The 116,362-nt window shown below is 39.1% G+C and overlaps 3 protein-coding genes and 1 long non-coding RNA gene across 4 annotated transcripts; 3 read left to right on the plus strand and 1 right to left on the minus strand.

The window, feature by feature from the left end:
- The first annotated feature begins 6,897 nt into the window (after nt 1–6,897).
- ankrd6a (ankyrin repeat domain 6a) lies at nt 6,898–17,659 on the plus strand. The gene is made up of 14 exons (XM_067613349.1): nt 6,898–7,162; nt 7,285–7,383; nt 8,211–8,309; nt 8,449–8,547; nt 9,347–9,445; nt 10,286–10,363; nt 10,627–10,731; nt 10,957–11,130; nt 11,739–11,903; nt 12,193–12,345; nt 12,744–12,857; nt 13,429–13,729; nt 15,462–15,820; nt 16,656–17,659. Exons 1-14 carry the CDS (start codon nt 6,905–6,907, stop codon nt 16,839–16,841), a joined length of 2,289 nt encoding a protein of 762 aa, XP_067469450.1. The 5' UTR covers nt 6,898–6,904; the 3' UTR covers nt 16,842–17,659.
- Nucleotides 17,660–24,023: 6,364 nt separating this feature from the next.
- Nucleotides 24,024–26,206, plus strand: gja10a (gap junction protein alpha 10 a). The gene is made up of 2 exons (XM_067613350.1): nt 24,024–25,493; nt 26,096–26,206. Exons 1-2 carry the CDS (start codon nt 24,057–24,059, stop codon nt 26,204–26,206), a joined length of 1,548 nt encoding a protein of 515 aa, XP_067469451.1. The 5' UTR covers nt 24,024–24,056.
- A 3,376-nt stretch (nt 26,207–29,582) lies between these two features.
- Nucleotides 29,583–98,727, minus strand: bach2a (BTB and CNC homology 1, basic leucine zipper transcription factor 2a). The gene is made up of 5 exons (XM_067613873.1): nt 98,512–98,727; nt 52,598–52,880; nt 45,400–46,827; nt 36,122–36,328; nt 29,583–34,921 (listed from the first exon to the last, which is right to left on the minus strand). The coding sequence occupies exons 2-5, from the start codon at nt 52,862–52,864 to the stop codon at nt 34,499–34,501; spliced, it is 2,325 nt and encodes a 774-aa protein (XP_067469974.1). The 5' UTR covers nt 52,865–52,880; nt 98,512–98,727; the 3' UTR covers nt 29,583–34,498.
- On the plus strand, nt 97,274–103,361 carry LOC137199531 (uncharacterized). Its single transcript, XR_010931801.1, has 4 exons — nt 97,274–98,373; nt 98,719–98,836; nt 101,591–101,654; nt 102,152–103,361. It is a non-coding gene; the product is annotated as an uncharacterized lncRNA (long non-coding RNA).
- Nucleotides 103,362–116,362: the final 13,001 nt, after the last annotated feature.

Here is a 116,362-nt window from a genome sequence, read left to right on the forward strand (position 1 = left end):
AGTCTGGAAGTAAATGGAAGTAAATTCTTTCATTTCATTCGTGTGCCAGTTGGACATCAGCTCAGTCAGAGGAAGTCTCCTACATGCATGCTCTCAGCCAGTCTCTATGCTGTAGTAGGGATGCTCTAAAAATGCAGGAGGTTTAGGTGCCTGGTGAGAAACGTTTCTCACCAAGATGGGGTGTCATCTCAAAATGCAGTGTCAAGGTCTATTTAATATATCCGTTGTGAACATGTTTAGCCTAGCTTAGCACAAAGATGTGGGCCAGGAGGAAACACACAACTCCATCTAAAATGGTCATATTTAGATTTCTGTTTGTGTACAGATTAAACAACACGTTAATCAGTGAACTTTAGAGGTGTTGTAGGTGTATTTTTGAACTTTGAACAGAGCCAGGCTAGCTGTTTCCCTACAACATCCTAACTCCAACTCTGTACATGACACACAGATCGATATCTGAACATCTCACTCTTGGAAAGAAAGCAAATAATTACATTTACCAAAGCTGAGGAACTATTCCTTGAAGACTTTGGCAATGCTTGAGAACATCTAAGTACATTTTTCTCTATTAACAGAAAAATATGGGGCAGCAAACATGTTTGGAATAGTGGCAGCAGACGAGCTGTATTTGGATGAGAAGAAAATGCAAAAAAAATGCAAGTTCTCACAGACAAAATAAACTACAATTAAAGCGAGGAGGATACACCAATACACAAATCAAACAGTTCCTATGATATTACACAGATATCAGAGTCCATGTTGAGCTACAACAGAAAATGTTACTGTTTGAAGTTGTAAAAAAACAATAGTGATGACAAACAAGTTAAGTTGTTATTAAAGGGAAATAGGTATTGTCTTGAAATAAAAGCTCAATTTAATTTTCAGTCACTATTACTCTTTATGTTGAAATTTTATGTTGAATTTCATACATGCCTGAAGACAAATTTCACATTTTTACATTTTCAGCAAACTTGTTGTGCACTAATTAGTTGCAAGTGCACCAACTGGAAATTGTCTCTATTTTTCTTTTTATTAGTAAAGGTACATACTGTAGTTCTTTCTAGGAAACACCTCTGAAAATATTTGGATTTTTTTTTTACAGACCCTAAAAATAATGAAAAGAAAAGCACTTCCAAAAAAGCTCCTCTATGTATCGTGGTTAGATAATGCAGTCCAAATAAAGTTAGCTGTTCCGGCTACAGCTTAAAATGATACTTTAACACACATACACACATTCTCACACACATTCTGTACATTTCAACCTTTTTTCCCACAAAAAGGGAAAAATATTCTACATAAGTCACTTTGAAGTAAAATAGGCTAGAGTAGGTCATTTGAAGTTGTAAAAGATGTGTTTCCTTATTGTAAAGATGATATTGAGTCATCAATTTTTCTCAAATTGACCGAAGAGTATGTCATAGGTAAAGTTTGAGCCAATGGTGTTGCAGGAAAGATCAGAGGGTCAGCGCACCACACCACAATGCATTTAATGTAACCTGGATCTGCCTGACAAACACATCACTGACCCAAAATAAATCTGTTAGTAAGTCATTAAGATGAGAAAACAGCATAAATCATAAAATATCATACAGTATACAGTTTATTATTTATAAATCAATTACAAATATCCAGACCCAGTCTTTATTAAGCAGAATAGTAAAGTGTATTACTACCGAAATAAAACTGGAACATTATGATACATGTGGGCTTAGTGAAGAGAGGAAAATAAAAGTGTTTCATGTTGTGTATGAACACATGCCTCAGCTGTTCAGAATCACCAACAAAGATTAAAGGTTGACCCATGGCATAGAGTATAATCTGACTATCTGCTCAAATACTGACATGAAATCCTTTGTCATTTGGGTCAGATGCTTAACATTAAAGGAGCAGGGCATGAGAATTCAGGTCAGTGGTATTCATGAGTGAGCTATGACATGCTAGTGAGCTGTTAGCGTGACTGATGACAACTGAAAGTGAAAAATGTAATTTCATATAAGAAAATTAGGATGATTTGAAGTTTTAAGATAGATGATTATTGAAATAACTGAAACTTGTATTATTTTAAAGCTGCAATAATCAATATTTTTATATTAACATTGGATAAAAAAATAATAAATAATCTTGGCTTCTACAAAGTATAAAATAGTAAAAATAAAGAAAAACACTTGAATGAGTAGGTGTGTCCAAAGTTTTGACTGGTTCTGTACATACATTCAATACATTTTATTTATAGAATGCTTTTCAAGACACAACAAATTAAAAACAATCCAGATGAACTGTGCAGCTCTTTTCACACATAGTCCCAATTTTAGGGGACAGAAAGTAATGGGACAAGAGTAGTATAGAAGTCATACCTATGCGCGTTTGTCCGCGTGCGTTAGAAAAGCGTGTGGTGTGCTGTATGCGCATGCGTACCCGTGGACACGCCCCCTAGCGTCATGATTGGTTAGTGACGTGATGACGCATATGATGTTGCTGGATATGCCCCCCTAGCACCATGATTGGATGGTGACTCGGATGACACGGCTGGGCATGTCTAAGGTAAGTTGGGCATGTCTGAGGTAAGTAACACCTTGTTTTAACACCTTGTTGGGTGTGTTTAACTAGGGACTAGTATATATATATATATATATAAACAGCAGATGCTGGCAGAAACATCTGAAGCTGTCTGCTGTTGATACCGCTTGACCACTTCGACACGTTTTTATTTTTCTAAGCAGCAGAGGACCTCGACAGCGATGGCTGGTGCCAAGTTTTCGGATTGCTGCCATGTCGCCGGAGTTAACGACATGTCTGCTGATGCTACAACTCCCAATACAGTCATGGATGCGCCTCGCCGCAGAAAGAGACGTGGAGAGGGTAGTCTTACTGCTTCAGTATTGCCAGAGTTAAAGATAGAAATCGAAGGGGTTGAAGGGTATACCTACTCTGTTAACTATTATGACGGTAAAGTGACGCAGTAGTCATGTAGGTGATGATGGTGATTTTGCGGCTGGTGAAACATTGAGTGGGTGTTTGTCTGTAAAAGATTGGAAGATGTTTCATTCTTTGGCATGTTTAGACGTTGACATGGCTGATTCCCCTGAGACACCCACTGTGTCGCGTTGGAGTAGCACTACAGGTCCAGAGATGTATCGTTTTGAGGCGTTTTGTTTCAACAAACCGGCTGACAGATTTATTTTTCTGAGTGTTTGTGAAAACAGGAAGAGAATGCGTGTAGATTACGAACATGCCACGTGGTTTAAACCACTTTTCTTTATTCAGTGGTGTGACTGGCAGTCTCTGCAAAGAGTGTTTAGAGAAGTTGACAAGGCTATCAGAAGAGACAGAATCAACACTTCTTATGAAAGCGTTAGAAAACGTCTTTTTTTTGACGATATATCAACTGGTGCGCAAACTGGCATCCCTACTACCCTGTGTAGGGAGGAAATCAACAATCGAGTCTGACGACCAATAAGAAAATGGTAGGTCGTAATGTGTGTTTGTGGTAAACTTATCTGTGATGAGTGTGTTGGTGTTTTCCAATCTAATATAATGTGTTTTTTTTTTTTAGAGTGTGTGCCCGGCACTGAGATGTCTTCTACACCACCATCATCTCCTCCTCCTCCTTCTCTGTTCGTCCGGAGCCCGCCAAACCCCGAACTTCATGATGGTCTAGTAGTGGATACAGAATATGTCCCTGCAAACTACAACAGATACGGCTCATACACGGTTGGTCCGGAGGGGTTCCTAGACTGCGTTAAAATCACCGTCACACATCTGATTAGCACGGTGCTGTACGACCATTGGAGGAAAATCTGCAACGGGTGTCGTATTGACCATCCCAGCTGGGACCAGCACGAGTGTCTGATGGAAATCCCTGAGTTTTTCTATGAGAGAAACTACACCTCTCTCATGAACAAATTCTGGACCCCGCACTTTATTCCATCCATCCAAGCTTTCTTGGAAGCATGTGGCATCCATGCAAAAGACGACAGAATCGCAGGTGTTGCAGCGTATATTCTGTACTCCTTCAAACCGACTGCAAAGATCACAGATACACTCCGTGATGTGTTGTTTTGATTTTGTTTGTTTTTACTATTATGCATGTACTACTGCTGTGTAAAATACCATAATGTCTTAGATCATCATGATGATGCCTATGATAGGGGTATTAAATAAAAAAAAGTTGTAACAAACATATTGTGCTCATTTGTTCGGTACAACCATGGAAAGTACACTGCAGAGGATTTATTATGACCCATCACATCCAGGGGGTCTCAGGGGTGTGTATAAGCTCTGCAAGGTGGTTAGGGAATGTACGGGGGTGACGCCTAAGCTACCCAAGGTTAAACGTTTTTTATTGGTGCAAGATGTGTATACACTCCATGCAAAGGCAGCCAAACATTTTCCAAGAAATAGGGTACTTGTTAGTGGTATAGACAAACAGTTCCAAATCGATCTGGTTGATATGAGCGAATATTCTGAGGAAAACAATAACGTGCGATATCTGTTAACATGTATCGATGTGTTTTCTAAATATGCCTGGGTCAGATGTCTTAAAAACAAATCTGGTACAGCTGTTACAAACGCCTTTAAAGACATTCTGAGTGAGGGTCGTGTACCGGAAAAACTCCAAATGGATGCAGGTACGGAGTTTTATAATAAACAGTTTCAGCATCTAATGGATCAGTATAAAATTAAGGAATTTCCAACATCAAATGAGACTAAGACTAGTGTGATCACAATACGGCAACGGGTTAGGGGGTATATTTCACAATCTGTTTAGGATGGCTATAACAGCTGCTACAAACATCGTGGGGGATGTGGTGTCCAATATAGCTAGAAGTACTAGTCAAGAAAACAGGAGGGAAACGGCATGATGGTATACACCCGGACACCTTTGAAAAGACCCCCATCTGGTCATGGGCGTAAACATCCTGTGTCTAAAAAACGTAAAACAGTTGCTAAGACACCCAAAGGTGCCAAAAAGAAACGAGTCACCAGCGCAGGCAGAGCTCCAATCAAACACTCCAATCAAACGCTCCAGGTTTTTGTCTAAAGACATATTCTAGCCAGAAACCAGTGGAAAACAAATCATGGCTCTCATTCATAATCAGTCAGAAGAATGTGTGAAAACTGAACCGGAACTGTTCACCATATCGTACACACAGACCTCCATTGAAAAATCCACATATGTTGAAATCCCACTGGTTTCAGCAATAACAGACACGGGGCAGCCGATGTGGGTTTCATAAACTATCCAGGATGCACGCTTTTCTTCCAGGTCTCATAACACAATCCTCCAACACGTATCCATACCGTGGAATAATCCAGTGTTTGATTAACGATGGGAAAGACACACCGGATACACAGTTTAGCCCAGGCCTGTTCTGTAAAGACCTATAGACGATGCGTCTATAGGTGGGGACAATCAGGGTTTGGTGGCGAGAGGCCGATACACAGGAGACAGCCGCATCATGGAATTAATTGCACCAATACACACCGATTTGTTTTCTCAAGAAAAATTATTGCTGAACGGTGTTGATGTTTCTTTGAAATTTATACGGTCGAAAGATGAATTCTCACTAATGACCCCTGCAAATGCACAATAGTGTTAAGAACATGTTGGCGAGTGTGTTTGTAAAAAAAGTTTCTGTAGCACCTACAGTCAGATTAGCACATAGCAGGGCTCTACAGCACACTAATGGGCGGCTGTGGCTCAAGAGGTAGAGTGGGTCATCCACTAATCGGAAGATCGGAGGTTGGGACCTTGCATGGTAGCCCCTGTACCCATTCAGTGTGTGAATGTGATTCGTAGTGTAAAAGAGCTTTGAGTGGTCGGAAGACTAGAAAGGCGCTATACAAGTACAGTCCATTTACCGGATTGAAAATCCATTGTAAATATTACAAAACGAAGGGGTAAAACGCATTTGATTAAAAAAAAAAAAAAGCAACAAAACAGCGCTACAAAACAGAAAGATTTAATAAAAAAAATAAAAATCTAAAACAATGGGCTAAAAATGGATTGAAATAGGCTCAAAACAGCCCTACAAAAACAATAGAAAAACGCGGCAAAAACAAATGGGATAAAAACAGCTTGAAATAGCAACAATCAGACCAAAATCACAACAAAATCGATAGGATTATGTAGCATCAATACCATAAGGCATCAGCTGTTTAACCAGCATCTGTTGTTTATATATATATACTATCTCCTGGTTAAACACGCTCAACAAGGTGTTAAAACAAGGTGTTACTTACCTCAGACATGCCGAGTCATCATCCAATCACGGAGCTAGGGGGGCGTATCCAGCAATGTCATATGAGTCATAACGTCACTAACCAATCACGGCACTAGGGGGCGTGCCCACGAGTATGCATGCGCATACAGCACACCATGCACGTTCACGTGCACGCGCATTTCTAACGCATGCGGACGCATGCGCATTATTTACTACTGACAAGTATCTTCATATATACTGACACACTCCAGTAGAGACCTGACAGAGGGATCCAGCCTGTGGATTAAATACTGTTGGCTGTCTTTAATTCTGCAACACACATGCTCATGTAACTGCACAATGAACACATACACAAATCCAGCAGCACACAAGATTACACTTGTGTACTGTGGGTAGACTTTTGTGTGTATCACAACAAAAGCTGACAGTCTTTTTGAAGCACCACATCTGTTCTGGATATTACTTCAGTTGAGTTTAATATTTTATTTTTGGTACAACAGAAAGTGCAAGATCCATCATGCCCGAGCATTGTGGGATTGAAGTCATTCCACTGAAGGTGAGTAGGAATGGGACATTATTACTGTCATTGCTGAAGTTAAAAATGTAGGTAATAATAGCTAGAACGTGTCTCATGTATGCATTTGTTTCTTAATCTTTTTATCTCTTGTGCAGTCGTGTTTATGTACATGCATGAACATGTACAGGTACACAGGCCTGCATGCATGAATGTGCGTGTGTCAGTAGTGAATGCGTGTGTGTCAGCAGTGAATGTGTGTGTGTCAGCAGTGATGAGTGAACAGGCACTGGTTCTCGTCCCTCCATCATCCTGCCTGGGCTCAGGCCACCGCACGGCTCTGCACCGAGCTGCCATGGTGGGAAACAGTGATGCCATAGCTGCTCTCATCCAAGGAGGCTGTGCTGTGGACCTGCAGGACAGAGTGAGTGGTGGACATGCAAAGGAAAATCTATTCCTGTATATGTAGTTTACATAACATAGTTAACATAACAGTAATTCACAGATAGTTCATGATGATAATGCTTCGTTCTGTGTTACTTTGAGGATGGCAATACTGCGCTGCATGAGGTGTCCTGGCACGGTTTCTCTCAGTGTGTCAAACTGCTGGTCAAGGCTGGAGCTGATGTACACATCAGGAACAAGGTATGATTACTGAGATGGACTTTGCATTTATATAGTTGCATTGTAGTAATATTTTCTTGTGTAGCACTTTTCAAAAATACATTAAAACGGTGATTAACACAACAGAAATTATGACGACAAAAGGCAAACCAGAGACAATAACCAATGAAGGATGATAAAATCTTAAATGAGAGCAGCTAACGGAAAACTGGATGTTGTGAACATTGAAATGAAAAAGCTTCTCTGTGAAATATGTAAGGAATAGTTGCACATTTTAGGGAATATGTATTCTCTTTATTTCATTTAGTGAGATGTTCAGATGAATATCAATCTCACAACTGTGTATCTGGAGGCAGGATGTGGTTCATACCCTGAAACCTGCTCCTCCTAGACCAACAAACCTGCCAAATGTCAAGTTTATATACATGTACGTAAATATGCATGGGTTGAAAATATATGAAATATATTTCCAGACTCTAAGTCATGCGTCTTGTTCTTGGGAACTTCAGGGACTCTGATATTATAAGATTTACACACAAAATCGCTACCATCTAGCGTTCCTAAAATTACATTTGGACCATACAGTATTAATTTCCCCAAGACTGTCATGATTTATGTTGAAACATAACACGTCTGTCACAATTGGAAATAGAAGTTACACTGACATTAGTTATTACTGCTGTGATAAAAGTCAGAGATATTTTTTATGAAAATGCACAGAATATTCCAAAACATTAAGTTATTGTATTCATATTGCAAATAGGTTTTCTGAGACTTAAGGTGGTCTTGGATTAGCTGGTTTTATGACTTGTGCACTACAGTATAGTAACAGTATTGTGTTGATGCAGACGGGGAATACAGCACTTCACCTGGCCTGTCAGAATGCACACGCTCAGACTGCTCGACTTCTGCTACTGGGAGGATCCACACCAGACACCAAGAACAACGTGAGTCCTCCAAGATTAATTAATAAAAAGTCTCCTCACTATGTCACTGTTGAACAGTCAGGAATCGTTTCATAATGTGACACGTCATTAGGCATGGTGGTACACCTTGATGAAACGAAGGACTGTGATTTGGTTCCAGGTGGGTGACACCTGTTTGCATGTGGCTGCTCGCTACAACAACCTGACTCTGGTGAAAATCCTGCTGAGTTCACTGTCTTCTGTGACAGAGAGAAACCAGGTACAGGATGTCGGGATTATTAAAACTGTTATACTGGGTTCTAGTTGTTGACTAATACATTAATAAACATGTATATCTGTTTATATCTTCATTATAGTGTGTCATAAACTGTTTCTGTTTAAATATTGCTTATATATGCTAAGTAGGGGGACTTAAAGGAAGGGCTCACGATCTTTCAAGTCTGTCTGAAAACAACAGTCAGGAGCCCACATGAACATGTAAACATGTTTTTCTTGCTGTAATCATTCCTCCTGTTCATACTGACCATTAGAAGATTCCTTCATAATGACCTTACAATGGAAGTGATGGAGGACAAAATCCACAGTCCTCCTTCTGTGCAAAAATGTATTTAAAAGTTTATTTGAAGCTAATATGAAGCTTTAGCATCCAAATGAGTTAAATCAAGTTAATATCTTTCAAAGTTAGTCATTTTGGGACCCTTTTTGTTAAAGTCCTTCCACTGCAGCTGAACAGGGAAACACTGTCAGATAAACTTTTAAATACATGTTTGCACAGAAGGAGGACTATAGATTTCGGCCCCCATCACTTACATTGTAAATGTGTTTCAAGGGGATATTCTGATGGTCAGTATCAACAGAAGGAATGATTACAGTGAGCAAAACCTGTTTCAGTGTTCAATTGGGTACATGATTATTGTTTTAAGAAAGACTTGAACAATTGTTAACCTATCTTTTAAAGTAAAGTGCTACCAATTCATGTTAGTGCTTGAGTTTCAGTTAAGTTCAATACAACCACATATAAGGTTCTGAAAGAAACATCATGTTGTGTTTGACTGTAGGGAGGCGACACAGCTCTGCATGTGGCTGCTACTCTGAACCATAAGAAGACAGTTCAGCTCTTACTGGAGGCTGGGACTGATGGAAAAATCAGAAACAATGTAAGATACATCAACAACCCACATTTAATACCACTAAATATAAAGCATTTTTATATTGAGATAATTTGATATTTTGATATACAGTAGTTAGAAAGCTACATTGTGATGTACAAGTGCTTACAACTCTGTCAGTCACATTGATTAAAATGCTTTTTGTTTTTTTGTTTTGTTTTTTGACAAACCTTTACCAGAGCATTCATGCTCTGTAGGTCCACAATCTAGCAACTACTATAGTTATGTAAAAAACATATTTAAGCACAGTCTGATTTTACCAATTGTAATTATCATTTTTGGCTGTCTGTTTATGCAAGCAAAAAATACTACTACTACTGCATACTACTGTGCAGAAAAACAAGATGCATTGCATAATAGATCCTTCAAAATGTCATCATGACACACCTCAGGGACTGGCAAAGTCTGGCATTTTGACCTGTTACAGTGTTGTAAACCAGCAGGAAACAGTGCACAGTGTTTTATTCCGATTAAACCGACAGTCCAATGATTTAGTTTTATATAAAGATGGAGGACTCACCTGAGATTAAGAGATTAAAAAAAGAATGGTCAAAGTCTGTGCTGCAGAGGCTGAAATGTCTGGACATTAGTAGTATGGATCCAACTCCTAATCCTCTGGATCCTACACTACATTTCCCATAATTCAACTCAACAGCGTCTTTCATCAGACCCATGAAATGATGACATCATCAGGGGTTTTTTCGTTTTTTAATTTGAAAGGTTCCTTCGAATAGCACCCTTCATGATGAATTAGCTGAACTCTGTTGGAAGTGCTCTCATCATGACAGTGGAATACAGCGTAAAAATCACATTCCTGTTTTGTTCCAGGCAGGTAAAACAGCGCTTGACAAGGCCAGAGACAACAACCATAAAGATGTGGCACTTCTCCTGGCCAGAGCTCCTCAGGTTGGTGTCTGTATCATAAGTTTGGCCTCGATTTTATTAGATTAAATTCTATCAGTAGATAGATACTTCCATTCAAACATTAGGAAGCACAGTGTCAAGAATGTGATTTGTATGCATTTGATCTTTTTTACTCTTTATAACTATCATAATCACAGTTTTTAACAACATCAGCAAACATCTTATGTATCTTTGTAGGATTACTGTTAGCAATACAAAATCAAATGTAGTGATGTAAGTATAGTAGATTTTGTTATTGTCTTCAGGTACATCGCTTCATGCGAGGAAGAACAATAAGGAAACGAAGAGAAAGACTGACAGCTGAGCGCAGGACCCAGTCTGTCACCAGAGTAGAAATACTACAAAACAGAGTAAGAAGATACCAGTAACAATCATTCTGTATAGCATGTACTGTAGGAGATAAGAGGATGGGTATCAAGAGCTGCTGAAAGAAATGTTACAGTCATATTAAGTCAAATCCTCAAAATTTCAGAGTGATTGAAGCATTTGCTGTTGTTATTTCATTGTTTGCAGTTTTTTGTTTTGCACTGGATTTTAATTTCATTCTGGCCCTCCTGGCTGTGGCTCCTGAGCAGGACAGCAGTTCTGTAGTGGAGGAAACACCCAGCAGTGAACAAATGGAAAGCAGGACAGCCATCCAGGTGGGTCCCGCCAACCAGCAGCAGCAGCAGCAGCAGCATTACCACAAGACCCCAGCTGCCATCAGCAGCCCCCACAGCCACCGTAGGAGGAGGAGAGTCAAAGAGCAGGTGAGTCAACATAACAGAGACCTGTCACTCTTTACTACATTTCTTCTGCTCCAATGGAAACCTTAACTGTACTCTATGTTATATTTCCTCACAGACGTACATATCTATATCTCCATGACAATAATAATATTATTAACTATTAATTAATAATATTGCATGCTGCTGAGAATTCAGATTTGATCTAAACAAACAATAAGCCATATCAAGCATGTAAAATATGGTAGCTGACATTGTGAAGCTAGCCAATTTACACAACCTGTTAGCTCTTAATTATCTTAATTGACACATTCAACAATTCTCTGAAACAGAATATATTTTACACAGTAAACTTCACAATTATATGTGAAATACTGCTCTTACGCACCCGTCCGCTGAAGAGAAGAGGATGGGAACTGCAGCGAGGCACTGCCTTTTATACTCTTTGGGACACATGAAATCGGTAGGCGCGTCCTGATTGGCCAGTTACGTACATGCAAATTTCAGTGGCCGATTGCATGTGTGTGATTGGAGGAGGGTATTACCCATAGAGTCCAGTAGAGGGCAGAGTCTGTATGAAATAGAACCACTTTTTGCGAAAATTTACTATCACTACTTTGTCTTCTTTGCAGCCTTTAAATCAAGAGGATCTGAGAAAAGGCAAAAATGACTTCCACACTAAGAAGAATCTGCATTGCCATGATGATGATGATGATGATGAAGATTATACTCCCCAGAATGGGCATGCCTATCAGCTTTACACACTGTACCGTGACAAGGATGGCAACATTAGACAGGTAAGATTTTTTTTAAAAATCTTTAAACATTTCTTTATTTTAAAGCAGTGGTAATGCTCAGAGCTTAATTTATAAATCAGAAGGTCCCAGAACACTGGAAGGACAAAATACTCGACGATGACAAAACTCATCAAAACTGTAGAGCTTGGCACAAAGTTTGAGAACATCCTGGTGCTAAAACGTAACATGTTGAGCTATTTGAGGACATATGCTATATAAGACCTGATGGAAACCTTCCAATCGAGTGTGCAGTTTTTTGGCTTGTTTACAAGTAGCCATTTCTCTTTAGGCACCGGCCAATGGGTGCCACTGTAAACCTCTGCTCAAGAAGCTGGAGGGCCAACTGAGAGCCACACAGGAGGAGATGAGGCTGCACATCCTGAATGTCCAGGAGCAGGTTGACAGCAGACTGGGCAAAGTGGACCGCAGGAACAAACACCAGGTCTGCTTCCACTGTCTGAGATTACATGTATAGCTCATTGCTGAACATTACTTTAGTTCATTTGGGAGTTTGATACCAATATCTATTTTTGAGTTTATCTGCTGCTCGCCTATGTTTTGTGTGTCTAAAGTGAAACTAAATTTGAATTTTGAACTGTTTGATGTGACATGACTAGGATACTGTTATGCTTATTTTTTCAAATTTTTAGATATACAGTAAACAATGTTGACTAGTCAAACACTAAGGAAAAAAACATAGGATATCTGAAGATTTCTTAACATATTTTAATTTTAATTTCAGTTTGTCTTTAAATTTGACAATTTCAATGCAATAGAGTTCTGAAATTCTTACACAATTGCTTGATTCAGTCAGATTTTCCTACATTTTGGTTTGGACAGATTAAAGTGTTGGACATGCTGAATCAGGAAAGAGCAGTAGCTGAGAGGAAGAACATGATTTACCGGATCAAGCAGGAGGTTGCCAGGAGCAGAGAGGAAGCCCTGATGACACAGGTATCACAGTTACAACCTACAGGATTTCTTTCCATGCAGGGAACACATAGGAACCTCATATTATATGTTTATGTGTTATTATCATAACAGACCAGGAAAAAGCTGATACATTCATACTCTGATTATGACAAACCAGGTCATTGTGACATTGAAACAGCTTGCTGCTTCTAGTTTCAGCTGTCACACAGTGTGAGGAGTAAAACATGAGTTTACCCTTGAATGGAAAAAAAGAGAAAAAAAATCTCAATTCTGGAATGAAAATCATAATTCTGAGATTAAATCTAGAGATTGAGATTTAAATATGAAGATACAGGATTGTGGCTGGCAGCCTGTAGTGATGCTGATCTTTTAGTACAATGCAGATTGAGTCATTCGAGTTTAATCTCACAATTTCAACAATGAAGTTCTTATGAAAATAAAGAAGAGAAGAGTCAGAAATGGAGGTTTAATTTAGAGTTTTGTGTTTGACAATCTTTCTGATACAACACAAAGAGAGATGAAAATACCAGTTGATAAGAGCTAATGAGTATGCTGAACATTTGATCGTACAGCTACTTTATTTCTCAAGCAGGCAGTAGTGAGTCATGAAATGAAGAAGTGGTGCATGTCCCAGCTGAAGGACATGGATGTCCACATCCCAGCCAAAGCCCAGTACTACAAACTGCTCTCCTCGCCCTCTGTGGAACAGTCTGTGGCAGACGCTGACCTGGAATCACTCCCCCTGCTGTCTGTGATATCGGGAGACAGCAGCACCTCACTGGCTACCTACGTCAACATCGTACCATCCAGATCTACCCACAGTCTGGGAGGAACAGAGCAGGAACAGATGAGGAGCAGGACATACTTTGAAATGAAGGTGGACAGGTCACCAGGTAGGCACTGTATGTCCAAGCTCTAACAGTAGGGGCATCTGTACGGATCACTAATTGTTTGCGTTAACTGTGCAATATTCTAAGTCTCCATCTATGTTAACAAGGAAAACTTCTACAATGCAATCAATAGGGACCATTTTAAAGGTGTATTCAGTAATACATTAATTGCTCTATATCAACTGAAAAAGCATCCGCTGGTCGGTGGCAGTTTACAGTGGCCTATAACTGAAACATGAAGATATTTTTTTACAGCAGAGAGGAGTAAAGCTACCAATGAGATCCAACAGACCAGTGCAGTGGAGAAGTAATGTATAAATTGGAAAAACCTTAGAACAATAATAGTCTGTTTGTCATGTTATTTTGATAAGAACTTTTTTATTCCGTAGCTAAACTGAGTAGTGATGCTCTTTGGTTATGAAAATACAATCCCCAGTATCCTAGGAATTATTCCCATATTGGACAATTCTGACAATGTATGTCTGGTGCTGGATGTAGTATGTCCTATGTAGTAAAGTGGAAAGTGAAGGTGTGGAGGTTGAAGTACTAGATGGATGATAGATGGGTGTGTAGTGTGCTGAATTCTCATACAGGAGACTATAATTTACCTCAAGTAAACTCTAGTCTAGAGGACTAGAGTCCTAACCTTAACTGTACTGTAGCTGCAATGAACAGATATTACATAAAGTGAGAATTTTAACAACATTGGCTTTTGGTATAAAAAATATTGGTATTTAACATAAACCTGGGTTTTGAAGATTCGGCCAATACTGATGTGCTTGTGTGGCGATTAAGTTGTTCTGTTCAAATCAAATGCTCCCACTTGCATTAATAAAAACATTAGATAGCACTCCGTCGAGAGATGACAGGTAATGAACAGAGAGATAGATATAGACTTCTGTGTGCTGTGTACATAGTGGGAACTTGGCGGTACATACACAGGTAGGTTGTTGGGGTGGATGATCAATGGGCGTGATGCTTAAAGTCAGGAATTCTGGCAGGATTGCTCCCTTGTTGAAAACAACGTATGAAAGTCTTGTATCTAACCAACTAAATGCTTGTCATTTGTATATTGTGGTTATTTGCTGTGGAAATATAAAAAACTTTATTGAACAGTATTCTGTCCCCTGCGTGCGTGGCTCTACATGAAGTGACAGATAGCTAAACAGGTGTAGTAGGTACTGAAAGGTTTAAATGATGACTCAGACGTGGAAGTAAAATACTTGCATATCTTCGTTTACTTGCTTTCTTACAATGCTTTTCCAGAAACTCTGAAACTGAAAATAAATACACAAGAAAATATTCTTAATGTAACTAAAAAGAGTGTAGAAATGTAAACACTTGCTTAATACTACACAATTAGACCAATGTTTGCACTACATGTTGCCAAAAAAGGGATTTAGGTAATTATCTATAAATCTCCCCAAATATGAAATAAAACAACAAAATATGCATCAATCCTTATCCATAAAGATAAAACATACAACATAAACTTACAAACAAAGCTTCTCCAAGGTTCAACACAGATCAAATCAAAATCAAAAATGGCTGGTGTCAAACTATGCCCTACCCATGTGCTCACAAATAACAAATAGAAAAGTACACTCAGCTGACAGCAATCTTCAAAGTAGCCACTAGGAGATCCTAAAAGGCTCCTTACTTACATGTAACAAAACAAACAGATCCTCTGTGTCAAAGTGATAACTTATTTTTCTCCCCACACCTCTCTTGTCAGATGACTATGAGAACACAGCCCTGTTCCCTTTGCCTGCCAGCCAAACCTCAGGGCTCCTGCTGGGCTCTGCTGACCCCTGCTGGCAGCCCCTGAGAGTGCAGGACAATTCCACAGCAGCAGTGGTGCCACTGTGTGGGGAGAACTTCTCAAGAAGCAGCAGCCAGTCCAGCATCAGTGACCAGGGACCCTCAAGGATCCAACATCAGGGACCAGGCTGTGATAGACAAAACAGGAAACACTTTGGAGAGCTGATCAGAGCAGGGATACATGCTGACTGCACCAGAACACTGGAGTTCTTCATCGACCGTCCTGCTGAGCCCACATTCAGCCAGGAGAGGAACAATCTGCATGCTATGGAGGTGAGGATTTCAAAAAGACTTGGAAAATGTCAGTCAAGCAGACATGCTCCAAAAGATGCTTTTCCTTAAGCCTTAAAGGATACTGCTGGCTCTGTCCAACACTTAGAAAATACATCTACAGTACCAACATCTTTAAAGCTCACTAATTAACACTCTGTATCTCATTTGTGTAATCTGCTAGAATTATTTATTGGTTAACAACAGTTTATCCATTCACCCAGATTTTGGGAAGTTACTGTGCTCGGCTGTTGTTTGGTGAGAAATAGTTCCTGCACATAAAACCACAAACTGTGTTTTTCTGAGCTTCCACTCTTTATGCTAAGCTTGGCTACTTGTCTCTTAGCTCTAGTCCTGTACGTAAGGGGCCCTGTGGAGTTTCCTTAAATAAAAGTCATGTTTACATGAGTGTTACTGACCAAAACACATTGTGTATAATTGAGGTTGTGTGATTCATTTTTTATTCAAAAAAGATTTGCAAAGCTACTTTTTAAGTATTTCAAATCCTGCCTTGTTTACTTTAACTAGCTTGCAGTCTTCTTCTTTTCTTCCTTTGTTGGCACATTGCTGGTTTTTTTTTCATAATCGTACATAATCTCCACCTGTAGATCAGTGGATAGTGTGAAACTATTGGCAGGACCGTGTGTATATATGCATTCGTGTACATGAGAGAAACAAAACAGGGACCCGTTCATAAAAAACAGTTCCATAGTGCTACTAGTGGTCAGAAACTCCTCAGGGTGCCTTTAATGCATGGACATGAGACTGATATCAACAACCACAGCCACTGATCGTAAAACTTCAAACCACTTTGAGTGTGTCGTTGCCTTCTTGTCAGGTGACTCAGCGTTTCTTTGAGACGGTGTCGGTTCAGTTGGAGCGCTGGTATGACAGGAAGGTCCTGGAGGTGGAGCAGCAGACAGAGCTCAGAGCGCAGCAGGACAGGAAGGAGCTGCTGCAGCGAATCAGCACACTGGAGGAGGAGCTTCAGAGGCTGAAGACCAATGAGAATGTAGAAAGCTGACATGCCCTGACAGTGATCAATCCTGGACTGAGCCTGGATAAACCTTTTCTCTTAGACTGTGCATTTAAAAACTCCAAAAAGCTTAAATTGCTGTAGGCAGCAAAAGCAGAAAATGAAAAAAGTACATGGAATAATCCATACCCTATATACAATTAATACATCTTTAATAAACTTGAGTATTGCTCATGTTAAGCCCCTTTCAGACATACTCTTCTTTATGTAAATGTGATGTCAATCTAACATGTTGGTCTCATGTCTGAATAATCACTGTGTGAATGTCAGAATGTCAGTTTGGGAAAGATACAGAAATGGCTCTGCACAGCCCCTCCTAATCCACTGTCAGAAAGGTGGACTATATGCAGACTACATATTGTAAAACGTTCGTGTAGGACTGAAGGAAAATCAACACTCACAGTCACGTGGTAGAAAGTCATGTCATTTTCATGATGCTGGGATAATCATGACATAACGAGTTGCAAGTGTGCAACGTGCTAAAAAGTGTGAAACCATGCACCTTGTCAACAAATGTAGACACTGAAACTGTTTTTTTGATGACATCTAGTTTGTGAATGTGGAACATTCTTGAAAAAGAACATTCCTGCTTAACAAATCTACTGTTGTTATAAAAAATCACTCCAAAAAAGACAAAAACAAAGATTCTGATTAATAGAACAAACAAAATCATTGTTAATCACCAATTACTCATGTTTTACACTAATATATTAGACAGTGACCTCCTGTTTGACTTGTAACACGGCTTGAACAACAAAATCAAACGAAACAAAATGAAATGAACATTTTGGCATACAACTGAAATAAATGAATAATAATAAATGCAAACGTAATCCAGTTTTTTGGTGGGGTAATTTGTATGTTTTTGTGTGCTACTTTGGTTGCAGCTTTGAAGGCAGCCACTTGTCTTCATATGCATCTGAATTATATAGGGTTCTAATCATGTTCTGGCACGAGACAGCCAGGCCATTGGGGTTCCCTTGCATTTTAGGGAATAAAATGGACCGTCCCTCACTGGGGGGCAGCAGCAGTAATTCTGTGGTGTGGGTTTGTCCATGCTGCCGTGGATGAGAGGATGGGAATGTGGGATATGTTTCCTTTACAGATCTGTGCAATCCATCAAACCTCTCAGAATTTATGCTGTTAGTGATTCCCCTCCATCCCAACACTCCTTCCTGTACGTAGGTGTGTTCAACCAGACCATGGGCATCCACCAGCAGGCCTGTGCCTCTGTTCATGACAATGGACTTGATCAATGTGACAGGGTCAGGGTGGCATGCGTTAGCTCTGCAGAAAACTTCTCTGTCCCAGGAACATATGCACTGGGTTTTAGGTCTATGTGGCATTGTGAGGCCTTACATGAGTCTTGGTCCCATGCTTATAAAGCAGCCTACCTCTGGCCAGCGCCATCTAGCGACTAGAGACCTGTGCTGAGTAGGCGCCACCATCTTAGCCATTGTCTCTAACCAAAACACCTTGGTCACATCCACCATTTGATTCTCATGTGACATGACTTCTGCCCGTAGTCATGTCCACCATCTGGACTCACGCAACGTCATCATCCCAGATCAAGTCCGCCATCTTGTCACACACACACACATTCACACACATTGTTTTATGTGTGTTTGCTTAGGTAGTGTTAGTCTTAGTACAGTAATTTGATAACTAAAGCATTTGTTAATTGTATTAATTCTTGCTGAGGTTAATGAATTCTGCTGTACATATAAAGAGAAGCTATTGTGATTATAGTGTTTACTTGTTGTGATAAGAGGCTGGTTGAGAGAGTCAAGAGCTCAGACTCAAACCTTCTTCCTTCACCCGCGGATGCTGGTATCCCTCAGATATTAGCATTCCTAAGTGAACTCTTTTATGAGACTACCTTACTGTTTGATTATTGGTCCTGGTTTCCGGCTGGTGCCCTGCTATTATTAATTCGTATTAATAATGTTATTGAGTCCAATAATTGTCCTTCCTTTATGGTCCATATTGTTTTGTCCAATTTCTTTGACATATGCCCAGTGAGCATTTTCTCCATCATCACCTTGTTTGCCTCCATCTGTGAACACATAAAAGACAGGTTCAAAATCGGATTTGGTAGATGCACTCGGTAGTTTTGGAACTTTTTGGCCTTCTGTTTTGAAAATTATCTGGCTGTTTGTGAGAATTAAATCCCACTTTCCCCATCTGCTTCTAAAGCTGTTAAATCCACCAGGTTTTGTTTTGAGGCTGTCCTGGAAATGAAGAAACAATGTAGATCTGTTGGGCTTGGGCTTGCTCTCTGAGGGCTCCGTAAAACCGATAGCTTCCCGTGAGAGTTTGTTCCTGTGGGTTATATTTTAGCTCTGGGGGTTTAAAGGGAGGGGTGGTACTTTAGCCACTATTAGTGGCTTGTCTTTTTCTCTGTTCCAGCTATGACATGTAACAGAGCTTCTTTTAGTTTTCTCCACTGTGTTCGGTGGGGAGCATCCCTTCTTCTCTTCTAAGCTTGCCTTTTATTTTATGGAGGGGAGCTGAGAATGGTCTTCACAGTGAAGTAGGATATTGTTGTTTATGTTTACATGATGTCAGAGCAAGTTGGGATTGAGTCAGACACAAATTTAACTGACTCATCTCGAACTAGCCTAACAGAGATGATATCCCCGCTGTCTCCTTTAATTGGAAAAAAAAGTCCACACACTGTCAATTATCTCATTAAATCATAAAGGCACCATTTTGGTCAGATGGAGTATTTTTATACTGTTGTATTGGTGCTTTTAGTCAAGTAAAGGATCTGAATAATTCTTCCACCACTGCCAGAGGTCTAATCAGGCAGAATAACAGAAAACACCTGTGTGGGTATGCAGGGCCTTTAAGGAACAAAAATTCTGTATAATTTAGCAATAAAGGAAACATATTTTTGTACACCATACTGTAGATGTATTCTTAAAAGCACAAATAGAATTGTATTCTAAAATAAGTTTGTGTGCATTAAGAGGAACTGAACGGAATAGCAGTGTCTCTTGAAATGTTTTTTGTATTGTATTGTCTGATTTTACCTGAATTTAAAAGTGTAACCAGGGACAGAGGATGCAAGTTAGTTAGATTCCCTACTTACATTACATCTGTTGCGCTACTTTTTCATATGTAACAACATTTATCTACAGTGTCTCTATTAAAGAAACTAACTTTTTTTTTTTTGAGAGGGATCTGGAAGATGAGGGGGCGTGTTCTGATCTGGTCTAGAGTGCCTCATAGGCAAGAAGCAGCAGTGGTTAAAAGTTAGTGAATGAACTTGAAAGTCCTCACAAGGATATCAAGACTAACATGTGGGTGAGTTAAGGCACAGTGTCAACATACAGGCAGATTAGACAGTCCCGCCCTCACTGCTCAGCTGTCAGTCAGGCTGGTGGGCGGAGCCCCTAATGAGGCAGCTATTGGTTGTGTAACCCAATAATCCTGGTGTGACATCTGGCATTTGGCCTCAGCGACCACATAGCAGCAGCTTCTGAAGGGAAAATCAAATCAATGCTCCATTGACTCTGTCAGCGTGTGATGGAAACCTAATTAAAGGCCCTCCAGGCACAGCTGGTCATTTTATGCAGCCAAGCACCAGGGCTCTCAGATGAAGCCAGTAATATGTACTATTGCTTTACTCTGAGGGAGGGGTGCTGTGGGCATTCGCTGAGCAACACAGTGTCAGCATTCAATATGCTTAATTCATGCGTATGTGCTTGTTGTGCCATTGTTGAACCATTTTTTGACATACAGCACTGCATTCTGGTCTAAAATACATTGCCTCAGTATACTATACACAACCAAACTAATGCATGTTATTTCACTATTAGGCTGCAGTACAAAAGTCAATAGAATAAGTTCCAAAAAATGGTCTTAATACTGCAGAGACAGTTAAAACATCTAAATTAGATCATCACTTAATTTTGGTTTGTTTATGAATTTCATTTTCATTGGAGAATTGTTGTAGTTGCAGTTTTCTATTTACACACCTAGCAGACACACACATTAATTCAGCTTCTGTTTGGTCTCCACCAACTCATAAGAAAAACATTTGTATTTTTGCTGCCATATGCTCCACTATGTTCACTAGCTAGTCTCTAACTGTGTCTGTCTGCTTCTGACAGTGGGTTTATCAGAACTTTTTCACTGAAAACAGCTGCTACTGGAGATCAGCTTGATGAGAGCGGTGTTTGTGGGATTTAAAACCAAAACAACAAGTTAAAAGAATCTTAAAAGCTCTGCAGAGCTGAGGGGAACTGCAGAGTTGGTGATAATTCTCTGTGGGTTTGTCACTATGAACGATCTCTTCCACGTTACACATAATCATTTGATTCATTGTTTATATAAAAATACTGATTAGTGCAGCTTTAACTTAACTAAGGGTACATTTGTAACTTGTTACTCTGACACTGTTAAAGGTTTACATCAATAATACTTTTAAAAATGACACAGGAAAGCGTATAATTATTTTATATTATATTTTATATTTAAAAATGTGTTAGATTTGAGTTGAGATTAATATTTATCATCTGTCAACATGCTACTGTTTGGGTTTAGTCTGCATTAATCTGATACCATACATCTAATCATTTCTGTCTGAAAGAATAAATACAATATTCGGCTTTTTAATACCAAGTATTACTATTTGTCTATTTTTCCCAAATGTTTTATTCATAACAAAATCAAAATGATGCCACGTTCAGTCATGTTTGTACCTGTTCTTTCAGAGTTTTCATGTTGAGACTTTTGTGCCTGCACATACTTTTTTTGATTGAACTGACACAGCAAGGGTGCCAGGCAGTCATGCATGCATGTACATGGACTCACATACATAACCCACATTAAAAGCTGTGTGCAATAAAGATGGCAGGTAGGACACTACACTGAACCCATTATCCACATCACATTGACTTAGAGAAGTCTGAGTTTGAACTGTGGCTTCCCAGTTCCGTCTTTATGTTGAAGCAGGCCCTATGTGAAAGACAAACCATAAACAATTATCTCCTTTCTCTGTCAGAGAGGGTCATGTTGATGGCACTGGTTGGAGTTGGCACTGCTGGCGTGGGAGAGGGGAGGGGAGAGGGGGGCATTGTCCCGTCGAGAAGTGATCGATGCTCACATCCTGTGAACCCAGCATGTAACACGGGAGAGCACTCCTAACACAGGCAGCCACAGCACACACAGAAACACAGAGAGACAAAGACACAGGAGAACAAGGGGATGTGTATTGGAGTTTGGGAGCGACACAAGAGGACTTCCAAACACCTTCATGGGGTAGCCATCCTGACGCAGTGAATTCCTAGGATGCTTATATAAACATGATGAAGTGCATCAAGAGGCAAAGAGGGAACCCATACCAGTGAAATGTAAGTGCTTCTGAGATTGCTGTTTTGTCATACACCTAAAAGTGTGACTTTGCAACCAACAGTTCCAGGAATAACAAATGTAAAATAATTTTCTCAGATGGCCTAAATGGTGTTTGTAAATGTCATACTTTTTATTGTTATTGTGAAAAGACAGTAAAGGCTCCAGCTGATTTTTTTTAACCAAAACCAGGCTACACACACATTTGGATACTTATAGAAGGGAAAATCCACCCTAAAATATAATTTTCATGTTATTTCTATGACACTTTTGTGTGTGAATGCCACTGTATCAGGAGGAGTTGTCTGGTAAATGCATCAGGTGCTGGTCATAGCAGTGAAATATTTAAAAAGAGGATGACCGTACACTAAGCTCCAATAATTTTACTGTATCACCAATCTTTCAATTACATGGTTCACATTTCAACCACACTTTTCTCAAGCCCTTTAAAAACATCAGTGACACAATAAAATTATTGGAGTGTAAGTATGTGTAAGTGTATCCAAACACCATAATTGTAGTAATGATGTCATCCAGAAACAACTTATGGAGCTGCTCCATAGTCTGAATAATGGAACAAATGCTAGTTTCAATGACAGCAGCCATGGTGATGTACTGAGCTATAATATAAATTCAAATCAAACTGATTTGATCGAGTATCTCAAACAAAAGCCCAAAAACGTAATCAGTTCGCTATCTTGGATTGTAATAAACTGTAATAGACAGTGCATGTGCACTCAGGCTTTATTACATTAAAGTTGTGTCACAGTGCCGGGCCACTGTCTTGCTTGTCTCGGTTCGGTCTGACCTGACATTTGCTCGGGAAAAGCATAATTTTAACATAGGCTGTACAGAACATGACTCACAGTTATCTTCCTTAGTCAGACATCAGCAACACACTTCCTACACAAGACTGTATGAGGACATCACTTGCTAGGATGTCACTGCCCACTAGTATTTCTGAATACATTTGTTGAGAGAAATGTGCCATGCAGGTGCAGAGCTGGTACTGATATCATATCTAAAACAGCTAGACAAAACAATGAGCCACACTGTTGTACTGGGTGACATGTTCCTTCATTACCATGAACACACACACTGTAGTTTATTTTGACTCAATCCTACACACACTGCCAGAAATACTCACTAGAGCACCAAATATGCAGTAATCAACTGCGGTAAATAATAGTCTAATAGTTATTACAACTTTATTTTCATAGCCTTGGCCACCAAATGGTTATGATAACATTGCACTCACTGAAGTAACTGCTCAGGTCTTGGAACGCAGCAACATTGATACAAATAGGTCCAATGTGGTAACAAACACGAGCAGTCATGTCACATTTATATGAGAGACAAAATGAATGCAAACAGAAAATTACAACCCAAACTATCCAACTTTATATTTCAACTTAAAGTAGTGCACTTCAGTTTTCAGTGATGGGTACACTCACTTTGGATTTTACCTCCAAATAAAGTAGCAACTAATCTGGTTTCAGTGTTAGCTTGTTTACAGCCTGTCTGATCATCTGACTGTTCGTGTGTCTTGCCTTGTTGGACGTACTTTTAGTGATGTCTCCGCATCCTGAGATCTCAGTAATTACTTTGGTGAATATATTACCATCAATGACAAAACTGATGGCCAGAGCTATGAACATGAAACCAAAGTTGTTATAAACTGCAGTCGTTTTTCATAGTAGGTTTTTGCACCTTCATAGCAAAAATGTACCTAATGGCTTTGTGAGGCTGAAGTGTATGTGAGGTGTATGTGAGGCTTATCCAGGTGTGAATGCTGTGTCTCCACAGTTTGAGGTCATGTGGCAGTGAAGTGGTGAGAAGCTGACCATGGGTGACTGGAACCTGCTGGGCAGCATCCTAGAAGAGGTCCACATTCATTCCACCATCGTGGGCAAGATCTGGCTTACCATACTCTTCATTTTCCGCATGCTGATCCTGGGAGCAGCTGCTGAGGATGTATGGGATGATGAGCAGTCTGAATTTGTTTGCAACACTGACCAGCCAGGCTGCAAGGCAGTCTGTTATGACCGTGCCTTCCCCATCTCTCTCATTCGCTTCTGGGTCCTGCAGGTGATCTTTGTCTCTGCCCCCTCACTGGTCTACATGGGCCATGCCCTCTACTGCATCCGAGCGCTGGAGAAGGAGCGCCACCGGAAACGAGCCCAGCTGAAGGAGGAGATGGATGAAGCTGAGCTGGGATTGGATGAACAAAAGCGCATGGAGAGGGAGCTGAAGAGGCTGGATGAGCAGAGGAGGGTCAAGAAGGCTCCTCTCAGGGGCTCCCTGTTGAGAACCTACATCATCCATATCCTTACACGCTCTTTGGTGGAGGTCTCCTTCATCCTGGGCCAGTATGTACTCTATGGTATCCAACTTGAGCCACTCTATAAATGTGAAAGGCTGCCTTGCCCCAACAGTGTAGACTGTTACATCTCCAGGCCCACAGAGAAGACTATTTTCATGGTCTTCATGATTGCAATCGCTGGTGTGTCACTTTTCCTCAACATTCTGGAGATATCCCACCTGGGCATCAGGAAAATCAAACAGACACTCTATGGAGAGAGGTACATGGAAGATGACAGTTTGATTTACAAGTCCAAGGGGAAGGCATCCTTACCGCACCTTTGTGTAATGAGCAATGTATCACCTTACAATGGGCCGTTGACTCAGACCTTCAAAGTGATTCCAGAGGCAGACATGAAGCCTCCTAATTACAATGCCGGGCTCAAAGCCAACCAGGAGGCCCTGAGACACAACAGCCTGGCTCATCTGGGACACAGTCAGACCAGCTACATTTGCCCCCAACCAAGGATGCCACCCAAGTCTAGCCAGAACTGCTCAATCCAAGCCCCCCAAACCCATGAAGGTCCAGAGGTCCACACAACCATGGTGGACCACCATCCAGCTTGGGGTTCTGCTACGTCCAATGTAGAGGGAAGTGCACCAAGCCATCAAAAAGATACCCATGAGGGAGAGCACCCTCACCCCAGCCATTTGGAGGCTCTGCTGTCCAGTAGCACCTTAAGGCCCAGGGCTATCAGAGACCTCCGCGAGGATGAGCGTAGGGAGTCAATGGGGAGTGAGGTCCTGCTCCCCAACCCCAGGAAGACCAGCTTCATGATCAGGCCGCCATCTGAGAGCTTGTCGTCAATCAGTGGCTGCACAAGCCCTTCATTACATACCTCGGAGGAGTCGGATGAACTGGGCTCCCTGCAGGGAGACATGCCCATGATGCCGCCTCCTGGGGGGCGGAGAATGTCAATGGCAAGTAAAGAGCAGAAATTGTCATGTGTCATATTATCATGTGTCCAAATCACATTTCACACTAGAACAGGATGTCAAAGTTATAAAGCAAAGAGTACAGCTGACAGCATCTCCCACCTGGGTTTCTTCTGCAATTGTTGTTCAGACCATCACTGTGGTAATCAGTCATATATATATATATATAAAACATTAAGCATCATCAAGACTGTTAGTATATTATCAAAGAAGTCAAAGGGAAAGAAATCATTCACTCATTCCCTGTTAGAGTCATGTAGTCCATAAGCTACATAACAAATGTGGCCAAAACATGCCACAGTAGAGTGAGGGAACAAATTAACTTAACTTAATACTTGAAGAGTGAAAGATGCAGGAGGAGATGAAATCATGGATGGACAAGAGAAAGAGAGAGAGACGAAGCTTCAGTTTTGACAGTAGACCAACTAAATGAAAGGCAATTTGAAAAGCAAAACAGCAACAACAAAAGAGAGGAGTCCATGTGCTGTCATTACAGGTAGTGCAAGAATGGATGGTGACAACCAGACCTGGTCCTAGCTATAGGCGACTTAGGCAACTGCCTAATAAGTGTATTATCTGCCCTGCAGAAGCACCAGATACAGCCTCCTCTGCCCAGCCTTGGGAGCTGGACACACCTGTTGCTGCTGAGACAGATGAGCCACTTTCAGCCAATCCCGCTGACTGGCCCTCACATCTGATAGACATATATATATATGATATCATACATTGTAATTGTAATTAGAATTTTTTTAGTAAGTATTGTAATAAGTGAAAGCCATGTTTGTGTTGTCAGAACCATTGCTGCATGTATTCATTTATTTATCTATTTAATTTTGACTTTTATTTTAGTAACAACATTAAAATAAATTTCATAAAGTAATATTGGACATGAGAAATATGTTCATTAGATACATATTACTTAGTTATTGACACAGGATCTAAACGTAAAATATTCTGATAAAAACTGATTAAAAATGCACCATTGAATTCTATTTAAAGTATATAGATTATAACTAATCCTCTATAAACACACCAGCCGGACTCCATAGATTTCATGTTTTATATTTTAAAAAAATCCTTATATTGCTGCCTCATCAACAATGGCATGGCCAAACAACTGAGCATCAATAATGTTCCTGCAGAAAAATATGTATATCTACACACTGTGTTTTTCTTCCAAAGACTAATTTTAAAATAGTAGTAGAAGATTTATTTGTCATTCTTTTTGTTTTTCCCAGATGATATGTCATGTTTACAGAGATGTGTTTATGCATTTGAATGAATGATAGAATGCTTGCTTTAGTCAGTTGGACACATATTGAAAGATTCTTGCTTTACTGAATTGCATGTATGCTCTTTGTGGTTTATGTTCAGCACCAGCTGAGTTACAGCTGTCTTCTTGTCTTTCTCAGAGTATGTTTCTGGATATCTCTTCTATCATGAAGAAGTAAAAAGAAGAGGCTAACACCATGGCCATAGGAGCTGTGTTCCAAAGCCCAGCTCAGTGTGGGGGAGAAACTGTATCAATGATCCAGCCATCAACATTGATCCACCACTCAAGTCACATGGGGCCAAAACCATTCAAACAGTCAGTCATGATGAGGCAGTGGACTCAGTGCCAAAGCCCCACTGTGTTTGGATTAGAAGCACCTTAGAACGCATACATGTGGGCACTAACACGAAAGGATTGTATCTTTTTAAAAATGTGGACATCTTTCCTTGTGTTGGCTGTATTTTTTAGAAACAGCACTGTGGATTATGAAGCAAATTCCTCAGAGGATCTGTTTGCTTCTCTAACATGGACTGTATAAGCTTAAAATACATTTTTCTAAGTCAAAGACTTGATTATAATCTGTCTGAATCTGTGTATAGTCATTTACATACAGTCATTTCATGAAAAATTATGAAAATTTCTATTATATTCAGATTAAATGCTTATTAACAAAACAGCAAATGTTTTGTCAACAGATATTTAATCTCAATCCACACAACACCACACTAGAATTCTCATGCTTTTTATTTTATTTCTCAACAAAAATTGCCTAGACAAAATGTTGTTTTTTTTCTTCTTTAAAACCTTTTTCATATCAAATAAACAAAACATGACATGTTGCACAATATTTACAAAAAAATCAAAACTAAACACAGGTCATTTGAACATTCAGAGATATAAAATGAAAGTAAAAATGCTGAATCTGCATATAACAGTCATGTTGCATGTACTCAAAAAAAAGGACACGTAAAAAATGGCTCACCAAAATCTACAAATACAATGATGTAACCACTGTAAAAAGTTAGAAACAACGCCACAGAAACTGTCTACATGTCTATCATACAGTCCTTACCCATATGAAGAGGTATGCTGAATCATCCAGGTAGATAAGTGTCAAGAGTCAGTTCAACTGAGGTGTAAATAAACCTCAAAAGTCATAATCTGAGATTCAAGCGAAGCTGGATTACAGCTGCAGTGGCCCCCGATTTACGCCTATTGTAAACAGATCGCTTTAATAACTACTCCCTTTAGTCTGCCACCATGTACTGTAATTACCAATGAAGGCCTTTGATTTCAAAATGCTAACTTCCATATAGGAAAGAGCTCTTTCCTGATAACCACTGTGCAATATTTAAACATTGAATTGTTGTTCCTAGATTAGTGCTGCATTCAGAGATGTTGGAAAGTTGGAAACTCTGAAATCCTATGAAGAGAAATGTGATGTTACAGCCATTTGAGTATCAAAGTAGGATCATGTCAGTAATCTGATGTCATATTTATATGGCAGCATACAGTGGAAACAAAGTGGTTCTCAACCAGAGACCCAAGAGTCTGCAGGTTTTTGCTTTAATCTAATGATGAACAGACCTTCAGCACAGAGAGACAATCACCTGCAGTGTTTGAAAACATGCAGAGTCTTGGTGCCCCATGCTACATGGATTACTGTCAAAAACACAGTATGATATTTTTCTAAAAATGCACGTCAAGGGCCATACAAGTGGTTCTTGCAGTACTTACATTATTGCTGCGAACCATTTTCCATATACACTCCTGGGTTTTTGAATGCTGTCCAGGCAGCTATCGTATTTGATTTTTTCTGGTACAATCTGATAATCAATTTGCAGAGACTGGAAACTTGCTTGGATTAGCTAATCCATCAGAGTGAACATCACGTCTGCTTTTACTGTTGTCAAATTTTTGCTTTTGTGGCATGGTGATGCAGCTGTAAGTGCAGATTGATTTGAAAAGTCTGCATTGCATTACTACACGCCAATAATGTAACTCTGACAACATTAAAAGCATGTGATGGATTAACTAAATCAAGCAAGTTTTAATGTCTCCACAAGTAGATTGTAACCCCATGTTGAAACCAATTCAGAACATATTCTACAGTCTACAGTGTGTTTTGAAGAATGGTTAGCAGCACATAGTATATGTAATATGAAGTAAATGGGTAAAAAAAAAAAAGAGAATAAACACTGGTATTGTTCTTTAAATGCATATTAGCATTTTTAACCTCACAGCTATCAAACAATATGATAAATTGTTTTGAATTCAAACTTCCACTTGTGTTACGGATGTTCTATGCTAACTAATACAATGCTGCTAGATACTGATACAGTACAGTTGCTGTTGCATGTACAGTATATGGAAGAGGACGAGTGCCACATGGAAAAAAGGGCCAAAATGAAAAAAGTGAGTATTCTTAAGAATTTTATATGTTTTGGTCTGATCTTATTCCAATTCGAGGAAAATAAAATAACTAAAGAAAACTGTGCAGCGTTCATGTTGCTCCCTGACCTCTGCTGGACTTGGATCAACTTGAAATAACAGATTTTTCACATCTCTGATTGCAGCCTTCAGTTCAACCAGTGGTAAGAGTAGTTTCTATTACATTTTAGCATGAGGAGAAAAAGGAGGGAATGGTTCTGTTTGATAACATCAGAAAGTCAAAAGGAGGTGAATCATTTCATGGCATTCATCTGTTTTATGTTCTGCAAAATGCATATATGGTGCAAAGAATTGAAAAAGAAAAAAGAAACGCAAGTTTTGCGTAGTATAGATTATTAAATGCTACAAAATGATTTGATACCTCATTTTGATGTTTATTCAAGTGTAACATCCTTCAATTTTCTTGAGCTCAAATTACAGAAAAGCAACTTATTAATTACATCGAGTAAATTGTCAGTTTTTAACAGTTGGTATTCTATTATGGTATATTCCAAGGTGATGCTAAGAAAAAAAGCATCTGGCTTTTCTATATGGAGATCCAAAGTGGTCAATACTGAATAAATAAGATGCTATGTAACAAATAATCAAATTAAAAAATATATAATGTAGCCACAAAATTGTGAAAGAATCAATACATTTTTAAAACTTTTTATTATTATTATTAGGAAATGTTAATTTTTATTTCATTCCAGGAATTATAATTTCTTTTTGTTTTTTTCCAAAGCCAGTTTTTATTTCACACCATTTTCATAAAAATGGAGTAATTATTTCATAATTTCATTACATATTTTGCCAGTATTTATTGAAATGATTATTTATTTATTTAGTTACTATTGAACATTTTGTGTCTCCATATTTCCAAAGGGGTCATGAGAAGAAGCTTGGTGAACAGTGAAACAAAAAGTCAGAAGAGGAGTTGTACTGTTTGTCTGTCCCTCTTGAGACTTTATCTGAGACAAATACCGCACATTGTCAGAAGGGGCCACATCCATGTCTTGAGAAACTTGAGAAACTGTTGCAACTTTTGCAGTTTCTTCATGCTGCAGTGTTGTTTCTAATTAATAAAATCCCTTGTTCCCTTATTGGATAGTTTGGCCTCTGTAACCTCTAAGGCAAGAAATTGTAGCTGCACTTGTCAGATGCTTATTTTTCTCACAAATTCATCAACACTTTTAAGTTATGTAAAAAAAAACAAAAAACTTTTCTATTCAACTTAAGTCTCAGCTCTTAATTTATATCTTTACAAAAAAAAGAATAGGTAATACACAAAATTGTAAACATACACCCCTTTAAGTTAAAATATTACAACTTAAGTTAAGTACATGTGTGACTTGTAAATAAAGGCTTATTTTTTCATGAAATTGTCAACAATAAAAAAATACAACCATTGACAAATCAACTATAAGAAAGAGTCGCAATTCTACATTTTACATCTATGCAATTTCCTCTAAACCTCACCCAAACCCCCAACAACAAGAGTTCAAATAAATAAATTAACAAGTTCACATTAAGGAATTTAAGTCTATGAAAACCAGCTGATCAGTGTTCTTCTGTGTATTCTGAGAAATCAGTACATCATAATGAGATTGTCATTGGTTTACAGGGTCCTGTGGTTACAGTATATCATGGGTAGTATCAGTTTATTTCCCTTTCAATACCATGGGCAGATTTGTTTAAAGCTAGTATGGTCATGTTGCCGTTATCTACTGATTCAACTGGTTTTATAAATTCAGTTAACTTCCATTAACTCCCATTATTTTAAGAATTCCTAACCAATTTCCACAAGTGCAATGATATCATGTAAATTTAATTCTTTTTAAATTCTAGTTTGCTCTTACTTTTCTAAATGTGACTTCACTCTAATCTTGATGGCTAAAAGCTCAAATACATCCGGTGTTCAAATCCCATGAACCTGCTTCACTGTGAAGCTCCACTGTGAAGCTGAGTATTGGGCAGCAACAAGGCAGACAGCAACAGCACTCACCCCTGCCACGTGCCTCACTATCGACTTTTCAACAGCAGATGAATTTGGCATCTCCCTAACTCAATAATGCACCAGTGAGTTTGTTTGAAGCTTTGAACTTCATACCGTGCACTATTAAGGATACTGATTTGTATGTGGATATTGATCATTTTGCTGTGTGTCCCCACAAAATTACATATGATATGCAAATTTGATAATGTAGGGTGTCAAACACCCAGATCCTGTACCAAATACTTTAGTAGGGCTATCTATGTACTATACAAGAACAGTGCAGCTAAATACATGATTACTGTTAGGTACAAACACTAAATTTTTACTACATATAACACAATAAATAAATGGGTCAAAAAGAGCACTTATGACTTGTTTATGCTGATGTTTAAAGGACCTTACCAGTGTTTTTTTTTTTTTACAATTTTAGCTCATTTAACATGGATCATATTTACTTTACTATAATACTGTCCATTTTCCAAAGCATAACATTATGTTTCTTCTACCTTCCAGAGGACTATTGATTTCCATTCATTTCACTCTATAATAATGTATGATATATTTATTAACTAGCAGACTCGCTTGAAATACAAAATACATCACAGAAAATTTGTGTTCTTATTTTTGATAAGCATTTTATCCATTAATTATTTCAGTTTTGTTGTCCTAATGTGTAGACTTTTCAAGTCAACCTGGTATAACACTTTCTGGTAACACTTTACTTAACAGGTGCCGTAATTCCTTATCATTTCTAAAGAAGTTTATTGGAGAGGACTATGTTCTCTGGTACTAATTATGTAGAAATAGAGATAATGTAAAATGACTGACTTAAACCCACAGATATGAATTTGTTAAAAATGTTATTTTCTATATTTGGTGAATTGTATAATTGCCTGTAATTTACAACCACACAGAGAGATAAATAATTTACATTTTGGTTATTTTGGTACCAGTTCATTTTAATTCAACTGAACTATGTATAATTATTACAAAATGACATAGTCCTTTTCCAGGAATCTTCAAGTTTCTTGTCAGGAAATTATAAGGAAACTTAGAACCTGTAAAATAAAGCATTATCCAGTTTGACCACCATGTATGTAACTCTGACAACACCAGAAGTAGAAAGGATGTAATGGTTTGCCTAGCTCAAGCAACTTTCAACTTTCCTCATGTTGTTTTTCATACTATACAGAGATGAATGAAAACCAATGATAAACACACAGAAGCAGTATAGCAGACTTTGGAAAATGGCCAGCATTAATGTAAATGTACATTGGCATGATCCTTTAGTCTATTTGGATACCCAGTGATTGGCTTGGGACTTGAGTTAAGTGCCAACGTCACAATGTGTTTGTTCATATTCAATGCCAGGCGTCACCTCTTGGAGGTGCTGGGCAGTGCTTCAACTTTGTAATGTAGTTCTGTCTCTTAGCGCAGATTTGAAAAAAAAAAGGCAGAAGAGAAACATGTAGAAACGTCCATCTGAGTACAAGAAAAAGTAAAAGTGAAGTTTGACAAAAGAAATTTTGCATAATGAGAGTTCATGTCACCATTTCATCTAATGTAAAATTTTACAAATACACACCTTTGGTAACATTTTACTTTAAAGTCCCGTCTCACTCAACAATTACTTGGTCACTTGAAATATTAAGTCATATGCCAAAAGGAAGGCTATTTTATGTCATATCATATAGTTAATAAGGTAAGGATTAGTTCAACATTTTGGGTAATATACTTATTTTCTTTTTCCTGAGATGAGAAGATGGATATCAGTCTCATGTCTGTGTGTTAAGTCCAGAGCTGCTAGCCTAGCTTAGCATAAAGACCAAAGTTCAAAAATACACCTCCAAATTTGTGGTTTTAGTAGGAGTTACATGCTAGAACTCTTTCTTGGCTAACCAGATGCTATGATTGTGTGAAGCTTTCTGAAATCTTGTCCCATTGTTCAGACCATGAGTATGAGGAGCAAAGTTGGAAAAAAAAATCATTGATGTTAGCCTAAAAGTTGCCTCCACAGTTTACAACAGCCTGCGTTAATTATTAGAGGTAGTTAGATTTAGATGCATATTGATTACATGATAGCAGCTTCACACATATTAGCTGATATAGTTAGTTTTTTTAACTTTCCCTTTGAAAAATCTTGTATAAATATGACATCACTGATATGCAAATTAGCACACAACATCTAGCGACTTTTCAAGCTGGTTTTTAGCTACTTTTCATTGAATATAGTTGGCAACAGTGGTGTCAACAGGCCAGGAGCAAAATGGCTGCAAAGCCACCATTGCTAGAAGTTACATCTGAATAAAATTCAGTATTAACACTAATACAATCAATATAGCTGGTGTGACTTTTGAAGGCTAGCAGTGGGGGTAACCATCTTAGAGTAATGTGCAATGGGAGACTTTTCTGTTATTCCAATTCTGCCAACATTGCAAGAATGCAATATTATAACAGTGATGTTGCCAGGTTTGAGACAAAATCAGAGCCTGGACCAACTGCATCTGGTAGCATGCACTATAGACATGCTGAGAAGATGGATAAACCTTTCTCAAGAAATACTAGTTGCAGCAATCTCTCTTAAATTTAAATTGTGACATTTCTATTCATGTATGGGTTAACCAAACAAGATAGATTGTGTCTACAAGTCTGCCAAGTCTGCTTGTTGACAGGGATGTTTCACTTTGGACAGAGCCAGGCTAGCTGTTTCTTCCTGCTGCCACTCTTTATGCTAAACTAAGCTAAGCTAAACAGTTTCTGACTGCATCTCTGAACACACAGACATGAGATTATCAATCTTCTCATCTCACTCTGGGAAAGAAAGCAAAACCCATAATGTTGCACTTTTCCCTTAAGTAAACCAGAGGTGACAGATTCTCAATATTAAAACTGACTTGGAGATCAAATATGAATAATTTACTTCAAACCACTCATATGTACTGAAGTAATTATCAAGATTTGACAGGACTGTAAAGTAAAGTGCATGTACATGTTAACAGGGACATTAGGCTACTGAACATTCTGAGAAATTCCTGAGTTTAACCTCCCATGATGCACGAGGAGGGAGGGAAGCTGACAGGAAGAAAAAGTCAGGATGAGACAGAGAAAGAGAGAGAGAGAAAGAGAAAGCTGCCAGTGCTTTTGTTTTATCACCTGTCCAAAAATACCTATTGAACAGTATTGCTGAGAAGACAGCCATGTGTCGTCCATTACAAAAAAAAGAAAAAAAAACAAACTTCAAATATCAAGGTATAGACAAGTATGAATAGACAAAAACTTTGCCACCAGACTCTAAGTACAGTCATGTCTCTTCTGTTCCTCCGTTGTGCATTTCTCAGTCATTTCCTGACAGAAATCCACTGTTACAGTGGGGCTACATACTTCCTCAGTGGATCCAAGCACCAGTGCACACTCTGGGTTCTCCTGCTCCAGACCAGACACCTCCACCCCTGACTGCCTATCCTCTAGCCCCCCCTGACTGGAACCCATCTCCGACAGACATGTAGCTTCATTTTGTTGCGGTGACGTGCCCTCATCAGAAGAAGGCGATGGCGGGTTGGATGTGAGGTCAATACTGGCAGAAACAGCGGGTGGCTGGCTGCCCTGCACCTCCCTACACACTTGCTGGGAGAGGAAGGAGAGGTTCTGCCACAGCTCAGACATACACACCTTCAGCTGGTTGCGCTCGCTCAGCAGCTTCTCCTTCTCACACACCTAAGTTAATAAGACAGAGTGTCATCAGGTCAGCATGGCAGATATACTGTACATAGGCTATACCCAGACGGTCTTCACTGTAAAAATAACAGCATTAGTCATTTGTTCAAAGGCCAAATATGATCTAGGTATGTAGGTCTGTGTTCAGACTGACATTACACAGAGTGAATGAAGCCACTGCATTGACATCATCTGTCAAAAAAGTGGAAACAGGCCCAACTTTTTGTGTGATGTATCATCATGCACCGGGGCAGCGTGATGGTCAGTCACATACATGCAACATGATTGCTGTGGTGAAAAGTAAAACGATTGTCCATAGTATATGTGCAGTTTTTGGTGACTGATGAACCTTAAACTTGTGAATCTGTTACTCAAACTGGACTTTCTGGATCATATTTCATGTCTCACTTTTACCTAAAGCAACACACTCCTACCAACATACTCTGTTGCATTTTAATTATGACTCTTGTCTCTCACAAGCAAAGGAGGAGCTAGTGTGATGTGGATGTAAAGCCTCATAACTCAGTAGGTCAGGGTAATTGGATGGGTCCACAAAGCATGTGACTTTGACATGGGAGACCACTGTTTGTTTCCTGCTTCCTTTATTTAATCAAAATCACAATCAATCCTTAACTTAGCAGTTTTAACCATAACAACAAAGGATCCCTAATCTTTGTTAGAAAGACATTAGAACAATTAACCATAGTTTTGGCTGATAACAGTCATAATCAGTTGTTTTATGATTGTCCCTGCTGATAGGGCCATCAGATCAGAAATACTACTAAGGGTTGTTTACAAAGGCAATGAAAAGTGACATATTTTGTTGATGAATTTGGACTTTCCCTGAGAGTCAAAAGCCAGGACTTGCCTGTTCTGAATGCTCCATTTGCAAAGTTACCTCCACTTTCCCGTTGAACTGATGCTAGATTGTTCACATCTGGTAAGTAAGTAAGTAAGTAAGTAACATCTGTTGCGTAGCCTTTGTTACTAAGGTTACGCAACATCTGTTGCGTAGCCTTTGTTACTAAGGTTGTTCCGTGGGCTGTCTGCGTTGACCACTTACATATTTCAGGTTACATTACTTTTATATTTGATCTGCTTCAAATTGTCATATACATTTGCTGGTATGTTTTACTGGAACGATAAGTGTGTGTGTGTGAGTGTGCTTGTCCATGGTGTGTGGTTGTTACTCGATCGTACCAGTTTGCGGATCTCGCCCTCAAGATTCTGGATGCAGTCCAGTTTCCTCTTGCGACAGCGCTGGGCAGCGATGCGGTTTTTGCTGCGGCGGCGGATGTCGTGGATGAACTCCAGCTGCTCCGAGGTCAGCTTGTGCATCTTGATGAGGATCTGGAAGTCATTGCGTGGTAGGTTGGTGATCTGGTCCACAGGGAAGGGCAGCTTCACCTAAAAGCACAGCAGGGTTTTACTTCATGTTATGGCATTATTTGTCCACCAAAGCAAATTCACTTTCAGTACCAGCTTTTTCTGGAGCTTCCAACTGCATCTCATTAGTCTTCATCAATGGGTGAAGTTTGCTCAGTTGTCATGGAGACAAATTTCGTGTCATCATCATGTGATCGAAATATGGATCTTTGGTGCCATGATAACAGATGATGGTATATTGTGGTGGCTCCATGACTAGCAAGCAAACTGTTGACAAAGACTGTGAGATATCTTTGAAAGCCCCTCTCAAAGCAAATTAGTGAACCTTGAGTTCCGATTATTTTGTCAAAATACAAAATAAATAAACAACATACTAAATAAACATTCATCCTCAGAAAAACATGAAATAGTTCAAATTAGTTCTTTCTCAACTAGCTACAACATTAAAATGCTGCTGACTCAGTATTCCATCATAAATAAATAATAAAATAATATAGAATGTGTACAATGTAATGTCTTTTTACTTATGATACAGTACTTTAAGTACATTTTGCTGATAATACTTATGTATATTTATGTGTGGGAAAATTTGAATGCAGGACATTTACTTAATAAGAAAGAAATAGAGAGTGTGCTGAATCTAAAAAAGAAAGGACATTAATTTAAATGATTTTCACACCTTCATTGTCTACAACAAAATTCATAAATCACTGACAGCACATGCTCTGTATGATACTGGAAAAATCTGTACAAATACTAATTTAGTTGCAAATTTGTCTTGGTTTTTGAGATAATCTTGTTTTTTTTTTAGATAAAGTTAGCAAACTTTAACACTAAATTAACATTTGCATCGTTAATCATCTGTTCACCAGAATATCTCAGGCGATTGTTGAACCATTTCAAGGAAAACTTTAAATCATCACAGTAAATTTGTAAAATACAAAAGAAAATTAATCTTACTTTTCACTTCTACATCACACAGCTCATACAATCTGTTTTCCTTCTGAATATTTTTGAATCTGTCGACCTTATTGGCCAGAGGAAGAACAGCAGTTCTCAACTAAGAAACTAAAGATCTTTGGCTTTTAAGTATGTTAAATATGCAATACAATATGTCCTTAATTTTGGTTTTGAAAATATATTTTTAAACCATTTTTCTTTGAACTTGATTAAAATCTTGCAAGTCATAGAGTTAACAGTTCAACATAAATGATTCCTGCGGATATAGAGCAAAGCAGACTCCTAAGAGAGTGTAAGTAAAGCTCTTTAGCCCATGGAGATAAACTATATCGAAAACTATCAAGTCCAAGCAAATCTACAGTATGAACACCCCAAAATACAGCTCTATAATGAAAAAATTGTGCAATTTTAGATTTTTTAAAGTCCCATATCTCTTTGGGGCTTTTAAAGAATCTCTGCATAGATAGGTAGATTCATAGTTGCATATGTGTATGAATGTATGTATGTGTATGAACAGTATTGCCAACAGGACTTGTACTATTACCACCACTGTACTGCTATAACATCAGTAGTGTCCAATAATAGTCATATTAGTTTGAAGTTGCTAAATGGGTGAAATGTGGTGTAGTATCCACTAGGTGTCACTATAAAGCTGCATATGGAGTCCAGCAGCTCTGACACAAAGAAAAAAACAGGATGAGCTATTTGTGTCACATTTAGTTCAGTGTTCTCCTTTTTCTTTGATATATGTTTCACATATGTTTTTACTTTTTTACTTATGTACTTCTTTCTTTCTTTCTTTTTTTCTTTCTTTCTTTCTTTATTTGGGTTATGTATTAAGCTACTTTGCATGTGTTTTTTTTCTTGTTTATGCTTTCACCTATGTATACATTTCTTTCTTTCTTTGGGTATTCATTTATTTAATCATTCACTCTAGTATCTAGTTAATACTTTGTTAAAATGTCTTTGAATCTTTCTTTTATCAATTAATATACAGTTGTCTTATCAACGTATTCATTTATCCATCTATTGATTTGCCTATTTATGTGATCACCAAAAGCAGAATATCTGTTTTTCAAACATCACTCATTTTATCCATTAAAGCACTGAATGTTGAATACTGTACACTATATGTTGCTTTGTTCCCCCCGTGATATATTGCAGCAGTGGAGGCTACATCAGCAGTCCATGCTGTACAACGATGACATCATTCGCTTCTCTGACAACAGAGGGAAGGGAAAAGAGAGCTGAGTGTGTGTGTGTGAGTGTGTGTGTGTGTGTGTATGGTGTGTTAGATGCCGTCTGTCCTTTACTCTATAGATGTCTATATATAGCTCCATGACTCTCAGCAGTCACATAATAAGGTTGGAATGACAAAGTGAGCTTTGGATGTTTCATAAATCCCCTCACCAGTCTCTCTCTCTCTGGTGTTCTGCTTTCCATTTTTAACTCTGTGGGTTTCCTTTGAGACACTCTTCACTTGCTTTACTTTGTTTAAAGTGCTCAACATCTGCAATGTCATAAATAAAAAGAAAAAATAATAATTGTACAAAATGTACAAGAAAAAACATGGACATGCAGAAAACCCAAACAGAAGAAGATTGGCACCACATGATGTGTGTATTTGAGTTCTGAAATTATGTCAACGTGACTTTTAATTAATTATTAATATTTTTTATTATCGCAAGAAAGAAAAATGGTCTCAAGGGATATATCAGAAATGCTCCTTTAGTCTGAAAGCCTCTGAGTGGTGTACATGTGTGATTGACGGAGAGACAATGTAAACAAACTTGTGCTAGTAACTGTAGCTTACAAGCATAAGACAAAATGCACCGTTTTGTTAGCAGTGGCAATGAAGATTAAGGCACCATTAAACATCTAAACTGACTGATGTTAAATTTACAGGTAAGTTTTTAATCCATTCAAAGTGATACAGCTGATTCATAATCCTGGTATATAGTGCATGATGCTGCCTTAGACAGTAAATGGATCTTAGCCATCATTAATGTTATCTATGTGTTATCTAATGTTATCTTTTCCTGTCTTAACAAGTCAAAATGTCTGCTGTAAAAAAGGTCTATTAGTGATCTAGCCTGTAAACTGTTGTTAGGGCAAACTTGGATTGGAAGCTCTGTAGTGATTTTTCAGTCAGCCAATGTCGCTGACAGCCAATAATAAAACAGTGAAATTACAGCTTTATGTAAATATACTTTAAAATTAAATGATTTGATTGGCTGTATGCAAAGAAGTTCATCATCTACATAGACAGGGAATCAAAAGCATTACGACACAGCATCAAGAAAACAAATTTCATACATTTCTCATTTTTGGCTAGTGAGGCTATCCCTACTGACCTAGTGACCACAAGGGCTTAAAGGATAGGTTCACACATTTTTCAAGTCAGTCTTAAAACAACAGTCAAATGTCCATATGAACAGTGAGAGAGCTTTTCCTCGCTGTAATCATTCCTCCTGTTCATACTGGATATTAAAAGATCCTTCAAATGTGCTTTCAATGTAAGTGATGGAGGCCAAAATCCACCGTGTGTCCACAGTTATTTAGTGTAAATATGCATTTAAAAGTTGATGTGCAGCTTATATGAGGCTGACAGTGCTTCCCTGTTGAGCTGCAGTGGAAGTATAAGTAAGTAAGTAATTTTATTTATATAGCACCTTTCAAGAGCAGAGATGTCACAAAGTGATTGACAGAGGAGGTAAAGCAAAAAGTGTGCATACTCTGAGTAGAGCTGTTACTGTTGAATGCAACCAGCGGAAGCCAGACTGAAACTTATCAAAGATATTATGCTCATCTATTGTAGTTGTGAGCTGCTTAGCAACCACTTTTTCTAAAAGTTTGGCTGCAAAGGATAACTTAGAGATGAGCCTGTAATTTTCTTGTTAGTATATATACTTATATGCTTGCTTGTAGTATGCTTAGTCAGTAGTTTTTATGGTAACAAAAAGAGGGACTTTGGCACTAAAAAAGACTGTAACATTGAAAGATATCTACTTGGTTTGACTCATTTGGATGCTGAAGCTTCATATTAGCTTCAGATAAACTTTTCAATACATTTTGGCACAGAAGGAGGACTGTGGATTTTGTCACTTCCATTGTAAGTGCATTATGAAGGGATCTTCTAATGCTCAGTATGAACAGGAGGAATGATTACAGCAAGAAAACCTCACCTGACTGTTGTTTTAATACAGACTTGAAAAATTGTGAACCTATCCTTTAACCTAAGTGGTTACATGATATCATTCCAGTAAAATAGCCGTGATACATGCCAATACTTACTGCCATTAGGAAATTTTATATCTTTTATATCATATTGTTTATTTCTAGTGTCAATGAGTAATATTAACCAAAAGAAACCAGGGGCCTGGCTCATGAAACAGGATTAATTATAACCTTGGGGTTATCTCAGTTCTGTTGCCATGGTCAATAACCTGCAAGAAACAGTTTTTTTTCAGGCTTATGGATGAAACATATGAAAAAAACACACCTCCTCAACAATTCACTGTAAGGAAAATTTGAGTCAGCACTCCTGCAGGATCCCAGTATGGACAAACAATACTGCTGCCCCCCATATTACAGAGACAAGAACTAAGGGAGCACAGAGTGGCATCTTTACAAACCCATACTTTGCTTTTCATGTCACACTGAAAATATAGTAAATGTTTACACTATAACCAGCATCCCAGGCCTTAAACAAACACATAGGCAGGTTATACTAGTGTCCATCATAAAAATATTGACACTTTTATGCCTTTTTCCTGCTGCAATGACCACAGTTCTCATCAGGGATCAACAGTCTTATCTAACTGCATATTAAATAAACTGCTCTGGATCTGTTGATGTTTCATGATGTGGCTGTTTGTTACAAACCCCACTTCTTTCATGCGTGTGCATTAGAGCTGGATGGGAAAAGAGCAGGGTTAACAGAGGTGGTGGCTGGTAACCAGCATTGTTAGATAAATTACATTGGATCACCAGTGGTGAATTTAGTGAAGCCTGACTTAGTGAGACAAGGCCCTGGTCTCTGTATTTAAAGAGGATTTTTATTTGATTACTCATTTAATTGTTAAATAACCTGTAGAATACTTGATCAACAAAATAATCAAGAATTAACCCAAAAATCAACTATGAGAAGTCATGTAAATACATATTACTACTTAAACAATACTTCAATAAGGAGGAAAAAAAGCAAAACTGCTGAATGCAAAGAGGGACAGAAAAGGGAGTCTTGGTGAGCTGGCCTAATTGGAAAGGCCAGTTCTGGGGTCAGAAGTAGCAGATGGTGGAGAAAACATGGACAGGACTCCTTCCACCTGCCTACAGGGCACCCTAGGGTGTGTGTGTGTGTCCGCTCTATGGGTAAGACAACTGGGTCAGGGCAAAGAAGTGGGACAGACCACACACACACACACACAAACAAACACACACACAGGAGTATATATGATGTAGGTGTGTACAAGCACACACATACCTAAAAATTAAAACAACTAAGTATGAATATACAAAACTCTATTTTACAAGCTACACGTTTCCCAAAGTGCTTAGGTGGGTAACAATGTAACATTAGTATAACTTTGTGTCTTAGCAGTGATTCTTTTTCAGATATTGTTGACATTAATAGTGTCATCATTGTCAGCTGCCTTCGTAGATATTCAGACTGCTTACAAAACAGTGTCAGAAATCAAATAGCTCCACTAAATGATGACATTTAAGCCGTTAAACTTGTGCTTTTATTGAAAACAAGTAGTTGAGTTGGGAAAATATCTAAAAGAAAGAAAATAATATAATAATAATAGTCCTAACACTTTGTGATCACAACCTAGAAATTGAAAGAAGTGGAATTCTGAAAGGTTGTTTTTGACTTTGTCTTTCAACAACTAATTTCAAGGCAGAGGAATGAAAATATGGAATGGATTGCCATCACAAACACACTTATTTACATACACTATGTCTTACTACTTAAGACATAGTGTTGGGTACCGGTTGTCATTATTGTTTTTCATCATTATTATTAATTTTTATTGGTGTTGACTCATTGTACTTTTTTCCCCTTTTCTTTTGCCTCAAATTTTATCACACTATTGTTTTGCATTATGATGTAATGTTTACTTGTGTGGAACCTAGGAAGAATAGTTGCTACCTTGGTAGTGGCTAATGGGGATCCAAAATAAATAAATACATTAATCAATTAATTAGTTAAACGCACAAAATGTAATTTCTGCCAGTGGGGGTCGCTCAATCAAAACAATAACAAAAGACGGAGTGTGATGACGGTGTGAAGTAGCATGGGATCATGGGAGTCGTTGTCTTCATTGTTAAACTATCAACTACCATCTATCTATCTATCTATCTATCTATCTAGGCTATAGCCAATAAACATGTTTTTGTAGAGATGCAGTAGGGGCAGATAATATATTTGGTACAGGCATTCATGTTCCCCAGACAATGAAGCCTATTGTCTTAGATATAACAATAAAAGTGAAAAACAAGTTGTTTTCTGGTTTTGGTTTAATTTCTATTCAAATAAACAATTTGAAGATGAAAATGGGAAAAGCACATAGATTTCAATTTTTCTAATTTACACACAAAAAAAAGGAAAAACTAAATAATGTGTTGTGTATTTGTTTATCTTGTTATCAAACAAGTTGAAGACAGCTTTGGACAGAGGATAAAGGGACCCAGGTCACTATACCTGATTGTCTTTGTAGTAAATTAATTGGATTGTTAGCCAATATATTATATTACAAAGAGGCTGACTGGTAGCTTAAAAAGCAGAATGACTTCAGTCAGCCTAGTGAGCACACAAAAAATTTTGGATTTGTGACGATAATTACATTCCAACATGAATATAAGCTGAGATGGTATCTGTAAGGTGCCAGAACATCATGGTTAATACTGTAGGTACACAGGTCTAAAAATAGTTATGCACATACACTTGTAGTTGTCATGAGAGCAGAGCCTGAAATAAATGGACTGGGTTTGTAGTTGTGACCCCTGTAAAATGGCTCTCCAAGTGTCTGGTCCAGTATGTCTATTCAGAATAGCTGACCACCTTTGGCCAACACATTCTCCAACACATTCCAGCACTTACTCATGTTCACTGACTCATCCACAGGCCAGAGGCCACCACCACTCAAATCTAATAAAGCTAATATCTTCTGTGTGTATGGGTATGTGTATGACACATAGAGAGAGAGAGAGAGAGCTCCGATATAAAACTCACCTCACATCTCATCAAATATTGCTATGTGCTAGGGCATCACCATGGCAACCATATAGCTCTTTTAACTCAAAGGAGTATGTGAGAGAAGTGTTTGCGTCATTTCTCCTGAGAGAGGACACTGTCTAAGAATAGTCCCAGCTGTAAATAACACCTATAATGTGCTTGAAAGAAATGACTGATACAAGCTACCAACACAAGAATATGTGCTTTTCAAGTTAGGGTTAAATAGAGGCCAGTTATTGCTCAGAGGTGGTTGTTATTCTTGCTGAACATAATAAACTGGTGAACTGGTGAAAATGTTGCCATCATAAGCAGTACAGAGGAGAAAAAGTGAGTGATAGAATGGGAAAATAAGTTCTAAAAAAGCATGAACAATATGCACAGTGGTCCATTTGTAGATAATTACCAAGAACACTAATATGATGTTATATGAATGTCTTTTAAGCTCTTTTGAACTGAGACTATGTGGCTCAATATGAGAAGAAATAACACAATCTTCCTTTTATGAAGGAAATGAATTTATAAGAAAATTCAATACACTCAGGGGTTTGTTGCCACAGCCTTACTTGGTCTTGTATGCGCAGCAGCTTATGGTGGCTAGTGTAAGCTTACTTAAGATCAATAACTGCTAATTAACTGACACTGAGAGATGGTTTCATCTTTAACAATGTGTTGTATTATAAATACTTGTTATATTATCCATTGTGTCAAATCTTCATCTGAAAAGTAACTAAAGCTGTCAAATAAATGTAGTGGAGTAGAAAGTACAATATTTCCCTCTGAAATGTAGGTGAATGGAAGTATAAAGTAGCATCAAATGGAAATACTCCAGTAAAGTACAGTACTTGAGTAAATGTAATTAGTTACTTTCCATAAGTAGCAATTGAAATGTTAAATTACTCTTCATTTCCCAAGGTTAAAACTACTAATGCATGAAAGATGTGGAACATTTTAAGGTTTCAATTGAGTATGAATCAGTAGATAAGAGTTGAAAATGCACAAGAAAGGAGCTGAAGAAGTATGAATAGTTGGAATTGTGGGAAAGGGGTGAAGGATGCAAAATATAGACTAAGCAATGAAAGAAGTTCAAATAGGAGTTTAAGAGCAAGGACTTAAATGAGCTTAAGTGTACTGAGATGGAGTTGAGGTTTCCTGTAATTGTCTTTGTTGGATAAAACATCAACCGAGGTCTAAGCCTTGACAAGAGTTGAACTATAAGCACTTTTATGTTATGAAATTAGGTCCATTCCTAGTTTCCTCTTAACATAGATTGACTGTTATGGGCTTTTATTTTGAAAAAACATGCCTAATTTTTCAAAATAAAAAAACAGCCATGTCCTGAGTTCCCTGTTAAGATACAGTTACCTTCTGGGGCTTTTATTTTGAAAAACTAGGTCCATCCCTAGTGTCCTGTTAACATATAGTGACCGTCGGGGGCTTTTATTTTGAAAAACAAACCTCATCCTGACCTTCTTGTTATGATAAAGTTACCATCTTGAGCTTTTATTTTGAAAATCGAAGATGACACTGTGTGTGTGTGTGTGTGTGTGTGTGTGTGTGTGTGTGTGTGTGTGTGTGTGCGTCTCTGTGTCAGTCTTATGGACCAAACCACTACTTTTACTGCAGACACTTTAACTACATCAAGCTGATAATACTTATGTACTTTTACTTAAGTAGATTTTTTCATGCAGGGCAATTACTTGTAATTGAGTGTTTTTACATTGCTGTATTGGTACTTTTATTTAAGTAAAGGATCTGAATACTTCCATCACTGGTTGTGATCAGTGTTCAACAAAAGTTACATTGTCTCACTTTAACAAACCAGAGTAGCTGAATGTACCTTAACATAAAGATCAAGCATAATAAAGAAAGTATAATAAAGCACCACACCAACCTCAGGGCCAGAGATTCTGGTGACGCTACTTTCACTGTCTCCCTCTGAGAACGAGCATGATTCATCGCTGGAGTTGCCACCACTGGCACCAAATCCCATCTCACTTTTGATCTTGGTGCAACCCTGAGAGAAGACAACCTCTCCACTGTGAGGGTTCCTCTGCTCCACCACCCCAGCCAAGCAGTGAGACAGTCCAGAGATGGAGCCCGAGTGCGGGGATAAGGAGAAGTCAAACTGTCGCAGGCTGGAAGGTGAGCTGCCACTGCCTGCGTCTTCTGGGTAAGAGAACGAGGAACGGGAGCTGGAAGTCTGAGTTCGGGGCTCAGAGGGGGAGGGAGAGTGGGCTGATGTCTTGATGGGAACAGGGCAGCTGGCACTGAGGCATGACCTGCCAGAGGAAGGAGCTTCTATCTGCATTAGGTTTGAAACTTTTTCTCTGAACTTCTCCTCCATGTAGGAATGGGGCAACATTTGTTGTTCGCCAGTTGCTGAAGAGAAAATGACACTACGTCTGTCTAGCTCCCCCTCATGTTTAGAGGAGGAGGCTTTGGACACTGGCCTTTCCATGTTCCTGCCAATGCCAGTCAGCGCTGCTGGTATAACATCTGCAATTCTGTTCTTGAGGCCCACTTGAACCAGAGATTCCCTCTTATCCCTCTGCTTATCTTTGACCAGTTCCCTGTAGTGGTTGAGGGACAGTCTGTTGGTGAGGAGCTGCTGGATGGTGGTACTGGGCACTCCACTGAGATCTAGGCCACCTCTCTGAAGGTAGGAGCGCAGGCAGGAAGAGGGTGAGCCTCTGCTTGGAGAGTGCTCAGCTGCTTCTGGAACCCCTTCTACCTCTAGCTCCATCTCCAGTACCTCCTCAGTACACAATTCTGGGTTGCATCCATTCCTGTCATCTCCTTCCTCAAACACAAAGGGTTCCTCTTTGATCCTGGAAGGAGTAAGAAGAGTTTGTGGAGCAGCACTGCTGTCTGGGAGCTGGGAACTCACTGGGATAACTGAGGTATGGTTGGCCAAAATTACATCATCATCGCCATGATGGTTTTCGCCATTGTGCTTCTCACAGATCTGGTACTGGTATTTCCTGTATTTGGGACATTGAGGAAGGTCAGAGGGAAGTGACGCAGTGCTTGCTACATGATTGGGTTGCTGCCTGCTCTCTGCAGAATCATCCAAGGATACTGCCTCAGAAAAGACTGTGTCATCGGCCGTGATGTGATCACCATATTCCACCTTGCTGTTAATGGCATGTTGGCTGTCATTCTGTAGCTGGACTTGAAGGAACCGGAAGCAAGAGTCCTCCAAATTGTGAACACCCAGGAAGTCAGCACACAGGATGACCTCATGGATGTTGTCCTGACTTAAAATCAGCTTGGCTGTGTAGGCAAACTGGAGAAGTGGAGCAAAACCCTTAGCCGTCACCTATGGAAGAGGGAGTACAAATTTCAGTAAATAATATTTAAGAATGTATTACTTGTCAGTACCTTAAGCATACACTTAAAATTAATACATAGTGAGATTCTGACTTTTCCCACATGTAAACAGCAGCTTTAAATATCAACAGGTGCAATGATCTTAACATCAGTGATGTGCACAATGTAAAAAAAAAAAGACTCAACCTTTCTGTTTTATGGCTGCTCACACAGATCAGGGCAATGATGTCAAATGATGTCAGCCACTTTCAAATTTTCCTGGAAAACAATCTGCTACAAATTGAACCCTAACCCTGGTGAACCCATTACAGTTAATATTTACAAAACACCCATGATGCCTGACAACACTTTATCATGCTTATCTTGTGTAGTTGAACCAATCCTCACTTCTCCCCACACAGTGTAGCCAAGACTTGATGAACGTGTTCAGGAATAGGGCCAGCAGTTAGGAAGCTGAAACTTACAGTGCAATGCTTTTGTCCTGTATACCTGAAAACACAACAATGTGCTGTCTGTAAATGGTTAACAAAATATTAAAGACACCTTTCAACAATACCACCACTAACTACAACCTCATAATTACCATGGAGATGAGTCAACTGAATTGTGTCATACAGAAGTTTGTATTTTTTCTATTTTGAGGCTTTGAAGAGATTCATTATAGTTAGTATCGCTTGTTCTCAGTAAAAGAAGAACAGTATTGTGTGTTATGACATCATTTTAGGGGGGGAAATACTGCATATTACAAATTGGATATTAAACAATGAGGTTGTGAGCTTTGAATGGATAAAACTGAAGCAAACAATCCATTTTATTCATAGTCAGTTATTTTGCCACATTCCCTTTTTATCATCTTATCTTTGTCTTCTTGCATGGATCCTTTGCTTGTTCCCTCCTCTCTCACACTCTTCACCCCTCTTCTCCCTTGCTGTCTTCTGGTTCCTTACAGTCAGCATGGCTGCTATGTTTGTTCATATGTGTGTGTGTGATGGAGGGGATGTTGAGAGTGTGTGCTGCTGTATGCATGCGTTTGCCCTATATTGCTGTGTGTGCATGTGTGTGTACATGAAAATGTATGTGTGTGTATATTGGTGTGCAGTGCATGTAAGCCTATTTTCAGCTAGCATCAGCAGCTGCTGCATTCTGTGCAGAAGCACATCTTAAGAGGCACAGAGAGGAGCCAGGAGAAGCTTCACTCCACTATTCTACCAACCTTACAAACGAGCACCAGCACAGAGAGAGATGGAAATAATCAATCAATATGAGTGATTGTTAACCACATAATATAGTGTTCCCCTTTTTCTCTTAAATGACTTCAAGGTGAATTTAGACTAATAAAAACACCAGATGAGAGCTACATGTGCGCTGCATGACCCCGAGCATGTTAAAAGATACAGCCATTGCAAAAATGGCAGTGATCAGCTGTCATAGTCATTATTATTTTCACATCTGCAAAGCATACTTCTCTATCTGATGAACAGTAAATGACCATAACACAACTGAAAATACATCTAGAACTACACTTTTAATGGCTAAGAAGCCAAGGAATTCACATTCAGTATATACGTGAAGCAATACACAGATTTTTTGTTAGATTTAACAGATCAGATTTGTCAGGCGTGTGTAAGATGTACAACTGAAAATACAGCCTTTAATTTTATATTCTTTATTATCCCCATCATTCTAAAGCACCATAAAGGTGCATAAATCAGTATGATCTACCATCAGATGGAAAACAATAACCTAGACAATAAAATTTTCCATTTTAAGAGAACCAAGAACACCAGAGTATCACAGTAATACAGCTGTGTCCTTAGTTGTGAAATTCTAAATTCCATATCCAAACTTGTATTCAGCACTAAGCCACACTGAGTTACAGTCATTCATGAAAGGGTGAGTGAAAGGGCGGCAGAAAGGATGTGGAACATAAAGCCATGCTTAGAGTCATTAGGGGATGGAGTTTGATTTGTAAAGTGGTGGCGGCCTTGCCAGTGATTACTGTATAAGGTAGTATCACAGAGACATATTAATCAATATGACAGATCTGGGACATTATATGGTAATGCCAGCCACTGGGATCATGAGCTGCTCCCTGATCAGCTTTAGTGGTGAATGGAGGAGGCAGCAACTAACAGGGTAACAGCATTAATATCAATGCCCAACATGTTTTGATACACAGACCAAGTTGTTTCAGCCCTGCTGTTTCCATCCATGTACCCTTCCTTCTCTTTTTACCTTATTTATCCAAGGAAGGTCAAGTTTGCTCCACGATTTTGTCCAGCATCCTCCTGCAGCTACTTTACATACATACTATCCTTCACAGTCACAAAGGTAACTGCCCACAACCTTTACTCTAGAGTTCTTCAGAGGTCCTAGGAAACAAGGCCGACCCAGGACCCAAATGGTACAGGGTCCAAATTATATACAGCACAGGTTTTAGGTCTTTGTGTCAATATGTCAATACCGAAGTGATCACATGGTTTTTCACCATCATCACAGGCGAAAAATGTGTTTTTTGAGACAAAAGGAGAGTATGAACTGTGAAGTGCATAACAAATGACATGTATTGCTGCTATTTTCCACTGCAGCTGCTCAGTAATTGATGGAGCATCATGTTGCTGTCTGTGTTGCTGTTCACTTTCTTTCAAGTCTGTTCAGATACACTATATTTAGGTTTGGAAAGTCTCAGTGGACTCCAGACTGAGCAGTTATCGGATTGCCTAAAGGTCAATTTATGGTCAATCAGAACTGGTTTTACGACGTGCTGTACGACCACATGGGAAATCAAATGTGTTTATAGTCGTTCTGAATGGCCAGACTCAAAGGTGAAGTGAAAAGCCAACCATCACAGAGAGGGGAGGGGAGAGGGATGAGGGAGACATGCTATAATTTAAAAATTGGGATAACAGTGCATATTTCCAGATAGTCTCTCCTGGAAGACAATCATAGTGTTGCACTCTGTTGCTCACATGAAAAATGAGAGAAATAAGAATGAAAAAAAGAGAGCTAGTTTGAAATGTTTAAATCCTGGCTGCTCTCTCACCTCCACACAGTTCAACAGTCATTGCTGAAGTGGGTGTGAATGTCACTTGACTGTGTCAGAAAGTTACAGAAATGGCCCTACGCAGTCCCCCATAATCCTGTGTTGGAGAGGTGTGGGGGTGGGGGTTTATGAAGCTATTTGACCATCCAACAAGCTGTTCTGAAGGAATATACTGGTCCTTTATAAGTGTCTGAAATCCCATCCCCCTACTTTTCAGTCAGAACTTGTTTGGCAGCGTCAGATCATTTTTGTAACTTCACAAATAGACAAGCCCACTTCGAGCAGTGATTGGCCAGTTCTGTGAAGGTGTAAATGTTGGCGTGGTTTGAACTTCTCTTAAGCTCTCGTTTTTCATTCTTTACAATGTCCTTTTTCAGGTGTAGAACCAGGTGCAACACTATGAATGCCTTCGAGAAGAGACCTGCTGAAAATGTGTACGCCTATCCTACTTGTACAATACATTTCATCTCACCATTCTCTATAACAGCAGGCTCTGCGCAACGCCTGCTAGTGTGACCATTACATGTTCACAACATCAGATCTTCATTTTGAATTGATAAAGTACCCGTGTAACACTGGCTCTTACAGAGACTGTTGAATTATGGGTTGTTGGTAATGGTAATGTTGCTAGCAAGTGTCTTCATGTCTCTTTATAGTTTGTCTGTTAGAGTCAGTCAGCCCTGAAAGTGTTTGGTTAGCTCAGTTTAATCTACAGGGGTTTCTAACCATGTCTTTCTGCAGCAAAGGAAGTTTCTTTTGACGTTTTTACTGCAGAAACGGACCATGGACTGAATCATCTATCAAGCTGCCAATTACTGCTTTCAAAGATGGTGAGGAGCTCAAAAGGTCAAAAAGTCTGAAAAATGTTAACTGCCAGAGAAAATCATTTTGACCACTTCCATGAGCCTGACCAGAAAGTGTAAATGTCTGACTAATAGACAAGATACACAATTGTGGGATTTACATTCTGCTTTAATGGTATTATTGCACTTTTAGCAGAGAAAAGGGGGTGGAGGGTCATCTTATAATCAGGGTCATCTTACATTTGGTACATGTTAATGACTACCTGAATTCCAGTTTACTACTGTGCATTACTTTCTTGATAGAGTTATGGTGTGCATAAGACAGCTGGAAAGCAATAAAGTGTGTGAATCCTTGCACCAAATCCACAAAGAATGGATTGCGCCTGCTAACAGGACCGTGAATTGTGCATCATTTACACCCGCAATTTGCCCTGTTTTAAAGCCCTGTTCACAAAAGATTTTGCGCAAATGATAGGCCAGCGCAAACACGCCCATAAAGTTTTGCAGCTGAGTGCAATTTGCCCTTGTTTTGCGTCTGTTTGAGTGAGCAGAGCAGTTTCTAGTGTTTCAGGCTTTTCTCCACATTTCAGCACACAGATTGGTCCATAATGAAAACTGCAGAGAGCACAAAAGCCTCAAATTAAGTGTCTTTAATTAGCAGAGGAGCATACACACAAGCTCTCCACAATCACAAACCAACTTCCATGTATTTTGCTTCTTTGACTTCTCTAGTATTTCACATCTATAACATAATCTACTGAAAGTCCATCAATATAGACTACAGCTATTAATGTGACTCAGGCAGGTCTGAAACATGTTAGATTAATGTCTGACAATAATGTTGTTCAGGTGTCACTGAATGTATCCAGGATTTTGCAGAAACATCAGTACTAATGTTCTGTTTGTTGCCCACAGCTGGCTGTGTGTCACAGCTGGCTGCAGCATCACACAGCAGCTGAAACGATAAGAACGTCTCCAAACTGAGAAAGAGGCTGTATGCAGCACAGCAGTGGTGACTTCAATAACACCGGATCAGTCAGGATCTGACGGTAATTAATGTTCTGAGTTCTGCTACACATCTACACAGGTCAGCTGTTACACACAGATTCAGGTTTATACGGTGGGATAAATAATAATAATAATAATAATAATAATAATAATAATAATAATAATAATAATAATAATAATAATAATAATAATAATAAAGCAGAACTTATGGAAGAATCCTGAGCTCCATCAGAGCTGTCAGGACATTTTTATTTTTACGTAGCTGAAAGTCCGAGATAAACCTACCACCCCATACCCACTTGATCCCCCCAATGTCTGGCTGAAGACTTCACCATTGATATCATTCAATATCAATTCAATATCATTCAATGCCTCACACCTGAAGCCTGAAGATTTGAAGAGAGAGAGCGAGAGAGATAGAGAAAGAGAGGAGTGAGTGTGCACCAACGCCAACTATCTGAAGACGCTAATAACTCAACCCTAATTGTGTGTGGCAATTAGAGCTGGTCTTTGTGAATTAGCCAGAGTTTTTGCAGCAAGGCTTATTTGCATTGAAAGGGGCCAATTTTGTGCCAAATGTATGAATATCATGCTATTTGCAGTGAATTTCACCCTTTGCGGGTTCTCTTTTTGTCTAATTTGCAGAGGTTTAGTGGCTGCAAAAGCCACACAATTATTTTGTGTATTTGGCCCTCTATGTTTAGTGAGTGTCAGTATACAATTGACTGTTCTATCTACTGTATATTCTAGTCTTTCTGGATAAAATATTTAAGGGGTACTCCAGGGATTAAGTATTGCACTTCCATAAAGTCAGAGGCCAAGAGACAGATTAGAAAAAAGAATGGTCAGAATCAAAACAGCAGAGGCTGAGATATTTGGACCTTGTCCTCATTGTGGCCCTTTACCTTATCTGGCAGATTAATGATGGGCTCTGGTTCTCCTGGTGACCCATGGTGCCCCAGCAGGGCTTGCAGGAAGTATCGGCTACTGGCAGCGAGGACGGCCCTGTGTGCTCGCACCTCCCTGCCCTCCACCAGTATGGTCACATCGCACAGGATGCCTTGCCGCCGCTGCTCCTCCAGGCTCAACAGCACATTGGCACAGTGGACCTTGGATTCGTACACGTACACAGGCGCTGCCGCCTCACCATCCAGCTCCTCGCCTGCCGACATCACTCCCACTAGCACCCTGGACAGAAGAAAGACAGAAGGTAAGAGATTTCAATGTAGGACACATTGTTGTGATTAATGTAATTAATGTCATCCAAAGTAAGACAACTGGTAGCGGATTGCTATGAAATTTGGGATTATTTGGTATAGTATTCATAGTCCCTGGTCATGGTCATGATTCCTTATGATTTTAATGACCCCATGACTTAAGTCATGTGCAACCATCAGGCAAAAACTTCCAACAATAAGAATATCACAATCTAATCTGCAGATTGCCAGCAAATTGTATGATGTGTATAATTTTTTTATAAAGAAAGAGGAAGCCATAAATGCAAATACTATCCTCGGAATTTATAACCCACAAACTACTGCGACAATGAGTGTATTGTTGCAGCTGCTATCCAGGCAAGACCTTCAATACCCTTACAAACCAACAATGATAACAATACGTACATTTGGGAAAAGTGAATATCAAAGAGGCCTGATGGGGAACAACCTGCTGGAGACAGGTAAAAGGGTTAGGTAAAGGTTAGGGTTAAAATGTTTGATAATGCATTTTGATGTTGTTGAATCATCGAGTGTGTTTATATTTGTATCCTGGTCATGATCAGATTTTTGGAGAATTGGAGTTATGTGTTGTGTATTCAAACACTATATCCTAGTTTTAGAGACCTGAATGAGATCATATCCTGGGTTTTGAGAAACCAGGTTATGCTAGCTAGACTACTCTAATAGAGACCAGAATTCTGTGGCATTTTAACACTTTATCCATTTTACTGATTGTTCTCTGCAATGTATGTCCTCAACTCAAGTTACGCAGTAGTTAGTCTGTAAAACAAGAAATATGATGTAATATATTAAATATATGAAATGATGCAAAAATGGTCAACACCCTAGAATTAAAGGAAAGTCTGACTTCAGAAATAATGTGCAGATTATAGATTGTATTGTCTTTCTGTTGCTCTTGGTTTCCATTACTGGTGATCAGATGGAGAAGCTAAATCCAACAGAGTTCAGACAGCCAGAAACCAAACTGTGTTCATTCTCAACCGTTGAAATAACTCAATCGGTACACAAATAAGTGGCTGAGATGTTGAGGAAGCAAAACACACCTGCAGGCGAAACCTGGATACTGTAATGACCATGTAAACAGGGATATGAATAACCAGGTTTCTTATATTCCATGTAAACATCATATCCAGAATATGGTAAAAACCAGGATAAGACTGAAATACTAATAATACTAAGACTGGTACTGATACTAATTCACTTATTGAAGTGTTTTTACAACATTTGTTCTTAAACATGTGTAAAAATGTCAGTGATGTGAACCACCATCATATGGCAAGAGACATAAGAGCAGTGACCACATTACTTTAGTACTTTCCAGTCCCTCCAGTACACCAGTATTGTATCACAATAAGTCAGTGATACAATATACCAATATATGGGGTGGCTTTAGGGTTAACATTGAATTGTTCCCAAGCTCAATACTGAATTAAACATACATATATACAGCTATTTTCACCAATTTATTAACATTTTATAGCAATGAATAAACAATAATAATTAACACAATCAATACAGTCAAGAGGATGAACTTGTTTCATTTGAAACAGGGTTTCTGTAGGGTTCAACAAGTTTAATTTAAGACTTTTTAAAGACCTATTAAATACCCAATAGAATGCGCTTTAATACTTGTTTCATGATCATACTGGCCAAAGAATATAAGTATGATAGAAAACCAGTAGGGATGATGTGGCCCTTTTTAAAGATGATTTTTTGAGGATTTTGCCTTTATTTGACAGACAGTATAGAGAGAGGAAATGTGGGGAGAGAGAGGGATATGACATGCAACACGTATACCCCGGGTGGGGGTCCAACCATGGATGTTGTGGTTATGTAGTATGTGCCTTAACCATTGGACCACTAGGGCACCCCAAATACCCTGTTAAAGGCCCTGTGGCCTCTCCTTTAATGTCACAAAGTGTATACACATAGATAGATATTAGAGAATGATACATAGATATAAAGCAGCCTTCCACATCGATTGCAGGCAGCTCTATCCAGTGGCTTTTCATTGTGTTTCATTTCTATACTGTAGTACGTAACCCCCAACACAGACAGCTGAGCATGCAGTCTGTCTGTCTCATCAGCCCTGAGCTGTGTGTGTGTGTGTGTGTGTGTGTGTGTGTGTGTGTGTGTGTACAAGCACACACTCAGCAGGCAAAGAGGGGGCTGCTTTCTGCTGATTCATGGCTTTTGAATAGGCACAGCCCAGCACTGGGGGCTTGCTGAGGTAGTGTGCTAGCTTTACTCCCTGTGGCCCATAGGCCAATCATTTCAACATTGTAGATCATCTCCTGCTGCCCCTCAGGAGCACTTCAGACACACTATTCTCTACTGCTTTTCATGGTGCTTATAAATTGTTCACTAACACCATTTATCCACTATACTCTGTTTTGAGCAGAAAAAAAGCATTTTACATTGCTCTTTGTGTCTACTCATTCTCTGTATTCAACAGAGTACTGACTAAGATGAATTTACAATTAGTGTATTGTACTGTACTCTGCTGTTCACAACTAATTTCCCAGCCCTGGTTGTGTATACCCATAATCCTGATCAGAGGCATAGAACAAAAATCTGGGCCCCGAAATAATGCTCCCTCAGTGGGCCCCTCCCTTACATCCACTGTTACGCCTGTACAAATAACTGACTCCACAAGTAAACACATGCATGTGTAGTAGATATTAGGGTAATCAGTCATGAAGTGTTTATGGTGCATTTAAGAAAGTCTGTGCAATCTGAATTCTCAGCATATTTCAGCTTTGTTTCACAACATACTGTACTCACTGTGTGAAGCTATAACTGCAAGGTTTTACATTATCATTTCCTTCGTTAAACCCTGTTTAACCCCATCAGACAAAGGTGTAAAGTCATCTTACTGTGTCTCTACACTGAGAAAGGATTATTGTCTGACTGACAAAAAGCTTAATAATAAACTTAAATAAGATCAGTTGTTAAATTTGTGCAACAAAACTGTGAACAAAACATGGGTCTTTGCACTGAACATCAACTTGATCATTTGATATGAGATTTTGTCTACATTGCCAAACTGTAATATATATCAGTACTGGAAAAATACATTTTCATTATGCTCGACACATTTCAGGAAGATCCAGGGATTATTTGTCAAGATGCCTTGTCACAGATAAAAGTGTTTGCCGAGAGAAAACCTGATGGTGACCCTAGATATAAAGTCAGATTTCTTGCTCTGTGGCCCTGTTTACACCTGGTATTAACATCCGTCTGGGGTGATCCAATCACAAGCGGACAGCTCTAAGTACAGGTGTAAACGAACCCAAGACGCGTTGAGGATGGATTGAGATCCGATCACTCAGACCACATTATTCAGAGATGTGTAAACACAATGCATCCTGGGCCACACTGAAGGACCACCTACTCAACTGACGTCCTCTATTTTCCAGCAGACTAGACACAGGACCCTCCGTCCAAAGCTTTTCAACTTGTTTGATAACAGGATAAACAAATTATTTTGTTTTTCATGTGAATTAAGAACGTAATCCACCTCCCATTTTTTCCTGTTTTTCTCATTCCCCTAACCGGTTTTCCTTTTCAAGTCAACAATTAAAATTGAAATTAAACCATTAATTCTTCGTTTGTCTGTCTAAAAAAATATTTCAGAGGCTAAACGTTTCTGGATAGTTTCCTCTGTCCTGTCAAGTTGATAACTACAGTTTTTTACAATGAGCTCAGGATCTATCAGGAGGACGGCTGCTTTACTCCAAACAGTATGAACCTGGACTGTGTGTGTGTAACAGGTGACCTATTGAAGAACACAGAACATTCATCAACAGTAGATCCTGACCGATCCTGTCGGCATGTCAGAGATTTAAATAATCAGTGAAGTTATGCTGCTATGTCTTGTGCGTGAATGCGCAAGTGAATTAGAATGCTCTGAACTACTGTCAAAATAGTTTAATAATCCACCTAGTCCAATGTGTGGAACAATAATTCTAGAGCACGAGTTCCACCCTGAACATTTTGTCAGCGGACCACTAATACATCCATGTAGCATGCTCATGGGTGACTTCTACCTAAAAACAAACCAGTCACCAGACAAAAGTGAATGCAACTTCTGGGAAGCAATGAAAGCATATTTGAGAGATTAGGTCATATCCTATTGTGCTAACATGAATAGGGAGAGAATGGAACGTCTCGATTACCTTCTTTCGCTAATAGCTGCTGTTGATCAGAAGCATGCAGGGTGCCCTCTGCTGCCCAGTACAAAGAAAGGTTAGCATTGCAGAGTGAGTTTATATCCTCTCAACAGGGATTACTGAGGAACAGCACTTGAGGTCACAATTTGAGTATTATGAACATGGGGAGTGGGTGAGCAGGCTGCTTAGCCAGCAATTCAGACATTCCGCGGAGGCGGGGCTCATAACAGAGATTAATACACCAGACAGTGTCACAACAGATCAAAGATTAATTAAGGACCAATTCACGCAGTTTTATCAGGACTAATAGTCTAATAGAGTTTCTTAACGATCTGGAAATGCCAACCATTGAACCCTTTGTTGTGGAGGACCTGGATCAGTGGCAGAAATTAGTAGAGTATTTCAACAAATTAAGGGTGGTAAAGCCCCAGGGCCAGATGGCTTTTCAATTGAATTTTATAAGAAATTTTCTATCAAATTAACACTTATCCTGTGTTAAGTATATGCAGAGGCTCTAGCTTGGGAATCACTGCTACCTACAATGACTCAAACCAGGCTTTCGGTCCTTCTGAAAAAAGAGTGCTATGTTGTGACTACAAAATCCTAACCAAGGTCCTGTCTGCTAGGCTTGAACCACCCATATGTACAGTAATCCACCTAGAGCAGACCGGTTTTATGGCTTTCTGCCATGTATGTAGATTGTTCAGTATCTTATACTCTCCCAGGAGTGGGCAAACAGCAGAGGTTTTGACTTCCCTAGATGCTCATAAGGCATTTGACTAGGTAGAGTATGACTATTTATTCAAATTTTTGGAAAGGTTTGGGTTTGGGACATCTTTTAATTTATGGATCAAAGTCTCATATAACTGTCCGCAAGCATCAGTTCCTCCGAATAAGATCACATCCCAATACTTCTCTCTTTATAGGAGTACTAGTCAAGGGTGCCCACTTTCACCTCTCCTATTTCATGTTGCTCTTGAACCACTGACAATAGCTATCAAGGGAAACACAAGCTTATCCGGTATTAGCAGGGGTGGGCAGGTTCACATACTGTTGCTGTATGCTGATGACCTTATACTCTACATGTCAGACCCATGTACTTCTATCCCTATGGCCATGAAGACTTTTTATACATTTGGAGTGATCTCAGGTTACAAAATAAATTTTTATCAAGAGTCTATTATTTCCAGTTAATATACGTGCACAGCAAATGTCGTTTGAAAAACTCCCTTTTAAAGTGACCAAAGGCTCATTTACCTATTTAGGTGTCTCAGTAACCCGGGAATATAAAGGCCTATCTAAAATAACTTTGAGCCAGCATTAGACAATGCTAACAAGAACCTTACATGTTGGTCTACACTTCCCATATCGTTTGCTGGACAAATTAACTCTGTGAAAATGACCATCATGCCTAGATTTCTGTTTCAGATGGTACATGTTTTAATTCCGAAGGCATTTTTTAAGGAATTGGATGCAGCTTTATCTACTCTCAAATTGAGAAAAACTGTCCCTAGAATAAGAAAAGCATAATTGGAAAGGCAGAAGGAGGAAGGGGGCCTGGCATTGCCAAATTTCTTAAATTATTATTGGGTGGTGAATATCCAGAAATTATCCTACTGGGTCTCTGGTCTTCATGAAGAGAAGGGACCAGTGTGGGTTCAGTTGGAGCGAAACAGTGCTTCTCCTGTATCCATCTTGTTGTTACTGTCTGCTCCCCTGTCCCTCAGAAGATAGAGATGGATACACAAATAACCCAGTTGTGATTGGCTCATTGAAGATATGGTCACAGTTTTGGATGCATTTTAAATGGAAACAGGCTCTCACCGTCCATCCCTATCACAGCCAATCCTTTCTTCCCTCCCTCCAGCTTGGACTCAGCGTACCAGGCTTGATCAAGGAAAGGGTTATGTTGTGATTTATTTAGAGATAACATCTTTGTTTCCTTCCAAAGGCTAAGGAGGGAATATGACATTCCAAAAACACATGTTTTTAGATATCTGCAGCTTTATTCAAAAGCACTTTCCCTACTTCCCATATTCTCCACCTGATAGCTGGATAGAGGAATGTCTACATTTAGATCCACTAGACAGGGGCCTTATATCCAGATTGAAGACTTTGCAAATGAAATCTCAGACACTACTTGGCAGTTATCAATAAACAGGATCCACTAAACATCTATTTGTATTCGACATGGACTGCTGCAGTTCAAAGTGTTACACAGACTTCACTTATTCAAGAGTATGCTCGCCAAGATGTACCCTGGCTTGGATCCAACATGCTCTAGGTGTAAACAGGACTCAGCCACACTCTATCACATGTTTTGGTCACGTGCATCTTTGGTTCCTTTGTGGTCCTCCATCTTTGAAACATTCTCCTACATCTGTGATAGGGACATTGATCCAGACCCCACCATGGCTATTTTTGGAGTAGCCCCTGATGGGGTTACACTCTCTGGGGCAGAAGCTAAGGCTGTAGTTTTCTCATCATTTCTGGCCCAATGATTGATTTTATTGTGCTGGAAATCAGTTGCCCCTTCATCCCATGCATGTTGGGTCAGTGATGTTATGGCCCATCTCAAATTGGAGAAAATGAAGCACATTATGCATTGTTCGGCTCAGAAATTGTGTGTGTAGAAACTGACTGTGGAGTCTGTTTCTGGATTAGACCAGAAATACCTCTCTCCTCTTAACACTGCCTAGTAGAGACACAGGGATCTAAGTGTCAGTGGTTTGATTTTGACTGGGGCTTGACTTCCCCTCTGTGTTACAGTTATAATAAATGTGCATTGTGGATATATAGTATTTATAAGATTTGGCTGATGCAGATACTGCAAGGTTGTTTTTTTTCGTTTGTTTGTTTGTTTTGTTCTGTTTTTTTGATGGTGGTATGCTAGAAAACATGATACTCAATGGCTAACACATCAACTGCAAACTTTATTGTAATTACTGTAATCTTGTGGATGTTATAAATGATGTTAAAATTTGGCTGATGTAGATACAACAAAGCTTATTGTCAGAAAACATGAATGTCCTCAACAGTTAACACATTCCCTGCAAACTGTATTGTAATTAACTGTAATTTTTGTGGATGTTATCTTGAGATCCTTAGTTGTTTATGTCTCTTTTACTTATTTAGTTATTTTGATTGGGTGAGAGGTTAACCTAACCTGCATGTTTTTGGTCTGTGGGAGGAAGCTGGAGCACCCAGAGAGAATCAACACATATGCAAACATGCAAACTCCACACAGAAAGGCCCCAGTCAGCCGGTGGGTTCGAACCCCTTGTGAGGCAAGAGTGCTAAACAATGGACTGACCACCATGCTGCCATAAATCAGTATAAAACAGCTGTCAGCAGGTGTCCTGTTTCCTTACAAGACCAATGAGCCATTGTTGAGTGTTTACATTTTGCAAAATAAAAGACCAAAATGTTATTTTCTACCATTCTTTTTCTTCCCTGCTGTACCGAAATCATACCGAACCATGAATTTTGTGTACTTTTACACCCCTAATTAAAAATTCCATTAATATTTCCCACTTTCCATGTTTCCCCATTTCTTGCTTTGAATGAGCTGAGCCTTTGACATTTAAAGCTCTGCTTCTCCATATTTTTCTTTTTTCCCTCCCAACCATGCTTGGTAAATTGTTCAGAGACAGTTGAGGGGCTTTGGTAAACAAGACATTGCCAGTGGTTTCATCATCTTGTCTGCGTTGTGCTTTAATATGCGTGAGGGGAGGATGGCGTGTTTCAGCAGCAGGCTGGGCTGACAGACAGCTTACTGATATCTATAATCCCCAAAGTGTAAAATTACTCCTGAAGAGGAGGAAGGAGCAGAACAGAAACACTGATAACTTTTCTAGTGTAATTGGGCTAAATAACCTGCTGTAATATCATCTACTGTATGTTAACACAAAACACAGATACAATTACAGCTTGGGTCCAGATAAGACAGATATGTGTTTAACAGTTGATTTTTCCTTTAGGTTCCTAATGTCTGTATTCTACATAAAGGGGGCAGTAGGGTGTGTCCTGTATGAGGTTGCCTTTTCAATCTGTGAACAGCAATAATGATGAAGAACTGATCTGCTCAACTGGGCCACTTGAAGCACAGCCAGGTGCGCTGAATACAGAGCTACCTGAACCTTGTTGAGGACTGTATGAAAACTATTGTGTGTGTTGTGTTTTCTCAGCCCACATTTATTTAGGTTACATATATATCTCTTTGTGTTTGGCTGTTGCATGTTTTTTTCTCCACAGATTTATATTTCATCTCCCTTGGATGTCAATCATGTCTGTATTAGAGTTTTATTTTCTTCATTTGAAACAACTATTAGCTACTAGGATCAATATAGGGCTGCAACTAATGATTATTTTCATTATCAATTCATCAATCAATTATTTTCTCAAATGATCGATTAGTTGTTTGGTCTATAAAATTATATTATATTACATTATATTATATCATATTAGTATATATTAGGCTATGTTAAGCTATATTATATCAATATTAAGTCATTCTCAATCACTCAGAATAAAAGCCAACACCTGCCATACAGTTTTACAGATAATTCATACATAAAATATATGATTTTACTTAAAATAAACAATGAATACAATTAAATATGTTAATATGTTAAAAGTATTTTTTTCATTTTCTTCAATTAAAATGAGCAGTTACTTAAGATCTACAAGGAAAAACAAACAAACAAAACAAAAAAAGGCTGAAGGCATTTTAATGGGACGTGAGCTGCTGTTGATATGGAGAGAGAGAACAATAAGCAGGTCCAACTCCTCGGACAGGACGTCTGTTGTCTTGTTTTCATGTAAACCAATGATGAGAGAGCCACATAACACTAATATGAATTTGGGAATGTTTAACACCACAGTGAATGCACAGACAATGATGGATATCCATGTTCTACAAGCAGCCAAAACCAGTTAGTGAAGTCATAGTTTTGCCAGTCGGCTCAGATTCAGTCTTCTCTGTGTTGAGATCTGAGATGTTTCAGCTCCTTTCAGCTGTTTTTTGTCTTAAATCTTTTCATCGCTCCCCTGACGCTCACTTTTTTTCTGACTGCTGAGCTCCTGCAATACTGGGAACATAGAAAGCATGTTGTGTTAATATGACAACTGGCAACAGTGAGTTGTCATATCAGCTGTGACTGACAGCTACCTGCATATTGAACAGTTTTTAATATGGTGATTTTTGATCATTCTGTTTTGATACATTTGCAAACAGAACATAAAACGTAGTTAATATAAATGTTGCCGATTTTTTACTGTGGTGAAATGTTATTGAAAACACATAATAGATGAACAATGGTAAGATTAATCTTACAGCACCCTAGCCCATCCTCACACTATCTCACTCTGGGGACCACTGTAATAGATGAATCGAATAATCGTTGCAGCTCTAGACCAGTCAGGTTTTCACTAGCCTACAGTCATTCCCACCTCCTCTTTATTCTGCAACATGACAAAATTAGAACTAAAGTCAAGTCATGTGTCATTTAAAGTTAAGATATGGTCATATTTTTGCTGTGTGAATATTTTCTCTGTGTCCCTGTCATTTCATTTAAGTCCAATGATGGACAAATCCAAGAATGTTGTTCATCTTTGTTCAGTTTTGACTGTGTGGTTTGTGTTTCCCATAGGTCAACTGCTTTGGGGCGGAGTGGCTGAGATTGACACTAAAATAAGAATAGCTAGTCCACCTTAAAGGTCAGTCCATCTTAAGTGAGCCTGGTCAGCTTAGGTTAACCTATTGTCACTAACTTCATGGATAACCCCCTTCACTATTCCAGCACTTAAGGAAACATCAGAAGAGACTTTTCTTGATTTTGAGAAGCTGCAGCATTTATTAACTGACAGATTTGACACACTGGCTAGACTGCACTGAAGTCGTAGGGAGATCAGAGATCGAGGTTCACATTCTGACTCCTGTGTATTTAGGCTTAGACAATGAAAGCACTTTGGTTCATTTTGATCACAATCAGTCAACAGGCAAAGCCCAAGTGAAGTAGAGTAGCAGGAGTTTCCTCCCGTCCAAGTAGCACTGCCAGTATTTCCCATAGTGCAGCTCTCTGTGGCTGTTCAGCACTTTCCCCTCATCAGTCATATGCTCTGTTAGCATTCTACATTCAACCTGGCAAAAGCATCAATCAAACACACACATCTAAGGCCATTTAAACCCCTGAGACAGCCAGAGATGAGCAAAGGTGGCCACAGGCGCACACACACATTCTGTACACACACACACACACACACATACAGTGCAGCCTAGCAGGCAGAGTAGAAACATCCAGGAGTGAATTATTCATCACAGGAGCAGTAGAGCCCGACACCAGGCACACACACAAATATTAATTAACAAACACTAATAATTCACCAATTCCACTGTGCATGTGTGTGTGTGTGTGTGTGTGTGTGCGTGTGTGTGCAGTCCAATCTACTGCTCTGCCCTACTTTCCACCTTCTCCTCTGCCCTGATTCTGTCTATTTTTTCATGTGACAGTGTCTGTGGGCTATACTGAATAGTGCTTATATGTACAGTATATACAGTGTGTGTGTGTGTGTGTGTGTGTGTGTGTGTGTGTCTGTCATAGGCTACTTTCAGGGACAATTTTAGACTAAAGACCAGCTAATTGGGGACGCTTGTCTCCAGGTAATGAATGTAAGTCTGTGTAATGTCCCCAAAAGTGACCTAAAACAGTGTGTGTGTGTGTGTGTGCGCGCGCGCGCGTGTGTGTGTGTGTGTGTGTGTGTGTGTGTGTGTGTGTGTGTGTGTGGGTGTACATTTATGAGATAAATTAAGAATCATGAGTTTGATCAAGACATCTGATGACATATATTTGCTCAAAGAAGCACTGTCTAGCTTTTATCATTTATGAAGACTAATACTTAAAAATGTTAAACATTGCTATTTAGAGAAAGCAGTAAAACAAAATATAGTTAGGGTGAATGAAACTCAATTGAGTGGAAGGAGTTGATACAAGTTGGGTGCAACTTTGCTCCAGTTGGCATCTCATCACACTTATAGACACATTGCGACTACTGTCCAGCTGTTACAGTAGACTACTCCACTAAATCCATCACTACTACAGCTCACTCCACTCTGACTAACTGCCTCACTGAAATTAAATCATGGATGCAAGCCAACTGTCTTGAACTGTGATAAATCAGACATGATAATCATCTGTCCCAAATCCCTCACCAAAACCACTCCATACCACTCCACTCTCTTTTCCACCTAAAAAACATAGCTTGTGTCTGCCCGTCATGCTCCTCCTCCTCTGCTGAAGCTCTGATCCATGCTCTCATCACAGCCAGAATGGACTACTGTAACAGCATTCTTTATCACACATCATCCAATGTCCTAAATGAACTCCAGCACATCAAAAACTCTTCTGCTCACCCACTCACCCACTCCCATAACCACATCACCCCTGTCCTCCAGAACCTCCACTGGCTCCCTGTCCCACAACGGACTGAATTCATCAGATTCAATTCAAGTCCTTCTCTTCACTCACAAAGCCCTCCATAACCAGACCCTCACCTACCTCATTAACCTGCTCCACCACCACGTTCCTACCCACGGCCTGTGATGCCAACCTCCTGTCTCCACCATTCAGGACCAAGCACCGGACCTGGGGTGACAGGAATTTCTCCATAGCTGCCCCCTCCCTCTGGAACACACTGCACTGATTATATATTCAAATCACTAATCAAAACTTACCTTTTTAGAACTGCTATTAATATGTGATAAATGTTGTGTGCTACCTTGTGCTTTTGGTGTTTTTGTAGTTGGATCCTTTTAACTTGTGTAAAGCATCTTTGGGTACTTTGAAAATTGCTCTACAAATAAAATGTATCATTGTTATTATACAAATCAGACATTGGTGGAGCTGGTGCCAAGCCTCAAACAAACAGATAATCCATAATATTAAACCAAGAAATATCAAATGATAAAAACTGCTTGCTTGTTGCTGCTTCTATGTGACATTGACAGTTTGAACTCATGCCAATAAAGAGAGATGAAACTTAATCTCAAGAAGAAATTTCCTCAAAACAGTTCACAGCTAAAGATAGTGCTGAGTGCTGGCTACATTACCGGGGCCCTCCCTCGGGAGTTCCTGAGTTCCGGAAATATACCACCATGACATCAGCGTCTCTCATTCAACAAAAAGCCTTTGTTGTGAAAGCAGCTCTCACTTGCACTGTGGTCACTGAGATCCTGATAAATGACCTCTGAGGTCATTGCTAACAGTGTTTGCTCAACCCTCAGCCTCCTTCGACCCTGTATAACTCATCTTGGCATTGTCAAGTGGAATTGGATTTAGTGCAAATGAAACCACTTCATCCCTCAGGCATGTAGCCAGCTCTCCTGACAGAGTAATCATATGTCAGAGGACTACTGTAGATGTGTGTGAAGGGCAAGTGGCCTGCTGTAGCAGTGAGGGATTATGAGTAGCAAATGGACTGCTAGGGGTTGGAAGATGGCACATGGAGACATATATATATATATTGGTATGAGTAGGGAGGGGTGAGGATAATGTCTGCGTGTGTGTGTGTGTGTGAGTGTGTGAGTGTGTGTGAGAGAGAGAGATAGAGAGAGAGTGTTTAACCAAGGATTAAGTTACAATCTATAGATGCTGAATAGCTGACCTAGGTACTTTGGTTCTCATGAATTCACACTCTCCATCAATACCTTCACCTTTTATCCTACAAGCATACACACACACACACACACACATACACACACAGAGTGTCGCAGACTGCACATGGGTCAAGCAGCACTAATGCAAAGCACTTGCTGCTCTAATCTGCTTCTATCAGGAGAGCATTTGTAACCCTTAGAAGAGCACTTTCACTACTTGGACGTTCAGGAAAGGCACTCTGAGACATTTCACTGCTTTCAGCTCAATTACCAGACAAAAACACTGATGTAGAATGATTCTGCAAAACCCCAGATTACATTCAATGACAACATTTTTTTTTTTACATCCAATGCCAATGCTTTTTAAAATTTGCACTTTCTACAATATCTGTGCATGGAAACCTCTCTACTGTTAAGGTGGTTATGACAAATAAGATGTGATAGAGGTTAGGCAACTAAACCACTTGGGTTAGGGAAACATTGGTACGGTAATTAAAAAGGCAAATGTTAATTACAGATTTGTGACAGAACACAAACTTTCCAGCATGAAGTCAGACAGATGACTGAAAAATGTGAGTGAAACATCTCCTGTATAGACACACTGTAATGGTTTTCTCATAGGGATCCAAGATAGCATACAGAAGTGGGCCACTTCAGGCAATGATGTGTCACTGCTGGCCTTCTTCTGGCCCGGATAAAATGGATGTGAGCCTTAAATGGCCCACATGTTAAATAGCAAATATGGTCCAAATATCCCAACTCAAATTTAGGCCTTTTTTGGTAAAGATGTGGTACTCTCAATGGATTTGGGCCTGTTCTGGTTCATCTGGTTTGTTTTTGGTTGACATTGCTATGGCTTGCTTGTGGCCCAAATCTGGGAAACAGGAGTGGACCGCCCAAGTGCCATCATTCCACACGGTTTGTGGGCCAGATGAAAGTGCCAAAAGTGTAGAGTGTGAGCCAGATCTGGGCCACAGCAATTTTGCTATCTGAGACAGTTTTTCTGTTTTCAAAATTATTGTACCAGGGATTTTGACGTTACATCTTTTTACGATTGGTTCCATGTGTGGTTCAATACTACGCATCTTCAAAAGTCTTCACATAGTCAACTTAACCACCACACTGCTGGGCAGAGCAGCTTAAACACAAGAGCAAATCCTTTCATTAGACATGAAGACAACAACTCGTGTCAGAACACACTGAGATAAAAACACAAAGAACAGGCAACACATGATGATCTTTTTTATGGCAGTCTGTGAAGTTGCATCACTTTTTTGTTGTATATATGTTGTTTTTTTATTGATTGATGGTGTAAGAAATGTGTATATTGTGTATTTGTCACTCTCTATAGAATGTACTTCAGTGTTTTCAACAGGAATGAGTCATAGAGATGCAGCAGGAAAGCTATCAGTGGGCTTTGTTTCTGACAGAATTTCTAGTTTTTTCATTGAATATAGATGTATTTCAGTGTGGTTATCGTTTGGCAGATTGCTGTCCTTATGAATACATGTTAGTTTTTGAACATAAACTGAAGAGTTCTGAAGTGAGGATGTAAACATTTGTAAAATGTGCTGGAGATCCACAGAGGTCTGTTGGTTATTGTTGTTTGAGCGAGAAAAGTTTTCAGGAAATTTGAAGGCTGTCGTTACTGAATGCTTTTTGTGTGAATGAAATGCAAATGTCGTCACAGTTTTCATAATTGTTGCTGTTCTGTTGACTGTGTGAAGAGTTCTGTAGTCTGGAACACACCAATAAAAAAACTATTCACGGTCAGCATTTTTTCTGCAATAGCTATACAATGTATTTTCATTCAGCAATTACCTCTGTATCTAGTATTTTTTGTATATATTTCATTTAGAGTCCTGCCCTGCCCTGGATTCAGATTGCCTACCTAAGCATGAGGGGAAACAATGGAGCATGTAATCCAGCACATTTTTATCTCATGATATCATCTTTATTGTTTAATGTTCACTCTCTTTACATCATATCAGAGCTGTATTAAGTCACAACTTTCCCATGTCCAGCTGTGTGTGGAAAACAACTTGCATCATGCACAGCGTGAAATCAGATGGTGGATGAAATTATCCTTCTTTATTAATACATCCTGAGTTTGTTTGGCTGCACTTTAAACAGATACACCAGCTGCTCCTCTGTTGTATTTCTGACATAGTAGCTGCTCAAGGAATGTTTGCTGTAATATTAAAACACACCCACAGTTAACATGGTAACCAAGTTACAACTATGGGTTACAACTTTAACATACAACTTGGGCAAACCTATGAAAATGAGATCCACTGGTTCTATGATAATACAGTATAATATATCTAATGATTTATTTTGCGAATTTTATTCTTTATGCAGCCCCTCAGTATATACAGTTTCTCATTACAGGTTGTTTTAGCTCCTGTTTCTTTAAGGCCCCCCTCCCGATGAGCCCACTCTGTTCTGATTGGCCAGCTTTACGTATCAGAGTTGTGTAACTTTACTGCCAATGCAAACCAAATATTTCTTGCTTTACTGCTTCAAATTAAAAACTTTTAAATGACTAAATAACGGGAGACTTTTATTGTGAAAATTTTACAGAAGTGAAACATGTTCCTCACTAAAGTAGCAGAGCTTCATTAGCAGCGCTAAAAAGCTCAAACAACAACATATGGAGATATATGGAACTATTTGTTCAGTGGATCAGTTAGAAATAACACAGAGAGGAATAGCAAAAGCACAAACAGCCATAGTGATGATGTTTTATGAAGAGCTGCAGATGACCAGCACACCTCCAACAGGTAAACTACTTATTTTACTTTGCTCTGCTGTGTAATGGAGTCATAGTTCAGCGTGACTACCCCCAGAGCAGAGTAGTGAACTTGCGCACTGTGCATGTAGCAGATGTATAAAGATAAATAGATAAAGAAATCCATCACAAGCTGACTTCAGCTCGGACTGAAAGTAGAAAAAACCGTCGGAAACTTAGTGTTCAGAGCAGTCTGAAGCCGGTGCTTTTTTGCACACCAGGATTACTTCTACATACGTTTACCTCGTTTAACATGAACATCCGACATTGTGACACTATATATATGCCTGAAAATAAGGAAAAGCATAATATGTCCCCTTTAAGGTATGCCAATACAATAATGGGAGATGTCTGGAAGGAGTCTCGTGTGTCACATGGCTAATTTTTGAGATGTTGTGATGTACAAAGGATAAGAGGATAACGTTGTCTTAAGAAAGAAAGGTTGAATAACGGCTTGAGCTAAAACATATTCTCCTGGTGGTTAGGCTACAGTTAATGTATTGTATAAAATACTATAAGAATTGGAAGAGAGACTACCTCTCCTTCAGTCATTATCTATGCACTGCTGATGAATGGCTCTTGCTTCCAAGCAATAAAGATCTTCTGAGAAAAGAAATATTGAGTCAACTGGTATTTGACCTATGCTCGAGACTGTTCCAGGTGCCTCTGGTGACCAATGGTGACGTAAAGGTAGCAGAGAGAACCATGTGGATGCCACTAAAGGTGCTCCAGAGGAGAAACAGGACAACAATAGCAACTGCTAATTTAGCAGACTCCAACACAGCCTGCAAAGAGATAGAGCCAGAGAGAAAGGCGTGGCACCCGTTCAGGAAAAGGGGGTGTGGAATGAGAGGTAACCTGTGCTTCTATACCCTGATCAGTCTCCTCATCACTGTCTCAATAATGCTGTGGTATAAACATGGGACTGAATCTGATGATGCTGACCTTGAGAACAAAATCCAACCACAGGTTGAAGACCTTGCTGACCCAACTATACCTGAGAAGACGTAAAAGAGAGCTGTTCAAGGGTGATAAGTGGAGGCTGTGGGGGTTTGATGCAGACTCCCTTAAAGCTAACAACCTCAGCAACAGAAATTCATGGTATTTGTTTCTCAGGTACCTAACAGCAATCTAAGTGGGAGAACCAGCCAATTTTGGCCATACATGCACTAATGTCATGGTCTAACATGTTCAGTTTGACTGCCAATCCAACACCCTGCCTCCCACAAATCCTGAGTATCCTGTATTGCCAATCCACATTGAAACCAAATATTCACAAGGGTTGGGCACACAGGTGGGAGCATGTGTGGCATCTGCAGTCTTCGGCAAACATTACAAGTTTACTCATTCCAGAAGTTCTAGCTTGTACTGTCCATTATTGTCAGACAATGCTTGAACCTTCCAAATGTAGTAATAACAGCTATTCACCACCATAAGAAGCTCCATGTAAATTTGTTGAGGTGAATGGGACAATTTGTATCTGTAATAGTGGCAATAAAGAGTCTGTAGGGGTTACTAAATGTACTGTTGATTTGGCAGGTCTGACTGGAAATCCAACCTTTAGAAATATTTCTCTAGTAATGTTGCAGTTGTTGCTAACAATTCCATCAGAGCAAATTTTGCTAATGGAGTTGGCCCACCTCCAAATTGTTATTGGCAGTGTGGTAAGAAGGCTTTTCTCTACTTACCTAAAAATTGGAAGGGATATTGTCAATTGCTGAACCTAACTCTGAACAGTCTTGTATTCATACCAATGGAAAAAGCTAAACCAGGTCCTAGTCGGCATAAGAGACAAATGGCTGAGTTCAATACCCTCGAGTCTTACCACTGAAGAATCTCTCTAGGAGAAAAATGGGGAATTGGTCTTTTCCCTTGGTATGGTGTCACTTTTCTGGCATATTACATATATAGGATAACCTACACACTGTCCGGGTTTGTAAATGAAACATCTAAAGTTTCCAATTCCTCTCAGACAATGACAGATCACACTGCTCAACTCTTCTGAAGCATGAAATGGCACTTGATCACCTAATGGCAAAGACGAGAGGATTGTGTGTAACTTTGAACCTTACGGGAGAAGCTGGCATGACACTGATCCCAGACAATAAAGATAACATTACGAGTGTGATAACTGCTCTTGAAAAATCAGAGATGCTTTTGGTCCCTCAGATTCTACAGGCTACAGTTTCAACAAATGGCTGTATGACAAATTTGGTCCATGGGTAGCAGTTATGGTTAAACTTCCCATTCTGGTTTTGATGGTGTTTGGTATACTCCTGTGTATCTGTACTTGTACCCTGACATGCATGAAAGCTTTGATGAACAAGTGAATAGGTGCTGTTGTAGGAGGAGAGACTGAACACTATGTTCAACGCGGCACTACTGATCCAGACAAGGAGGAATACTTAAAGTATGAGAAGTATGTGGACTGTTTTCCAACTAGTGAACAATTATATTACTTGACAGAAAGGAACAGAACCATGTAAAATGAGAGAATAATTTGCTTAATCTTTGCTAAATACTATGCTTAAAGAGTGATTAACTTTGTGATATTAAAATTAATCAAAGGGGGAAATGTGAGGGAAATTTGTGTCTGTTAGCTACCGTCGTGCTTTTTCACTCATGATCATGTTGTTGCTAAGTACAAATAGATGTATTCTTATATATCCATACAATGTTTTAAGTTGCTGTGAGGACCAATAGAAAACTTGTAAAACAGTTTAGCCTGGATGGGGATTTAAACCTCTTTCTATGTAAAATGTATTCGTAGAATAGGTGAATGTATGCCTATACAATAATAGATGTCTCATGTGTGTCACATGGTGAATGTTTGAGATGTTGTGATGTACAAAGGATAAAAGGAGTGTGTCTTCAGAAAGAAAGATCGAATAAAACCTTGAGCTAAAACATGCTTTCCTGATGGTTACGTTACAGTTAATGTATTGTCTAAAATACTATAAGAATTGGAAGAGAGACTACCTCTCCTTCAGTCATTATGTGCTATGTACTGCTGATGTATGGCCCTTGCTTGTAAGCAACAAAGATCTTCTGAGAAAAGGAATATTGTGTCAACTGGTATTTTACCAACGCTCATCTGAATTAGACAGTAACTGATTTTTCAGTTTCCATGTGTGTGCAGTCTTTTTTACTACTGAAAAAAATGATAAGGGGCGTAATGGTATGTGTATTCCTCCCAAACTGTATGGTTCGGTTCCTGGTTTGTCTCATCTGGTTTGTTTGTGTGGAAATCAAAGTTGCTGGCTTCAGACTGTTATATGAACAAGATTTCTGGCTGGATGACCTGAATTCTTCACCCCCCAAGCAACACTGAACAATTGACCTTTCGCTAAGTCCTGCTCCCCTTGGTTAATGTTGCTATGCCTGTCAAGTTTTCGCACCCGGTATGTCAATCTATGGTGTTTTCAACGATATCAGTGAAAGATATTCCAAAGGAAATAATAGTTCTGAAATATCAGAAAGAAGTAGACAGAAAGGACTACAGTATGCATTTGAGAGCTACATTCACAATATAATTTGTCGGTGGAGTATTGTGAATGAAGAGGACATTAAAATTGAAGGAAAAGCTCACTGGTCCCAATTCAAGTGTCAGGCACCCCATGTCTTGACAATTCATGTGCAGGACAAACATATATAGGAACAACAATGTTCTTGCACAGCAGGGTAAATCAATATAGTTTTAATTTACGCTTATGTTTAGTTATGACTCCCTATAGCTTTCATCATCTAATATATATTTTAGCCCATTGCTAGCAAAACTAAATTATCCCAATTTTCCAGTTGTTTAAAGTGCACCAGGATATTGCTCCCACATCGTGGGTTTGAGCCATATATTGGATCTCATAAAGGCACCACAGGAAAGCTCAACTAAAACCTGCTCAAATTTGCCACAACAATGGCACAAACCAAGGGATGGTAAAAAAAAAGACTGTGCCCATATCATCAGTGGTGGTTGCGAAGGCCAAGTGGAGACCAGTTGACTGTCACTACACAGGAAGAAGGTAAATTGAATATTACAGCAGGACAGGGGTATTCCAAGTACATGATTTAGTGACCAAAAAGGTTAATTCAGAGTAAGTGGTAAACCTCATAAAAGAAGAGCCCTTTGGTTTTGTTTAGCTGGGATAAAGAAACCTCTCTTAGGAGGTTTACCACATACTCTGAGTTAACTTCCCCAGGTTTGTCACGAAACCATGTACTTGTAACAACTCACTGTACTTGTCATATAAAAAAAAAAAATAGCATAATGGTTTATCTATTCAGTAGTCCATAATACAATGTATTGATATTAAATTTTACCAGAAGCTCCTCAATAATGGATGAGGACTTGGCATTACTGAGATGGCAGATGGGAGCACTCATCAGCTACTTAATAAACAGACCCCCTGTTGATATAGCTGTAGGAGAAAACAAGTACCTGTGAAGGAACCAATGTAGAGCTGATTAACCCAGAGTGAAGAAACTGTCATGAGACCGAGATGTCTTAAGCAGGAACATTTATTGAAGCTAAATCGAGAAGAACAGAGTTACAATACAAGTGAAAAGACTGTGCAATGCCACTCAATTCTGTGGTCTACTTCCAGGCAAGAGTTATTTAAACTATTCACCAAATCCCTACCCTTACTACCTGTCACAAGACATTATGCTGACTAAAAGTTATCTGAAGTAACGTAGTCTGTACACAGGTCACATGCTATCCATTCTACAAGAAGACCAGTCTAACCGTCTGCACAAAGTACAGCATATCTCCACCCGACCTTGGTTGCCATAGGACACAGCCAGCCTTACCAAGACAACTGCTTATCCCAGCCAACCTCAGTAGGCAGAAAGATGAACTGCTCTGAAAGAGACAGGTCATGACTACTGCTCCCAGGATAGAAAATGACAAGAGAATGACCTGGGGAACATAAATATTTCCCCCACAGTGCCCCCTTGGAAGTGGTTTGAGCCACCAGGTGAATGAATAGATTAAACCTGACATAGGACATTAAGTATTTCAATTACAGTCAAAAGGTAGTTTAAAATGCAACCTAAACATGGCAAGTATATCTCAAAATTCACATAAAGGATTTAATGGACAGTTTGAAGTTGATGGAAGTCTGTATTTTGATTAACCGTTTATCTTACATCACCCACCATCACCCTTTATTCAAACCTCAGAAATATATTGAGGGAAATCCCCTCATTTTGAATGTAGAGCACTTAGATCACCTGCCTTTGATAATGTGTGGTTGGAAGTTGGACAGCACGCTAACCACCTACCATATCTGATTTATGTTTCCAAGACGGGATGTTGGATTTCTACCAGAAACAATCTTAACTTTTTTTAATTTTGGCAAATCCTCTTTCCACATGAACTCTGTGCTTTGTGATTTTTTTTGGTCATCTCAACATCTGCATGTGGCATCTGACGGTTGGATCTGGCAAAAGGTGGACTGTTCAGTTTGAGACCAATTTTGTCCACTTATTTCTCAATCAGAAAACCCTTTTCAGTCATTAATCCATCTCCAACTTTAAAGTAGCCACACTGAGTACAGCCCTGCAGTAGCTCTATATTATACTGATTAAAGATCTCTTTGTCTGAGATTGATCCAGTGAAGAGGGCAGACACAAACAGAACTGCACCACATGGATCACAGGCAACTAGAGACTTAAGTGTGTTGGTAGACTTCTATGTATAATATGTCTGACTCTTTAGCAGTAATAAGCTGGGCCTCTCTATCTTCGGTTCTGTACAGTCCAGTATTGCAAATGTATTTGGGAAGTCCTGTTTAAAGTTAGCAGGCATGTTAAATCACATCTCTGTGACAGTTGACTAAGTCATACATGTAGTCTACCCAGGAGTACGGAGTGCGCTGACACTCTGTAAATTATGTGAAATGTAAATACTAAATCTTGTGGTCCAAATTTTGTGTCAGTTTCATTGGTGTGAGGAAAAACTGACTACACAATGGCATTTTTCGGATCTCAATGTCTACCATTTTGTATGTGAGAATTCACACAATCTGTTGAACTGATCATAGGTGAATCCACTGCTGTAGTGCAAGTAACCAGGCACATGACTTTGGTTTAGAGACTCTGGGGTTAATGTATCTGTATTGCAGCATTTTGAAGTTCTTTTAGAGTTCAATCTTCAGATTTTCCTGTTTCTATTCTGCTAGTTTCTCCTTTAGAGTCGTCAGTTCCTCTTCATGATTGCCTGTGTGATGATGTGCCTCTGTAAATGTCAAAATGACAAAAAAACATTGAGTTAATAATTTGTGTAATTTTCTTCTCTTGAATGAAAATAGGGGTAGACCTAGAACCCATAGCAGTAATGCAGTACTTTGAGCTCACAGGCAATCTCGTGTTCCCATGTGGCTTTGTGGTAAATCCTCATGATCAACACCTTGGCACTTCACCAGACAGGAAGGTCATAGAGAGGGGGGATCGTAACAGCTATGGACTTTTGGAGATCAAGTGCCCATCAAAAGACAGTTTCAAAGACTGTCCCTATCTCATGAGGTAGATAGATGGTATCTACATGCTAAAGGACAGTCACACATATCACTACCAAATAATAGGGCTGCTGGGACTCACAGGCATACCATAGTGTGACTTCTTTGTAATGTGCACTGAAGCCTACCACCTACAGCATATACATTTTGATGCAGTAAAGTGAGGTGAAATGAAAAAAAACAATTAGATTTCTTTTTTTTCGACTACTTCCTCAGCAGATGCTATATGTAATAAATAAATAAATTAACAAATAACTAAATAAATACACTTTGGTTATACACTTATCATTGTCACTGTCAGTACCACTGTGTTGTGTTACGGTTTCCTCAATGGGGTTTGAGATGCAGGCGTGTGCAGCAACCTGTTCATCACATCTGGTCCTGTAAAAGTTCAGTTTAACAATCGTTTAGTTACAAACAAAAAACAATTAAGTGATTAATAATGCCTGTCAAACGTTTTGTTTTGTTACATGTTAAACATGTACTTGCAGCTGCCTGGGGGGTAATCCAAGTATGTGGTTTGGTGACTAACCGTGATAAGTAAATTCAGATTAAGTAGTAAGCCCCCTGAAAGAAGAGCCCTATGGCTTTGTTTTGCTAGGAGAATGAAGCCATGGGGCCATTCTATTAGGAGGTTTATCACTTACTCTGATTTACCCGGGTTTGTCACTAAACCACGTACTTGGAATACCCCCCTGGAATCAAAATTGATTGTACAGTTGTGTTCTTAGTGTTATAATCCTGTATGAGCTGGGTTTTGAGACAAGAAACTAAAATAAAATACATTCATTCACTGTACAATAACAAATGTATGTACATATTCTTAAATAAATCTCTATGAAATCAAATCAAAGTTTGTCAGCTGCACAGTACAAACAGGTAGTTAGTACTGACATGAAATGCTATGTCCTTCCAAACTGAATAATATCTGTACTTTGATTTGTCTAATGTAGTTAATTATGAACCACTATGTTCTGATTTGCATGCCAACCTTTTTGTTGGAGGTTTTCAGCAGCCCCCATGATATTCCCTCCTTTGGACAGGTGCAGGGAGAGCAGCTACAAGATTGGAGTTCTCAGGAGTAGGCCGTCCATTCACAAAATGCTAAAAGATATTGTATGTTAGAATGTGTCTCTGTCTTACAATGTTACTAGTGTTTCTTTCTCTGGTATATTTGCACAGCCTCAAATGGTACCTAACTTAAAATTAAAACATAAGTAACTTATAATTACTATTCAACCATCTTTGTTCGCTAACAACTGTGTGCTAAGCTAGCTAACGTTAATTAGCATCTTACCTTGGCGCAAATGAAGGAGTTTTTGTTGATCTTTGATGAATTCAGCTGTGAGTGAGGTCTTCCACACTGTTTAATCCATATGCAACATCTGTACTCTCGCGTTTTTGGCTTTGGAAAAGCAACACCCCCTCTTGGTCTGTGTTTGCCTTTAGTGCGGACATGGATTTGAACTTGTTTTTAACAGGAGAAGCTGACAGCAGAACACTGTTTGTCTAAAAGAAACTACAACTGTGGGCAGTGTGAGAAGAATTTCAGCTGCATTACACTGTGCCTACTGTTCTGGCTGCCTACTTGGCCAGGCTCATTTTTAGCCTGATGGCTAAGCTAACTGACTCAACTATGCCAACTATGCCCCATGAGGACTACATGCTACTCCAGAAAACGAACAAAAAGATAGCTAACCTTAAGGAGGATATTTGACAGCTTTCTGACAAAGTGCAGAAAAAAAGACTCTCTTTGTCCAGTTTCATGGACATGGCCTCTGGGCAGTCCAAACAGATTGCCTCTCTCAGCGCAACCATCCAAGACACAGTTCAGTGGGACCCCTCCACCAGTCCACGGCTTTCTTCCTGCTAGACACAGGGGCAGCTGTGGCTCAGGATCTAGAGCGGGTCTTCCACTAATTGGAAGATTGGCAGTTCAATTCCCGGCTCCTCCAGCCCATATGTTGTAGTGCAAGATACTGAACCCCAAATTACTCCTGTTGGCTGCGCCATCGGTGTGTGAATGTGAGTGTGAATGATTAGATCCTACTGACGCACAGGTTGGTACCTTGCATGGCAGCCCCTGCTATCAGTGTATGAATGTGTGTGTGAATGGGTGAATGTGGCTTGTAGTGTAAAAGTACTTTGAATGGTCGGAAAACTTTAAAGCTAATATATAAGTGCAGACCGTTTACCATTTACACCTAACCATCAGTCGTCCATGGCCAAAGTGGTCATCCATGGTTGCAGGAGACACTTGGACGGGGCTGCTTCACCATTTCACCTAAGGCTCTTCAACCACTATGTGACCTTATCTGCAGCTTTTTCACCATTGGTGGATAGCAGTGTTCGGGTGGCTCGCCATTCCACTGGGAAGCCAAATCAACAGCTCTCATCTTGAGAGATGACCTCCTCTCCCCATCTTAAGATCTTGAAAGAGGCTGTGATCAAATGCTTTGGAAGTCTTCCATGCCCTGAGCCAGCAGGGAAGTCCTCTCTCAGGTCTAGTGCCTCGCAACAACACTCGCCTGCTTGGACACTGCATGTGGAAACAGAATTCTCCTGTCATAGAACCCACAGCTGTCATCTCCTCATTCCCTTTTCCCCAACCACATTAATAGTTGGGGATTCCATAATCAGGAAAATCTGTTTTTTCAATGCAGCCACACACTGCTTCCCTGGAGCCATGGTCCCTGACATCCTGGATAAGCCCCCGGGGCTGCTGCGCTCACTCCCGTCTTCTGCCAAATGAGTTATCATTCATGTAGGGACAAATGATGCCACTCGTCAGCAGTATGAGCTGACCAAAAATGATTTTAACAATCTTTTTAACTTTTTAAAGCTGGAGTGCAGGACTTTTGTCTACCTCTTCTGGCAATGAGAGTAAAGGGGGGTGCTTGGCTGTGATTGCCTGAGTACAAAGATGTTACTAGGATGAGGGGAGGACATTTCTCTTCATTTAATAATGTTAAAAGTAAAGTTAGACTTTTCTTTCTTTGTTTCTGTTGGCTCATTTTAAAAAAGATTAGAAAAACAGAGAGAGAGAGAGAGCTGAGAGCACCAGTGAGAGAGAGACCAGCTGTGGTCAAGTGAGCTACAGAGTGAATGAAGAGACGGCACGGTGTAGCAAGAAAGCTGGTGAATCAGATCAATAAAACATTATTTTCTGATTGTTTCACAGCGGTTACGTTCTAGAGCACAAACACACCTGCACCCCAACACACCTCTGCTCAACCCTGCACCAGTGCGCTGCACACCTGATTTGGTCTGAATATGGCCTGACACAGGCATGCAGCACGCTCTCATGTGTACCCCGAATGACAGGCAAACAGAGAGGGCTGGTAAAAACAGATATGTTTTGATGGTCCACTGGCCCAAAAACGTATTTTTTGATGGCCCACAAGGATTTGTCCCAGTATGCCCAATGGCCAGTACATACTGGCTGTAACCTATTGTTGCGGCTGTAAAACAGTCGATAAATTGTTTTGAACATCACACAACCTCCACGAAATGACCAATAACATTTGGAAAGTCTAACAGCCAGCACAGAAATGTCACCCCCGACATGAGATTTAAAAACTCCATATACTGTGAAATACAGAGAGATTTATCTGGCGGTGATCGGCTTAATCAGCATTGTATGAACTTGTTTAGCAAGGGCTTGAATTTAATGGACATTCATTTATATGTAAAAGTTCCGCACTGCAGGTGTAAGTAGTTGTGGAAAGTCTGTTTATATTTCTGGACCAATTCCCACACTGGCCCGTGGAACAGGGCGCTTCAGCAGAATCCTCAGCCTCCAGACTTGGCTCCTCACCTGCAGAGCTCACAATAAAGGTTGTGAGGTCAATTTTGATCTGTTTGTGGATTATTTCTCCCTCTTCAGGAGAGAACTAAGAACTGACTGAAAACATCACTGCATGAAAAAAAATGCAAAAGGCTCCATTGGTGGTAGTGTGTTGCTTCAGGCACTGTTGAGATAATGAAATACAATCCAGGAAAGCCAGATGAGTAACAGATGCCTGAGTTTGTAGGCTATAAACTGCGCAGCAGTTTATAACACTATGATACTGGATTTTACAACTCTGTACAGTTATCATAGTGACAATTGATTCCATTATTGACAATCAGGTAAACAGCGGATAATACATCACTTTGTTACAAAGTAACCTACCAGGGATGTGTAGCTGCACATATTCGATTGGCCAATGCATTAGAGGTATTCAGTACATGTACAAACAAATCTTAAACATTGAATCTTTAAACTGAACTGATGAACTGTCAAAAGACGAATCAGTAGCTTTTAGCAGTGGGGCACCACTGCCGACTGAGCTGTGACGCTACTTCCTCATTTACCGAGCGACTGAACAAACTACTGAAGTGAAGAAGATCAGTCAGTGCTGAGCAACATTGTAGTATGAACAGTGATGTGTTCACTCACTGATGTACGTATGAAGTGAATTAAATGGTGATGCTATAGCCCAGCTTAAAATAAAGTGAACAAACTACATATTCAGTGACTACAAAACTTTGAGAGGAACTGAACAAAACGATTCAAATCGAAAGTTAGGGTGGGTTCAGCTTTGTTTGTCAGACAAACCCTGCATTTTTTGTCTGGAAGCCTCGATGCCCTCACCAAATCAGCGTCCTAATTGAAATGAATGAGGGGGCTGTGTTTTTTAATGCAGCACTAATGTCAATCTGAACATGGACTTGGTCTGTAAGTGGAGGGTCCACCCTCCAATGATTGTTGATCCTAATGAGGTAACTCCACAATTACTGTCAAGACTGCCACACAATTTGATAATGATGATTCAAAGTTAAGGCACTACTTGACCTCTACTAGCTTTAACATCAAGCCAAACATTCCACTTAGACACAAAACATGTCTAAATTTAATAGGCAGATAGTCATAGAATCTGCTGAGCACATTTATTCTCCACAGAGAATAAACCCTTATTATTCAATTTGTCCTCATGGCCTTTCCAGACACCACCAGCATGGCAAACATTTTACATTTTAGCTCCACTTCAGATAAGGCTGTAAAAATGGAAAAATTATCAGTATGGCGTTCCTTCCGTCTAACATGTTGTATGAGGCGATATGACGGGACTTGTTGCTTTTCAATTTCATACATCACACTGTTCTATTTATCTGTAGACTCCATAAGTTGAGCTATATTTGACAATTATCAATATCAGCAAGAATTTTTCTTCCTGGACCATATGTAGATTTTCAAAGGGCAGTTAAAGTGCAGAGGAACAGTGGTGAGCACTGTTGCAGAAAAGGGAACTCCATTATTTAGATTTTCAGAGCCAATCAACACTTCATATCATAAACTGCTCTTTCTGCTTCCTTTTCCACATGAAAAAAACAGGCCTCAATCATTCATCAGTATGTCCTATCACACAAAGACCGCCATGCTTCAGCATTTAAATACAGGGCAGAGTAAATATACAATATCAATTATGTGTTCTTATCTGGTGCAAGGCCAAATGTGCCACATCAAAACAATAAATTAATCATTTTTGAGAAAAAGCTGTCAGTTGCCAAATGAGTCATAAAGGCAGAGATGTTTGAGCAGAGGATTATTTCATCTTCTTCACAAGGCAACATAGCGTAGGCGTGAAAATGAAAGTACACATGTGGGCTGCTAGACGCCCACAAAGTTTCCATAGAGGAAAACTGACATGATTAACATCACCTTTATGAAATGCAGTGAATCCTGGCAGTCTTTCATATGTTTTGTATTGCAGGGAAACCAAAAGCAGCACCATGTTTTTGGAAGTACACTACAGTGAATCAACATGGAGTCACACTACAGCAAAATAAGGAGCTTCAATGAGCCAGATGTTGATCTCATCGTTAGACTCAGGATACTAGTTTCCCATGTTCCTTTGCAGTATGTTGTGTTGGCATATCATCACTCTCCTCATATCTCTTTCTCCTGTCACACTTAACATTGCAGTGACGGCACTGACCTTATTAACCAAAAACCATGAGAAGGTCCAGTGAATTTGATTCCACCTCTCTGACGGTTACGGATGTGGCGGAGGAGGACTGTCCCTCCCCAGGGAGCTCCTCCATGCTCATCTGTGTTTCTTGACACTTCCATTCCCTCCCTTCAGCTGGGAGGCTGGGCTGACATCACTTTGCCTTAGGGTGCTAGGGAAGCGTAAATTGGATCAGGCTTGTCAGATTTCAGGGAAAGTGAGGCTAGGTTTTGCTGCGTGAGTCATGCTCTGGATGGGAACGCTGCAGGAATTCAAATGGACTACACTGGGAAGGCAGCCAAGCTAAACAGAAATGAAGAGATAGGATCAAAACAAAAAATAAAATGCTCTTGGCTGCAGATGTAACCCCTCAGTGTTTACTACTGGGTGTAAATCTGATACAGCCTAGAGTCTTGTGATTTATCTAAAAGGCATTTAGGAACAAGCTGCTTTATCCAAACACTAAACTGAACTCCATTTCTCCCTTGTAATAACAAGCAATCTGCATTTGGATTTGGTGAAACACAGGTTAATGTAGATGTAAATGCAAGTATAGAAATTAAAATGTGACCACATCTGGAGGTGGTCTGGTTCACACTGTAACTGTAAACTACTAATCTGACACACTTCAATTTTTATGAGCTACTTGATTCTTATACTGAAGGTTAAAATATAAAGTTTACAGTGATGCTTCTTCCCTCATCAACTGTCTTTGATGAGTACAAACATTGGCTTGCAAAGAGCAAACAGCCTGTTAACATCCAAGTTTCATTTTGGCCTGCCAAAAGTAGTAAAAAGTAGCTACGTTTCAGCAGCTTACCTTAAGGCAGATGTCTGTATTCATTTCTGATTTAAAATCCACAGGAAAAGGCGCATATTAAAAGATTGATCTCGGATTTTATGAATCGATATTGATTTGAATCGATTTGGACCGGATAATTGACTTTTTAAACCCAGCCCTCTCTGTGAGTATCTGTCTCTGCAGTTTGGTGGGTGTTAATTGGACATGATGATGCTAATTAGCAGAAGCCCCAAAGACCCTCAACAGCAAGCACTAAGTGTCAAACAGAAATGACTAGATAACATGGTGCTTAGTGCAATTATCACTTCTACTGCTGGTAACAGACAAAGTTGGCAGTTGAAAAAACAACACATGAAATAATGTCCCACACTGTACTAAAATACACTAGGAGCAAACAACCATATGCAAGAATCATCCATCTGAAAATAAATGTCTTTTAACCTTTAAACCATTGCGACAGTAATAAAAGGATTAAATATATGGTACTGTTATCATTGGTGTGTTTGAAATTCACATTATCAGAGCAAAGTGCCTGCAGTTAAGCTCTTAAAACACTGAAAAAGACAGGAAGAGGATGCAAAGCTCTTTGTTCTGAGGCTGTAGAGCTATACCAGAACTCTATTTCTATGCAACATTTTACAATAAATTGAAACATGACTTCTCTATCTTGTTGGGCAGAGCAGAGAGCACATATGCCAATTGCTCAACACATATTGAGAAATGTGCTACAAATACAGAAATGCTGAAAAACACAGAGGAAATGTCTGATTAAAAAACTGATTATGTCAACACATTAACAGTGATGTTGGAAAATTGGCTTAGTTTCATTATTTCAATTGCTTAATTCCAATATTATTGGAGATACTGGCTACACGCCTTCTAACGTCAGCTTATTAATTAGTATCAGAAACAGCTGTAGAGTCGTAGCTTAGATATGTTGTTGAATAGGATTTGTAGCGTTTCATATATATATGTGTACTTGTGTTGCGTGTTTTTGCACTGTGCATCTTTATGCTGCATGTTGTCAAATTGATGAATGTATGTCATGTTTCCCTGTTGGTCTATGAACAGTTGATATAATCTGCCACTAGTTGTCATTTTAAACAGTACAGTGGTGGCCTGTGCTAGCTAAAGATGAGGAGCCTGATAATGTTACCTGAATGTTTTCCAGACTTCTGTTTGCTGATAAAAAGGTAAGTTAGGTAAAAAGGTTCCCTCACAGATTTGTTAGCACTGGGGCCTATTATTTAACCAACTGGAAACTGGAGCCAACACAGAACCAGTTAGTGGAAACTAGCTCTAACTTGGACAAAAACAGCCTCCTCATTCATCTTCATTCAGCTTTCATAAAATATGTGGGCCTAGAAGCTTGGTGATGTAGTAACTACTCAAAGGTCTAGATGGTAAATGCTATAGCTAGTGAGCTAACCACCAACACGATAGCTAGCTGGGAACATGCTGCTTGAGTCACTTCTATAATTCTATAATTGTCTCTGTACCCCCAGTTTACTCCCCTCTGGCCTGTAGCCAAACCTTTAGCACCACTGCCCCATATAAGGGTAAGATATTATTTGGCACTGGAAAACTTTAAAGGACCAGTGTGTAAGATTTAGTGCCATCTAGCGGTGAAGTTGCAGATTGCAACCAAATTAATACCCCTCCCCCTCCAAGCGTGTAGGAGAACATACAGCGGCCGTGAAACTTGCAAAAAAAAAACGAAAGGCCCTCTCTAGAGCCAGTGTTTAGTTTGTTCAAACCAGGCTGCTGTAGAAACATGGTGCAACATGGTGGGCTCCGTGGAAGGGGACCCACTCCCTATGTAGATATAAAGGGCTCATTCTAAGGTAACAAAAACATAATTGCTATTTTCATGGGATTATACATTAATAAAAACATACTGATGAATATTATATTGCATCCGTTCTGTTAGATGCCACTAAATCTTACACACTGGACCTTTAAAGGGGATACTGAAACAGCAAGCTAGCAGGTAGGAGTATGTGCAAAAAGGTGACATTTATTAACAGTAGTATTAATGAAAAAGAGGCAAGAAAGATGAGACATTCAACAAAAAAGTAAAAAAAAACAAACAAATAATTTCTGCAGTGTCACAGCAAGCTGCCAACTGCTCTTTCATACTGACCGGTGAATGGCATTTCACATTATCAGCCTTACATAAAAGGAACCTACCACCTGCTGGGGTAAGTATGGGGCAAGCTAAACAGATATGAGACTGTCAGTATACAGAACAACACACAAATAGGATTTCTCTGTTACCACTGAGGGTCAGTATAAGATAAATAAGGAGTTTTTTGAACTGTGAACCATGCAAAGCTACTCTGAAATCCAAAAATAAAAACATAGAGCTGGAAATGAGCATAATAAGTCCCCTTTAATGAACCTGAGATGCTTTTCATATAGTACAAAGCAGCCGCGGACAACAGATACTGTAAGAATCATCCACATTAATTTATAGATCAATGGAGACTGATTTACTGACTTTCCAGCTTCAAGCACATTAAACATTATTTTCTGTGCTGATTTTGATTGGAGAGTGCAATATATTATTTATATTTTAAGCATTAATCTGTTGTTGCAGCATGTCTGCAGCAAGTATTTAGTTTGAAAAAAGTTGAAAAAATCATGGACACAGGTCAAGAACCTTGTAGTGGTACAAGGCTGAGTGGTACAATCCTGCCAGTATAAACAGCCATGTTGTACCTTGGTGTACAAGCAAACTTCTCATTTCATATTTCATCCTCTCATCAGCACCCTGTAACAACACACCCACACTAAAGCAGCTCCATGTATTGTTTTGCTGCAGTGCTGTTCGGGCTGAACGCTGCCTCAAAGCTAGCCACTTTTGCAAAGCATGACGACGTGTCTGTTTATCGCCTCTACTGCTAATCCTTCATAGCACACAAACCCTAATTGCATCACATCAAAGCCAGAACCATGTCTTCCCTCAGCAGACATGGAGATGAATCTGAGAGCATGTTAATGTGTCTCGACAGGTGGAACCTCCACAACATCAAGCAGCTTTTACAGCTTCATCGGCACAGTTACATCAGCCCACGAGCAGCTTGAGAGCCCTGCTCAGGCCAGGAAACACTGACAAAATAGAAACTGCACTATGTGCCATCAGGTAGTTTGAGTACACATGGGAATTGTCCCTTCAGTCATCATCTGTGATGTGAAAACATCATATTTGCACATGTTCAAGGAAATAAAAAGTAAGTGTACTGGTCATAGTTCAACAATAAAATCCTGCGCTGTGGAGCCTCTCTCCTGATTGGCTTCTGACAGTGCACTTATTCAGTGCTGATCACAGTGGATGGTAGTTGAAGAAGCTGTGCCAGCTAGAGCTGCAACAATTAGTCGACTGATTACTTGATTGACAGAATATTAATCAGCAACTATTTTGAGAATTGAATAATCATTTTAGTAATTTTTAAGCAAAAATGCCCAAAATTTGCAGTTTTTGGCTTCTCAAATGTCATCACTGTAATGCTTTTCTTTGTCATACATGATAATAAACTGATGTCGGACTGTTCGGTCAGACAAAACATTCAACATTAAAATTATTATAACAGGCATTTATCACTATTTTCTGACATTTCATGGAAAAAATCATCAATTCAATCAACCTGCCATGTTGCTTTCCTGTGTTGCTCTGTTCACAAAGAGCAAAGAAAAGGCTGAAGATTAACTGACGTGAGATTTGAATCATAGGCTACTAGATGATTAGTTCTATAGGCTAAATGTTACAAATGTTGAAATTCCTCATCCCTCTGAATGAAGTGATGACTTACTGTGTGGAGCTGGTTCCACTACAATGTGAGAAGCAGCTGATTGGTTGTCAGTTCAAAAAACATACGCGTGTTTATGTGTGTTTTCATTCACTTGACTTTGATGCACTCAGCAACCCCTTAAAGCACATGATCCCACATCAGCACACACACTCATTGAGAGTGTTTTGATTATGTGGGCAGCCAAACTTCTCTCAGTCTTTCTTTAGTGACCTCACACCCTGCACTGGTGAAACAGTATTATCCTCCTCACTGGATCAGCTCTTTCTGCAGAGCAGCACAGATGGAGGTGAAGCGGTTCTGGGAGTCGTCTTTGAGTATAACAATGGATCCCCTTCCTTCCCCATGTCGCTCCGGGTTCACTGGGTTCACTCAGTGAATGGGTGACAGTGTTAATGGGACTGGATGCATTCCAAGAATAAACCTCATGATGATGTTTTTGCATTTTGTGAATATTTTTCTAAAGCATGGATAGACTTATAACCTCAGAGTGTATTCTATATGGATTGCAGACTATTGGCACTAATAGATGTAGATTTTGTTTTGTTCTTGACTCAATAAGAAAAAGTTCACTTGTACAATGTTGGCCCTCCAATAAACAGTTCTGAAAAAAGTGGACCCTTGCTGACATCTGTTAAGCTAAGTAGAATAAATAAAGTTATATTTCATAGAATACAACAACTATACCTCCTGGGGGCTGTTCCAGAAAGTGTGTTTAGTGATAACTCTGCATTTGCTAACCCTGAGTTGAGAGAAAGTGTTTTCCATTCCAGAAACATTATTGAAAGTGATGTGGTAAGCTCTGTTTAAATAAAACAAATCTGTCCCAAGCTTTAGACGACAGAGGATGCTGTATTGCAACAAAGGCAAATGTGTGATTTGTGATATTGAGCTATACAAATAAAATTGGCTTGACTTGTATGATTGGTCACATTGATGGAACAGTCCTATCATGGTTTTCATATCATATTGTAGATTATATGTTCATATTTCTGAGTGAGCAGGATTGTGGTGCGGCTGCAGAATTTTTAGTTTTTCTAAGGCGTTGTGTAGTCTGAAGGTGTTTTAACAGCATTTCAGTGACATTTGCTGAAACAGTTGAAATATAATCACTGAATGCTGTTGAGTCAAGATCCAAACAGATGTCTTAAAAATGTACCCTGTTTGAACCTTGATGTCTTTTCAACCTCAAATCACCAGACTCATTATTACTGGATCAGACTGTGAGCTTACAATCGTGTCTCTGTGTAAAAGGGTTAGGGTATTACCTTTATTATTTACCTACAGCTATAGTTTTTGTTGCTGCCCCGTCACATTAAGTCGGAATAAATATATTTAAAATGTAATGTATAGGCTTATATACTTAAGATTTCACCACTTTATCATCCATTAAGAATATTCAGGTCTGGTAAATGATGAATTAACAGACAACGCTGAATAAAACTTTATTGACACTTTGACTAACTCAGGCTCTGTCACTGCTGCTGTGTTTTTAAAGATAAATGTGTACTGTCCATATATACACGCATTCATGTTTCTACTTCCACTGGATTCAACTGGAGGCTCTGCCTTTTACATACCTGTTGCCATGGTGAATTGTAGTATTGTAGTAGTATAGCTGCTCTTTATATCAGTTTTTTTCATTCACTAGGCACTTAACTGAGTGAACATACTGAGAGTTGATTGAACTGATCAGCTGTTAAACCGAAACCTCAGAGTTCAGGGTTAGGCTCAGAGATTGTTACACCTGCTTCCTGAAACAGGCCTCTAGGAGACTTCTGGGATATGTAGTCGTGGTGTGTTTACAGCATAATTATAGTTTGTTACAACTTGGGTTTTATTTCTTTTATTTTCTTCTCATGGAGAGTGTAGATTCATTAATAAATATAAGTACTTCATTAAAACATATAATAATAATGAAACAATTCAAACATATAATCATGATAATGATAATAATACATATTTAATGTCTGATATTCATGAAGAATATGAAGACATCTGTGGTGCTTTATATTGTTGTTGATGTTAATAAGCACTTTAAAATGTCCTCTTTATATCTGCTTATAACTACATAATGTGTCATAAACATTTGTGAATATACTGCTTATTAATGCTAAACAGTGAGGACTGAAATAAAGATTTCCACATATTCTTTCTTTTTGATCAGTGAACCAGTTCAGCTGCCAGTCCTCCTGATGTGAAAAGCATGTTTAGTTTTTAGTTAATTATTCCACAGTGTGACAACGGTCTTGGATCAGAGCTTCTATCTGTTGTGTTCTCACCTCTTCACTTCTTTTATTCTCTTTCTGCATCAGCTGTGTCCCTCAGAGACTCTGATCAGACGCTCAGCGAGCTAAACAACAGATTTAGCTTTAGCTAAGCAACCCCTACATGGAATATGTGGATTTAAGCAGCGCCTAAAACAGCTGACCATCATCTCACCATCTGCCCCCATGTCTGCACCAATCACCGGCAGCCATGCCAGATGGGTTGCCAGATCTGTGGCAAGGTTATTCACCAGATAAAGCAGAAATGCCAACAATGCCCTGGGCGGTGAGAAGTGGAAGAGCTGGAGAGACGTGTCTGGGTTTACTAGCGTACTGCTCAAATTCTACACTATCACTGTGTCATTTACACAGTAACATCCTCTACACTGTGAGGATACAAACCCACTCCTGTGGACAGATTGTCTCCTCATCAGGAATCTCTCACAAGTCCAAACAAATGCTGTTCAAATCAGTTGGAAGACACAAATAAGAAGCAGCAGCCTGGCGCTCGATGAAGCGCTTTCATGTCAGGAACGCCATCTCTCGCGCTGGGATTAGAAGATGGTTTTCTGCCATGACAAATTTGCTGCTGGTGACACTTTTCATTGTTGCAAGGTGTGAACAGATGGATCCATGAAATATTGAATGTGTAATAGTACAAAAAAGGCAGCTGTGTTCTTTTCCACATGTAGGCCAAGTCAATTTCAAACCAAAAGAAGCTTCTGGAATATGTTGTTGCACACTGCTTTACTGACGGTGAGGAAAGCAGCATGTAGATGGAGCCATATGTACCAGTATTTCTGTAAAAGCAGTAACATTGCTCTTCATGTATGACTTGAACATTTTAATATGTAAAGTCACTGCATTAACAGTATATAGAGAATAAGCTGTGACATTAACCCTTCGCCTCTGAGGGATGCAATGTGTACCCCTGAATCTCTCCATCATAACTCTGTCTCATCAGAATGCAGACTTATCAAACACACACTGTCAGATCAGTGGAACCTTCCCTTTACAAAGAGGCAACTTCTCCATAATCTGTTCAGGATCAGCATCAGTTTCATTTCAAATCCACTTAAAGGATAAAAAGATGCTCCTTATAACTTGAGATCTTGCTTTATAATCATCAAATCTCTCACTTCCTCTCCACTAAATGTTTTACAGCTACATCCTTCCTGTGTGTTGAGAAGCAAATGCAGCTATGGACAGATTAATCATCATGCAAACATGACATCACAACTTGAGGTGAAGCAGAATGAGCTCACGAAACACACTGCTGCTTGATACAGAACAATTACAATCAGCAACACAATCAGAGTGGAAATGGCTTTCCTGTGTTTTGTTTGTTTGGCACTGTTCGTACACTTTCTGACATCACTAAGACTCATATTCATAAGCTCATCAACATGCTTCTCATGTTCCTGGAACTCTGACAATCTGCTCTATACGTTCACATGTGGAGATTTGTGCTGGATTGAAAACCTCTGGCGGAAAAAAATCACAAAATTTGTCCTGAAAAAAAAACAATATATGACATGTCTGGGTGACACATACAGTGACTCTTCACAAGCTTCTACATGAAGGGAATTAAAAACAAGCAAAAATCCCCCAGGGTTCAGAGGATTAAGGATACACACTTTAAAAATCATAAGATCATCTTTTTTTTCATGCTTCCACAACAAAAGCTTCTGCTTTGAGCTCCGCAGCTTGAAAACACACATACACACACACATGCTTTCTGACCAGCTTTTTATAAGTGCACAAAAGAGCAGAGTGAATAAGTGACCTGATGAACACAATCCAGAACACACTGTGAAACACTAAAGAGTTAAGACTTTTTGTTCTACTTGTCCAGTGAAGAAGGTTTAATTTTATGTTGAAATGATCTCAGATGAAAATGGGGATTTCCCAGAATTTGGCGAAGCTCTCGGGGAAACTCCCATTTTCATCCCAGATTATGTAAAGAGGCCGACTGACCTGTTCTCTCTGGCAGACGGGTGCACCGGCTGTCTGGGGGAGAAACCTGACTATGGAGAAGTGCATGTATACAGAGATTTGGAGTATAATCGTGTAAGGTAACCTGGTTACTCTCAATAATCAGGTTTCTTGTCTGCGTGTTAACATACTGATGTTCTTGCTAGTCAGCGTAGCTGCAGTGCAACACCAGGGACCAGATGCATAAAGGATATGTACACACAAAAGCCATGCATAAACAGGTATTTATAAAGACACCATGAGTGGTGAGAATGTTCACACCTCATGATAGTTCACACGCATCTGTGGGTGATGTGATGAGGTGGAGATGAAATATAAGGTGAGAGACGGGATCTTTTATAAAGAATTGTTTGTTTAATATATATAAATAACCAGCTACACTGATTGTGTGATTTTTTTTTTAGCGTGTACGCAGGTATTTGTAAAACGCCAATTAAAGGAGCATTTATTAAGTGAATTACTTGTGTTTAATTTAATCATTCTTTTCATTTACACAGGAATCAACATTTTATTTTGCTTATTATTCTTTTTATTTTATATCCTTAGTTGTTTTTTAGATATGAGCTACTAATTATTGATGACACTTCTGAGATATCACTGCTGACGATGGTTTACAGTCCATGTGATGAATGAATGATACGGACGCCTCGCTGGTGCTTCTTCTTCTTTCCTGTTAGTTTCATTGACAGCTGTACAGACTGGTGGAGCACGCAGCTTATTCAGGGTGTGTCTTCATCCATTTCTGCTTAATTGTGGGGATGGAAATGAGGCTGGTGCATGTGCGCCAAGTTCCACAATGACTGAGGTTTATAAAACACATGGCTTTATCAATCTGACAAAAAAGAATGTGTATGTATGTTTCTGGCTTTGTGCGTACACACGGTTTAAGTCATGAATCTACACAGAGTTTTATGCATCTGGTCCCTGATTGGCTGAAACAATCAACTTTATAGTCAGTTCTGGTCTCAGCCAGATCAGGACGAAAATCGGCCAGTTTTGATCAGCGGCTGATTGGTGGGCGCACCCCTAATACAGAGTCATTCCACTGCAGAGATATAGAGAGAGGTAGTGAACTCCATCCTCTGAAGAAGACCTGAGATGCAGTTGAAAGCTAGTGCGTGTAAATAATAGCTGACTCTGGGAAAAAACGTATTCATATTTGTTGGAGTTTTATGTCTAACATAGAAACCGGCTCTGGATCAGATAGCTGTTAGCTGTTAAGTGTAAATGCATCCAAGAAGGGTCATGGTTCTGTCCCAGTCTGGCTCTATGTCTCTCTATCAGTCCACCACATGTCCTCGGACATTTTCCCAGTTTGCTGAACTGGACTGAGTGGCCCTTGAAGTTGAAACTGTTGTGAAATGTGATACACCTAGTTAGACGTCTAAGATACAGCAGTGTTTATTTCACGTCTTGTGTATTGACATTCAGGACATTTAGCAGACGTTCTTATCCAGCGACTGACAGCTGTTTGTTGATTGGTTCTCTGTGTGCCATGTTTGAGGAGCTGCGATATCATGAGATGGTAGGTAAGAGTTTTCATGCTGTGATGTGCCTGTGTGTTTAAGTTGTATTCATGTTCATTCATTCATTCATTAGACAGGTTTATGTGTGTCGGTTGATTATGATGAAGATTGTGTTTTCTGGTTTCTTGGTTTTCTGCTACTCTGGGTTTACCTCCTGTTTCTCTGTTCTGCTTTTCCCTCCACACCTGCCCTGCTCCCTGCATCTTCACCAGCCAATCAGCTCCTTTCCTGCTCTCCTGTTCCACCTGCACCTCATCCCCTCCCCACCTCCTCACTTTACTTTGTACTGAAGTCCAGCAAATATCCAGATAACAAGACTTCCTCTCCTGTGTGCCGGTCATTGTTTACAGTCTGATTAGCAACTTGAGACAGTCCAGACATTTTGGCTAATCTCTATAAATAGATATACGCATATGAATGCAGATAAATAAAAAAAAGCTGATAAAAATCTAAATTGCCATCAGACAATAGCCGGTGGGTTCCACCTTTTTTCTTCTTCACATGGACTGGTTACCTGCATGCAACTAAAGTCTGCTCAAACGTGATTGGTCAATACTACCGAGACTACAAATGGAAACCAGAATGCTTCCAGTCTCGTCCGGTTGCCTACAGATTCTGCATTCATATGCAGATATCTGTTTATAGAGATTAGATAAAAATAGAGGTGTTGAGAGAGCGAGTACAAGGACTGAAGAAAGCAAGAGAGAGAGAGAGAGAGAGAGGTACAGACAAGAAAGAAAGAAAGGAAGAGAAAGAGCCTGTGAGCCAACACATCCATCAGACATTCTGAGCCCAGTTTCCTCTGTCTGCCCTGAAGCTGACTATACCTCCTGGGACAGTCTGTACTCATCACCTTCACACATACACACACACAAACACACACACACACAGTTGTGTGAGTGTGAATTATGTATTGCTTTTACACAAACAGTGTCTCAGACAGCAGCAGAGAAGAAGACTACCTAAAGTCTGAACTGTGATTCTGATTTTTCAAATGAAACACTACCAGCTGTCTGCAGAATAATATTCATCCTCATGTTTCATGTTAGGTTTGGAGGTCAGCACTTATTGCTGTGATGTTTTTACATGTTAAGTTGACAATAGATCAAGAAAGGAACTGTTCATTCTAATCTATCTGTCTCCACACCACACACACACTAAGCAGGGTCAGGGACCGGATGCTTTAGTGCAGTACTGCTGTACTGTGGAGGGTGTGTACTGTATACTCCTCTGTGACTGGGGCAGCCCTTAATGTGACAGCAACATAATGAGGCAAAAACACTGAGCTTTGACAACATGTCATTATATTCCCGATGAACAACATGTTGGGACTGAGCTGTTGTGTAAAATTGTGAAGAATGTAACACTAAATGGGCCTTAATGTAAATTCACTAACCTATATAAATTTTACAAAATGTTGAGAGCCACAAAACCTCACTGTACAGTAGAGAAGAGTTCTGGTTGAACATACTGTATGTGTGAGTTTACAACAAGCTTTGAATGAATCAAAGAGGTCTGGAAGTCATCAGAAACAGTGACCTCAAAGAAAACTTGATTTGTGGAGGGGCCAATGGCGTACTAGATACTGATGATTATTTAGCAAAAATCTCATTGTGAAAATATGTTGTGAAAGCACCGATAGTCTGTCACAATATCAATATTGAGGTTTCTGCTCAAAAAGATATTGTGATATTTGATTTTGTTCATATTGCCCAGCGCTATTTAATAATACAGGTCAAATGTTTTTCAAGTTTCCAGTACTTGACCAACCGTCTACAGCCATGCTAGCATGCTAGTAGCTACAGTGCTAACATCAACATGCTAACATGCTCACAATGAACACACTAACATGCTGATGTTTAGCAGGTATAATGTTTTCCATGTCTAGTTTTGTGTATTAGCATGCTAACATTTGCTAATTAGCATTAAAGACAAAGTACAGCTGAGTGTCTACTTGCTCATAAGCCAAAGAAACTGACAAAATGACATTTTGACCTCAATAATTGTCAATAAAAAAACAGAAATGCAAAGCATATGGTGGTGCTGGATGAATAGTAAGACTATCAGCAAAGTCAAACATCATCTGAGAAGCATGAATGTGTGAACACAAATGTTTTGCCAGTCCATATAACTCCATATAAAAACTCTGAGCTGCTAGTGGTGCTGGAGGAAAAGTCAGAGCATCACCATAGTTAGCAGGATTCATCCTCTCAGGACTACAAACGTCTGCACACATTTTCACAGCAATCCATTCAGTAGTTTTCATATTTCATTTAACCAAACTGCTGGGCCAACAGTTATGTCGCTAGCTTTCACCTCTTTATCTTCTAGTTTTTCTTTCTGAGTAAAAATAATCTTCCACATTACAGTGACTACTATCCTCCCTCCAAAAGCCCACCAAACCTATGGTTCAGTCCATTCCCATCAATGTAACTGAACCTAGTTGACTACAGAGCAGTGTGAGCAGAGCTGAGAGATGGAAAACACAATCAGTGGGATGTTCAGAACAACAGAATGTACAGTAAGGCCTCTTGACAGACATTTCAGTGAAATGCTTTGATTTCACTGTGTGTGTCACACACAGGGTGGAGATGAACATCCTGAAACATCACCATTAACTCAATCTGGCTGTGCACATGTCCAGAATAGATGCATATAGATGCACACAAATGTGCATATAGGAAACACTAACACAGTATAGACATGTGTCTCACATACACACACACACACACACACACACACACACACACACACACACACACACACACATCCCCCTCAGGGAGTATGTCCTCACATGACAGAGTGAGGATGAAAATAGACTGAGGGTACAATGAGTACTAGTTGCTGTGCTTAACCCTTTGAAATCACAGGAACAGCACTTCAATGAATAAGTTTAGAGACTGGCCAGACATGCAGAGATGTGAAAACTGATGCACATTTGTTTCTTCACGTTCATGCTTACTGCTGATGCATGGCAGTGTTGTCAGCGATGGAGGCAGTGTGCTTTCACAAACGAGATAAGAGAAGTGGATTTGAAATCAAGTTTAGCCTGGACTGATGTGTTGAAGACAGACATGTGGATATTAGAGCTGCAATGATTAGACGATTAATCAAGTCCACAGATAATGAATTGTTAATAAGTCTAGCTTCTCCAGTGTGAGAATCTGCTGCTGCTTGACCAACATCCTGAATATCTTTGGGACACTCAAGAACAGTGATTACCAACCGAGGTGCTTGAGCTATTTGAAATAACATATAGAGAGAAGAGAGAAAAGCCCTTTATTGAGATCATCTGTGAATATGTCATAGAACAGTTCATGTTTTGTTTGTGTTGCACAAACATGCTTTTTGCACATGCTTCTGTACACACTTTGTATATGTATTACCATAACATGCATGTTTTGTAAAATAGTGGTGTCCTGTAATCCAGTGTGGGATGGGCCAAATGTTTGGCATGACACTAAAATAAAAAATAAAAAATAAAAACTATATAGAGAGATGAAGTTTAGTTGTTGTCTAGTTAGTGAGGTAAAAGTCCTGGAACAGACAGCTGGATGAACAGATACAGAGCTGAAACTACACATGCAAACTTGACCCAACTGACCCAAACTTTAGTATTTACTCAATCAATTCAAATATGATGGCAGGCTATAAATATTCTACAAGAGTATTGTGTGTTACACATCTAGTTGTAAATAAAAGAGTTTCTAGTTTGTAGTGATGTCAGTGGACTGTTTAGACCAGTCACAGCAAGGAAAGCACAGGTGTAATGAACACGTATACTGGCTGTGTTCCAGGGCTCTGGCATGGCAGGCAGCCATCATTACTGTTCTTCATTACACCTGTGCAGTGACTGTTAACGTGTCTGCAGCGTCATACTGCACATCTCCTCAATCTTTCATATGGCTCTGGAATCACATCGCTTGTGGAAATGTGGATTGTGTATCGAAGCTCATTTCATAAAGCCTGGCGGGTTTGTGATGGGTCAAATTTATACCAAATATACAAAGATAAGCTAGCTTTTAAAAAGTGATTTCTGTAGTAGATAAGACAATGAGCTCAAAACAGTACTTTGTTTACAAAATACTACGTTTCCCAGTAAAATGAAAAATCATTACACAGCTGTTTCTCCACCTAACCCACAGATTAACAATCTACTGAAAGTTACAATAAACATCTCAGTTTAAACTAATACTGAAATCATTAGTTTAATGTGAAGGTTGCTGCTTTTCTCTGTTTTATATCTTTGTAAACTTAATATATTGGGTTTTATACTGTTTGTCAGTTCAATTAAGCAGAGATGTTAATGAATCTGTTAGTCGGTTGATAGAAATTAATCAAACTATTTTGATAATCGATTAACTGTTTTAGTAATTTAGTTTTGGTCAGACAAAACAAGATGTTTGAATACATATCCTTCGGCTGTGTAAAATGATATCACTATCTCCTGACAATTCTTAAACTAAACGATGACCAAGAAAGTCATTTTTCCCCTTTTGTTCTCTTTTGTGTAGTGACACTCAGCTGAATTTTCAAAGTAAAATGTCTTCATAAGTCTTCCAGACAGCAAATATTTTCTATTGGTGTACTCAACCATGATTTTTTATTTTGAAAAAGTCTTAATTTACCCAGATTTCATAGCAAATATTCAATAACTAGACATCTTTGTGCAATGGCTGAATAAAGACATCTAACTGGTTAAAGTCTATCTTTGTGAAAGTGACCTGTTTGACTGTTTAGCCCAGAGCAAGATATTGTATCTCAACAACTGGCCAGATGATTACTGACCTAATATCAACCACCTTTTACCTGGCCAAGAATTTCACTCGAACAAAAGGAATATAAAAAGTATGTTCATAGATATTTTCACAATCCTCCTATAAATGATTCCTAATGGTTCTGATGACTCCCTGAATTCTCCTACAGACATCAGGAGCATCAGATTTCCATACATATTCATGCTCTACACTCCACAAGCTTTGCTCTAACACCACCTTACATTCCTGCTTAAGATGATTTAAATAAGAATTCTGGCAATTTAGTATTGCATTCCATAAAGTTGGAGAACCTGCAAAAGACCAATTAAAAACAAACGGTCAAAATCTGTGCTGCAGAGGCTGAGATATCCTGACTTTTAGCCCTTATGGGTCCAAAACGCTGGATCCTACAATTCCCATAATGCAACTCAATAACATCTTTTGTCTGATGTCTCTGACCCCAGTTTCAGACTTTACAGAACATGTCATCAAATGTATTATTTTTATAAGGAAAATTATTTTTTCATTCTTTTCTCTAACATCACCTGTTTATAATTATTACACATATCTTACTTTTTTAAAAAATTCTACTCTTTTATTATTATTAATGTGTTCATATGTTCAAGTGTTTTTCAACTTAAGAAGTACTTTTAATTTAGTAAAAGTACTGGTTCCACTAGCCAATTATTGGCTATGTGAAATGAATATTTCATGTAATGGCCAGTCATTGCTTGTTTAATGTGTTGACGTTAATGGTTAAAAGTTCTGAAAAAAAGATATGCCCCTTTTAAATAATTCTGTATGTTTTGTGGACGATCCTGTTTTCAATAATATAACTCCAGACAAGAAAGTAGGCAATATTTACAGAAAAGCAAGAGAGATATTTCAGTAGTCTTTGCTGGATAGAACTGTCTGCAGCAGAAGCGCTGGTGGTAAATATTTCATTGGCCTCAGTCACCTCTCATCTGCTCCATTCAGCTGAACTGTATGTAAACCATGAGAGAGAACAGACCCCCCTACCCACCCCCAACCATTACAACCAAGTGCTGCCTCTGTGCTCTGATGTAGCTGTTTTCCTGTTAGGAGAGAGATGGAAGATGGAAGAGAATGGCTTTGTATGAAGGAAGGATAAAAGGATAACAAAGAGCTAAACTGTTCACAAGAACGCATGTTCACAACGGCTTGAACAAGTCATATAAACAGCTCCAGTTACAATATATTCTCTTAATTAAAGGCGTGCGTGTTAATTAGATGTTACATTTCTATGTACTATATTAACTGGGCTTCACTGAGAAGAAGACCTCATTTATTCATGTTTTAGACCTGTGAGGTCGCGAATTGTCATGTAGGTGAAGCGCAGAGCATTTAGACAGATTTTCACAGTCATACACAGCGGTGAACTAAAACAAGATAAACGACATATAGTCCCCACGCGCGTTCTTGCTTTATTCCGTGGTGGGTGTTTGCTGCTCGGCGGCTGAGGGCGGGAATGAGGGGGTGGGAGGCTGGGTCCTTTGTCCCTCTGCAGCCCCCTCCTCCCCCAGCATGACAGGAGCGCCAGCCGCGGTTGTGGCAGCATTTGTCTCCCGTGCAAAACATGTGTCCCCTCGTTTAGTCTACCTTGCTACATGTTATGGAATTCACTGTGAGCATGATGTGCAGTTAGCTAATAATAACTGAATAAGTGAAATAAAAGACCGTCAACTTCCTTGTAGAATTAACGGACGCGTGTGCTCTGTCATAGTGACTCCACTCACGGGGTTGGTCATTTACTGACATAAAGCACAATAACGTTAGGCGACTAGTGTGTACCAAGCAGCTACCACGATGTCCATTCTTCCTAATGATATGAACCGGTGTTACTATTTGGGTTTTTGTGCATACATTTCTTTTTTGAAAAGTTGTGTCTTTAGCAAAACTAGCTGTCCAAAAACACAAAGCCACTTTGCTAGAGCTTCTAACGTTAGTTCCCCGACATAATATCGAGGCTCAGGGAAACACATTTTTGAGCGAAACACATTGAGGCACAACATCTAACTGTTAGCTAAGACACCAAAACAGCATCTCTGCTAACCTGCGAAGACAGCACGGTGTGAAAACCACAGCAGGTAGAAACACAGAGACACCGTTAAACCAACTCCAGTCTGACTACAACACAAACAAGTGAGTGAAGCCAGTGCGAGCAAACAGATTAGTAGAGACAAATCCAACGCTGACAAGCGGCTCATGTAGTCTGCTTTATTCAAGCGTAGTAAAACCCAGTGGCTGCTTATTATCCTTGTAACGCGGGCACCCACTTACCCGTTTTTCCTGCTCGTCCGCGGTCAGTTTCCTCAGAAATAAGAGTGAGTCCACATTGTGTTTTATCTCCGCAGCTCTCAGACAACAAGAACCGCTGATTTTAAAAGACTGTAGGCATCAGTCGGTGTGTGATAGACGGGTCTCTAGTATGTGTGTGTGTGTGTGCGCGTATGTGTGTGTTAGAATGAAACGCCTTTTCTCCTCCAGGAGCTGCATTGTTGACATTGGCTTCCTGACGTCATGCTGGCCCTCATTCACAACAACGGCCACCCCCCCTGCTCTTAGGTAGTGGAGCCCCCGCCTTGTGATGCAGCGGAGATGTTTGGTGAATAACGCCCCCACTACTACCGTGCAGCAGGGTTGACTTCACTGTTACACCCGGAGACTTTGTCTTTTTTATGAATTATTTTCAGTATTGATTCATTATTATCATTATTTTCTTGATTTATCAAATATGCGTTTTGTATATAAAAATGGCTAATAGAGAAATAATTCCCATAGCACAACACATGTTTTGTGTTTTGTGTTTGTTTGTCCAAACTCAAAATACATCAGTTTACCAGCATATCTAACAAACAAAGGAATCAAATTCTCATATGAGAGAAAGTGAATGTTTGGCACCTTTGCTTGAAGAATTAGATTATCAAGTGTCTATCTATCTATCTATCTATCTATCTATCTATCTGTCCATCCGTCCAGGCGTTTGTCTATGTAGGGCCAGCCCTATAAATGCATCTGTCCCTTACTGAGTGATGAAGTTACACCATTGGTCAGACAGCCAAGTATCCCAGAATGCATTTTGCACTAACCGGCAGCGACCATCAATGGCGGACATTTTGAGCCAGGCTAATAACTGTAATTTTCGCTCTAGGACTGTTAATATGGCACTTTGTAAAGTTTTAATGTTTTTTCAGGCTAGAAAGTAACCATTTAGATTTAGATATGGAAATTTGCCCCAACGTTTTTGATGATGTGAAGAGTTTTTGGCACACTTCCCGGGGGCTTGGTCGCCACATGTCGCCACTTCCTGTATCTGTCGTTTCAAATTAAAAGCCCTCTAGTGTTTCATACACGGTCCAGCCATATACCAGGTTTTGACCTAGTCTTGTTTGATGTGCGTAGGCATTTTTCATAGCAGCCATTTCGACTTGCAATAGCAGGAAGAGCACAGGTGTTACTAATAACTGTAATGATGGTTCAAGTGTCCCAGTAATTTATTTATTTACACTTGTGCCTTTCCTCCTGTGACATGTCAAAATGTCTTGTTACATTGTCTTCCACAAATAAATCAGTGGTCACAAGGAGATTTTTTAAAGCTGATTTTGGAACAGTATCTTTTTTTATTTTCAAAAAATAAAGACATTCCAAGAGAGTTTTAGTACCTACAGTACATATATGTGTGTGTGTGTGTGTGTGTGTGTGTGTGAGTGTGTGTGTGTGTGTACAGGTCATAAACATGCATGCACAAATTGTCAGAGGATGGATGCTCTCTCAGATCACTTAGTATGAGTCCCTGTAAATCCTGAATATTTTGTCTGTGAATGAGACTTTTGTTGGCTTTCACTAACTGTCAGTTTACTGAGTTTTAGTATTTTTGAATTTAGAATTATATTATATATATATATATTATATATTACTGTAATATTCATCCAATGCTTTGTAAGAGCAACGTACAATAATGTAATGCACTGATGTACTTTTCTATTTATTTTTATGTGTGTGTGTGTCTTAAGGTTCAGTTTGTCAATACTGAAGTTCATGTATTGAAACATGTATCATCCAATGGTTCAATAAATAAAAAAAAGAATAGACCTTTTTCACAACAGACATTTTGACTTGTCAAACAAAGGTGGAACTCATCACATTGAATTGATGCATCTTTAATGTTGTTCGTTCCACCTGTGGGTTTCCTAAAATGTCTGCTGAGAAAAATGTCCAAGAATCTGATTCATCCGGGAACAATAAAGAAACTGTCAGTACTGTGTTTGAATTTTAAAGCAAAAATGCCAAACATTCACTCGTTCTCTCTCTTCCATTGTGATGATTTGCTGCTTTTCTCTGCTTTACATCTTTGTGAACTGAATATCTTTGTTTTCTGGACTGTCGGTAAGACAAAGCGAGCCTAAGATCTCATCTTGGGCTCTAAGAAATTATAATGGGAATTGTTTTTAAATTTTGTACATTAAATGATGAATTGTGACGATACTAAGCAGATTAAGCAATAATGAAAAGAATCCCACTCTGATGCTGCAGAGCTACTAGGATTCGAGTAAAATGACATGTAAAGTACAAGATGGACAGATTTGTAACAGGAAGCAAAGAAAAACAGGTAATGCTAATCAAGCAGTCATAACCAAAATATGAAGAAGCCTATCTTATTCTCAAGTTCACTGTCAGTAACATAACACACTAACATGATGAATAAGGATCAATGGACTGTATACAAGAAACCTGAAACAACCTTAAGACACCGCCCTGATGAAGGCAAGAGAGCTGAAAAGTTATGATGCATAGAGTGTGGCATAATGTATTTAATAATAATGATAATAAAGTTTATTTATGTAGAACAAATCAAAATGAAAATGAAATGGAAAGATATACAGATAAATGCATACATGTAGACACATTTACCCAGATTGAATAAGGTTATAAAAAAGGCTTACAAAAAACATGCATTTTCAAAAGTAATATAAAAGAAAAAAACACTAGACCCCGCAAAAAGTGATTTAAAAGAAAATACTGATTTTGCAAGTCTGCGTTCATCAGGTAGGTCGTTCCGTAGCTGAGGTGCCCTAACTAACCTCTGTCCCTTAAGTCTTACACTTTGACATGGAAACCACCAACAAGTTCCTACCTGAGAACCTCACACTGTGTGCAGGTTGGTAAGGGGAAAGTGATTCATGAAGTGCTTTAAAAGTAAAATCTAATATTAAAGTCTCAAAATCGATTCTGTTATAAACTGGTAGCCAAAGACATTACATTAAAGTAACAGTCTCAAAGATCTCTGCTTTGTTCTCTTTGGCAGCACCTATGGCGATAAGCGTTAATTACAGGTGTGTTTTTGGACCTCACTTCCCAGAGATCCAAACAGTACCACCTGTGTGACATCAGTCAGTTGGCAGTTGGCAGAGACTGGAAAAACAGTACGCCCCTTCACACACAAGTGAATTGAAGAAAAGTGTTAACTTCCTTAACTTAAACTATGACTAAATAAGTTTGTCAACTACCTTTTATTTCAATGACTAAGACAAGACGATGACGAGATGGCACCAACATCTTTAAACACTGTCTGACTTTATCAACATGCAATATAGTTGACAAAAAAAAGACTACAATGTAGTTTAAAAAATAAATACTTTACCGACTTTTTCTGTCTTTATTTTCATTGACAAAAAAGAGGAGACAAAATATTATAGGCTGTTTTTTTTTTCTAAAGTACAATCCAAATATCCTGTTCATTGGATGGCATGTGCAGCAGTTTCATGTCTTGTGCTGTGTGTGCCATATCAGAACTACACCAGCACAATGAGCACAGTGAGGAGTACATCAATTATTACAGAAAGCAAGTTAACGTTAATAATGACAACAACAGGGCTTGGGAGAAAGAAACAAGCTGACGTTTGGGCTCTTTTCATTAAAGTGAGGCTGAGAAAAAAACCCAAATCCATTGCTTTATCAGAAGGGAAGCAAAGAGGCCATAAAATAGCTGGTGAGAATACCACAAACCTGAAGAGACTCACCACAGAGAAACTGAGGTAGGTTCACATCTTGATGTTAAGGTTAGGTTGGTTTTAAGTTATATTAAGCCAACTATAAGGCAGTGGTGTTACATTATGTAGGCTGTGTTTTACAGCCAAACCAAGCTCAATAAGCTAGGCTAACAAATTGTTGTGAAGAAACTGAAAATGAGCAACAAAGGTAAAGTAGGAATGACTATGGTCTCTCCAGCTGATCCAGAATGCAGCTGCACGTGTACTGACTAGAAAAAGAGATCATATTTCTCCCATCTTAGCTTCGCTGCATTGGCTTCTAGTAAAATCCAGAATATTATTTACAATCCTTCTCCTCACCTACAAAGCCTTTAACGGTCAGGGCCATTACATCTTAAAGAGCTCATAGTACCCTATTACCCCACTAGAACACTGCGCTCCCAGTATGCAGGCTTACTGGTGGTTCCTACAGTCGCCAAAAGTAGAATGGGAGGAAGAGCCTTCAGCTATCAGGCCCCTCTCCTGTGGAACCATCTTCCAGATTCGTTCCGGGGGGCAGACACCCTCTCTACGTTTAAGTGTAGGCTTAAAACTTTCCTTTTTGATAAAGCTTATAGTTAGGGCCGGCCAGGCTCACCTTGGACCAGCCCTTAGTTATGCTGCTATAGGCCTAGACTGCCGGGGGACTTCCAATGATGCACTGAGCTCCTCTCTCCTCTTCTCCATCTGTATGCATTCATTTACTATTAATGCATGTTACTAACTTGACTTCTTCCCTGGAGTTCTTTGTGCTTTCTCATCTGCAGGAAACCCATTAAACCATACTGGCCCTTCTCCATAACTTCTGCCCTTCTCCAGCTGTTCCTGCTGTTGTTGCTGTTTGTTGATGCTAGTCATGTATCTATTGTTGTTGTTGTTGTTGCTTTTGTTGTTCTGCTTCTCTGTGTCCCCCACCCCCCCTCTTAACCCAACTGGTCAAAGCAGATGGCCGCCTACCTAGAGCCGGGTTCTGCTTGAGGTTTCTACCCGTTAAAGGGGAGTTTTTCCTTACCGCTGTCACCAAGTGCTTGTTCATGGGGGAATTGTTGGCTCTCTTTCTCTGTAAATTAAAGAGAACGGTCTAGACCTGCTCCAAGTGAAAAGTGCCTTGAGATGACTTTTGTTGTGATTTGGCGTTATATAAATAAAATTGAATTGAATTGAACTGAATAGTTTAGACATAATGTTAGATGGGCTAGTATCACTCAACAATGGGACATTGCTAACGTTAGTTGCAATGGCTAACCATTTGCTTAAAGCCATGTTATACAGATTGTTTTCAGTAGATGTTTTTGTAGGTAGCTAGTTTGTGTATCATTCTCAAAGCCCTAAAAACAGCTTTTACAGCATGTAGTCTGCAAAATACAGCAATTAATAAGCTAGTTAACTTTTAAAAAAGACAAAAATGTCAACAGTTTTCATTGACTAAAACTATACTAAAATAGTTTCTTTTCTTTGACTAAGATAAGACTACAATGCTCTGACTTCTAGTTAACTAAAACTTGACTAAAAACAAACAAACAAAAAAAAAGGAAAACTAACAAGGACATTTGACACAGGACTAAGACTACATTAAAAATAGCTGACAAAATTAACACCAGTTGAAGACATGGATGCATTGTGTTAGTGCGTCTGTTGTGTTAGGTCCATCTACCCTCTCTGGCGGACCACCCACTGCCAGTGATGGAAAAGGCGTCACTAACTGTGCACCGCTTTGGATTTTGCCCGCGAATGTTGCCACCGACACCCAGTTCATAATACCACAAATGTAAGGGCTTTCATCAGGATGGCATTTTATTATGAGCATGTAAGCATGCTGATATTAGCATTTAGCTCAAAGCACTGCTGTGTCTATTGTGTCTTATCACACACCTTTGCACAGGTGAAACTAATGCAAAACATGCAGTTCATGTTCTTGATAATATTAGTTTAATAAAGCACAACTTGGCTTCTTTTGTTATTAGTTTTCCTGAATACCTTGATGAAAAGCCAGTCATTTTGGCTTCCAAAGTGGGGCAGGACAGAAAAGGTATGGGAGCAACTTGTCTAAAGTAAGGTCAGAAATAATGACAAGTGCTGATCATACATTCCCAGAGATGTCTTCAGATTGCTTATTTTGTCTGACCAACAAAATCACAATGTTCTATTTACATTGATATGAAGTCTGAATAAATCTCAGCATCACAGTATTTAAATTCTTGCTATCAAATATTCTTTAATGTTGTTTTATTTTATATCATAACTGATTAATAATGTCAGGGATTAGTTGGAGTTATCATATGTTGATATTTGATTGCGCTAAGAACAAAAGGAGCAGTCTCTATAGCTCCTGTATACAGGTGTAGAAATCAGAGAGTAAAACAAAGAAATATAAATGGGATCATGTAAGGAATAATTCCTGCTTGGATGAAAATTAAATCACATGTATTTGAAGCCATATTTGCAGTGAGCTGAAGCCATTCTGAACAGGACAGTAGGTACGATAGCGTTTCTATTATCGAGTGTAATCCTGAGGGAGCTGGCAGAGCTGTTACATTTTATCAGTTTGCCACAGACAGGCACCTCTTGGGCCTCATTCTGAGCGGCTGGATTCAAATCAGCCCACATTCTCAATGTCAAGATGTTATAAATAGCCAGAACTGATTTGTACAGCTCCTCTGGCAGCTACGATCAGCTCAGCGGGACGTGATGTTCTCAGGGATGGATCTAGGGGTTGCCTGATAGGCTTGGAATGGTAAAGATGAGACAAGCTAGCTGGTAGCAGACTCCTGAAGGGACAAGTACACCTCAGAGGGATGATCACACTCACTGTGTTTGTTGATACAGTGAAATTATTTGCATTCAGATAAAGATGAGTCTTGACATTACTATTGTTGGGATGTTGAACAATCACCTCTTATATACAATATGTAAGTCGCTCTAAACAACAGCCGAATGAAACACAATTTAAAATCAAATTAGTTAATTGATGAGGCTGGTTATATTTTATTTTATTAGAATATTAGAAAAGACAAAAACCAACAATGTGTTGGTTTGTCTTGCAATAGTTTCTGACTTCCCTACTGTCTCTGGCACTCAGCCTCAGTCCCACTAGTTCCTCCTGAAGATGTAATTCTCTTAAAACAGCTCACACTTTTTCATTTTTAAAAAAGACTCAGTAATTTCCTAAAACACCTGGTCATTGTAGTTTGTAACGAAGAAGAGGAAACAGTAAATTTGTCGGGGACTATTTTCTGCAGTGGATTAATCCACATTTGGTGCTCTAGTAAGTATTTCTGGCAGGAGGACAGTGTGTGTGGGATTGAGTCAAAATAAACTACAGTGTGTGTGTGTTCATGGTAATGAAGGAACATGTCACCCAGTGCAACAGTGTTTAGTTTTTGGACAACAATGGAGCTATATGGCACAGAGGAATAAGATATATCAGGGTTTGATACACATGCAATACTGGTTAGTAGATCAGTTCACTGGCTGCCTCGTCACTCAGAAGACCCTGTGGTCCTTCATCTCAGTCAAGGCTCTTCTGTGTTCCTGCCCGTCAGTGGTGGAATGAACTCTCCACTGAAATCAGGATGGCAGGTCACTGCCCATCTTCCACCTTTTCAGACTGTACCTCGACTACCCATGAGAGCACTCAATGTTTAGTTTCTTTTCTCTTCAATTCATCATCTACATGCTGTAACTAGCTCAGATTATGGAAAACAAGTAAATATCTGACCATAATTATGCTCACTACAGATTAACATAACAGTACTACCAAGTGACTTTGATACCATACAATCACTGAGTGAGTACATTGAGGAAATCAGTAATTTGCCAAAATTTCCTCAAAGATAAAACTGAAGCAGTTTTCATTTTAGATCATTGTCTTTTTTATCCTATTCTTTTAAAATGCCTTGTTTCTTTTAAATCTTGTCTTAATGCCTCTGTTCACTTTAAAACATGTTTAAACTGATGTGTTGAAAGGTGCTTTACAAAAAAATGAAATCACATTCATTCCTTTTTGAAGTCAAAAATAATGTCAGTGTTTTTTAAATGTAATTTTAATATTTTTTTTATTATTAAAAGGAAGAAAAAAATGTCTGGGCAAATACCAGAAATGCTCCTCAGCAGCTGGAGGGGCATGTTAGTGTCTGTGTTTGATTGACAGCAGCTGGCAGGCTGAGCTCAACAATAACAAGAGACAAAGTACACAGACTTTGCACTGTAGCTACAATGGACATTGTGTTGTTAGCAGTGCTATTAAGGTGAAGGACCATACCAGCATCTAACTGTACCAAAGCCACATTTTCAGGTATGTTTACATGCTGTTTAATGTGCTGCAGCTGAGCAGCTAATTAGCTGTTTAAGCTGTATACTGATGTTAGTGGTGCACTTCTTAGTGGTGTCCGGTGAATGTTTGGTGGCTCATTTAACAAGCTAAAGTGCAGGAAAAGACGTGTTCTAGTTTGTAAGTTAGATAAGAAGAAGACTTTAGTGGGAAAGCTAATGTGGGTTGTTGTTCAGAGTCTGTGGCTCTTGTGTAGCAGGATGCTGTCAGGCTCAGTGTGACCGTCTGCTCTGCCTATGATAAAATGACATGTTACAGTTGTAGCAGACAAAAAACAATTTAATTTCAGTTGGACTCAAATTACAGCAAAGAAAAAAATCATAAAACAGGAGCAGGACTACAGACAAACACCATGAAAATGGAACTGAGTATATCTGGCGCAGAGTTGCGTCTATTCTGGGAAATAAACAGTGAGTGAGAAAGCAACAGTGGTTGTTCCTATAGAAACAGCTCTTAGCTTTGAGATCTGTCTTAAATAAGTCACTTTATTTTTGTGTGTATCTAAAACTCATTAGAATAATATTGCAGTACTGAAGGCTTGCCTTAATAAAGAATTCTAACTTGCAAATGGTGATTCCTTTGTGTTTTCTCTTCCTCCTTTAAAAGGTATGAAGATGACTACTGCTGAGTGGCAGGAGCTGCTGATGTCTGTGTCGTTCTGTCATGATGGAGGGTGGTGGGTTCGAATTCAGTCCGACCTATCATCCAACATCTTTCTGCATGCGCATTTGTGTGTGTTTATGTGTGTGTGTGTGTGTGTGTGTGTGTGTGTGTGTGTGTGTGTGTGTGTGTGTGTGTAAAACCACATTACCACAGAGCATGTCAAAATGTTGTTGAGGGGAGTACTGGGATCTATAAAAACCACTGCATTGCTATGGAAACTGCAACCTCACATTTAAGAGAATCCTGTCCTTCACTTACACCACACACACCTCCAGTGGAAATGAATGTTAACAGCAATAACCTGCTGTAGCTGCTGATGACTCACTGCTTCACCTCATCTGTTTTCCAAATTCACCAACAAATCAAAGCAATACTCTCAACTCATTGTCATTTTATTTTCTTAAATGGCCTGTTTAAAGATATAAACTAAACTAAGCATGAAATTAGAAAATATAATAATACTTTTTTTGTTTTAATTTATACGAGTATGTAATTAGAATACATATCCAATTATATCATGTGTTGAACCAAACTGTCCTCGATTAGCTGCTACCTATTGGTGCTCTCATCCTTCTGACCTAGATGATATCCAGATGATATACAGAGCTTGTGAGTACACTATTGAAATCTCTGCAGAGGTCTCGATAATTGTGGTACCCTACAGGTAGCCTTAAAAGCAGCCACATGTGTGTGATTGTGGTCTTCGCTTGAAGTCTGAGGTTTTGATGAACTCTATTTTAATTGGTTTTTCCATCAAATTGGAACCAAACTGTCCTCGAGAGGTTCTGGAATTTGTCTGGCATTGCAGATGTTGTGAAGTACCGCACAGGCTGTAATGAATTTGCAGACCTTATAGAAATAAATCAGCAGAATTTAATTCAAAGCAACTGAAAATGTGAATAATTTTCAATACATGACAGTGTTGGCTATTTGAGGGAAATATTTAAATTACTAGGATACTGCAACACATTTATTGCTCTTCAAATTTTATTTCCATGCATAATAATTCTATGCTACTGGCTATCTGTTGTAAATTAGCTGGTTCATGGTTTGCATGTATAGCCACTGTCCCCTAACAAGTGGCAACTTCACATAATGTCCCTCAAAAAGCTGTATCAGGCCACTCTCAGACAGTCTCCTGACATCATGTGTTGAGCCAGGCCATTTTGCAACAATGTCCAAAAATCTTGTAGTCGGTTGTAAAGTGCGGCTGATGCTGTGGTACCTCTTTCTGTTGACAAAAATGTCTTCATTTTCTGATGTGCGTCTCATCAATTACACCAATAGCACCGGGGGAGCTTGCTATGTCCATGAATGTTCTTTTGTGAGCCTGCAAGGTGTGAACATCCAGTGGAAATGAAATGAACTGTGTCACAATATGAGGCTGCAAAAGCACTGTAATTGTTTGTTTGGTTGCGACAGACCCAAGTCATCACTGCTGCACTGTTGCATTTTTCCAGATGCCAAATATCTTAGTCACTGCTTTCACAATGTAAGTCTATGGGAAAAATCTTTTTGGGCCGGTGTGCATCATGTGACATTGTAATTACACAGTTTGGCCACTATGTCAAATTTACTTAAAAGCCCGGCGCTCTGCCTGTATCCAGTTCTCTTTATACATCCATATGGCCAAATCGCTAAACTTGAGGCCTAAAAACAGCAGTTCACAAAGAAATGGGTGACGTCACAGTGACTACATCCATATTTTTTTTTACAGTCTATGCTCTACTTGCAGTGCAAGGGGAGGGGCCATTCACAGGGGCTTCAGTGTGTGAGAGAGAGTGGGACAAGTAGGGTCTGCCAATAAATGCTCTGCCTGCAGCTATAAAATGAAATAAGATTTTACTCATTTTAAATACTGTTGTAAAAAATTATGGTCAAAATTGATAATGTGGCAGGCCATGACACATAAAACTATATATGGGAAACACTGTATCTACACAATATATGGCATGCACTTAATAGAGGTATAGGTAAAGTAGCAAAGCATTCATCTGGACCTGTGATTAGCAAACTACTGCTGGGACTAGTTCATTGTTGAGGATTCACTCGGGTACAAGAGATGGTATGGTTTTTACACAGGATGTTTCACCCCTTTGCAAATGGTATGTCCCATTTCTCATTTGGTATGGTCTATTTTTCATAGTAGAATAGCAAACGACACATCACGTAGTCTATTCCACCTCTTGAATTGTGCACTGGATGCTAGTGCTCCAGTTGTCCTGTTGTAGCATGTCCCTTTTTCTTTTGGTGTGCATGCATATAAAAGTAAGTATTTCCATAATGTTTATACAGTTTTCTGTATAGTTATTCACTTCATGAGAGCTATTTCAAGTAAAACCTGGTAGTCGCATCCACTCATTGTTATTCTTGCTAACTAGCCCATGCCCAAGCCTTTCCAATTAATGAGAATAATGATGATAGTCTGGATGTAGGCAATTAGCTAATTCACCATTGCTTAATCGCTGGTGCTGTAAAGTTACAGTGATGTTGTTTTGCAAACACACAGGCCAGTGTCATTTTTGTGCCATTCTTGAAGCTTCTAGCCACTTGGCGCTGCTAATAATCTATACAGCCTACTAATATGTTCTTGTGTTCTTTTTGCCCACAGAGTATGTTGATTCAGTAAATAATATAGTTTTAGCCCATATTTTGGTGCAGTATCAATGTACATTGCTATTAGTTTGTTTGACTGTGTTATGATAAATATTTCCAGTCTCTTTGTAAGAATAGTCACTCCCTTTTTGCCACTTGTATTGTGACATATTGTGTTGTTAGACACCATGTAGTCAGCTTGAGTATTAGTATTTCTTCATAGTGATTGTATAGTATAGCTCCCTCTGTATAGTTGTTCAAGCTATATTAGTTTATTAATACTTTCTGTTGTTCATTTGTTTTATAGGAAACCACCAGTAACATATAGTAGTACACAAACTCCACAGTTTGTGAATTGGGTGGTAGTGGGTGTTGTCCAATAAAACGATTGAACCTGACCCCTTGGACTCATGACTTTGACAGATCACCTGTGGTTAGTTTTTTGGACATAGCATAGAAGTTTATTTGGAGTAGCCTCAGTTAGCCATTCTCAATACACAGGGTATGATTATAGTGTGCAAGACATAATCCAACTTGCATTTCAGGTGATGCCTAGCTTATTTGAGTTCCCAAAATTACTCAGCCCCTCAGCTCAGCATCCATCGTTATAACCATCTGCTGTGGAAACAAAGTATAAATTCCAAAACATGCATAACTTTTATGATTGCAGGGGACTGTGGATTTGTGCAGTATGTTGCATCGCTAAATTAGTGTGGCTGATCTGAATATTGTGAAAATTCATCTGGAGCCAGAGGGAGGGGTGAGATGTTAAGTTGCTTAAGTAAAAAGTATATTACCAGCTAAATTTACTTAAAGTACTAAAATAAAAGTATTAATTTTGCAGAAAATTGGGCTGTGACTGATATATTAAATAGATTTAACAAAGTACATTATTAATACTGATGAGTCAATACATAAGTAGGATTTTATTGTTTTTTGATTTTCTGCAAAATTAGTACTTATACTTTAGTGCTTCAAGTAAATTTAACTAGTAATACTTCTTTACTTTTACTTAGCAGTAAGTCCCACAGGATGTTGTGAGACTGTGGTTGGTAGACCTTAGACCCTTTAGGAGGCTCTGAGCCCAGGGGCACGCTCCCCCGGAAGAACATTTTGTACATTTTAAAGTGAAATGCATCAATCTGAAGAACTTTGTGCTCTTGCAAACAATTTTGCGCTCTAGTAAACAATGTAATCATAAACTCATTGGTTCATATGAAAGGTGACGACATGGCAAATATAACCAACTATTATAACTATTTTCTGACATTGTTTTGTGTTCACTACTTATTCCTGCTGAAATGAAAAATCAGAGTCGCAATGATTAATCGATTAGTTGAGTGACAGAAAATCAATTGGAAACTTTTTTTTTGATAACCAAGTGATTTAAGGAAAAATGACTAAATTTGCTGGTTGTGCCTTCTCAAATGATGATTTAAGTTTTTTTTTGTGTGTGTCATACATGATAGTAAACTGAATGTATTTGGATTTGGACAAAATGTGACATTTGAAGACATCACATTAATTATAACCAACAATAACTATTTTTCGACATGGTGTTGTGTACTTGTCTCTGCTTTTTTCACAGGAGGACGAAACATCAGTTAATACAGGTTTAATGTTTTATGCAGCTGTGCTTAGAGATATCAGTTGAGCTAAAATTAAAAAAGGACTGTTTAATTGCATTTACTGAGACTTCCAGGGTGTCAGTGAACATGCTGTCAGCTCAGAGGTGATGACGCCTGTCAGTCACTCCTGATACATGAGCCGTGATCAGTGTGAGTGGCCAAAGAACCAACCACACCGGGCGGCGGCAGAGGAGGCTGCACCGCCGTCTGGTTCAAAATGAGTCCAGCTGACTTCACTGCACTCAGCGCTGGAGCACGGAAACAGAAATGAGCTGTTTGTTTCCAATACAGCTACTTTTGCTCTCAGGTAACATTAAGACAAGACTTCAATGTTTATAGTTGCTCATGCTATTGTCCTGCGTAACAAACTGATGCTTGAAAGCAGACAATAGTGATCCACTTTGTGGTTTTTTCCCCCAGATTGAACGAAATACACTTTTAATGCCAGCACTGAGATAGACTTGTTGCTCTATCTTTCAGTAATTCCTCTCTTTATCACTGAAATATGATATACTGAAGTTGCAGCTTTGTGTTAACATGGAGCTGTGATGGTTAGCTTAACATGCCTATAGGTGGTAGGCTAAAGCTACCAGTATTTAACCTGCATGCAGCCACAGCGGGGCTCCAGTGTTGGCAGCTGAGTGAAAATACACTTAAATCATTTCACATAAACAACTCATGTTCAGACAAACCCAACAACAAACCCACCATGAGCTTCAACATAGCTGAAGCAATGGCACAAAACACAACATTAGACATCTTTGATGTTATTATGAAAAGTGTAAAAATATTTTTAGTTCAATATTAATGTGTGGTGGGCCACCACAGTCTAGGTAAATAATGGGAAACACTGAGTAGGATTTTAAATACAGGATTTTACTTGTAATGAACTATTTTTACATTGTGGTATTGATACATTTACTTAAAGGGGACCTAATATTCTTTTCCTTATTTTCAGTATATGTATATATATATATATATATATATATATATATATATATATATATATATAATGTTACAATGTCAGCTGTTCATGTTAAAAGTGTCAAATAATGAGGAAGAAGTAGAAGTTATCCCTGTGAGCAAAAAGACATCAGCTTTTTGCTCACAGCCACAATTTGCTGGTGGTTCTCGAAGAAGGTGTCCAAAACTCGTGTTGCTGTTAAATGTAGCTTGGTACACGTACAAAACGATCGTCAGACACAACTAGTAACTAATAAACAACAGCTAGTGATTAATGTTGCCTTGCTAGTTAATAATCAACTTAAATTACAGATGCTTGAAGAAGGTGCATTGCACTTCATGCTTCGGGTAGAAAGCCTGGTCTGTTGTGCTGTCTCTCTGTATATACACTTCTATATACACTTCTTGTGCACGCAAATGAACCAAAACGTGGGAATGAATTGTACTATCTTTTGCGCAATATCTCGTGTAATATCATCTCGAGCGGTCGATGTAATAAAACGTGGCCTCGATACATATATATATATATATTTGCCCATGTCTCCTTAGGGGCTCCGTAATTTTAGGATTTTTTTTATTGAACTTTATTGAACTATAAAATGAATCCTGCTCATGGAATGATTCATTCTCTGGGGAGCATGAATGTACTCATGGCAGGGCGATCTTCCAATTATATTTTGAATGAAATGAATATTTTGGCACTAGAGAAAAGGTCACCATAAAAGATGAAACACAGCAGATTTGCGGAAATCCTCCAATAATTACCTTTTTATTGGCCAAATTGTTTGTGAAGGAGACATTTGGCTTGATGGTGGTCCTAGAAAGGTCATAAGAGGAGGTCATAAAAATGGTTAGGATTTTTCCTTTGGGGACCATCTATACCTAATGTCAAGTGGTCATTAGATATGTTGGACTTTCTATTGGATTGTTCATTTTTAGGCCTTGGCACTTTATGAACAAAAATAAATTAATTTCATAATATATAGTATATAGAAGCAAAGCAGATTTTCTTCAAGAGGGCTCTTTGACTGTAAATTTAGGTGGACAAGCCTTTTAACTGGATACAGGTGTGTTAGGAGTGACAGTGAGCTCAGCAGACAGGCCCTGGATGGTTGTATGAGTGGGAGGTTTAGCCGTCATCCTGCAGACAAAGCTCTTTCTCTGTGACATGCCGTGAGCTGCCCTGTCAACACTGATGTGTTCCCCTTCTTCACAGAACCAACCTGCAATTGCAACATCAATAACAGCAAGACTTGCTCTGTTCACCACACACTGTGTACGTACCGGGAGAGGTTCTGTCAGCCGTGCACACAATGTTGAGGCTTTAGGATATGAAACTATGGTACCTGCAGGTTTCAGTGAGTCTAATTTAAGACCCAATAAAAATAAAACAAACAAAACCACATAGTTGTATCATTACAGATAGGCAGAATAAGGTGATTAAGAAACTGTTAAAGGGAAATGAAGCTTGTTTACTACTAGACACTGATCTGGATTAATTTAAGACAAGACACACTATGCAAAACTTAATTGCAGGGTGAAATAATGAAAAGCTCTATAAAGTTGACCTGTGACTTTGGAGTTCCACTTCAGAAACAAAGTTCAAACTGACATTACAGTATAACTTACTCCAGAGGAAAAATGACAAAACTTTATATGAAAGGATAACTCTGTAAACTGTCTCTAGCAATCAACCAAACGCGATGTCAATATTTAAAAACAGCTCAAAAATATAGTTTCATTTTTAGAAAAAAAAGATTCAGTAATTTCTTGAAACAGCTGGCCACTGTACTGTGGTCTTTATCAAACAGGAAGAAAATAGTGCATTTGTTGGGGACTATTTTCAGCGGCGGATGAATCCACATTTGGTGTTCTAGTGAGGATTTCTGGCAGCACCACAGTATGTGTGGGATTGAAAATAAAAATAAAATGAAGCACAGTGTGTGTTGATTGTGATGAAGGAATATTGTTGGTAATTAAGTCTGCACATATTTGTAGATATGAAGAAAAATATAGAATATTACCAGACTTCATTTTAGCTCATATCTACAGTATAAAGTACAGATACCTGCATAATATAATGTGCACATATTGCATTATAAGAGTTGCTTGAAGCCCTCATTATGATGTTTTTAAAGAGCAGTCATGTTTTTACAATAAACTAGAGCAGTGCCCGTTCAAAACGTGCCTGTTCAGAATGGGAATGGGCCAATAGCTTATTATTTATTTCTCAAGAGGGAATTAATAAATTAAACGGTTTAAATCAGAAACTTCACTAATGAGACTAAACTGAGGTTGAACTGTAGAAGCACTTTATGGCCTTCCATTGGTTGATTCTGCTGCCAATCGAACATGTCTACGCTCCTATTGGCTAGTTTTAGTGCCTCCGCCTCTGTTTTTTTTCGCCCGTGTATGCTCGTTCTTCTGTCTCGAGCAGTTTAACTGAACGAGGCACGTGCCTTTGAGAGCCTGCTGTTCATTTAGCCAGTTCACATTTAAGAACTTTTTTTGTCCGCTGCTTTTGTCAAAAGAGGACATCTATAAAGTTTCTGAGAGTCAAATTCAACTGTCAAAACTAAGGCAGCAGAGGCCAAGGCATCCTGACTGATCCTACATTTCCCATAATACCATTCTTCTGTTAGATACAAGGGGCATTGTTGTTCATGGTCAGCATCTTAAATCCCTTCCAGTGGTGGAAGAAGTACTCTGATCCTTTATTTTAAAGACAGGTTCACATTTTTTAAGTCTGTCTTACAACAGTTAGGAGCCCACATGAACATGTAAACATGTTTTTCTTGCTGTAATCATTCCTCCTGTTCATACTGAACATTAGAAGATCCCTTCATAATGACCTTACAATGGAAGTGATGGAGGACAAAATCCACAGTCCCCCTTCTGTGCTAAAATGTATTTATAAGTTTATCTGAAGCTAATATGAAGCTTCAGCATCCAAATGAGTCAAATCAAGTAGATATCTTTCAACGTTACAGTCTTTTTAGTGCCAAAGTCCTTTTTGTCACTATACTTCCACCACAGCTCAACAGGGAAACACTGTCCAAGGAAACACAAAGAGGGAATCTGATGCTAAAAACACTGTAAATCCACTTGATATGATTAACTGAGATTGATGAAGACTCATATAAGCTTCACATCAACTTTTAAATGCATTTTTTCACAAAATGTGTGGCCCCCCATCACATTTGAAGCACTTTTGAAGGGGTATTTTAATATCCAGTATGAACAGGAGGAATGATTACAGTGATTAAAACCTCTTTCACTGTTCATATGGACACCTGACTGTTGGTTTAAGACACATTTGAAAAATTGTGAACCTGTCCTTTAAGTGAAAGTACCAACACAACAATGTAAAAACAGTCCATTACAAATAAATGCACTACATGTAAAATCCTACTTAAATAAAAGTACATAAGTATTATCAACTATATATATATAGTTAGCTAGTTTAGTTCAGTGGCCCCTCCCAAAGGTCACATGATAAATCTGAGATGATTAATGGGAGAGGAAAGAAGAAAAAACAAAGTTCTGATACACAAATCTGTTTTCAGTTTTTTGACTTCTCTAATCCTTGATTACAAGACACTGATTTTATACAACACAACTACCCACTGATTTTTAACACTGATTTTTAATGAGGTCTTGTATCAAGAAGTTGGGCCCTTGAATCTTTATTAATGCATTATGTCTAAGTTGAAAATTGGTTTTCATGTAAAAATGTAATTTCAAAAGTAACCAGTGACATAAAGCTGTCAGATAAGGTTTTGTAGAAAAATGTTTCTCCACTTAAGTGTATCCAAAGTAGAATCAAACATCTTTATATGGCACCCAGGCCTACCTAAACATCTGTGTGTATTCATTATTGTTTGCACAGCAGTTTTACAAGCTTCATACTTGCACTAACAGCC

The sequence above is a fragment of the Thunnus thynnus genome, chromosome 16 (assembly GCF_963924715.1).
Source record: "Thunnus thynnus chromosome 16, fThuThy2.1, whole genome shotgun sequence".
In the NCBI taxonomy this organism is placed as follows: Eukaryota; Metazoa; Chordata; class Actinopteri; order Scombriformes; family Scombridae; genus Thunnus; species Thunnus thynnus.

Coding starts and splice junctions, on each gene's coding strand:
- ankrd6a (XM_067613349.1), top strand. CDS start 6,905: ATGTACATGCATGAACATGTACAGGTACACAGGCCTGCATGCATGAAT. Junction 8,548..9,346: donor CTGTGACAGAGAGAAACCAG/GTACAGGATGTC, acceptor GTTTGACTGTAG/GGAGGCGACACAGCTCTGCA. Junction 11,904..12,192: donor AGGATGGCAACATTAGACAG/GTAAGATTTTTT, acceptor ATTTCTCTTTAG/GCACCGGCCAATGGGTGCCA.
- gja10a (XM_067613350.1), top strand. CDS start 24,057: ATGGGTGACTGGAACCTGCTGGGCAGCATCCTAGAAGAGGTCCACATT. Junction 25,494..26,095: donor GGGGGCGGAGAATGTCAATG/GCAAGTAAAGAG, acceptor TCTGCCCTGCAG/AAGCACCAGATACAGCCTCC.
- bach2a (XM_067613873.1), bottom strand. CDS start 52,864: ATGTCGGCAGGCGAGGAGCTGGATGGTGAGGCGGCAGCGCCTGTGTAC. Junction 46,828..52,597: donor TCATTAATCTGCCAGATAAG/GTAAAGGGCCAC, acceptor CCTCTTCCATAG/GTGACGGCTAAGGGTTTTGC. Junction 34,922..36,121: donor AGGGCGAGATCCGCAAACTG/GTACGATCGAGT, acceptor TTATTAACTTAG/GTGTGTGAGAAGGAGAAGCT.